This window comes from Urocitellus parryii (genome assembly GCF_045843805.1).
Source record: "Urocitellus parryii isolate mUroPar1 chromosome 13 unlocalized genomic scaffold, mUroPar1.hap1 SUPER_13_unloc_8, whole genome shotgun sequence".
NCBI classification, from domain to species: Eukaryota; Metazoa; Chordata; class Mammalia; order Rodentia; family Sciuridae; genus Urocitellus; species Urocitellus parryii.
In genome coordinates this window covers 1,606,838-1,751,016 of record NW_027551776.1, presented here as the reverse complement: position 1 = coordinate 1,751,016, position 144,179 = coordinate 1,606,838, and the positions used below count along the sequence as shown (strand labels likewise).

The 144,179-nt window shown below is 40.5% G+C and overlaps 3 pseudogenes; 2 read left to right on the top strand and 1 right to left on the bottom strand.

Annotated features, from left to right (window-relative positions):
* Positions 1-18,828: 18,828 nt before the first annotated feature.
* Positions 18,829-25,426, top strand: LOC144251447 (uncharacterized; annotated as a pseudogene).
* A 46,486-nt stretch (positions 25,427-71,912) lies between these two features.
* LOC144251474 (putative RNA-binding protein 18 pseudogene) lies at positions 71,913-72,500 on the bottom strand (annotated as a pseudogene).
* A 23,541-nt stretch (positions 72,501-96,041) lies between these two features.
* LOC144251466 (ADP-ribosylation factor 1 pseudogene) lies at positions 96,042-96,582 on the top strand (annotated as a pseudogene).
* Positions 96,583-144,179: the final 47,597 nt, after the last annotated feature.

Below are 144,179 nucleotides of genomic sequence, written 5' to 3'. Positions count from 1 at the left end.
TTTTTTGTTACTGATGTTAAGTATTTTGAGTTCTTCTTTTATCTGGATATTACTATGTGGTTAGAAGAGAAGCTGAAAAACATCTCCATATTCTGTAGACTTTATTCATACTTCTATTACTTTTGCTGTGCAAAAATCGTGTTACTTTAAAGTCATGACACTTATTTATTCTTAATTTTACTGCTTGATCTTTATTTTCAAGAAAGTTGGAGCCTGTGACAATATATTGAACTATCAGTTTTCTATGAGCCCAATCTGGCTTTTTTTTTTTTAACTGACTTTCACATTCATTTTTAGAAGACCTTTATTTTGAATTGAATCACACAGAGTAAATAGCATCTTAGATTTTGCTTTTCAAACGCTCTACAGCTGCTTCCAAATAGTTCATTGTCCATGAGTATTAAAATGCATGAAAAGGATGAAGAAAAAGAAGGCTGAAAAATAGAAAATGACTTTAAAATAGCCAAGCATTCCTCCCCCCCCTTTTTTCTTTTTTCCATTTACTTATTTGTTTGTTTGTTTGTTTATTTTCAGTAAAGGTGAGTGAGTTCAGGACCTCATGTATCCTAGGTAGGTGCTACTCTACTGAGCAACATTCCCAGTTCTTTTTTATTTGGAGACATAATCTTGCTAAATTTTCCACGCTGGTCTCAAACTTGCAATCTTCCTGCCTCACCCTCCCTATTAGGTGGATAACAGGCATTTGTCACCATGCCTGCATCCTCTCCTGTTAACATTATGCAATGAACACCTGTCACTTCCTTGGCATCTTTAGGCAGCTAGAACAGTATAGGTAGTTTTGATTGGTGGCTCAGGGAAAACTGCCCCTGGATTCAGTGTGGCTAAAGATGCCTAGTGCTATGGCAGGTGGTGGGTATGGCATACTCTTACTGTCTCTGCCCAGCTTCAGCCTCAGTTTAACCTAGGGTGGGATTTCAGGATGGAAGTTTGGAGATTGAGATGCTCTGAAAGTTAGTGACCACCAAGGCCTCTACTCATCATCACCTCCTTCCCCCTCTTGCTCCCAGCTCCAGGAACCCAAAACCTCCTCCAGATCTCGCACCCCCATCAGACCCTTTCCCGATCTTTCAGATCGTCTCCCCAATTCTCCACCTTCCTCCATATCTTGTTCCTCCTACAGACCCCGCCCCCATTCTCCAAGCCCTACCACTTCTTTAGACCCCACCTCTTCTGCTGATCCCCCCCACTCTTTCATAGTCACCTTTTATTATGATCCTGTGAAATTTTCAGTCCCTGTCCTTCTCCCAGACCCCAGCCCTCCTCAATTTCTTACACCACCTTCAGAGAAATTCCCTGTTTTAGGATCAAGCCCTTTTCCAGTTCCCGCCCTCCAGACCCCACCCAGATCGAGCCTATTTCTCTCTACCCTACACCCCTCCTCTGGACATGTCCCTTCCTACAGACCCCAACTCTCCCATGCCTTGCCCTCCTCTAGACTCTGCCTCTACTTCAGACCCCACCCTTTTCCAGGCCCTGGCCATTCTAGAGACCTCTCCTCCAGATTCTAGTCTCCTTCAGAATCCGCCCCTTCCTAGGCCCACCTCTCCTCTAGACCCAGAGTCCTCTTGACTCAGCCTTCCCTCCAGGTCCCACCCTGCTCCAGGCACCACCCCTGCTGGGCCAGGTGGAGCAGCTTCAGGATGTGTTGCCTCAATGCACTAATTGGAAGTTTTTTCAGTGGCACACAAAATAATGCCTATTTAATGAACGTTTTGTTAGGTGCAGGACAGGCTGAGTAAGCTATCTGCAGTGCATGCCAAACAAAGTTAGCTGAAGGATGACCTGGCCGCTCAAACCCTCTGTCTGATTCTTTATCACCTGTTTGCTTCAAGCCCAAAGGCCCAAGCCCCTGCTCAAAGCTGAGCGCTTTGCCCCCCTGCTCAAGGCAGAACACATAGCCCGCTGCTCAAGGCCGAGCACTTAACCCCCTTATGTGCCAACAAGGCAGCTTGCAAACCCAGAGACCCTGTTAGATTTAGGCAGCACAGCAGAAGGGCTATAAAAGCCTTCCCCAGCTGCCCCCCTCCTACTTCTTTCCTTCTTTCTTTTCTGCACTGCTGCAATAAAGATCTCTTGGTTGCTCCGAGTGTTGTGGTCACTTTTCTTTCACATCTATCCTGCATTGGATGAAGTATCTCAGGCTTTCATATGCATTAAACCAAATTTAAGAAAATCCACTTTTTCTCTTTTTAAATATTTATTTATTTATTTTTGTACCTGTGATAGAACTCAGGGATACTTATCCATTGAGCCCCTGACTCAGCGATTTTTACTTATTTATTTATTTGTTTTTAAAAATTTTGAGATAAGATCTTGCAAATTTGATGAGGCTGGCTTTGAACTCCTGATTCTCCTGCCTTAGGCTTCAAGCCACTTGGTTGATCACAGATATTAAAATAAAATCAGTTGAGGTTGTGACTCAGTGGTGAAGTGCTTGCCTAGCATGTTTGAGGCACTGGGTTCAATTCTCAGCATTGCAATAAACATAAATAAAATAAAAGTCCATCAACAGCTAAAAAACGTATATTTTACAAAAAATAATATCAGAATTTTTCAAGAGTCAGGTAACACTCATCTCTGATCCCTGATGATCCTGTGGTCTTTTTCAGTGGGAGATCATTTAGCTTCAGTCCAGGTTTTCTTTGCTAATTGGTCAGTTTATAGTTTCCTCATTTTAGAGTCATTTTGCAATGCCTGTTTTTACTCAGACATTTCCCATGTCCAACAGGATTCTAGTCAACATTTATTTTTCTTCTCTTTCTAGTTTTCAACAGAATCCTGTGAACTTCTGCTGTTTTTCATCAATAACATTTTTAAAACATACTTTTAATTTACTTTATATTTGATTGAAGGAATTTTTTGGGGGGAAATTCTTATGGTACTATTGACTTATTTTAATTAAGTTGTGCTTATTAAGACATATTTGAGGGCTGGGCATGCAGCTCATGGCAAAGCTCTTGCCTAAAATATGAGAGGTTCTGGGTTGAACCCCACCACCACTCACTCACACAGAAGATAGCTTTGAAAGGACTCAAGCATCAGAGGTATCCACAGGTATGGTTAAAAAGATCATGTACTTATACATATGCTCATAATCCACAATATATTTTCCATATTTGGGTGAAATTATTCTAAGCAAAATTTTCATATCACTTTTAGAAGATAGAAGCAGGATGATGTTTTTTTAATTTTTTTAAATTTTATTTATGTGTTCTAATCAGTGATGCATGATAGCAGATTGCTCTTCAATTCTTTGTACACAAATGGAGCATACTTTTTAACTTCTATGGTTGTACACAAGCTATGATAATGACATTCATGCTATCATACATGTACCTAGGTTAATGATATCCACTTCATTCCACCAACTTTCCTACCTAGGATGGTGATATTTTTCATGTCAACTATTATAATGCATGATACTTAAAACCAGTATAGATTAAATTTCTTCAGGACTCAAACTATTATAATATGTAAGAGATAAGTCACTATCTGCATTTTGTAATTTAAATATATTTTCTAAATAATCTTAAAATTTTTTTTTCTAATTTTCAAACTTAAAAGTGTATTCTTATATATTATTAAAATCTACATTTATCAGAAAGTTAATTATTTATTGCTTACAAGTAAGGGGACAGGCTTTCTGATAAGCATCAAACTTTATGGACATCAGGAATTATTGTTAGAGAACTCTATTATGCTTCATTTCTGTTCAAAGTATTATTTAAAAAATGTACCAATGTACTTTTGGTGTCAGAAGTTTGAATTTCTTCTTTGAGATCGTGTGTTTATTAGTCTTAGGGTTATTTCTCATGAAAGTTCCATGATAACATTTTATCCTTATGTTGGTGCCTCCATGTGCTTAGAAGGTAGCTTTAGAGAAGAGTTGAGTATACATACATAGTATTTGGTGGATTCATTAGAAAAGCACATACAGTTTTTTTAATAGTTGTAGTTAGACACAATACCTTTATTTTATTTATTCATTTTTTATTTGGTGCTGAGGATTAAATCCAGTGCCTCACAGATGCTAGGTGAGTGTTCTACCAGTTATTCACAATCCCAGCCTCAATATATATTTTTATAATATTTAAAAGATTATCTTTTTTGAATTAGTGAAAGCAGCATTTAGACAAGTTAAATGTGAGCTGAACAAAGTGCTGGTATAGTTTAATAAATGTTTTGGAAGTTGACATAATGGCCTCTGCCCTATTCTACTTCTTCCCTGGTTGTCTGTGATCAGATATATCAGCTTGAAAATTTTTTGTTTGGACCCTAGGCCTTACACATGCTAGGCAAGCACTGAACTACATATGTCCCCAATCCTCTTATAAAGTGTATTTTGAGACATAGTATTAATAAATTACCCAGGTAGTTCTCAAATTTGTGATCCTTATTCCTTGGCCTCCCAAGTATCTGGGATGACAAGAAAGTGTCAAAGTTCCTGGTTTGTCCTGGAGGATTTATGTCAGTATCCTGTTCCTAGTGTATTAATAATTTTCTAAGCTATATTATGCCTATTTTTTATTTCCCAGAAGTCAATAAAGCTTTTTTGGTTGTTTTGGTGGTATGCTATTAATGTAAACATACTCTACAATGTTACACTGCCATTCCTTATAGTACAGCTATGCAATTCAATGTGAGGAAAGTATTTTGATTCTGATAATGTCAACTATATTTCAGGTTCAACATGTTTTCCTGAAAGTAGTGATTATTATTTTTTTATTTAATTATACAAATATGGCCAATTTTTTTCTGTGCTGGGAGTTGAGCCCAGTGCATTTTTAATGCTTCTAACTGAACTGCATCTACAGATCCCTAAATCCTTTAGTTATAATGAGCTCCTTGACTAATTAGATTGATAATAAAATCACATTAAAGTTTAATTGACATTTGAACCATTTAAGAGTTACAGCATCCAGTAATTCCTTGTGATTTTTAAAACATGAATTATTCTTTTTTTATAAGACAGAAGTGCTGTGCCCCTCCCTTGACTCAGGCAAAGGCAACGCCCTACTGAGGTGGATGGCACAAGGCGTCCATCCTCTGGAGGAATGCAGTATGTTTCTGGAAATAGGCTGGTTTGTTTTTGTATTCCTGTTAATAAGTATAATTGCAACTTCTAATATGACCATTAAGTATATAAAAAAACAAACACATGACTTTCCCAATTAATGCAACTACTTCTAAAGAATAAATTTGTTTGCCCTAAATGCAATGATTCAGCTGTGGAATGTAAATTATTAATGTTTAATGAGAAACCTCCTGTAGGAAAAACAGTCAAGGAAGTTTTTGAGAAATTAAATTAAAACCTAGAGAAGAAAAATTAACATTAAGAAGACAGATTAGGGCTAGGGATGTGGCTCAAGCAGTAGTGCACTCGCCTGGCATGCACATGGCGCTGGGTTCCATCCTCAGCACCACATAAAAATAAAATAAAAATGTTGTGTCCACCGAAAACTAAAAAATAAATATTAAAAATTCTCTTTTGGGCTGGGGATGTGACTCAAGCGGTAGTGCGCTCGCCTGGCATGCGTGAGGCCCAGGTTCGATCCTCAGCACCACATACAAAGATGTGTCCGCTGAAAACTTAAAAAAAAAAAATTCTCTCTCTCTCTCTCTCTCTCTCTCTCTCTCTCTCTCTTTAAAATAAATGAATAAATTCTCTCTCTCTCTCTCTCTCTCTCTCTCTCTCTCTCTCTCTTATAAAAAAGAAGACAGATTAGTGCTTGGTATTGGGAAACTTGTTCTTGTTCCTGAGCACAATGGTTTGGTGCTCTTACTCTTGTTTGGTTAAAATTAGTAGCTACTATTTTCAAGTTAACCACTTGCCATAACCGCGACACCGGTTCTAGTCAAGAAAGAATAGTCAAGATATAGGCCAATAGTCTGGGACATTTCTAACTCTTATTAAAAGCTAACTAAGAAGAAACAGCTCAAAGCAAAACCAGCACTGAAAGTAAAAATGCTTGCTTTTGCATAATCCAAGAAACATTCTTCTTATCTAATTGTAGCTACGTAACATTTTTTTTTCTTTGAATAATGATTCCTGCTTTGTAACCACAAAATACTGTGAGTCTGCCAAAATGAAAAGTACATATGATTAACTTTACAAGTAAAGTTGGGATTCAGCACCTTCACTCTTTTGTCTGTGTTGTTTCTCCGCAGCTTTTTGTTGACTCCTCACCATCCATTTGTCTCCTGAGACCCCCTGCCAGAGCTGGACTTTTACACCCAATCATGCTTGGCAAAGATTATAGGAAAATACTTTAAACAATTTGTTCAATATCTAAGATAATTAATATATTTCAGAAAAATTGCAACTCTTGAATATTGTGTAAATCAAAAAAGTTTTGGGCTTTACTGCTGTAAAAGTAAATACCTATAAAAAAGGTAAAAAATAAAGGCCTCTCTAGGGGCAGCAGATCCTTCTGAAGGCTGCTTGTAAATTGCAACCCATAATCCTGTCTTCTTTTCTTTCACTGAGACCTCTTATCCCTCAGTACCCAGTGCCACTCATAATTCAGGACCCCTGGATCCCTCCTGGGGCTAGACTCTGGCAATAGTAATTTAATTTTTCTTCATTTAAATTTAAAGTTGACTCTGTTGATGGTCTGTATTGAATTACAGAAAATATATATATAGACATATATGCTTGTGATTTGTACTAATATGCTCATAGTACCCCATACCAAAAAAAAACCCAGATATCATAATCATATTATTAGGCTCATCACAAAATTGCAAGTAAGTTATTTTTTAATTGCTTATACTCTAGGTTCTGGGATACTGAGAGATCTAGAGACCTGGCACCTTTCACCTCTTTTTTATTTTAAATGTTATTACTAGAAACTTTAAAATTTTACTTGTGCCTCATTTGTTGTAGGGGAGTGGAGACATTGCTGCCTCAGGGAATTACTTATGAGTTAAAAATCTCAAGCTGTTTCTCATAAGACCAGAGAACAGAAATATTAAATAAAAATTTAAAGTAATTGTGATATTTCATTTTTATAATATATATATATATATATATATATATATATATATATACATACATATATATATTTTTTTTTCACAAATTGATTTAACCTCTATACAGTGACAAATATAAATTTACTACTGTCTGGGCTATATCTATGTGTTGGGAGGAAACTTTGCCATGAATAATTCCATCCTGAGGAACTTAATGCAATTCACAGGGAAAAAATAAGATTCCAAGGCTGTGGAACATTCCTGTAATATCAGTTACTTGAAAAGCCATCAATAAGAGAATTTGAGACCCTGTCCCAGAACTCTATGTTTTTATCCATTTATTAATTCATTCATCTGTGGTTGTGGGGCTTTGTAGTGAATACCCATGGGTCTGATACCCAGTGTTTTGTGTTTTTTTCTTACTGGGAATTGAACTCAGGGGCACAGGACCACTGAGCCACATTCACAGCCCTGTTGTATTTCATTTAGACACAGTGTCTCACTGAGCTTCTTAGTGCCTTGCCATTGCTGAAGGTGGCTTTGAACTCACCATCCTCCTGCCTCAGCCTCTCCACTTGCTAGGATTACAGGCATGTACCACTGCACATGGTTGATCTCCAGTATTTTATCCACAAAACAGAGCAGCCCCAAACATGTTTTTTGTGACCTTATTTGTTTTTGGTCTGGATGCAAATTACTGTAACTCAAACAGTAGGCTACCAGGCTCAATTTTGGAGGAAGTGCTTGAAGCCCTTTCCAATCTGACACTTAGGTGAGAACTGTCCAATCCTCACACAGGCAGCGATGAGAGGGCGGGCTTCCACAATCTTTGGTTCCTTTGTTTCTGGAGGCTGCCATTCTTTGAATCCATTTCTATGCTTCCAGTCCTACATCAGGAGCCCCAGGTTTCTGTGGTACCCAGGAGCTGGAAGAACACTAAGGGGGAACACTAAGCATCCTGAAAGCCAGAAAATGGTAAGTGTGTCTTCTTATTTTGAGACTGGGTAGGGAGGCTGTTTGAAGCCAGTGGGACTGGCAATGGCAGGAACTGGAATTGTTGACCAGAAACTCCTCAGTATTATCTTCAGTGTCTGGTGGCCAGTGGGTCTCTCCATGGTGCGTAGGCCTTCAGTTTTCTCTGACTACTCTAGTGGAGCTTAGATCAGTATTTGAGACCCCAGGTCTTTTGTTCCAATATTGTATGGTGTTTTCAGGGACTTCCTGAAGTCCTATGTGGGCATCTGTATGCCATTAACTCAGCATGTCCTCAGATTGTGTGGTGAAGACTGGGATAATCATCAGAAGAGGACCCCAACTCCATTAGCTGTTTTCCTGCATGAGAGAAGCTAGGGACCCCTGTTTTTGCTCTTTCTGGTTTTTAATTTTTATTATTGTTATTGTTTATATTGAAAGGGTAAAGTTTCTAAGCTGCAAAGCCTGAGTTAAAATGTAAAGGACTAGGTATTGTAAAGTTTCTGAACTGCACACAGAACCTGAAATTCCTGAGGCAGTTAAGACAATGCCCGGTACTGACCATTTAGTTGTTAAATAACCTGGACCCTGTGCAATTTGGCACGTAAGCATTCAGGGCCCAAACCAATCAGTTTGAATGTACCCCCCTTCTTAGGACTGACCTATCACTCCTGCCCGACCTGTTCCCGCCAATGAATGTACTAATCATGTTTGGGAATTGTGGTTCAATTTTCCCGCGCCTCATGATAATTTGCTCTGATGTATGCAAAGTCCCTGCTCTCCCTAAAAAAGTGTACTTAAGCACTGCTCAACCCCTGCTTGGGGCTCTGGGCTGCTCTCCCTTCTTGAGTGAGCACGGAGCCCCAGCATGCTGGATTGAATCCTCAATAAATCCCCTTTTGTTGTTGTATGAGCCGGTCTCTTGGTGGTCTCTTCGCTGTACCCTTACAATATGTTTGTTTATTTTAAACCAGGAATTATTCCCAGGGGTGAATATCTACTGACCCACATTCTCAACCTTTTTATATCTTTATGTAGACACAGGGTCTCACTGAGTTTCTTAGCATCTCACTAAGTTGCTGAGACTGGCTTTAAACTAAACATCCTCATGCCCCCTGAGCTTTCTAAATGTAGGCTAAGCAGTATCTCAAATCCAGAATGGCTATCTGATATCCAGAACTTCAGTTTAGCTATCCATAGGCATGAGATTAAATCCCTAAATTTCCAGCTCTCTCTTCACATTCTCAAAGCCAGGGTTCCCTCTCACCTTGATTGAGAAAAAAAATAAAATAGTAAATGACCAGGCAGCAGTATAAAGGGCATCTTTCAACCACACCTGGAGGCTAATGGATAGATATGTTAATGAACACCATTAAGGCTGATTTTAAATGTAAAAAACCTTGAGGCTCACTTGTGGGAACACCTTCTACAAAATTCTTTTGTATTAGGGGTAAATCCAGATGAAAGTCACTGGAAGGAGGATGGGATACAGAAAGGACAAACATGAACCCAGATGGTCGTCAGGATGCCTTTTCAATACCCATTTTAAATAGATTTTGCTCCATGCTCTTCCAAATACAATATATAAACTTTGAAGATGGCACACAAAGATGGTTTTTCAGCTATCACACCCTGTCCCACATTGTGGGAGTTTTATTTCTTAGTGCTAAAATAAATCATATTCTTTTTACTCTTACCTTCCCTGAGTGTCCATAGATTTTATTCTTCAAAATTTGTGAGACAAGATCCCAGAGAAAATTGGTTAAATGGTATAAGCCTGGAAGATGCCACACCACATGACACAGATCACCAAAGAGGTTTCTGCTTTATTACAAAAGGCTGTGTGTTTATATAGGTCTTAGGAGAGGTAGCAGGGGCTGAGGTAGATAACAGGTCGCCCGTTTATTGGCAAGCTCTTCCATATGTCAGTTCCAGAGCCCAAGAAGTTAATTCTAATTGGGGCTAAGGTTTCCTACCAGCAGGGTTTGAACATTGGCGCCTTCGGGGAAAGTTTCGCGCCAGTGAAAGAAACAAAGAGGGAAAGAGGGTTGTTAGACCCCATGTTGGGTTTTTTTTTCCTGGGGTGCTGTCACTGTTATATGTTTTCCCAACAAATGGGAAATTTAATTTCATCTCAAAACTTTATATATGAATTTGTTCTAACTTGTTATTAGAGCAGAATGCATTTCACTTTATAGTTCACAAATGGAGCACAAAATTTTATTTCTCTTGTTGTACAGAAAGTATAGTTAACTCTACTTTGTGCACAAAAGATTTCCATCTCATTCCACCATCTTACCTACCTCTACACCATCTCCTACCACCTCCCTCCTCTTTGTCTTATTCAAAGTTTCTTCATTTCTTCCATGCTACCTCCCACTTCTCTCATTGTGGATCAGCATCCACTTAGCAGAATAAACATTAGGTCTTTGGTTTAGTGGATTGGTTTACTTGCCTTAACATGATATTCTCCAACTCCATTCATTTACTTCCCAATTCCATAATTTTATTCTCTTTTAATGCTCAGTAATATTCCTCTGTGTATATGGACCATATGTTCTTTATCCATTCATCTATTGAAGAGCATGTAGATTGGTTCTATAATTTACCTATTATGAATTATTTTGTTATGAACATTGATGTGGATATGCCACTGTATTATGCTGTTTTTAGCTCTTGTTGGTCTAAACTGAGAAGTGGGATAGTTGGGTCAATTTTGGTTCCTTTCCAAGTTTTCTAAGGAATCTCCTTATTCTTTTCCAGATTGGTGTCACCAATTTAGAGTCCTACCAACAGTGTAACAGTGGGCCTTTTTCCCCACATCCTCACCAACATATATTTTTGCTTGTATTTTTAATAACTGTCATTCTGATTGGAGTAAGATTAAATTTTAGAGTAATTTTGATTTGCAATTCATTAATTGTTAGAGATGTTGAATATTCTTTTATTGATTGATTGATTGTTTATCATAGTTCCTTAGCCCATTTCATTTAATGATTGGGAAATTTGTTTTTTGGTATTGTTTTTTAAGTTCTTTATATATCCTGGAAATTAGGGTTCTATCTGATGTGCATGTGGTAAAAATTTGTTCCCATTCTCTTGTATCACTTTTTGCCTCACTGTTTTAAGTTTGAATTCATCCCATTTAGTGACCCTTGTTTCTATTTCTTGTGTTTTAGTAGTATTCTTTAAGAAGCAAAATTTCAAATCTCCTAATTACAGGTGTATGACATCATGCATAGCAAAACAATTCATCTTGATTTCAAGCCCATTTTCTTAAGGGGCTTTCATCCTAGGAAGAAAAAGAAAATGTTATAGAAAGACCATTGGGTCTAAAGCCATGTTATAAAATTAGGAATATACCATTAATCAATTTAAATAATAGACTCAAATCTTTGGATCTGGGGAAAAAACAAATACACACACACACACACATACACACACACACACACACACACACACACACACCATACACTTTCTGGTTAAATCTCCCTGCTCTCAGGACAGTTTCTCTCTAGTTTTTTTTTTTTTTGTAACTCAAGAGAAATATTGGTAAAAAAAAAATGTATCTTTCACCTGTAGCATAAAAAGAAGTGGTCATGTCCTTCATCTTCCTGAACTCAGGACAAGCATAACTCTCAAATATGGTTCTGTGAACTGAGGTTTTCTGGAGTCTCGACATAGTTTTGAGGGTGCTGTTTCAAAAATACATATACTTCATTAGTAATATTTTAGTAACATAATGGTAATTTTCTCATAGTGGATATTTTGGGTTATGCTATAAAATTCAATTTTTACTATTTTATATGTATTCTAAAAAAATAATTATCTTTCTACATCATATAATTTTAATGTTCAAACTGTTTCCATACAAGAGAAGTTAACTGAAATTTTACAGGATTGTCATTGTATTATTTCCATCCATGAATTATATATATATATATATATATATATATATATATATATATATATATATATATAATCTACAAATTCAAAAGGCCTCATATGCAAAATTAAATGCAAATGCTTTTCTGGATTGGCTGGATTTTACTTCTCCAAGGATACCTTGCCTTAAATTAGCTGCAGCCTGAGGATCTGGATTTCAATTCCTAGAGCCTCAAAAGAAAAAAATAAATAAATAAATGTACAGACAAGACGCTACAATTGTGACATCATTTATTTGTGGATTTGAGGTTATCTCAAATCACTAAAAAACTTCACTAGGCTCAGATTGAACATATGAAGACATAAGCTGTGTCCAATCAGGAGCCCTTATATAAGCATTGTCCAATCCATACACATTCAGTAAAGAGAAGCAAGTTTTGACCATCTGGTGTGAAGCCTGCCAGTGTGTGCATCCATTTCTAGGCTCCCTCACTCATGTTCAGTGAACCTGATTTTTTTCTTCTGTATAGGTACTTTGTGATTTATAGGGAGGACACTTGGTTCCTACAAATACAGTAAATGATGAGTGTGCAGAGAAATCCTGAGACTGGATGGTGAGTGTGGTTGAAACTGGCTGCACTGACTCTGGTGGGAAATGGCAATGGTTGGCTAGAAACCCTGGTGTAATCTTTAGTTTCTGCTGTCCTGTGTCTTCTTCTAAGAAAGGTCAGCCATGAATCTCCACTGGCCAGTCAACTGGAGCATATATTAATAAGTCCTATAGTATCCTATAGAATATCTTCAGCCCCTACCTTAAGTTCTATCTGAGAACATTTGTGGCAACATTTCAGAATCTTCTCAGATTTTTTTGTGGATTGTGGAGTGGGGATATCATCAGAATCACAACTCCATGTATAATTTTCCTCCAGGAAGGGGGTGAGATACTCTATAGATATCTCAGTTTTTCGTTCCTCCTGAATTCATTCTCCTTCTTTTTGGAGATTGTGGTATTGTGGATTGAGCCTGAGGTACTATACCACTTAGCCTCATACCTGGTACTTTTTTATTTATTTTTGTCTTCAGACAGTTGCTAAGTGTGATTTTAAATTTGTTCCCCAGTATTGTGAGTTGTATTTATATATAAAATTTTAGCTTCCTGTTCAATGACAACTTCCTCCTTTCCCAGTATTATCAGTTACTTTTTTGCAGTATTATCAGTTACTTTACCCATATTATATTTCAAATGAACATGGTATTTTCAATTGTTATACCAAAAAACCGGATGAGACTTTTAAAGCATTTTTTTCTTTCTGGGTGCAATGATACATGCATATTAATTCCAGAGACTCAAGTGCCTAAGTCAGTAAGATTGCAATTTCAAGGTAAACATCAGGAACTTAGGTAGACCAATTAGATAATTAGAAAAACCTGTCTCAAAATTTTAAAACATGGCTGGGTATGTATCCCAGAATTAACATGCTCCTGTTTCAAATCCCCAGTACCATAGAAAAAAATCAAAAGCAAAATTTTTTGTTGTTGTTGTTTATGAGCATTTTACATGATTGAAAAGTAAAGAAGAATCCCTTGATCTTGGCAAAATCATGTGTTTCTATTCTTCCTTTGTGTCTCCAAGGGCAGACAAGCTGTCAGAGTGTCTTTATGCTCAGAGTTTCTTTTGTGGAATGTATATGAGAGCATTCTCACTCTCTACTCTGGTATTTTCCTGGAATTATGTTTCAGAAGTATGTAATATGAGCATCCCACAGCTGGCATATCTAATGCCTCTCATAACTCCAGACCAGTACTTGGGGCTTTTCTCATTCAAGAGCTGTATAGATGTAGATGGTTTACTTTCTCAAAGAAGTAACTGAGAGAACTCTCAACTTCCATTTTTTAAAGTGTCTTCACTAATTTTATAGTCTAGCAGAGTGTTTCTTTCTTCCATATCCATATAATTGGAGTACTACTTACTAATCCACTTTTTGAGAGTAGCCATTTTAACAGCTGTGCTCAAGCTGCAGAAGATCTTATATTTGGCTGGTGCACTAAAATTCTGATGCAAACTTTTTAGATTCTAGGGTGCCTGATGCTCCCTGGAAAAAAATTGGTGTACACCTATTTTACAAATAAAGAGGGATCTGTGATTGTAACCATTTTTCTTCACTGGTATTTGAGACTTTAGCCCATTACAATGTTTGTATACCAATGTGAAACCACTCTTTTTTGATCTAGGGAGATTTGCACCAGTGCTTTCAATGCTTTGAGGTTTCAGATGTAGTCCATTGAATAGAAAAAGTTAATATAGGGACAGATTACTTACAGAAAGAATTGGTTAGGTCTGGTGTTATTAGTTAAGTGAGCTGGGCAAGAGAGCTCAGGAAGTGCTAAACTGCCACTTTGGCTTTCAGTGGTGGTCTGTATTTCCCTGTTAATTTTTTGGTACTGTCTAGATAAAAGTTGAACTGTCAGCAACAGCTGTTTGCATTTTTAGAGAATATAGGCAAATCCCTCTAAGAGATTAAGGGATTCCCTTAAGATTTAACACCTCTTCCACTCTGGTCTAATGGAATAAAGCCTATGGATCTTTCATGACCATAGAAAACCACTTATTTTTCCCCCTGGAGTTTATACTTATGTATATCTTATTCCTTCCTCTGTGTGTACAGATAAATTAGCATTCAAACTACAGGCAATTTAGAGTTAAATAATATATTTCAAACCCTAATCAATCTTCCTTTGTTCATATTAACACTGGATTTGGCCATTTTGTTCCAGTAATATGGCATATTTCTCAAATCAGGAATAATGCTCAAGTGCATTCTACTCATCCTTGGTAGATATATTTTTTTTCAGTTTTCCAATGTGTGTGCCTCTAATTCATTTACAGTTTTAAGAAGGACTCAAAACAGGTGTAAATATTTATTTGGTGTATTCATAAATGGAGGTAGGCTTATATTCTGCTTTTATTTTTATTTTTTTAATTGTCTCTCTTTATATCTGCTGTTTGGTGGATGCTTGTGTATAATTCCAGTGTCACACACATTCTGCACACAAATCCCTACTTGTGATCTGTGCCTATGATTCTAACATCTACCTTGAGGTTGGATTGTAGCATTCACTCACGTTAGATATTTTATTGATATGTTTTGATTTATATACTTATAATACTTAACAATAAAAGATATTTGCATACATATGAATTACCCAATGTTGTTTTCTGTATTGTGATTTCTTTATCTTAAAATTACTACACTGTTGTAATATTATAACATGTATTAGTGTCAGGTAATGATCTCTAGTACATTTGCTCTTATATATGAGAGAGTTCTTGGCTAATTTTATATACATTTAAATTTCCAGGAAAATCTTAGAAGTTTTTGCTTTGATTTCTTCTTTAACAAAAAGTAAATCATGGTAAAATTTTGACCAGTTATTATTATAGGTTAACTTGGGAAAATGTTCATTTTTATAATAGTTTTATCCTTTGTAAATATGTTGAATATTTGAGTCTTTTATGTGCTTTTCTGACTTTTAATTTTCTCAAATACTGCATATTCCTTTTGAAAATATACTTGCATATGAAATGCAATATTCATGTGACATCGGCATAAAACATACATTGTATTTTATAGTATTTGTCAAACTGGATATAATATATCTACAAAAATTCTAGCTCCTAGAATTCACTTTTTATAAAATTTAATAATTATTTCTTCCTCTTTTACCATGCCCCTGGGTTTCAACTCTGGAGGAATATGGCTGTATTCTCATTTACAGTTGCTGTAATTTTAGTCTCTGTTTCTTGTGTGAGTGTATCATATACATTTGATTACAAAACAGTTTCTATAAATGGATAATAAAAGCTTAAGTTATTATTTTTCTCTTTTGTAAATGTATTTATTCCACATATTTATCAATACTATTTAATTCATCTATATGATGTGATTTTATTCAATGTTACCTAATTTCTAAAGATTTTGAGTTTTTATAATTATTGAACACTTAGATATATCTTTTTAAAGTGGCTCTTCAATAATTTATTCTGTTTTTCTTTTGCAATATGTTTTATTTTTTCTTCTTATAAGCATTTGATTATATGTGAGGAAATTAGTTTTTTTACCTTGTTACTTTTTCACCTTTTAATGTAATCATTTAATGAATAGATTTTTTGTATTAATATTTTGTAATTCATAAGTTTAAACCTATTATATTGTATAATTTTGAAAATAAATAAAATATTTTTTTTCTTTTTTCATATTAAGGATTCAACCAAAGTGTCCTATTGCTGAGCATATTCTCAGATCTGTTTTAAATTTTATTCCCAGATGGGGTTTGCTTAATTTTTTCAGTTGGCCTTAAATTTTCAACTTCATGCCTTAGACTCCAGAATACAAGATGTTTCAGGTGTGCACCACCATATGCACCCTATCTTTTGTATGAAAACTTTTGAGCTTTGTACTTTCTTATGTATTTCAGAATTATTTATTAATAACATATTCAGCATTTAATGTGTCAAAATATGTTGTTATGTTTTATGCATGAATGGATAAAATAGCATTTTATTATCACACTGTTTTCCCAATACCCTAGCATCTTTCTTTGAAATGAATGCCATTTTTTCTCTTCCCTGCACTATAATCTCTATTATGTATCACTGCCTAAATAACAAGAGACTTATTAAGAGTTTTGTTGTTGTTGTTTTCTGTAGTTCCACCATTTATTTTATTGTGAGGTTTACCATGATTGATTTAACTTCATAACATGAATCATGTGGCATAATGGTAGTTTGGTCAGCAGGAGACTTTATGTACAACAGTGGATAGAGCAAATGTCTTAGCCATGTACTAGTCTATACCTTCTAGATTCTTGTCATTACACTCAGAGAATTGAAAAATTGCAGAAGATTCTTAGGATAAGTTTTCCAGAGTGTATTTCTATCAAGTGAGAAATCATTATATATGCATATATTTGCAATTATATATTGCATAATTGATATAACTTTTATTTGTTGAATTTTCAAATTTGCTAGTGCTTTTTAAATTGTATCTGCTTTTTTTTTTTATTTGTACTGAAGATTGAACTCAGGGGTGCTTAACCATGAAGCCACATCCTCAGTCCTTTTTTTATATTTTATTTAGAGACAGAGTCTTGCTGAGTTGCTAAGTGCTCACTAAGTTGTTCAATACAATATATATAACAATATTATTGTCTTAGAATTTATGATTCTTTTTTTTAATCCTCCTCAGTCACTGGAACTACAGTTGTCCATCACTAGACCTGGCTCATTTGATACTACAATTACATTGATATTGGTAACTCTTTCTGTGCTGTGTTCATCTTTAATAGCTTCTAATTTTGCTCTTTTGCTTAAGATTTTTCTTTACTTTTAGTTTATAAAATTTACTTTTTATTTGGATGGATGATTTGATAATAAATTCTAGTCATTTTATGCCTTACTTTTTTTTTCTGTGTGTTTTATTTCAACCTCAGGTTTGGATGAATTCCAATATTTTTTTGCAGCTGTATGGAGATCTAAGTGAAACATAATAACCTGTATGGATATTGTTAAAGAAATTGAACCACAATTTTACCCAGTTTTTCAACTGTACAGTATATATTCAAAGAACATAAAATCAGCATATTACATTGACACAGCTACATTAATGTTTATAGCAGCACAATTCACAATAGCTAAGCTATAAAGCCAACCATTCAATGATGAATGAGTCCATTCAGTGATGACAGGATAAAAAATTGTTGCTTATGAACACAATAAACTATGAATCAACCATAAAGAAGAATGGCTTTATGTCATTTGTCAGTAAATGGATGAATCTGGAGATTTTATGCTAAGTAAAACAAACCATTTCCTTAAAACCAAAAGTTGAAAGTTTTTGCTGATATGTGAAACCTAAAGCTCATAAAGCAAGGAAGGGTAAGAAAAAAGATCAGTAGGTTGCACAAAGGTAAACAATAAATAAATAAATAAAAGATAAGGGGATATAAATATTAAAGACATATATATTATGTCTTTTATATATATATATTACCATGATAGCCACCAACAAGAACAGGATTTTAATTAGGATAAGATGTATCACATGCTTGCATAATGCCATAAAAATTTTACTATCAGGTAGAACTAGAAAGAACCAATAAAATAAAAAACAAATTACATTTGTTTGAAAAGCTATATGAATATTCTATTATAAACATCATACAATATATACATCAATCAAAGTTTTTATATATATATATGTATATATTATTTTGTATGTTATAAATTGTTAAAATTATAAAAAGGAAAATCCAAACAGGATTGTTTTTGCTATTTTTTAATTAATAGCATACATAAATACCATAAAATATTTGAACTTAAATTCATTGTTAAATATTTCCATTAAGTGGTCTGTCTACCTTGTTATATTTCAAAATTTCTCTTATACCATTGGTATTGGAATTACTAGAGATATCACTACATATTCAGAACAGCCAGCACTATCAGAGAAATAACAAATAAGGTTGTACACTTTAGTAAATCTCTGATTAGTGGTTGTACAATAAAAATTTGAGGATTCCCTTTCTTAATTACTATAATTTTCTCATCTGAACAATATGTGTAATTTAGATCATAATATAAAAAATTACAAAATATATATTTTTGTAGTAATGCTGAGTTGTATATTGTGTTTCATAAAAGCAGAGTATATATACTTTTTTGGACTTAAATCCTATTATCTGTAGAAGTAGATAATAGTATCACTGTGTTCCAAAACACCACCTACATGATAGTCTACTAACTCTCATTTCAACTTCAATTACCTTACAGACTATGCAAATGTTCATGTGGTCAATGTGTTATTTATTTATCTATTCTTATTTCAGGTACTGCTAACATTCAGGGATATAGCCATTGATTTTACTAAAGAGGAGTGGGAATGCCTTCAGCCTGCTCAGAAAAACTTATATAAAGATGTGATGTTAGAGAACTATAGAAACTTTGCCTTCCTCGGTAAGTTTAATTTCCCTTTAAAATTTTTTAATTAATAATTATTATTTAATTTACTTCTGTTGTATCTTCTGGGAACTTCTCAATAAGAATGAGTTTCAGATTTGTGTTTCAAAGAAAAAGGGCATTTTTAGTATATATATTTTACTCTTTAATATATATTATTTTGCTCTTTAATCTCTCTCTTTCTTGGTGTGTTATACATCCTTCACTTTAGGTAAGTAGTACCTAGCATAATTTAGTGATGTAAACTATTGTAGCCTACACATAGCAGGGGACACAGTTGAGACATTCAAATGGAGAAAACCAAACTAAAAAATGTTGGCAAAGTAGTTATTCAGCAGAAAAAATTTTCAGAGCTTAGCTTTATTTCTTTTGATTGTAATCATTGAACACATCCTGCCCTACATTTATTACATTTTCAAATTCTTTGTAGTCCTCTGTTTTCTTCTTTACTAATGTCCCAGTTAATTCAGATTAACCACCAAAACTTACCTTTTGTTCTGAGGGCCAGCATGATCTGTTACAAATCTTGTGAGGAAACCTGTAAAGAAGCAAACAGAAGAGAGAGACACACTTACAGTGAAAAGGAAAAAAGAAAAAAAAAACTGGCCACTCCTCTTCATGGCTGCACATAGTATACCCCAAAATTACATAGCTTCTTTTACCATGACTACATTCTATCCTAGTGTTATTTTAACCCCAAGTGCTAGCTAACCAAGATAAGGTACAGTTACTACAAACATAGAGCCCCTTCTCCCTAAGGATATTACCACAGAAACTAGATAGTGCCCCTGTAGAGATGTCTTAATGGCTTCAGGGAGAAACTGCTAGGCATTACTATTGTGGAACTCAGGGTGCCAGTTATCATCACCCCCACACTTTCCTGTCTATTTCCAAGTCAGAATACCTACAGCCTCCCCTCCTTTTTTAAGGTCTTTTGAATAAATAATATTACTTATCTTCTTAATGCTGGTGGGGGCAAAAAATAAGGCAGCCATAGACAACAGCAAGTGCCAACATCTGTAAACATCCACGTATGAATATTTTTTGACCCAGATGAAATTGAGTAAACATGAAATTATCCAATCCAACAAGTCTAAACATCAATCATCTTGTTGGGCCTTATTAATGATATCTTTAATGTAATCTAACTCTTTTGAAATAAAATTACTATTATCACTTAAATTGAAAGAACACATGTTATTGAACTTCTGATATCCATTATGATGTAACAATACCAGGCAATCAATTGCAGCATGAATGTCAAGTATGGCTTGACAATGTTGTTTTTGTTCTTTAAGCATATTAACAGCCATGGAGGCATGGCTAATACTTTTTATAATAGCATAGGCGAGATTCATAGTAGTTTTGTAAGCCCATAGAGCTAGTCCAGGGAAACCCTCTAAGGAGAATGTCAAAGCATCAAATTCTGTCATAGAGAGAAGGTTCACTGAATTATCACAGTTTTTATCAAGAGGAATAGATCTTTTATAAACAAATTGCACAGGACGGTAACCTATTAAATACTATGTGGATGATAAGGACACAGTTATTCTGTTAAGACAACAATTAATACCATGAGAAATTTTTTCAGGTATATAACAATTTCATTCAAGTGAGTCAAGATATTGTAAAGGATTGTAGAAGTCCAGGATCTGACAGTACTGAATTTCCCACAGCTGGTGTACAAAAACAGACCAACATTGTTATTAGACCAAAACATTTACAGAGTTTTGTGTGAGTTTAGCAATCAAAGCAGTAACTAAGTTATCCAGAGTACATTCTAACCTATTTGAGCCAACACCTTTTGAGCTGAGGCTGTTAATGGTTTTATATCCCCCCAAGTAACTGGAATTATAGTATCCTGGGTTCCTCTTTTAATGTTTCTCCTCTTTTGAGGAGAATGATTATTCTTTTCTTTGAAGGGACTCCTCTCTTTCAGGGTTAAATGAAACTTACAAATCAGCTTGTGAAGTCTCTGATGTATGTTTATAATTGCAATATTTCATAAACCAAGCTAGAGTCCAAACAGGAAATGTTGGCATAAGTGTAGCAGTCCATGCTTTTCCCCAGGTGATCAAAGGCATAGGATCTTGTCATGCTGGTCAGGTGGAATCTTATGTATTACATACATTTTTTTTGGTAATGGCTGTTTGAGAATAAAATATCTATTTAATGCAGATGACCAATTTTGAGTATTAACTTTATGTTGTATATTGAGCACAATAACTGTAAATAAAACAATATTTAATGTATATTAATATGAGAGATGCTAGATCTTTATTTGTCTCTGTTATAAAAGGCAATTATAAGGATACAATTTGCTCACTCAACAAAAGCTTGTCCAAAAGGATTATGAGAAATTTCATTATTTAAAACTATATCTCATTGATTAAAAATTGTGCAAAAGGATGAGATGTAAAGGCAGGGGCATCATCCATTTTTAAATAAATAGGGCTTCTAGGAGCAGATCATGCTTGGTTTCTTTCCATGCTCTCTGCTGGAACTGACTTGGCAGTTTTGTTCTTTGTTTTTTTTTTTTTTTTTAGATTCAATTCTGTTAGTCATTTTTTTCTTTTGTTTTGTGACTTGCAATAATGCATTAATAATCATAAATATTTTGAAGTGAATAGCTCATTATACTTCTACTTTGTAAGTTGTTTTCTATATTTCTTATTTTTTTTCTATTTTGATTAATGATTTAATTTCTGGATCATTGCTTTTTATTGTGGCATGCTTGGATTCTTTTCACACTTCCCTTTACATATATCTATATATATAACTTCCCTTTATATATCCTATAGGTTTTTAATTTTTACAGTATTTAACAAGTTGCTTAGGCTTGTCTTAACCTTGGTCCTGCTTGATAAGCCTCTACCATATTGATAGAATTTCAGCTTTGCACACTAGGAATCCCCCTGTCATTTATTTTTAAAAAACTATTTACATACAAAATTTGTGCTTAATTACATTAATATTTTTTTGCCTCAATTTTACTCTCTAAACTTTCTTTAAGTAGTTATTTAGTGTTCTTTGAGTAATTCGTAACTGTCAGTATCCTAATGTTCAGTTCTTAATGTTTTTTTTTCTTCTTTTGTTACTTGGATTAAACCATGCTTCTCTTTGTTTATATTTGCTGTATTATTGTTTATTTGTTCATTAAAGAAGCCAACAGTAGATTATATAGTCCATTTGGGGGGAAAAGTATAAAAACTTTTAAATAAATAAAAATATGCAAGAACAGTGCTGTATCCTTGCAATATTTGCTAATTGGGAGGCCATGCAAAAGTACTTCATGTTAGAAGGAAGTCACAGAAATTTAGAAACAGCATGATTCAAACAATTTTAAAAAGAATTGTGTTGTAGTTCAGTGATATAGAATTTGGGGGCTTAATCTCAAGCACCATACATGAAAAATTAAAAGTTGGATGACCTAAAGATCCAGAAATGCCAGTACTAAATATGTATGCATGAACAATTAAATCAGAAAATTGAAGAGATACCTCTGCTTTTATATTTAGTGCAAACATTGTTCTCAGGGTTAAAGCTAGGGACTCAATTTATGTGCCCATCAATGATCAAATGAGTAAAAATATTATACTTATATACTATTATTATTTAGTTATAAAAATATTTTGTCTCATAAAGTTTTTTAAGAAATACATGCAGGACTTTGCATTAAGTGAAATGTGGCAGGCAGAGATTAAGTTGCAGGAGCATTTGATTCACATGTGGAAGTCAGAAATTTAGTGAGTAAAATTGTGCTCACCAGGTACTGTGTTTTGTGTAGGATTCATATTATAGTCAAAGTCTCCATATTTTTATTTTATTGAGCATAAGAGGGTCAAGAGTGTTGTTTTACCGGGCTGGGGATGTGGCTCAAGCGGTAGCGCGCTCGCCTGGCATGCGTGCGGCCCAGGTTCGATCCTCAGCACCACATATAAACAAAGATGTTGTGTCTGTCGAAAACTAAAAAATAAATATTAAAAAAAAAGAGTTTTGTTTTACCAAATGGTGAGTGTATTATGTTCTTCATAAATACTAGTAGAAAGAATACAATACCTTGTAAGAACAAAACTAATAATATGAAATAATGATTGTGTTAATTCATTCTGTTTAGTCATTTTACCTTTTATATATAGTATAAAATACCATGATATATTTAGTAAATAAACAAAGTTGTATTTCTCAATGAAAGAAATCGTCATATCACATGAATTTAAAAATATGAAAATCAATTTATTATACTTGATTGTCGTGTATTGACTTAACCCAAGTATTATGGCATGGGCTATGCAAGGTTTTTATAGTCTTTGAAATGTTTTTATGGAAAATTTTATAGACATATGTGCGTATATTTCTTAGTAATTTTTTTGTTCATATTTCTTGTTAAGAGTCCATAGCCTCTTTACCCTTGTTGACTATTTGTGGTATTATCACTCAAAATCTATTAGTTATTTTCACATCTCTATGTCATGGTAGAAAAAAACTAGTTTTTGGACACTCTTTGAAAAAGCCATAAATGTTTGTATATGTTTTACATTTTTCTTATTCTACTGAGAGTGAAGGTAGCTGGTAGATATTTCCTAAATATGTAATGCTATCTTATGGAAGACAAAAGGCTGTGGATGATAAAAGTAACATACTTTCCTTCTCTTTATTATATTACTCTTCTTAATGATGTACTCCTCTTGGATACTGTGGTCTCTACAATAATTTGGGTAATATTCTCAAGGTAATTGTGTCTATACATTTTTGTTGAACTGATATAATTTTGAATTTATGATGACTTTGAACCTACTAATCTGCTACACTCCTGCTGTATTTATTTTACCTTAATTTCATGTTATGTATGCAGAGTATATTTATCCCACTCTAGTAGATAGTTTTATTTTAAATTTTTGTTTATTTCAGCTCTGACTCCTCAAGATACCCAAGAATATTCACCAGAAAAGGGCATAAAACATATATTTCACAAAGTGATAAGTGTAAAATATAGAAGTTGTAATATTGACTATTTACAACAAAAGAAAATATGGAAAACTACAAGTGAGAGTGAACAACAGAAGTCATATAAAAATTCAGACCTTGTTTACCACCAGAGAATTTATACTGGAGAGAAGCCCTACAAATATAAACAATGTGACAAAGCTTTTAGTAAAATAATAGGTCTTATTCACCACAGAAGAAACCACACTGGAGAGATGCCGTACATATGTAAAGAATGTGGAAAAGCTTTCAGTAAAAAATCACACCTTATTTGCCACAGTAGAACTCACACTGGAGGGAAGCCCTACATATGTAAAGAATGTGGCAAAGCTTTCAGTAAAAAATCACACCTTAATCACCACAGCAGAACACACACTGGAGAGAAGCCCTACAAATGTAAAGAATGTGGCAAAGCTTTCAGTCAAAAATCATGCCTTATTTGCCACAGTAGAACTCACACTGGAGAGAAGCCTTACAAATGTAAAGAATGTGGCAAAGCTTTCAGTAAAAAATCAAGTCTTATTTGCCACAGTAGAACTCACACTGGAGAGAAGCCCTACAAATGCAAAGAATGTGGCAAAGCTTTCAGTCAAAAATCACACCTTATTCGCCACAGCAGAACTCACACTGGAGAGAAGCCCTACAAATGTAAAGAATGTGGCAAAGCTTTTAGTCAAAAATCATGCCTTATTTGCCACAGTAGAACTCACACTGGAGAGAAGCCCTACAAATGTAAAGAATGTGGCAAAGCTTACAGTAAAAAATCATGCCTTATTTTCCACAGTAGAACTCACACTGGAGAGAAGCCCTACAAATGTAAAGAATGTGGCAAAGCTTACAGTAAAAAATCACACCTTATTTGCCACAGTAGAACTCACACTGGAGAGAAGCCCTACAAATGTAAAAATTGTAGCAAAGCTTTCAGTCGAAAATCACACCTTATTTTCCACAGTAGAACTCACACTGGAGAGAAGCCCTACAAATGTAAAAATTGTAGCAAAGCTTTCAGTCAACAATCACACCTTATTTGCCACAGTAGAACTCACACTGGAGAGAAGCCCTACAAATGTAAAGATTGTGGCAAAGCTTACAGTCAAAAATCACGCCTTATTTATCACAGCAGAACTCACATTGGAGAGAAGCCCTATAACTATAAAGAATGTGGCCAAGTTTTTAGTCAAAAACCAGACCTGTTTAGGCACAGCAGAAATCACACTGGAGAGAAGTCCTAGAAATGTAAAGAATGTGGCAAAACTTACAGTCAAAAATCATACCTTATTTGCCAAAGCAGAACTCACACTGGAGAGAATCTTACAAATGTAAAAAATGTGGCAAAGCTTTCAGTAAAAATCAAACCTTATTTGCCACAGAAGATCTCACACTGGAGAGTAGCCCTACAAATGTAAAGAATGTGGCAAAGCTTTCAGTCAAAAAATAGACCTTATTCACCACAGAAGAACTCACACTGGATAGAAGCCCTACAAATGTAAAGAATGTGGAAACGCTTTCAGTCAAAAAAATAGATCATATTTGCCACAGAGGAACTCACACTGGAGAGAAGCCCTACAATTGTAAAGAATGTGGCAAAGCTTTCAGTTGAAAATCACACCTTATTTGCCACAGCAGAACTCAAACTGGAGAGAAGCCTCACAAATGCAAAGTATGTGACAAAAGTTTTTACTCAAATATAAACCCTTATTGCCACAACAGAATTCACACTGGAGAAAAGCCCTACAAATGTAAGGAATGTGGCAAAGCTTTTAGCCATAAAACAGGCCATATTCACCACAGCAGAACTCACACTGAAGAATAGCCTTACAAATGTGAGTAAGTGGCAAAAGTTTTAATAAAAAATAAAACTTTATTCACCACAGCAGAAGACACCCTGGTGAATGTAAAATGTAAATAAAGTGATAATACTTTTAAAGAAAAACTAAACCTCATTTAAAACAGAATTTAAACAGAAAAGAACCTCTACAAATGAAAACAATGTAGCAAAGCTTTTAATAAGAAATCAATTCTTTTTCACCACTAAGCTATTTATTCTGGAAAGAAGACATAAATGTAGAGAATGTAGAAACATTTTAAATTATATATCATACATTACTAGACATCAGAGAAAACACACTGGAGAGAAGCTTTACAAATGAGACCATTGTACCATTCCTCTAAGAAAGAGTCAACATTTAATCCTCGCCAAAATAACCATAGAAGAGAAAAAGTTTTAAAATGTGAAAATTGACAATGTGACAATGCCTCCAAAATTTATTCACCAATACTCAGCACCTGTGGATACATACTGGTTAGAGAGAATACAAATGGAAAAAAAATCATTTCATAACCACATGTTTCTTAAACACTACTGATTTTTGGAGAATTCATTGTGCCCCGAAACCCTAAATAGTTAAATAATATTTTGAAAACTTATTCAAATTTTAAATTCATTGAACATCTGAAAACTCATACCAGTAGTGAACATTGAACAGATTTTGTCCAAAATGTATGCCTTATATAAAAATGAAACATTTATAATAAACACTTTGACAAATGTGAGAGTATAATAAAGTCATTGTCTATACATTACACCTTGATGTATATGAGGATCAGTAAAAGACATTACTCATTTAAATATAGAAAATAAGTAGTTGTCTTTAACTTTTGCTTAAATTTTTTAAGCATTATCAAGTTATTTGGTAGAAATATCAGTCACAAATATCATACATGGATAGTGCAGAAACGTCATCTTTGAAAGCATATAATTTTTGTTTTCTAAATCAAAAAGTACTATTTTCATTTTTTAATACTGTAGAAAATAATTATATAAAATCTATTTTTTGACGTTTAACACTGAATTGTAACATTTTAAACTGTATTTTTTTTTGTATTTCAGTTTATATTTAGAGATTTTTAAACACTGAGCCACATTCCTAAGCCCTCTCTCCACTTTTTCAAATTTTGAGACTGTCTTGCTAAGTTGCTTGAAACCACACTAAGTTGCTGAGGCTGAGTTTAAACTTCTGAAACTACTCAGTTTCCCAATTTTCTTGGATTACAAGCATGGACTATCATGCCCAATTTATAGTGCATTTTTTTTTACCTATATTTACCTTATGTATTCAATATGTCTTTATAACTGAATATTTGTTTATATGTTAACACTTATATATTTTATCCTGTTGTTAAATGACAGACATCACAGTGTTCCACTTGACTAAATATTTTATATAATAGTAAAACATACTATTGAGCAAATAATACTCTAGCATCTCTTAATTCTTTTACACATTTTAATCAAACTTAAAGTGGAATATAATTCGCATAAGCCAGATCATTATATTTTTTTCTGTTTGTATTTATGCTGAAATTAAGAGTTATAATAAGGACATAGATATAGGAAAATAAGCCCCAGATTTTCATATCTTGAATTAAAATTTTAACATTTTAATTTTTTAACACTTTTTAACATTTCCTAGTGATTTGAATAGACTGAATTCCCACAAACTTAAAGGTAGCTCTTGCAGGAGAGAAGAACTTTATCTTTCTTGTGTGTGCATAATGGCCTTCTAGACTTCAGCCTCATTGGAAACATTTCATTTTTCTGTGAATGAGGTCAATGATCAGTGTTTTCATGTACATTAGTAAATTCTGACATCACTGTTATTTTATAGGTAGTGTTATTTCAGGGCAGGAATCAGAGAAATGGACCTGCAATCAAGGTTGAGTGAGGCCTTATACTTATGACAAAATAATCAATGAGCTATGATTCATAGTCTTATTTTCTGTGGACCAATTAGTAAGAGGTAAACTGATAAGGTTGTATGTAAAGATTAAGTTTCTTATCATTAAATGTTGGCTTACCAGCTACAATAGGGCAAAGGCTTCTTATACATGGAATCCATACAAAAATCATATTGAATATCATTCACAATTTTATTAATATTACATATAATTCATGAAGAACTGAGTTTACAATAATATATGACTAAGAACAAGGTCTGGGGACATTGTACACTTTCTAATATAGACATATTTATACCAATTTAATTATACTTTTTCTATTTGGGTGTCACTTTTCACTGCTAATTAGCAAAGTGACACAGCAAACAAGTTGCTGTGGCCTCAATCCATGTATTGCCCCCAAATCATACAGTTTAACACCACAAATCTTATACCAGTGGTATGGAGAGGTAAAGATTGGATCTGGTTGAGGTGTCCAGAAGTAGGACCTTTTAAAAGTGGCTGCATTAGGTAGGTCATCAGGGTGAAGTCCCCGTGATTGGATCCTAGTGGCTGTATAAGTAGGGGGTAGGCCAAAGACCCAGGAATGAAAGAAAGCTCCTGCCATGATGAAATGCAGCCACAGGGCCCTTGGAAGCATCTAGGCCATGCTGGTGGGACTTCTAGCCTCCAAACTGCAAGGTAAGTAAAACTCTCTTTTTTTTATATAAAGTAGCTGCCTCACATATTTGGTTATTTTCCAGGAGCAAATGCCGTATTGATTAAGGGTTTTATTCTGGATTAGAGGATAAGTGTGAATAGCTGTGTGTGCCCAGCTCTTCTCACAGTGCTTATGGAGGAGGTGAGTACCATGTCAGGATCTACATGTATTCTAGGATGGTTTTCCTGTTCCGTTTACTGACTTTGCTGCAGATACTTCTGTTTGAATGAGACTGAGTAATATGTAGCTCACATATGGAGATTTTAACATGATGGGGTTGGGCTCTTAAAGTTTCTCATTTTAAAAGATTAATGATGCACAGAGTTAGAGAGTGAAACACCCTGAAGACAAATATGTCCTGAATACAAACTGCCCAGAACAAGTGGCTTGGTCACATACTAAAATCACAACAGAGCCCAATGCAAACCTTTGATGTAGGCTTTGTGCTTGGGCATGTGGGTAGGCTCTATGCAGAGCTCCTTTTACCCTGCTGGAGGGGCTGGGGGTTCTGCAGGCATGATAGCAAATCAGCCCCACATGAGTATCTAGTGTTGCAAGGGAAACAGGGAGAGCTCAGGATGGAGATCGAGCCTGGGAAGGAGAGCGACACCATTGGTGGAGTTAAATGTGTGTAGTTCATGGCTCCTGCACACCGTCAAGGCAGGAAATCCAGGGAAAGGAGAAAGGGAAAGAGAAAGGGAGAGAGAAAGGTGCTCCGGCTTCCTGATTTGGCTGAAGAGGTCGCAGATGTGGGTGGCTCTTGATGGACTGAGGTGGATGTGTTTCTGACTGAGGAACAGGAAGCCACACCATCCATAGTTTTTCCTAAACACTTGATTTGAAATAATACTCAATTCCCTGGAAGTTTCAAAGAAACATGGGTTCTATGGACACTTGGCTCAGCCTCCCAGAGCTGGCATCTGGATTGACCATACAGAACATCAACCAGGTGGTTAACATCAGTGTCTTCCTGGCAACTCTTTCCTTGTCACCAGTTGGGTGTGCATGTGGCATGTGCTTCCTTAGCTTCACAGTCCCATTGGTTGTCCCCCATCAGCCACAGCAAGGTGTCTTACCTGTTCAATGTTCCTCCACATCACCCTCTAGAGACTCAGCTCCTCTCCACGCCCCCATCCCTGCTAGCCCAAACTATCCCCACCCCTCCAAGTTACTTGAGTGGATAAATATATTATGTCACGGAGTCACATAAAGTGTGCCCTCTGAGACACCTCACTGTTATGTGTCCTGGATGTTGAGATCCTCATAAAGATCAACAGCTCCTTGGTCTTCCTGGCACTGTCTTCTGACTCTCATGATCCCAGCTTCTTAAACCCTTCTAAAACCTCATTAGAGGAGCACAGGTGGTTGTCAAGGGTGCATTTTGAGGCTGTTTGCTGAGCCTCCAGATCTTGTAATGTCTCTCTCCACAGCTCTTAAGAGAGATCTGGCATTGGCCACCTGCTGCAGGGCAGGCCCACAGCCTGCAGAGTGATTGGAGAACTCAGGCTAATGGAGTCTTTTGGTCTTTGGGTCTTGGGTTTAAAGTAACAAAAGGGCATGGTCACCTTTCTAAGGGCTTTTCAAACACAATCACTTTTTAAATTTCCTTGTTAATTCTAAGAGGCAGAGACTGTCATTATTTTTGTCCACAGAGCATGAATGAGTGACAAGGCACTCAAGCATGTTGGGAACCTGCCTACACCACCTGTTTTTTTGCTGAGTGCTGGGGACTCAGTGATGACAAGTCACTGCTGTGAGCTAACTTTGTCCCCTCCCTTCTCTCTGCTTATTACCTTCCAAAACCTCCATGTGACTCTGTGTGTGTGACAGTAGAATCATGGTCCCAGGACCAACAAGCCTCCGTCCCCTCTGCCTTCTCAGAAGTTCCATGTCTTTGTTATTACAGCCAAAAGACACTTCTGCACATGGGAAGCCCCTTAATGAAACTTTGGGTACTTGCCAGAGCTGCTTAAAGGAACACTTAGAGAGCTAGTCAACTCATAAGTGTCAAAAAGCATTTACTTAAGAAGGTACTGACCTGCAGCTAGGAGCTGGGCATATGATTTTGCCCAGTGGGTTTTTTTTTTATAGAAGTGTTTTCTGTATACAGGGCACTTTCTTTGTATGGGCTTTGTCTTGTTTTAATTAAGGACAAGCCTGGGCCTCCATCACCTGCAGAGCCCTCCAGAGGACATGCCTCTGTATTGCACCTCCCCAGGGACATTCTGAGAGCTGAGTCTTCAACATAGGGACCCTGGGGGACAGGCAACATCCAAGCTTTAGCCTGTAACAGGATCAGGACCATTTCAGCTCTGGTCTCAGCTTCATTGACTGAATGAATCTGGTTTTAGGACCATGGGAAATTTATATGAGGTAGGGGTCTTTGTTTAAAGTAAAAGAATAACCCTAAGTCAGCTTAAATTTGTTTATCAAAGGGAGCAGGCTTGTCTCCTGGGCTGCAGGAGTGAGCCGTGCTGGGTGTAAGAAGCTAGGCCCTCCACAGATGCAGGGCTGGAGTCATCTTTCTCTGTGCCTCTCATCTCTACCTCTGTTGGGGTGCACTGGAGCGTCGGAGGGAGAGACCGCACAAGAGACTCACTCCATGCAATCGCAGGGGGGAAGTTTATTAGGGATCCGTTCCAGCGCGCTGGGACTCTGTGCCCACTCAAGAAGGGAGACGTGATTAGCACATTCATTGGCGGGAACAGGTCAGGCGGGGGTGATTGGTCATTCCTAAGCGGGTTACACATTCAAACTGATTGGTTTGGGCTCTGTGATGAACTGCACAGGGCCCTAGGCTAAATGGCCAGTAGGGTGTTGTCTTAACTATCTCAGGAATCTGGGTGTAACAGAGGAACTTAATAATACCTAATCTTTTACATTCAAGCTTTCCAGCTTAGAAACTTTACCCTTTCACTTCCAGTGGTCATGGCCAGACCACTGCGGGGCCACCTCTGTATGAAAGATGGATGGCGATTTCCTGGAACATCCACCTTTGCATCTGATGACCTTGCCTGGAGCAGGCCTCGTGCTGGAAAGCCATGCCATGGTGGTGTTTTTCTGGTTGCATGAAGATGACACCATGTATGAAATGTTGCTTTCAGTCTTGAAGTAAAAAGCTGTCATTAGTGTGGGGACAGGAGCTGTCCAAAATTCAGATGCAGGAACTAGTGCCCTGGGCCTCCAAAGATCACAGGCCCTACCTCAAAGCTCAGCAAAATCAGAGTCAAATAACACCTTTTAGTCACTGCCCCTGCACCTGCATATGTGATGCTCTTTTTTTTTCTTCCACTCCCATGCCATCCTCCACAATGGCATGGAATTTCCTGTGCTGTCACACTGTCCCTGCCTGTGAAAATGTGTGGGGGAGAAAAGACTGTCCTGTGTCTCTGCCATGATATCAGGTTCTTCTCCAATGGGGGACCCACAAGCACCCATTAAAGGCTCCAATTTGCTAGTGAATGGGTCCCTGGCCTTGCTGGTTGTGTGCACTCCAGATGTAGTGGGTGGCTCCTGGGGTGGGAAGCAGATCATCCTGATGGTCCCAGGCCTGGTCACATAATTGCACTATCTTTAAGGGACACTTTCAATAGACTTCTGATTCTGAGTTCGATACCTATCAGTGAGACAGAATGGGAACATGATGCTGAGCACAGAAGAGAGGGACAGACCCAGGCTGGGGAAGCTGAGAAGGGACTGTGGGAGGAAGGCAAGTGCAGCTGGAGTTACACTGTGTTCATGGTGAGGAGTCCATTGGCAGAGAGGGCTGGCCTATTTCTGGCAGGTTTCCAGCACAAGTTTAGATCCTGGGAGAACACAAAGCAGTAACTGCTTTTAGTATTTAGCTCCAGGAAAGAGGCAACATTGACAGGTGGCTACCTGGAAGGCATTTTCTTTCTTTACTAGGCTTCCCATGCTCTGGGGAATCCCCAGGGTGAGCAGCATTGTGTGTGCCTTGGGGGCTTTAGTAGTTCTCATTTACCTGGAGGCATGACACCTCTGCTTTCCACTGGAATCAAGGAAACCCTCTCACCTCCACCACCCTGGCTGCCTTCTGTCCAATCCCCTGGCTGTGTTTCTTTTAGACATTTCTGTCTCAAAGGAAAACCTACCCTGCATGAGCTGGCAGGCAGCAGTATATGTCTGTGGGTCCTGGCACCTAGGTGGACATGGGGACTTCTGCTGGTCACTGAACAACACTGTACTGTTAACTGTTTGGGGCATGATCTATCACTTTCATCCTACTTTAGAAAGCCAAGGTCATTATCTATCTGTAGTAGCCTTTGGATAATGGCTGTACAATGATTTTTATACCTGTATTTCTCTGGGAGATGAAAACTTCTCAGCAGACATTATTAAAAGGTTTTTCATCCATGAAAGCTTAATCAGCCAAACTGGTTAAGAGCACAGTGTCACTGCTTGGTTGCCATGCCCGGCATCTTTATCTAATAGCCACCTCTGCTGCAATGAAGATAGCAGATCAAAGCTGAAGAATCAATTTTTTTTTCAAATTTCCAGAGCCAATAGCTCTGGAAATTCATAGCCTCTATATTGCCTTCTCCTCCTTTGAACGCTGAAGGAAAGGATGGATGTTCTTTTTCCTTCAGAGTCCCTGAGGCCTCAGAGTCAAATGATTCAATTTTTTCCATCTGCACACAAGGGTGCTTTCAGCCTGACCCCACAGGGATGGTCAGGAGCTGTGGGAAACAAAAAGCTCCTTTGTGTGTTCAGAGCTTTTTGCATAATAGGGTCTCTTATCAGTGTGTCCCCAAAAAAATAATAATAATACTGAGCAGTTTTGTACCTGGTTTCCTATCAGGAAAAGGAATTTCACCCCACTTTTGGCTCTGAATTAGAGACAGGGGCTCACACACAGGTTTTCAAGATAATGACAGAATAACAATAATGGTGGGCTCCTTAGAGTGTCTTCCAATCTAGTTCACACACCCCATCACACCACAGGCCAGATGCAGAGCCAAGTGCTATTCTTGCACTGTCTTCTCCAGGCTCAAGGGTGCTCAAGGAGAGTTCATGTCACTGTGGTGAGGACCAGCCTTTTGGCTACTACACCTCACCTTTGGCGGGGTGATGCTAGTCACCATCCATGGACTGGGGTCTGGGTGACATCAGAAATGTGCCCACTACCAGCACATCCCTCAGCCTATCCCTTAGGCCTGCCTGACTTCCTCTCTCAGCCAGATGAAGAGCATCCAGGTCTTGGCTTGTAGGCCCAGGGGATGGCAGGATGACATGGTGGAGGAGCCTTAGTCCTGGGACTGCATGAAACCACTGTTAGGTGATCAGACGGAGCAGGCCCAGCTCTGGTAGTTAGTTTGCATTTCACAGGCTGAGGCATTTCCTCTGAGAACTGTTCAGTCCCAGAGGGGTTGCAGCTCTTCAGTTGGAAGGTGGGATTTCAGGGTGGCAGGACACCACAGTATGCAGTCCACTTATGCAGTACCTCCACAGCTGTGCACAGAAACCAAAACTACCACCTCCCTTTATAGAGAGGGTCAGTGATCAGAGAGTTTAAGAAAATCAGATGTCGTGGCTTTCTTGGTTAGCTGGGATCCATTCTTATAAATGTCAACATTAACTCCATTAGCAATGTGGCCAATTTTTATTTAAAAACATTTTTGTGGCCAATATTTCAATCTTTCAATATATTTATTTTAGTTATTGCCATTGAAGAAAGCAGTAGGAGAAACTCTGGATTAAAATGAGAATTAAGTTAGGAATTTTATCCACAGTGAAAGGGTAAAGTTTCTAAGCTGGAAAGCTTGAATTAAAATGTAAAAGATTAGGTATTATTAAGTTCCTCTGTTACACCCAGAACCTGAAATTCCTGAGATAGTTAAGACAATGCCCTACTGGCCATTTAGCCTAGGGCCCTGTGCAGTTTGTCACAGGGCCCGAACCAATCAGTTTGAATGTGTAACCCCCTTAGGAAGAATGTGCTAATCACCTCTCAGAGTCGTTGTTCAATTTTCCCGTGCCTCATGATGATTTGTTCTGATGTATGCAAAGCCCACCACCCTCTCCAGAAAGTGTACTTAAGCTCTGCTTGACCTCTGCTCTGGGCTCCGGGCTGCTCTCCCTTCTTGAGTGAGCACGGGGCCCCAGCGCGCTGGAATGGATCCCCAATAAATCCCCTTTTGCCAATTGCATGGAGCCAGTCTCTTGTGTGGTCTCTTTCTCCAATGCTCCGCCGGACCGTTACAACAGGAAGGATCTGTTATAAAGTTGTTTTGACAACCTTTCCTGCAGCCGGTGGGAGGGAAACACTCTGGCTGCAGGGATAGAGAAACTCTCTAAACTCACACATATGTACATTCAATCACATATTAGAATCAATGTCAGATTGATTTTTCTCTTGTTGGCTTAATACACAATAAAGCAAATGACTCATAAAGAAGAAAGAAAAGGTTTTCTTCAATAAGAAACTGTTTAAATATGAAAACATTTTGATAATTGATAGGGAAGGTGGATTTGATACATATCTTGACTGTGGGTTCACAAGACTTTTGTAAGAATTTCGATTAGTGCTGGTGTTTAGTAGTTTCTTTTTTTAAAAAAAAAGAGAGAGTGAGAGAGAGGGGGGGGAGAGAGATTCTTTAATATTTATTTTTTAGTTATCGGTGGACACAACATCTTTGTATGTGGTGCTGAGGATCGAACCGGGCCGCACGCATGCCAGGTGAACGCGCTACCACTTGAGCCACATCCCCAGCCCTAGTAGTTTCTTCTCTTGCCTCTGGGGCCCATTTCTCTGAGAATTCTTATGAATTAGTACCAACAGTCTTACAGATATTAGAGGATTTTGTGGCTAAAATGAGACACCAGGAACTTTAGATATCTTAATGACCTGAGGTGGGGATGATGAGCCTTTTTATGATTCCAGGGTTTTACTTTTTAATTTTTTTCCTTACTTTTCGCAGTCAGGAGCTGCCGCAGTCTGGCTGGGCACAAAATCATGAGCAGCTTTGTAGATTCAAACAGCAATTCTTTATTCCCGAACTCACACCGGCCCTCTACAAACACGTTCTGGGGAAAAATTCACTTTCTGCCCCAAATACTCTGGGAGCCGGCGGCGTGCCTGAGGCAGCAGGATATGCCCTATTCCCAGCAGGGTACACCTTAAACCTGGAACCTCCCTAAACCCAAGGAGTGGGATACTCCCTAAAACCTGATCAGCCCTAAACCCGGATCCGCCCTAGTCCTTGAGCAAGGTCACCTTACTCAAGCATACAAGCAATGTCACTGCGAATGTCCAAGGCAAGTCCATTTCCAGGAGTCCTTCCTCTAAGCAACATGGGGTAAGGTGGCAATGAAATTGTCATACCTACTTGGCTAATGGCTCTCAGCAAGGAGCAGCATTTTGTATAGAGAATGTTGCTTCTGGAGGCCAGGTGCCTGGGAATCTCAGGAAAAAACCCCTGGCTGGAACCCAGGATGATGCTGAAGTCTGGATGGCTATTGCCAAGGGAAATTAATGGTATTGCAGTTTCTCATTTCAATCAGGGACAGCCAGCTTGCAGGTAGAGGCTAGGCAGGTGGCAGCTCCTGGGAGCGGGGAGAGGCTGGGCAGGAGGCAGCTCTATGGGGACTGAGGCAGTCAACCTGCTGAGAGAGGCTGGGCAGGAGGCAGCTCCTTGGGGACGGGGCAATCAGCCTGCTGGGAGAGGCTAGGCAGGAGGCAGATCCTTGGGGACTGGGGCAGTCAGCCTGCTGGGAGAGGCTGGGCAGGAGGCAGATCCTTGGGGACTGGGGCAGTCAGCCTGATGGGAGAGGCTGGGCAGGAGGCAGATCCTTGGGGACTGGGGCAGTCAGTCTGTTGGGAGAGGCTGGGCAGGAGGCAGATCCTTGGGGACCAGGGTCAGCCAGCCAGCTGGGACAGGCTGGCCAGGAGGCAGCTTTGCAGGGACCAGGTTCCTTCCATTTTAAGGCCCTGTCCTTTCCAGGGAATCCAGAGCCCTCTACTGGAGGTCAGGGCCAGAGGTCAATGCTGATGGGTCACCTTCTTGACCCTGCAGTTGAGTCTGCCAGTGCTCAGCCATTATCTGTTCCCTTCTCTTTCTGGGGAACCTGCTTGGCCCCTTCACAGCTGCCCACTAGGAGCAGGACTGCTTTTTGAACCTGAGGTGAGTGCAAAAGTGATGTGTATCCCCTTCTGTTGAGGTGGCCTTTCCCTTGTTCCTTTGAATGGGGACTGCAGGGGAGTGTGAAGGCTGTGAGGCCTGCAGAACCAGAAGACACCCAGAACTCAGGCTGCCATGACAGGGCCTGCAGCTCATTAGGTGGTGTGCTGGCAAGGTCCACAGGTTACAGAAGGGAGGAGTTTCACCCATGTCCCACCCAGTGCTGGCAAACATGAAGCTCCCAGATATGAAGCAAATCAACACTCTGAGGGTTACGAGCGCAGGTGTGGGCCTGGAAGGGGTGTGCAATCTTGGGGCTCGGATAGAACTCTGTGATGGTTGTGTCTTTGCTCAAAGGTAGGTTGAAATGCTGTCCCTGAGGACATAATATGAGCTGATTTGGAATTGGGTTGTTGCAGAGTTAGTCAAGGTGACGTCACAGTACAGCAGGGAGTGCCCGAATGCAGGGTGACCATGTTCTTATGAGAGGCTGGCTGGGTGAAGAAGGACACATGGGGCCCTCTGAGGATAGAGAAGGAGGCTGGAGCCCGGCAGCTGGGAGGGAAAGGCTTCAAGGTCTGCATCACCATTTGAGCTGGGAGGGCACACGATGGCCCCTGGAGGTGTCCCAAGAGCAGGCCTAGTTACCTGTCTTAGTCTTTCGGCCTCCAGGACACAAAGGCTGAGTCTTGAAGTCACCCAGGGTATCCAGTATTGTTCCAGCAACCACAGGGAGCAGAGGCTGCCAGCATGGACATTTGCAGGTGCCCAGGCTGGCCAAAGGTGTTGGCATGGTCACCCAGGGGCTGGGCCCCAAAGATCACCTGCAAGAATATCACCTATGGGAACATCAGAGATTCCAGGATTCTGAAATGATTACCTGAGGCTTTCATAAAAATTTCCCTCAGCTAGCTCCACCGAGTGGTGCCCAAAGGTGACTGAGAATCTTGGGAGAGCCTGGTTACAAAGGTGAAGGCAGGGAGTTGCAAGGTCATACTGAGGTCTTCAGGCACTAAGCACTATGGCCTTGTCCTTTGTCTTCCCTGCCTACCCTTTGGCATGCAGGATCTCTATCTGGCCAAGTGTTTAGCTGAGCAGTTTCCAGGGCAATCCATGACAATGTTCTTGTGGTTCCTTTGCCTGCACATCTCTGCCACATGGGTTGGCTTTTGAGAATCCCCTAGCACATGCCACAGTGGCTGTGGCATTCCAGGTTTGCAGATCCTTGTGAGAAATGCAGGTGGAAATCAAGGAAGGCACTGCTTTGGGTTTTGCTTTGAAGTTTGAATTTTGCTTTTTCATTTTTAATTTTTTTCTTTATTAGTACATCAGAGTTAAACACAGTAGAGGGCTTCCTTTTCAATAATCCCACAAGCAAGGAAGATCATTTGCTCCAACTCAGGCCCCCAAGCCTCCCTTTTCCTCCCTCCTCCTGCCCCATCCCTCCCTGCTTCTCTCTTTTTGTTTAATAGAAAGTGGCATATGCTCACATTTACATATCACTTTCTTTTTTAGTCTTCTTCCCACATCTGTATTTCTGAGTATTGGCCTTTTCAAGAGCAAATGATGCTCAAACATTTCAGATGTTTTTTTTTTTTTTTTTAGTTCTGCCCTCCTGCTGTGTGCTCTCTGCTTTCTCCTCTGGCCAGAAGGTCATTGTGGTGGCTTCAGGAGGTGCAGGGCAGCACCCAGATTACATCAGAACCAGCAGTTTCTGGCTCCACTCACCTACCTCCCTTCCTCTGCTCCTGCATCATGTTGAGAGCACCCAGACCTCACCTAGAAACCACTCTCTCCCCAGTGCTGGTGCTTGGCTCCCTTGGCCTGTCACCATATCCTCTACACACAGATCCCACTGCATGTCTTGTTTCCTTTCTCCCACAGACTGTGATAAACATCATCAAGCCTCCAGTGGGTGACCCAAAAGGATTCCTGCAGCAGCACATCTGGAAAGACTTGGAGCAGTTAACAAAGACTCTGGGGAAGAGTGCTGAGGAGACCACCCATGTGGTCCACCTCATGCTGCGCTGCCTTCTCAAAAAGCAGCACCCACTTCCTGACCAGAATAAGCAAGGGGTAAGGGCTGGGTATGACTGCCAAGAGGCCAGGCTTCCCCAGCTCCTGGTATATGGCATGACAGGAGTGGGAGCAAGCGCTCTGCTCTCCTTGCGGGGGCTGGAGGGGCTGCTGAGCTCCTCCACACAGCACCTGCCTGGTGGGGGCCTGCAGCACTTATACCTGGTACTTGTGCATACAGCATTAACCTGTGCCCTGGGAGCACGTGGCTCCCCGACAGGTGACATGTGTCCCACTTTTGCTTTTCAGAGATGTCACACTTGTACCCTGACCTAATATGTGCATGTCCACAATTTGTTACATAAACAAAGGAGGCTACAAAACACTGTCTGCCTAGCTAACTCTTCTACTGTAAATATTTAAATCCATGCCAAAAGCAAAGATCTGTGAGGGGACTCTGTAAGTGGTTATCTGAGTGGCATAAGGAGAGATTTCAGTTTCTTTTTGCTTACCTGAAAAAATCTTTCAAAACAACCATTGTAGAACAACATTATTTAAAAGCATACAGATAATAGGAGTAGCAATAAAATGTGTGTTACTACCACCAGAGAATCTGTTCCCCTTCAGGTGTGTCTTCATCAGAAACCAGCATTAGCATGTGTTTCCATCTTAACACTGGTTTTGTTAAACGCCTCTTATTCTGGTGTAGTTTCCACAGCACCTGGACTTGGGAGCCCTAAATTGCTGCCAGCTCCCCAGGACCACCTCTTCCTACAGGGTTGGAGTCAGCAGTGAGGTGGCTCTGGGTAGCTGTCAGCATTGCTGTGCCCCTAAGGCTTTTTAGCTCAGTCCTGTCCTTAGCCATTTGTTTAAAATACCTTCAAGACCACAGCTATGGGCTGGAGGGTTGTCAGTGACTAAAGTATCTTCACAAGGTCTGGAGGCTGGTGTTGGCAGTACCTGGTTAACTTAGGAACTTATCACCCCAAAAGAAGTACTATCTCTATTAACATTATTCAGTGTTTACTATATAGAGAGTGCTGTTTTTTGTTTGTTGGTAACAGACACATTTTTATTTTCTTTGTAGGGCATTAAATTTTAATGCAAGATTGTCAACCATAGGACAGAGAAACAATTGGGGAAAACATGTCAAAGCTCTTCTTCTACCTGAACTGGAGGTAAGTGGTGAGTAGTGGCTGCTCCTTAGCCCTCTGTTTAGGAGAGGGTCCCATTCATCTGTGAGCACTGTTGGCCCACTGTCCTCAGGAGGGATGTCAGAGGCCTCATCTGGAGAAACCCCTCCTTCTGCTATCCTCAGGTGTCCCTCCTGCACTGGTCATAAGTCAGGCCAAGATTATCAGGAGTTCTCACAGGGCAGGTGGCAGCTTGCTCTCCACTGCTTTTTACAGTGGGATGTGAATGTAAGAGGCAGAAACCCTCCAGAAATACATTGGCAATCTCTCTGGAGTCATTACTGCTCTGCTGAGAACATCACAGAGCTGACTATCCACAGCAGGACAGGGAAGTCAGGAAGCAAAAGGGCAGTGAAATAAATGCCCCTGAGTCTTGCTCTGTTTGGGGAGGCAAAAAACCTATGAACAAGGAACCCCCCCAATCACAGTGACAAATAGCAAAAGCAAGCATCCAGGTTGTGCAGGCAGATTCCTAAGGAGCCACCACGGGGCCATGAGCTGCCCGATTGTCTGTGGCAGTGTCTCATTTGCAAAATGCTGTATTGTTTCTTTATCCAGCATCTAGATAAGACCGTGCTGATGGTGAGCATGCTCATCAGCTCCAACCCTGTGGTAAAAATCTTATATGGTGACCCTACAAGCTTCTTGCTCCAACTGCCCCAGAAAAGTGTGGTTCATTGCTCAAAGATTTGGAGCTGCAGGAAGAAGATCACAGTCAAGTACCTCCAGCACATCATTGAGCAGAAGAGCAGCAAGGAGATGGTGCCTGTGTGCTCTGGGAATTCCTGCAGAAGGTGTGTCTGCTTCATAGGCTGCCCCCTTTTCCTGGTAGACTTCCCTTGAGGAGGACTGGGAGGCTCTGTGCCTGGGTTCAAAGTCATCATTCTTAGAGGCAGAACCCTAACCCAGCCCCATCAGAACTGTGATTCTGAATGCAAACCCTGTAGCGTGAGTCTCAGGGGCCTCATAGAGGTCTTAAGACACATCTGCTGAAGTAATGAGTGAGGTTAGCTGTGATCTATAAGAAATTTGAAGTCCAGGAGGGATCACACTGGTCACTCGGCTGTGATGCCTTGTCTTCATCCCTAGATGTGGGAGGCCAACCTTACATGTCACTGAGTTACACTCCCCGGCTGGGTGCTGAGGCGCTCAGTCACAGAAATGTGGCACCCTTCTTGGGTATGAGGGTCATGGGTGTGTCTTGCTACAGCCCCATGGGTGAAGCTATGCTCACCTGTTCCTTTGTAATATAACCCCTTGCCTTGTTTAGGATAGAATCTTCCATGAAAGCGCCTTGTGTGTGTCCCCTTCTCTTACTGTGCTCTTGGGTGTGGCCTACCCAGGTATCAGTCAACCTGCTGACAGTGGACATCATGAAGATACCCAGCCCCCTGAAACCTGACACCTTGCCTCATTTGAATAGCTTCCCTCAATAAAAGGGGTCAGTGCCTGCTCGCTCTCGCTCTCTCTCTCTCCCCTTAAGGTCAGAGGAACCGTCACAGGGACCCCAAAGAAAAAGGTATTGTGTCTCTTGTGGTTATTTTGTGCAACCCAGTTAGCCTAGTTTAACTGGAGTGACCCCTGAGCCTTTTAGTCGTGAGAACAGAAACCTGGCACATAGAAGCTGAGCAGGTGGTCACCAGCAAGTGCCTGCTGAACAGTCAAGAATGCACACCAAAACCAAACCTCCCTATGCCCTGCAGGCAGGAGGCACTGTGCTGCATGATGGGGCTGTGGGATGTGGAGTCACATCTGCCAGGCCCAGAAACCATCTCCAGCTTTCACCCACTTGAGCTCTCCTGGGCCACAGTAGAGATTCTCACCACCTTCCTCATGGACCAGTACCACAGCTGGCAGGGAGCAGAATGATTGGGAAATGTCTGGTGCTCATACTAGGAAGGACTTCATGTTAGTGTTATGATCTCTTATCAATACATGGTTTCATTTGACTGAGGATGCTGGATCCTGGCCCTTCAGAACAAAACCCAAAATCACACCAGCTACCACTACAATAGACCTGGTCTTTCCTTTCACAGTCTCACACCCAACAGTGGGCCCAAGAGTCAATTTTTAAAAAAAAATTTTTCCTAAATTATTTATTTTTATTAATTCATTAGTTGTACACATAATGGGAATCCGTGTGAAATTTCCATGTATGCATATAGCATGCACTGATCTTGTCTGTGTCTGGCTTATTTTACTTAACATAACATCCTCTAGTTTTATCTGTTTTGTTAAAAATTTCAGGAGTTCATTTTTCTTATAGCTGAATCATATTCTATTATGTATATAAACCACATCTTCTTTACCCATTCATCTGCTGATGGGCTTCTAGCCTGATTCCATGTCTTATTGTGAATGGTGCCACATAAACATGGGTGTGCAGTGTAAGAGGGGTCCGGCGGAGCGTCGGAGGGAGAGTCCACACAAGAGACTTACTCCATGCAATTGGCAAAAGGGGATTTATTGGGGATCCATTCCAGCGCGCTGGGACTCTGTGCCCACTCAAGAAGGGAGTGCAGCTCAGAGCCCCGAGCAGAGGTTCAAACAGAGCTTAAGTACACTTTTTGGGGAGGGCGGGAGGCTTTGCATACATCAGAACAAATCATCATGAGGCGCGGGGAAATTGAACAACAACTCTGAGATGTGATTGGCACAATCATTGGCGGGCGAGGGTGATTGGTCATTCGTAAGCGGGTTACACATTCAAACTGATTGGTTTGGGCCCTGTGAGGAACTGCACAGGGCCCTAGGCTAAACGGCCAGTAGGGCGTTGTTTTAACTATCTCAGGAATCTGGGTGTAACAGAGGAACTTAATAATACCTAATCTTTTACATTCAAGCTTTCCAGCTTAGAAACTTTACCCTTTCAGCAGTACTTCTTTGATATGCTGATTTCCTTTGGAGTGGGATAGTTGGATCACATGGTAGATCTTTTTTAGTTTGAGGAACCTTCATACTGTTCTCCCTTATGAGGTATTAGTTTACATTTCTACCAGAAGTATATTAAATTTCCTTTTTCTCTTTATCTGTATTATTTTATGTAGGGTTCATCTATTTTTGGGTGTGGGGGACTAGTGGCAATTGAACCCAGGGCTTTCTTGGGCTTCCTAGGCAAGCAGTGCTCTACTACTAAGCTACAGCCCCCCACCCCCTGCTTTTTTTTTAAGATAAGGTCTCATTAAGTTGCCTACACTAGCTTAGCCTAGAATTTGCTGAGGCTGGCCTTGAACTTGTGATCCTCCTGCCTAAGGCTCCTGAGTTCCTGAGTAGCTGGGATTACACACAGATCTTTTTTTTTTTTTTAAATAAGAGCCATTCTAACTGTGGGGGATGACATCTCATTGTACTTTTGATTTGCATTTCCTTGATGGCTATTGACATTGAGCATTTTTTCATATATTTGCTAATTATATTTCTTCTCTGAGAAGTGTCTATTCAGATCATTTGCTCATTTTAAAATTGGATAACTTTGATTTTTTTTGTGGTTAAATTTTTTGAGTTATATATTCTGGGTATTTGCCTGCTGTCAGGTGAAGAGTTGGTAGATATTTCTCCCATTCTGTAGGTTGTCTCTTCACTCTGTTGGTTGTTTTCTTTGCTGTGCAGAAACTTTTTAGTTTGATGTAATCCCATTTGTCATTTTGCTCTTACTTCCTGTGGTTTGGGGTCCTATCCAGGAAACCATTGCCTGTGCCAATATCTTGGAGGGTTTCCCCTATTTTTCTGCTGACAGCTTCAGAAGTCAAGTCTTATATTTGTTTCTAGAGTTGATTCTTGTGTAAACTGAGAGATGGGGCCTAGCTCAGTCCTTGAGGCAGCTTTTCATTGGAGGAGAGTGGGGACTTCGTCCTGTTCATCCAAATCCCTCATGTGTAGGGCATGTCTAACATATCAAAGATCTTTGGAGATGGCTCCACTTGGTGAAAGGATGAGATAACCCCTTTCCTATTTGCAAGCTTCAGGGTATAATCATGTAAAACAACCCACTGACAAAATTAAACTACACAGAAAGTCCCCAACCTGCCCCAAATCTATACACCCTGAAAGGGTAAAATTTCTAAGCTGGAAAGCTTGAATGTAAAAGATTAGGTATTATTAAGTTCCTCTGTTAACACCCAGAACCTGAAATTCCTGAGATAGTTAAGACAATGCCCTACTGGCCATTTAGCCTAGGGCCCTGTGCAGTTTGTCACAGGGCCCGAACCAATCAGTTTGAATGTGTAACCCGCTTAGGAATGACCAATCACCCCCGCCCGACCTGTTCCCGCCAATGAATGTGCTAATCACCTCTCAGAGTCCAGAGTCGTTGTTCAATTTTCCCGTGCCTCATGATGATTTGTTCTGATGTATGCAAAGCCCACCGCCCTCTCCAGAAATTGTACTTAAGCTCTGCTTGACCTCTGCTCTGGGCTCCGGGCTGCTCTCCCTTCTTGAGTGAGCACGGGGCCCTAGCGTGCTGGAATGGATCCCCAATAAATCCCCTTTTGCCAATTGCATGGAGCCAGTCTCTTGTGTGGTCTCTTTCTCCGACGCTCCGCCGGACCCTTACAACCCCATGTTGTTTCCCATTTAAATAGAGGAAATGTTACTGAGCTGTCTTTCCTTCTCCAGGAGGCAGAACTGAGACTGGTGAAATTCCTGCCTGAGATTTAGCCCTGCAAAGGTATCTAGTGAAATGATTCCAGAATGTTCCAAAAGATGAATACTGTTCCATCAGGAGTTTTATTAGCAGTCACAGTTCAAGTATGACTGCTGTCTGTGCAAACAAAAGATCAGGACCATCCATGTTTGGTGGTTCAAAAGGATCATTCAGGCTGGGGCATGAGGGTGGTTCAAAAGGATCATTCAGGCTGGGGCTCAGGTCCTAAGGTAGAGAAAGAGGCAAAGGATGCCAAATCCCAGAGATGGGCCGTGAGCCACTGCTGTGGCTAGAAAGCCCTCCCCATCTCCAGCTTCTCATGTGGCCTCAAATTTGAAACTCGGGCATGCTGCTGAGTATGGGAAGGTGCAGGGTCAGGTTCTTGGGAGCACACCTTGTGGTTTGACCCTGGCCAGGGTAGTGTTAGGGGTTGTTTCCATGGGGCTCTTATCAAGTGTTGTGTTCAACAGATGGGCTGAGGCAGCTATTCCACAACAGGAGCACCATCTTTCTGTCCATGTGAAATGTGCTGAGGCGGTCACTGGAGACCAATGGTAAGTGTCCTCCTCCACGTGGCTCTGCCAGCACCTTGCTGTGTGTGTGGCAGTGCAACCTGTTGATGGAGGTGCTACATGAACCAACCACAAAAGTAACCCTCAGTCATCCTGAATCTATAAATATGGAATGAGAAAGGAGTTGAGAGCACTGGAAACTTAACAGCCAGGGCCCAGCTCTGTGAAGATGGCTGCCCTTGGCTGCCCTCCTCCTCCCCTGCCTCCAGGTTATGACCCAAATGCCTGGTGCAACATCTCTGTGCTTAGGAATGACCCTGTCTTCTAAAGGTGAAATCAAGTTACCTAAAGACTACTGCAACTCCAACTTGGATTTGGACACAGATTTTGAGGTCATCCTGCCCCAGTGTCAGGGCCTGGGTCTCTGCTCAACTGCATTATTCAGTTACTTGATTTATCTACTCAATGAAATCATCCACACGGTGGAGAAGTTCTCTAAGGAAAACAATAGGTACTGCATAAACCTACCACCCCTGCTACCAAGCTGGGCTGCAGACTCCAGCCAGGAACAACTCCTGTCCCCAAACCCTCTCTCAGCCTCCCTCAACAAAGGGTTTTCACTTGTTCACACTATGAGGGCAGAAGCAGGGCATAGGCACCAAAGCCCTAGGCCCCACACACTTTCCCTGGACACCAACAACTGTATCTTGTGTCCCTCAGCTATTCCGTGGATGACTCAGAGGTCACTGACTTGCATGTTGTCAGTTATGAAATGGAGCAGGACCTGACTCCACTGGTTGTCTCCAACTGCCCATATCAAGTGAAACAAGGCCAAGAGACCTTGCAGGAATTTGACCTGGAGAAGATCCAGTGGCAGATCAGCAGCTGCTTCCTCCAGGGTAAGCCCTAGCTGATCCTCAAGGTAGAATGGGTCCTCAGTCAATGATTTGCTGTAGTTATGACCAGCCCTTGTGAGTTTCAGGGGGAACAGACAGAAGTGACACCAGGGTCTTGTCTGCATTATCTCCTCCCCACTGGCAATCTGTGGTCCCTTTGCCTTCTCTGCGCTGGGAGGTGTCCCCAGATTTCTTCCACATGACCATCAACATCTGCACCTGTCCCCCAGGCAGCCTCAAGTCTCAGTGGACTGGGTTTCCACTTCAGTTAATGGCACCACCAAGAAAACCTGTCACTGCTGCCATCCCCTTCAGTTGCATATGCAGTTTGTGCCCAGGAACCACTGCGCAGACCTTCCCCATGCCTTCATCCTCTAACTGCCATGGCCATGGCTTCAGTTCAGGGCATTCAGCCGTCAGTCCAGCTGCCCAGTGCCAGCAGCACCACTTCATCTTAGTTTCCTGCCAGAATGCCCCCATGTAGGGAGCATCTGTTCAAGCACCCCTGGAAAGAAGCGGTCAGGAACCCCCACCCCCATCCAGTCCACAGCATGCGGACAGTATTATATGGCCTCCACCACACTTCTCCATCTGGCACAGAGGTCCTGTTACTTGGCCCCAGCCCAACCTTCCAGCTGTCTCCATCACTTCCTTCCTTACTGTATCAAACCCTGTGACCTGCTTTCTGACTCCCTGAGCACAATGGCACTTCCACACTGTCTGTCCCTCACCGTGGCTGCACTCATCCTTCCAGGTCTAGTCAGGTGTTGAATTTTTTCCCTCATTGCCCACAGTCAGGCTGTCAGTTGTTTGAGCCCAAAGCCATTTTAATTCATCCTGACAGTGGCTACTCAGTGTTGCTGGATAGATCACAAATAAACACACTCTCTGCTCAGTGTTGCTGGATAGATCACAAATATACACATTCCATTCCTGCTCCTCCAGTGCTCTTGTGCTCTTGTGGTCCTTAGATACACTATTCTACAGGGAAATTTCTGCAAGGCCACTGTAGCCAGGCTAGATTTCTTGTGTTACTGTGTCCAAAGAGTGGGGGTGGAACAGAGTCATCAGGAGACAACAAAGCTATATTCTTTGCCCAGGAATATACTCTCTGGCTTGGTACTTCCACTGAGTCACTGCTAAAGAATATATCTGTCATCAGATGGAAGCCCCCAGTATGGATTTAATTTCCAAAAACCTTTTTTCTTTTTCACTTAGGGAATACCCATGCTGGTATGCAGACATGATTGGAACTTTGAACATCTCTTTATGGACATCAAGAACAAAATGGTGCAGGTGATCATGATAAACCCTCACTTGCAGGATGGTTCCATCCACATACATAAGGACAGTCCCATCTCTGAGCTCTGAGAGGCAAGCGGGATGGCAGATCATCAAACTTTCTTGATGAGAACAGACTAACCTCTTGGGGGTTGTTTTTTTAATGATGATATCATGACCAGATATTAAGATCCAGCAACAGATCAGCAGCTGCTTCAGGTACTACAGATCAAGAACTCACTTACTTCTGTGCTTCTTAGATTCTGCTGCCAACAGGTAGAGAGGCTCTTATGCCTCTCCACATCCTCATGGGTCATGTGGAATATTCAGTTAGCTCAGGCCCATTTCTGTGCAAAGTCTGAAATGCTGCAGCACTCAGCATCAGCTCAAGCATAAGCATCAATTCTTACCCTAAGTGCTGGATAGTTGGCCCCACCTGTGCTGGCAGCTCACAGTTAGGCTCTTACCAAGTAGGAGAAGCAATAGCCTGACCCAAGCCTCTGTCCTGCTTTTGGTTTCAAAGCCCCATCCCCAACTTGGCCATGGGTGCCATCAGTGGAGAGCTTTGGTCCTACAGCAATGCCTGTGAAGCCCTGTCTGTCGCAGAGGTCACTCTGGGCTTTCTAGGCACAGCTGGTGGGGATCCAAATATGCATCTGAATTTTTATGTTCAAGACATCCTGCGAATGGGCAACCAATCAACTCCAGTTTTAAAGGTGGGTCTTGTGCTCTTTTCAAGGAGAATCAGGATCACCTCATCTTATTTTCCTTCCAGAATGCACCAAGCAGGAGCATAGCGCAGGCATCTGTGGAAAGGGCTGGTCAGGAACCCCACCCCTAACCAGTCCACAGAACAGCAGTACACACTGGGGACGGGAGAGGCAGGGATGCTCAGTGCTGACCACCTAGTACAGCAGGATGCACAGGACACTGACTACCTGCTCACTGTGTGATACTCACACATACAAGCTGCTGCAGGAGGGGGAGACTCTTAGATGTTTGCAAGACAAGGCACATAGACCCGTGGATGGAACAGATATGGCCTCATGACAGGAAATGGACAAAATTAGGGAAAAGTGCCCTGGGGTACCAACTCAGAGTATTTGGTGTGCATCAAGGTAGGGTGTGAGCCTTCTCCTCCCACTTGGGATTCTCTTCGTCTTCCAAGCCTTAAGCAGATGTCAGTTAAAATACGCCATTGCCCTCTGGCAGTTCCTCTCTGCTCATAATTCGGAACAGCTACTGCAACTGAAGAAAGTGAGTCTGTCCTGCTTCTGCCCAGACTGAGGGAGCTGCACAGTGGTCCCAGGCTTTGATGTTGCATTTGTTTATCTTTTTTTAGGATTCCTTTTGGGAAATCAGTTCTAGGTAACAAAGCAGACATTGGCCCAGAAATTGCTAAGCTCCTCAGAGCTGAGTCACATAGACCTAGATGCTTTCCTCCTGGAGCTCCATGAGCTGATGGTGTTGAAACTAAGAAACACCCAGGCCCAGGACAGCTTCAACCCTGAATGGAGGTAGGGTGTGCACACCTAGAATGTTTGGCATCTCCCTTGACATGAAGGTAGTTCCATCTTGCCACAGGACTCTCTGCCTTCTGTTCTCCATTACCAGAGCAACTCTTATTTGGTTTTAATCTTTTGGGGACTTCTAAAAGATAACTATGAAATCATATATGCTCATTATAACAAGTAGACCTAACTACCTCAAAGAGGTATGCATTTTAGATTAGGTAGAAAAAGGTACACCAATGTGTGAAATCTAAAATATCCAAAATTATCTGAATTTTACATTTTTGTCAATCTAATGGCCAAAAAATGGTATCTTGTTTTCACTTGTGTTTCCCTACCTACTTGTGTGGCTGGGCACATTTTTAAATTTATCACTATTTGTTTATCATCCTCTGAATTAGCTCTTGGTTGCTCTTGGTTATTGATCTGTTTTTTTTTTTTTTCTTTTAGTACCCTCTGGTTAAGTATGGGTAGTTAAGAACCCATGGGTACTTAACTACTGAGCTGCATCACCAGCTCTTTTTATTTTTGAATTTGAGACAGGACCACACTATTGCTGAGGCTGGCCTCAAGTATGTAATCCTCCTGCCTCAGCCTCCAGAGTTGATGGGATTGCAGGCATATGCCACCACCCTCAACCAGTTTATCTCTCTCTTTTTAAAATATGTTCAGTTGTAGATGGACACAATATCTTTATTTATTTATTTATTCTTATATGGTGCTAAGAATCAAACACAGGGCCTCACGTGTGCAAGGCAAGCACTCTACCACTGAGCCACAACCCCAGCCCTTATCTCTTTTTTAATGATTTGTAAAAGCTCTTTTATGGAACAGATTAATCTTTGATCTACATGTTACAATTGATAGAAGTAACAACAATTGATAGAATTTTTTCATAAAGCCTCCGTGGGGCCAGGTGCAGTGGTGCATGAATCCCAGGAGCTCAGGAGGCTGAATCAGGAGGATTGTGAGTTCAAAACCACCCTCGGCAACTTAGCAAGGTCCTAAGCAACTCATCAAGGCCCTATCTCTAAATAAAATATTAAATAGGGGTGGAGATGGGGGCTAGGGCTGTAGCTCAGTGGTGGAGTGCTTGCATAGTACGTGTGGGGCACTAGGGTCAATCCTTAGCACCCCATATAACTGAACAAAATAAAGGCACTGCATCCATCTACAACTAATTTTTTTTAAAGGGTAGGAGTAGGAATGTGGCACAGTGGCTAAGCACCCCTGAGTTCAATCCCCAGTACCCCCCCAAAAAACCAGCCACCATGGTGACATACACTAAAGGTCTTCCTTATCACATCCCAGGGTGCTAAAACTTCCCCATGTTTTCTCCTGCTGGTTTTATAATTTTATCTTGCACATTTTTGAAAGCCAGTTCACTTTTTTGTGTGGTATGAGGCAAACATTTCACTTGACTGGTTTTCTGGATGAATAGTCAGGCTACATTTGCTGTTTCTGCCCTCAGGCTGTATGGCACATGCCTATTTATAGTAAAGTTCCCCTTTCTAGGGAATTTGCAATCTTTGGTAAGATAAACTGTGAAAGGGAATACCTGCCTTTTCTGAATGGCAAAGCTTTGTTTCTGATGCAGCCAGACAGGCCCCTCAGTGGAGTGCCTGAAGTTGCCTAGCTGAGCATCATCGAGGAAGCTCCATCCTTCAGAAGCCTTGAGCCTGGGACTCCAGGTCCAGCTCAGGAACTTGAAAGCTCCTGACCTTAAGCTGACCCTCAGTATTTCCCATCTTATTTAGCACCTCAGTCCTATCAATGCCTGGAAAGAGTGAGATCTGATAGGTTCCTACTCTATCTCTTGTGCCTGATTTTGCAGCCTGAGGGACACTCTGGTGAGTTACATGGAAACTAAAAGAGCGAAGTTCTTCCGGAAGTGGAATCCCAGTTCCCAGAAGAGATACTGCTGTCCAGCTGCATCTCTGTGTGGAAAGTGGCAGCTACACGAAAACAGGTCTAGCAAGCAAAATAGGATTCTCTACTCTGTCTCTTGATGTGCTGCAGACACAGCTTCCCTCCCCTCCACTGTGCCTCTGGGGGCATTTGGAAGGAAAGTGTTGGCACAGCACTGAATTCAAGGCCAGAATGCACTGTGCCAGCTGAAGGCTTTTTTGAGAGCCAAGCTGTTTCTGGAACACATGCAGATTCCAGAACTTCCATGTTATATTACGAATATTAAATGGTGAGAATAACAGTTACAGAAAACTGGAAATCAACCACCATCCTGTGCATTCAAGGAGCAAGAAAAATTTAAGTCACAATAGTGGGTCACACCCAGCAGTGACCTGTGTCGGGCCTGCAGCCTCTTCCTCATGCTTCCTCACACTGCCACACAGAAGCAGAATACAGAACTGTTGGTCTTTTTTCTTCCCTATTCTATTCTGCACACACAGAAGAGAATCTGGTTTTCTTCTCTCTCCCAGTACCTTAAATTCTGAGTACTTTGCTTATATTTCTTGGGTTCCAAGATGTGAAAAAAGCACCACACTCTTGTCTTCTCACTAACAGGAGGAAAGCCAGGGTGTCCACACATGCCTTAAGGCCACAAGAACAAAAGCCAACCCAGACCCCACTGTAAGTCACTGCCAATTCCAAAGCATCAGAGCCAACAACTCTGTGAAGAGCATAGTACTCAGGGTTTTGGTGACCCCATGAATAAAATGGAATGTACTAACAGCCACAGCACCTTCCAGTTCTTATATCTTGAGATTCTAAATGAAAGTTTGTCAGTGTCAGCACGGATCAGAAGCAGGTTCTTGGCAATGCCATAGGGAATTTTTTGTTGTCAAGCATTGCACTAGGTAAGCATGCAGTCTTGCTGTGATCTCAGCTTCCCTGGGTTTGTGTATTCCTGGTCTTTTCTTTGAGTTTCAGTCACACCATAAAAACAGCCTCAGAGTGAGGTTAAAACCAGTGCTATTTGTGAAAAAGTCAAAATGACTTTCTCCAATTTTGTGCTGCCGTTCTCATTGTAAGTTTTGTGTCTTTTTGAAACCCACTTTGATGTCCTGGACCTCTGGATAAATTCCTGTTCCCCACAGCTCAGGACCCATTTGCAATGAGATCAGGACAGCAGCCATCCACACACTGGAGGTCCTGTCTTTCACGTGCATTCAAGATAAGTTACGGACTCAGTCAACTTGAAATTAGGCCTGTGTACTTTTGAGCTACAGAAATGCAAAACTGTGGCAAAGGGCACAGCTCAGTAGTAGAGTGCTTGCCTCACAAAGCCATAGGTTCAACCTACAGCATTGAAAAAAAAAAAAAAAAAGCCTGGCACAGGCCTTATGCATACCTGCAAAGACAGGTGCAGAAGGAACACTGCACTCCATTTCCATGAATGGTTCTCACAGTGTCTGATGAAGGAAGTGCAGTGACAGAACTCAGGTAGTAGCTCCTTTCACAGAACATGTGCTTGCATTTAGTGAGTTGAGATGAACACTCCAGACTATGCAGAGCCACCCCCCTTCTACTAAATGCCTGACACCTAGGAGCAGGAGTACTTTGGCCTTAGATGCCTGGGAGTGGGGGTGCAGCTTGCCAGGACCAGCAATGGCACTCAGAGCCAATCTGTTCCTCACTGCCACACCTTCATAGGTGGAATCAGATGTCAAATCCTTGATGTGAAGGTTTTTTTTCCTCCCTTTGGCCTGGGCATTTTTTTTTCCTTACTATTATATGAGTTGTTTTTAATTAAGATGTTTTATGCTATGCTTTCAAAGCCTTAACTGTCCTATCTAGCATGATTTATACAAAAATACACCAGGCTAGCACAGGTAAATTTCATTATACTTGTAATGCTGTTTTGATAAACATGAGTTCTGCTGCTATAGGATCCCTCTCTTTGGGGGCCATGCTACTGTGCAAGGCATGAAGACCTCAGCTAGGCTGTGGGAATGGTTGTGGGGTTTTGTAGAAATGTCCTTGCAGAAGTATTCATGAAGTGGATGGTTCAGAAGTGAAGAGCACACTCTAGAATGTGAGATGATAAACTGCCACTGGACAGAACAACACCAGAACAGTTTGTCCACAGTAGAAAAAGCTTAAGTCTCAGCCAGGGGAGGGGTGTCTTCTGCTTAAAGGGACACCACTGAAACAGCACAGCTTCAGCTACCAAGGAGTAAGAATGAAAACTACCTAACTCAGTGACTGAGGCTGTAGGATGGATAAGACTTCCTGGTAACAGGAAATAAAGGCAGTGAAAGAAATAGAACTTCAAGTCATTGCCCTCAAGCCTTTCCATCCTTAACACTTATGAGATTTTTCCACTTGTTAAGGCAGATAGTCATAGGATCTTTCAGCTGTTCCTAAATGTTAAGGCAGTTCCAACTTAAAAACAAACTTCCACTGATAATCACTGTGAGCAAAATATCAATTCAAAGGGCCCAGCCAAACTTACCCAGGTTCTGGAATGCCCACTTGCCCCTGTGTGCATATGGAAAGCATCTCTGACGTAATGCCAGAAGAACTAAGTGAGTGTCAAAGTGCCTGCAGAGTGCTCGATGGGACAGAAGCCCTGAGGCCTGGAGCTGGGCATCAGCAATTGGCACTCACATTGTATTCTGCAATGTTCTGACCCCTTCAAGTTCACTAAGCATATGCTCAAGCATTCAGAATCCTAGGTCCAGTTGGAAAAACAAGCACGAATACTTTCTTCTAAGAGAAAATGCTAGCAAAACTTAGACCTTCCCTGTAGGGACATTGAGCCTGTTACCTTCTCAGCTGGTGGAGTGCTGCCTTTCTGCAGTGTGCTGCCTTTCCCTTCACATGGACCCACCAAGGTCAGTATTCCTTCCCAATCACTACATGTACCCTGAGACACAATGGAACCTCAGCCCAGAGGATAGCTACTTCCTCAGAACCCTAGCTCTAACACAATCAGGCTGATATACCACAGCCCAGATGGACCTAAGCATAGATAGCTCTTGGCTCTCCGGTTTGCCTGCTCAGCGACCTTAGAAAAGCCACTTGATCATTTTTAGCCTCCATTTTCTTACGTGCTAAATGCCTCCCAGTTATGTGGTGAGAATTTAGAGTAGATAAACAGCAGCACAGTGCCTGGCATGGGGTAGGTGCTCAAGAAATGGGACATGCCCTCTCCCCCAAGCTGAGAACTTGCCCTGCTTTCAAGATACTGTTGGTTGTTGGTGTTATAGGAAGTCTTTCCCAAACTTGAAACTAATTAGTCCAATCTAATACAGTGTTCTGTTTCGTCCTCTTGAAATCTATATTCAGACTACATGACTTATGCATATACTTTTCTGATTTCTCAGAATATAAGTTAAATTGCTCTGGGTTAAATTGCTATACTTCAGCCTCACTGGCTGCCTTTCAGTGACTCAAATACATCAGCCTCTTTCCTATCTCAGAACCCACTGTTTCCTCTGCCTGGCATGCTGTCTCAAATTCACCCTTCAGGTCGCCTTTAAGTGTCACCTCCATAAAAGGCCCTTCCCAACCATTAAATCAAAGGCAGCTCCCCGGGGTATTATTTTCACTCAGTACTAGTTGCAGCTGCACTGTCTATTCACTCCCTCTCACCGCCCCTGGTGAAACTACCGAGGAAGCTGCAACCACAGCACCAGACACAGAGAGCACCGAGTAAATGTCCATTACTTTGAGGAGCACGGGGTAAAAGGCAACACTGACCTGGATGTCCAAGACTCCTGCTGCACACACGTTCTACCTGGCTGGGTGAGGCTGTGCAGCCTGCAAGACTGTGTGCTGGGAAATGCGGTTCTGCAGCACCTTGCTGCACGGCTTAGGAGCGGGACCCAAGCCAACTCAGGAGGCAGCCGGGGGAGGCCTCCGGAGGCCGTGGGGGAAGGTGCGGGGCTACCACCCGTCCAAGCCTGGCAGCCATCCTGCTCTGCCAGCCGCAGGGAGACGACGGAGCCAGCCAGCGGGAGGCCAGGTTCTGGGCACGAGGGAGGGCGCTCAGCCAGCGTGCAGTGGGAGGCGGAGCCCGTGCAGGGCCCTGACGGGACTGACGCCTCTGTCCTCCCAGGGAGCAAGTCCTGCTGAAGGCCCTCCTGGTGGACCGAGACATCATCGCGTCGCAGCGGAACCCTGCCTTCTTGGGTCTGCAGAGGATCTGGAGCGTTGAGATATCCTTCCTGAAAGGGGACAGTGTCAACACCTGTGCCTCCTAGATGGCTCCCAGAGCGCTAGGTAACCGAAGGGACAGGCAGAGGCTGAAGACCTGGAGCAAAGTTATAGAATTTTCTTTTTTTCCTTTTCTCCTTTTTTGCGGTGCTCCTCGGAACCCAGGACCTGGAACAGTGCCAGGCAAGCGCTCTACTACTAAGCCACATCCCCAGCCCGCCTTTTGTAGAATTTCATTAACAAGTGAGAAGTGTGAAGGGGGGGGGGAGATAAAGACTAAGGGAATTATGTGACTGTTAAGAACCAACTTTGATGTTTACCTCCAAGCCTGGTTGTCAGCTTCTGGTGCTCACCTCAGTGATGGGCAGCAGCACACCCAGAGCTGCCCAAGCTGGAAATCTCTTGTCACTTCCTGGATTCTCCCCTTCCCCTCACATCCTGTCTGACGTCAGCTCCATATTTTCAGCTTCTTAAATCTTGCTGGAATCTGCCCTCTTGTCTGCCTCTCTTCAGCCCCTTTCCTGTTTGTGTCACCATCTCTGCTTCTGTAGGTTACTAAGCGAATGGGCTTCCCATCCCAAGTCTTTCTTCTTGGTGCCCTGGGCTAGCAGAGTGATTGCCTTAAAAAAAAAAAATGAGATCATGTCATCATGAGTCCTCTTAACAGAGTTTTTTGTGACCTAAAGGCAATTCAAGTTCACACTTATTGACAGTAGCTTGAAGGCCCTTTGTGATCTGTTCTCTGCTTAGTATGACCCTATAGGCTGGACTCTCACCACTACTATCCTTCCCACACCACAGCCCACTCAGGTCGGCTTTGACTCCCTCACATACCATGCAGTGCCCAGCCAGCTCACACTTTTCTCTTAGAACCAGTTTAGACTTGCTTTTTCTAGTGAGCCCTCTCACTCCACAAGCCCAGGAGTGGCCCCCTGCACCCTTGCCTTAGTCCATTTGGGCTTCGATATCAGAATGCCTCAAACCAGGTGCCTTATAAATAACAGAGATTTAATGCTTTCAGTTCTGGAGGCTGGAAGTCCCAGGGTCCTACTACACATACATTCTCTAGAACCCTCTACCTCCACCCCCATTTTTGTTATTAAATCCTCTGGATCTCTTGGTGATTGCTCCTAAATCACAGTTTCTACTTCTCTTTTGAGGCTGGATTAGCAACTGAACACACCTAAGTGAACTGATTCTTCTGTGTTAGCCTAGAGGGCTGGGATTTATCTCTTGCCCATTTTATCAGTAACATGATAAGGAACTTACCTGCAAATGACCCAAAGTGGGGAGGGTCCACTCTAATGGTAGAGAAGTGAAACTGATTCTTAGTGAATCTAAGCAGGCAGGTCTGCTGAAGCCTATGTATGACTTTCCACAGGGACACAAGGGGTATCCTGTGTCCCCATAGGGTGATGGTGGCTGCTTAATTAGAATTTCTCCACACAATCTCCAAAAACCAGTGAACAAGAAAGGAAAATCCCCTTCTCATTTCCTGTGCCCATGACATAAGAGGAGCCTATTACAGATGTCACTATGCCACCTGGTGGGGAATGAAACAGGCTAGGCTGCAAAGTGCTCAGGCCAGTAAGACTAATGAAGAGAGAGTTAAGAGCCCCGCCCTCACGTGCTCTAGGCAGAGGTTGACCTATATGCTCTACAGGATATAACCAGCCATCCTTTTCCACTGTGGGGAGGGGTCTTTTGGGTTTGAAAACAGTCTCTTTGCCAGAGAAGCCCTAAGAAAGGGAGCTGAACTTTAAAAGCTCTCTGGGTAGTTGCCAGCCATTCCAGAAAGCCCAGGACCTCTGGGTCCTCGGTCCTCCTCACCTCCTGGCAGCGTGTGTAAGGACCTTCAGTCAGTTCATCTTCTGTCCCCTCAACGCCACACCAGTGTGCATTCCCCTCCTTCCTCAGTGTATCTAAGTTCTCCTGTTCCTGGAAACCCCTATTTTCTCTGATTTCCTATCTCTGACAGCACACCCACCTTTCTAGAAGTCTTTTCATAAAGCAATTGTTGATGCCTCACTGTTGCAGCCTCTAGGAGACCTGGCTTCCTCCATCCCTCCCAGCGTCCACAGGATGCTGCCTTCGTGCTAGTGCCTTCCTGTGCCTTGTCTTGGAGCCTTCAGCAGCCCATGCAGGTGGTGGAGGAGTCAGGGTTGACTTACACAGAGGCCCAGAAGGGCAAGGGGCAAACAGGGGTGAGGCTAGCCATTAAAGATAGGTAGTTGGTGTAGCTAGGTAAATCGGGTCTAATATTGAGTAAAATCAAAAATGAAGGCCTTGTTGAGAATGGAGCCCAGGAAAGCAGAGCAGCACTAGGGGAAATTGAAATGTTAATGTTCCCAAGGCCCTGAGCCCATTCTAAAGAAATGTTAATGAAGCAGCTCCCAGCAAACAAGGAGATGCTAATCAAAAGCGGCCCCAGGCCCTTCCTGCCCATATTACTCCTCAGTAACACCACCACCCTTAGAAGAACTCCTGGGAAGGGTGGTTGGGAGCCCTCACACACCAGATCCCAGGTGGGCACCTTTGAAATTGTAATTGGAAGCTCAGTCCTCATCCTCAATGTCAATCCAATAACAAAGACAAGGTCTTGAGAAAAAGGAAGATGATCCCCCACCCAGAGAAGAGCGCCCCCCACCCTTCACGCCACCTTTACTACCTACCTTCCTCTTTCCCACAGCACTTACACTGGCCCATCTCCAGGACCATGGTCCAGTGCCAACCTGGACACTGTGAAAAGTTACAGGGCCTGAGTTCAGGGAGCTCCACCCTCACCACCATCCTTGAGCTGGACAGTCTGTCCTCTGTCCGTAATCAGACAGGAGTACCATTTCCTGCAGATGCAGGGACCTTGGCCCAGGAGGGCTCTGAGGTTGATGGTCATCCTGGCCACTGCCCTTGGACCCCAAGCCAAAAGACAAATTCACTCTAACCTGGATTCTAGTGCTGGGACCAGCAGGCCGCTCCTGGGCATGGGCACCCAGGCCATGAGAACATATGCAGAGGCCTGAGGGTAGCAGCAAAGTGAAGAGGAGGAAGGAAGTTGCCAGAAAATGAAAGGAAGAACAGGGTGACATAGTGTGACTGTGCTGATTAGGCTGCTGGGCCTGCCCCAACCTCACCCATGAAGTCAGGGCACAGAGGGTCTTGGAGTCTGGGCCCTGAGTGCTCTGCTGGTCTGCAGATGGTGAGATTCTGTTCATCCCTCATCCTGTGTCCACCTCTAGGCTGCATGGCTTACTGCTGCCCAACCCCACTGCCCCAGTTCACCCTCCTCTGCCCCCTGCCAAGCTTTGGGGTAGCCTGCTACATTGGCATTCTCACAAAGCTGCCCTATGCTGGAGTGTCCAGGAAACTCCTGCAGGTAGATGAGCTGGAGAACAGCGTCCTGCAGAAGGAGAAGGTAGGCTCAGCCAGCAGGTGCTTGGAATGGTCCTGGGGTTGGGAAGGATGGGTCAGCTACCTCCTGGACACCTCTGTGTCCCTGGATCCTTGCCTGGAGTAAAACACACCTGGTTGTCTCTGGGTGCCTCCCTCCATGTGGCCCTAGGTGGTGTATCCCAGCTTATGATTCCTCCCCATGCTGTTATTGCCTCTTCCATTTCAATCTCTGTGCTGCTGCCGCACTCGCATAGGTTGCTGTAGGTTTTGTCCTCCAGTCACCCCCATGCTATCCCAGGTTCCTGGGATCTGGACTGCTGCTGCTTCTGCCTGTGACTGTATCCACACCCTTTCTCACCCCTGCATCTCCCTCCTCTGGCCCCACAGTGTCCCGACCGGCAGGACACATCAACGTGGGCAGCGAACCTAGATGGGGAGGAATGAAGGGACAAAAGACACGAAAGGTGACAGCAAGACAGGAATTCTGATCAAGCTGCAAACTTTATTGTTCACACAGGGGTATTTATATGCTGGGGATGGGGAAGCTCTCTATCAGCAATTGCTGGATGTGCCAGCTGCAAGATGTCTGATGATCCTGATAACCACAGGATGTTCCAGGGAGATAGGTAGCTGCAGGATGTCTCCCAGGTGGGATGTCTCCCAGGGGGCTGTCAGGCTATTCTTTGAAGGAGAATTTCCTTCTAGTCCCTGACACCACAGCATGTACTGGGGAGGTGACATTAACACTTTGGCTCTTCTATTGCACAGCACATTCTGAGAGCAAAGACACCATCTGTCCTTTCCTCCAGCTCAGGCGCCTGTGTGAAGCACTCACTTCATAAACATCAATGAAGGACATGGGGGTCCAGACCCTACCCAGGCCAATGTGACCCATGCTGAGCCCATCCTCTCCCCTCCAGAGGAAAGTGTGGAGGTGACCCAAACATGTCCAAGTTCCTAATAGGGAAGAAGCAGAAGGAAGCTAGTAGCTGAGTCCTGGTCACAGCCTGTTGCCAGGGTGGCCCTGTGTGCTCTAACCCACTCCCCTACTTACCAGTACTATGGTCCCAGGGAGTTGCTGCCCAACTCGAAGCCCCTGTTTTCAGGTTAGATGGGGGCCTTAGGCACACTCAGGGCTGTCTGAACAGATGGCTTTGCTTGGGTACAGTATCATCCAGGATAGGTCCCTTCCCATTCCTGGCTTTTTACTGGTTTTTAAAGAGGAAAAGGCTTGCCTCAGCCCTTCACCAAGAAAAGACAAGTTTTGCAAGTTTTCTCCCCATTTTCCAGATTCAGCTCCTGCAGGCTGAGGTTCTGGAACTGTCCTGGGAATGGTGACTGGCCTGGGACTTTACCCTACTCTGCCAGGTCAGAGGCAGTACATGCACTCACACACATGCTCCTCAGACCCTCTGATGCCAGCACTCACCCACCCTGCCTGGGGACAGTCACCAGGAAGGAGCCTAAGGGCTAGGAGTCCAAGAACTCCCTGCTACTACCAAGGACCTCATCAGAAACTCTAGTCCCTGCGGCTGGCCTGGAACTAGGGGCATGTGTTCCTGCATCTGATCTCCTTTCCATGCTGTGGGCCCTGAAGAGCCATAGCCACAGCAACAAGCCTCTCTATATATCTATGGGCCACAAAATGAGCCTGGAGGCAGCTATGTGCCTGATCTGATGCTGCTACAGATTCTGGATCCCAGAGCTCTTGTGCCAGTGGGGGTTCAGCACATGCTCCTCTAATTCTCACCACTTGTCAGCTCTGCTGGGGTCACAGAGCAGTGGTTTGAGGACAAGATGGCCCTGGGATGAGGGCAAGTCCATGAGCCCCTTGCTGAGGAACCTGGTGTGGACATATTGGGCCCTGGAGGCAGAAGGGTAGACAGAAGGATGCAGAGTTTCCAGGAATTCTACCTGAGATATCCTGCCTGTGCTTCATAAGCCACTGTGCCCAACACTCAGCTTCTCCCTCACTCAGACCTCCTGTACCTGGGTACCAGGTTGTCTGGAGGATAATTTGATGTCAGCTCTAATGGCACAGTACTCCACTAATCCCCAGTCAGGAGCCCAGCAGGAGCAGCCCTCAGCCAGAGGCCCTTGCAGAAACACTGGGGGCAAGTGCTGAGGAAGGCTTATGACAGCATCAGGAACTCCAGGGTGTGGCTATGCCAGGTACCCAGCACCTAAACTGGTGCTCAGGGGTCAGGGGATCAGCACTCTGATGAACCACTTGGCTCAGATGAGAAGGAACTCAGCCTGCAGCTGAGCACATGATGCCCACAGCTCACCTTTACAATCATGGTGAGGGGACACCAGTCACATACTAGTACGTGTTCCACAGAAGCTATAAGGTGAAAATCCAAGAGAAGCCATCCTCAGGAAGAGAGAAATCCTGGTTCAGGAACAGTATTTGCAAAAGCTCAGAGCAGGGAGAAGTTTGATGTGCTCAGGCAGCTCAGCCAGAGCAGGGAGATATAAAGCAACCTGGAGCCAGTTTGTGTCTCAAGCTTTCAGATTGCAGACCTCTCTGCAGGGACTCAGCAGCCAGTGTGCAGGACTTTCAGATCTGCCTTTTTCAGGCAGCAGCTCTTTGTGTGCTACCAGGCCCTTGGGCCTTTGAGAGGAGCTGGGGGCATGGTCTACACCTGAGGCCTTGCCTTCCACAGCCCAGCCCTGGAGACTGCTGAGGGTTGAGGGAGAGGGCCCAGAAGCCTCCCTCCAGTCTACAGCTATCTAGGAGACTGGCTACACACACTGTTAAAAGAGTGGGCCTCTGTCCTGCCTCGGCCTGGTTTCTAGAATGCAGAGTGGCCTCCAGGTGGCAGCAGCAGCCTGCATACCACCAGGGCCAGGCTCCTGGGGCAGATGTGGGTGAATGAGTGGGCTTGTGAGCATCCACCAGCAAAAGCCTTGCTCTCTCCCCATCCAGGGTGTTGCTGGAGTCTTAAGCACATGGGCTGTCAAACCTGAGTGTGTCTTCAGCCCTAAGCGGCCTTTCCTCTTCCATTCTTTCCCAGTGACATAATGAGAAAAAAAATCCAGGAGATTCTCTGAGGCCCTCAACCTAAGAGAACTTTTGGTTTGTGCTATCCCAGACTTGCTGGGCAGGCCTCTGTCCTCTTCTCAGCTTACCAGAGAGTGGCCCCCTGTTCTTGTAGGTGAGGGGTCAGCCACCTGAAAAGTACTTTGACCACCAAAAATAGGCAGGGTCATGTGCCTTGAGTTGGAGAAGAGCCACCAAGTCCTGAACCTACACTTCAGAGAAAAGCCACCTGCTGGAATGGGTGAGGGTCCTACAGGCTCGCCATTTTCTTCCTGGGCCCACTGGCCTCTCAGCCCTCCTAGATAGTGTGAGAGAGGGTCTTGGAGTTGGGTCTCCCTCCTGCTTCTCTGGTGGGCCTCTGGTCATAGATGCTGCTGCCCTGCCAGTGCCAGGTGCAAGTGCTCCTGCCACGCTGGGCTGCTGCCTGCCAGACACCCACCACCCACCCCACCTACTTCCCCACTACCTGAAGCAGGAGCCATCTGGAGATTAGCTGTTCCTGCCCATGAGTCACGAGGCCCCAGAGGTCAGCTAAACCCATCTGAGCCAGGATCGGGGGGCTTCTTGAGGCCAGGGTCCCACTTGGGACTGAGCCCTGTTTCATATTCCTCCCCACCTGGGTTGTCCCAATCTCCACCTGCAACCCACAAGCCCTCTTTCACTGTGGTAAAAGGTAACCTTGCTAAACTTTCTAGAGATGGCAGGAGGCACAGGTGACACTAGTTGGAAGGACAGACTAGCTCTGCTGGGAGTCCTCAGAAGAGAGTTGAATAAAGTCTCCAGTAAAGCCGGGCAGAGATACTCATGTGGGGAGGACCCTAGGACCCTTGTCCTCATATCAGGACCTCAACACTGAGGTTCTTGGCATTTCTGTCACCCACACACCAGTGGTGGCTGTTCCTGATATCCAGAAGTCTGGGCCTGAGGAGGACTTTCTGTGGGAGGTGTGAGGGCAATCCCAGGCTGTTGGGCAGGTAGGGTGTGTCCAGCGTCTGGCTCAGAATCAGCCAGCACATTCCCAAGTTCTGTCTCCTCTAGTCTGACATCTGCTCTCAAGAACATGTGCAGGACTCTGGGACACTCCAAGTCATTTGTACCAGGCCAGGAGAGGTAAGTACCAGGAAAGACCTAAGCTGCCCACAGGTGGCTGCTTTCAGAGGTCCAGGCTCATCCTGCTGCAGTGTTGTGGCTCATGAGTGGCAGGGAACATAGGAGAGGTCCCAAAGGGGGAGGAGAGTGAGATGGACTCCTGGTTTGGTGGGAACTCTAGAAATATATGGCCCAAGGCCTATTTCCCAGCATGGCCACTCCAGTGTCTCCAGAATAAGCTGTGTGTTTTGGGGGAAAGAGGGAGTGTCTGCACCCTCCCCTCCAGGCACAGTGCCCCAGCTGCAAACATCCCTCTCTTGCCCAAGGCAGCCCAATCTCTGGTCCCTCAGAGAGGTGAGGAACTTGGGGTGCCCCTGGGGGCCTGTGTGGGGTGGGGGCTTACTGGCCTGTCCCACCTGCCCCATCAGCAGCCCAAGCAGCCCAGTGGTCCCCACTGCATCCCCCTGGCCAAGCTACTTGTACAGTTTTGCCAATTACTAATGACAGCAGGGGTGGCTGCACTAGCATGCCAGTGAGTGGCAGGTAGGTGGTGGGCAAGGAGCACAGCCTGCTCTGCCCCACTCCAGCAAGGCAACTAAGACCTTCAGCCTCTGACACCAAAGGCCAGTACAGGAAGGTGGTGAGGCCCTGCAGAGGGCAATCAGAGGTGATGGCAGGCCAGATGCGCAAGGTGAGGGCCAGAACAGAGCGGAAAGACCTAGGGCACCTATGGAGGAGGAGGAACAGGAGGACACTGGGGGGTCCCAGACCCAGGAAGAGGCAGCTTGAGTGCTTTGGGTTTTGTTTTTGGTGATTTAAATTTCATTTGTGTGTGTGTGTGTTTGTGTGTGTGTGTGTGTGTGTGTTTCCCTAAACAAAGCCATAAATGTGCACAGTCTGGATGATCAGATAGTTCCATGGGGCTTGGGATGGAACCCAGCACCTCTTGCATGGCCCCCTGCTTTCCCCATCCTCCTAATATTTAGGCTGGTTCTCTCGGTATTTACTTCTGAATAGCAATGTTACTGCTGCTTTTTCCTTTTCTTTTCAGACTTAGAAATTATCCATTGACATCCCACTGTGGGGAGTCAAAATTCTTTCATGGAGCCCAGATGCACACGTGCACACATGTGTGCATACACAGCAAACTCGTCCTCTTCCTCCCATTCCCATTAATAAGGGTTCAGTGTGTACAACATGTTTCTTTGAATACACTGGTTACCGCTGAGTAATGTGTTGTACTTACATCTCTGTACAACCTCTTGTTTTTCCTGAACTTAATAATTGCCTCATTTGGGGGGAGGGTATTTTCTATGTGCCCATTACTTATCCTCAAATCCTGCCATGGAATGAAATGGAATATGAATCTCTTTTTGGTACTGAAAACATCAGGCAATCCACATGCTTAATTTTTCCTAGAGCCCAGTGATCTGCCATCCTGGAACTGATGTCCCTGTCCTGCTGCATGGCACAAGGTGGGTCTGTATGACAAACAGAGGATGGCAGAAGCAATGGCTCTCTCCCTGGCTCCAGTTTAGGTTACAGAACACACTGTGGCTCTTGTCTTGGATGTGGTCTCGCCTTTCCACTGCTCTTTATCGCCCCTTCCAATCTCCCTGTTTCCATTTCTCCCCCCCACTCCTTTCCTCTTCCTCTCTGCTTTGCTTTCTCTCTCCATTTCTTTTTCTTCCTGTTTTTCTCTCCCTCTTTCTCTTTCCTTCTCCCTGTCTTTCTCTACCTCTGCCTTTTTCTCTGTCTGTCCCCCTCTTTCTCTTCCTCTCTGCCTCCTCCTTTTGGCATTTGCTTTGACAGAGGTCCCCTGCCCCATCAAAAGCCACTCTGTGAATGGGTCCACTTGGCTAGGAGTGCAAGCCTCCTGCCATTAGCCATGCAAGGACACCATTTTGGAAGTGGTCCTCCAGCCCTCAGACTTGGGAGGATGGTGCTCCAGCTGTCCTCTTGACTTCAAGCAACTTCATGACACCTACAGCCAGAGTCCTCCACCATTCTGCTTCCAGATTCCTGTCCCCCGGAAACTGTGTGGTAGTAAATATTTGTTCTGGGATTACTTGTTAAACAGCAAAAGATAAGCAACACAGAGCCATTCTTCCTCAGGCATGCATCTGTCAAGGTCATCTTCACACCTGTGCACCATTTACCATGAGGGACTTCCCTCCACTCCAGCCTGGGAAGTTCTTCTGTCTGCTTCTGGTTGGCATCCCCTCCTTCCCACATCCCACACAGCCCTATGTTTTGGACAACTCCCTGGTTTAATACTGAGAGGCAAAAGTACCAGCCCAACTTGCCCCTGCCTCAGAGACAGCACCCCAGCCCTGATCTTCCAGCTGGAAGACCTAGGAGTGAAGCTTTTTTTGTTAACTTGCATAAGATTTCAGGTGTCTGTCAACAGCCTGGATATGAACTGCCCTGATGGATGTCACCATGTTGAAGCCTATCTGCCTTGAGGGCCTGCTGGCTTCTCCTTGGGCCCACAGTTTTGTGTGGGTTGAGCCCACTGTGCTAGCCAGCTTTCTGTTACTGTGATAAAATACTTAAGAAAATCACCTTAAAAAGAGGGAATGTTCATGTTTCCAGGGGTTTCAGTTCATGGTCACCTGGACCCATTACTTTTGGGCCTGTGGCAAGACAGCACATCATGGCAGGAATGAAGCTGCTCACCTCATGGCAGCCAGGAAGAAAATAGGAAGAAACCAGGGGCCCACTCTCCCCTGGAGAGCACACTCCTAGGAACCTAGGACTGCCCACTAGGCCCACCTTCTACAGGTTCCACCACCTCTGGATAGGGCCATGGGCTGGGGACCAAGCCTAACACATGGGCCTCTCAGGGACACTCAGGGTCCAAACAATGGCACCACTGGGCTGGGCTGTTTGATCTGCTGGGTGCTGGGTACCCTCCTGCAGCTTCACTGCTTATCAGCTTCAGACAGCTTCCCTGTCCATGGCCCCCAGCATTGGCAGCAGACCCCTGAGGGAGGAGTGCAGCCATCCTCAAGCATACGCTGCTCAGGCCTGGGGACTTTGACGAGGCTGTCATCCTCCCTGGGGACTCTTCACAGGCTCTCATGTGGGTGAATCCTGGAGCAAGAGTATGCAGGTGTACTAGCCATGATGCCCTGTGTGTAATCAGAGCTTACAGGTCGTGTGTGACAGAAACCACCTGAAGCAAAACTGGGTCCTATATGTTGACTCCAAGGGGAGCCAACACTGCATGGCCTGACTGCCTCCTGGCTCTCCATCAGCCCTGCCCTGTGGGGGCTCAGAAGCAGCCCCAGGTTTCCTCACTCCTGTATCTAGTGACTACATGCATGGGGATGCTCTAGCTGAGTGGCTCCAGGAGAGACCCCAGGTGGTGCACCTGCACTGGCCCAACCTGTCACAGGCCTTTCCCTGAGCATGTCACTGTGGCTGAGGGTGGCCAGAGCCAAGGGCAAAGCCAGCCTCCACCCACATATGGAAATGGAGTTTCTCAGTGGAAAGTCAAGGCACTGTTGTCAGAGGCAAAACACAAGGTGGGGAAACTGAGTCTGGGGCCTTCTGCAGAACTGTAGAAGCTCCAGGGACTCATAGAGTTTCATTCACCCCAAGGCCCTAGGAAGACACCATCTCTTCCCAATAGTGCCCTGTCCCATCTCCTAGTAATTCTCTTTCAATGCCATCAGGGAACAATGTGATTAAGGGCCCATTATTAACTTGCTGATCTTGTTTCTGAGGCACAGACATGAACAGCTTAGGGGATCCACTTGGCATATAATGAGGTCTCCATGACACATTACTTGGGTATCAATTAACTATATGGGTAAATGTCAGGCAGGATCCTTCCTGCTGGCAGGGAGAGAGCCAATCAACCTGGAGCATCAACTGGATCTGGCTTCAGCCTCTAGCAGGGAAGGGGAAGAGGGAAGGACCTGCAGGGCCCAGTGGAGCTGGGCATCACTCCTCCCTCTACCACTGCCACAAACCCTGGGCACACACTCTGGCCTTGCTGCCTCAGTCCCTTCATTCATTCCTCAGTCACCTGCCAAAATATTTTCCTCATATAGATCCCATGGGCTGGGAACCAAGAGAGGGGATTGACAGGAGACAGAGCAGTGCTAGGGAGAGACAGCTGTGCAGGCTCATTTTCTCCTCTTAATATGGGGATGCTCATCCCAGTTCCAAGGAGTGCTGTGAACATGAACAGGGTCCCCCAGCAGGCACTTACTGAACTTGGTTTCCTCTACACCTCCCACAGGTGTGGCTTGGGCCCCACCCTAGTGAAGCCCAATGGAACATTCTCAGGTCAGAACCAGGGACCAGGGTGCATTCCTGGGGTAGCATCCTGGAGGAGGTAATGTGGGCTAGTCAGCTGGTACATGGTGGGCAAAGACCAAGTGCCAGGCTCAGCCCTGGCACCTCGGGCCAGCAACACCCATATGCTCTGGGTGTCTAAGACGCGTCCCCTAGATGAGGACCAGTGACTATACCCACACATGCCTACCCCTGGCTTTGCTCATGGTGGAGCCCCAGCACGCCCTCTGGCGCAGTAGATGCCCCCACCCTGATCTACTCAGAAAGTGACTGGCAGCTGCCACTTCCCAACCCCCCCCAGCCTCATGTCTTTTCATGACACTGACATATGACATTTCTGGGGTGGGGGATATGGATCCGAGGAAGCTGCCAATTACAAGTGCAGCATGTCCCCATTTGTCTTGGGGCAGATGGCTGCCAGTGAGCTAAGTGTGTGAAGAGGAAGGGGTGCTACAGGAAACCCTTCCTGCAGGTAGTGTGGGGAAGTAGGGGCAGGCAACCACTGGTGGAGAAGCAGGGATCTATATGAGAAAAACATTAAAACTGTGATGGAATAAATCAAAAAAGATCTAAATGAATGGGAAGGTATTTGATGATAATATGGATAGAAAAACTGAATATTATTAAGATGTCAGCTCTTCCCGACTTGCTCTATATATTGAATGTGATCCAAGCAAACTTCCAACGAGTCAATTTGTGGAGACTGAAAAACTAATTTTAATGTTTATAATGAAAGACAAAATCTCAGAATAGGTAAAACCATGCTGGGGATGAACAAAGCTGGAGTGCTGACAGTACCTGACTTCAAGACCTACTGTAGAGCAACAGTTATCAGGACAATAGGATATTAGAGAAAGAATTGACAGTTAGATCAGTGCAACAGAAAGAAGTGCCCAGAAACAGACCTGCATCAGTATAGCCACTTGTTGTATAGTAAAGGAGCAGAGGCAACACAGCAACACAGAGCAGAGATCCTTCCTGCAAGTGGTGCTGCATGATCTGGACATCCTCATCAGCAAGGAGAGACTTCCACATGTGGAAGGAGAGACTCAGAAAGGAAGGAGAAGGGGAAAGAAAAAAATACTTGTAGAAATAAGGGCTAGAAACTTACTGAATTTGATATAAAACATAGTTTCAATGCTTCCCCTTTGTAAAATAAAAACAAACATATTCATTCCTAGGCACATCCCAGTCAAACTGTGAAAAGGCAAAGAGAGAATCTTAGAAACAACAGATAAAAACTTCTCCTCATGCACATGGGGACCACAGTGCAATTATTAGTTGCCTTCTAAACAGAAACAATAAAAGGAAGCTGTGGGGTGGCATATTGCAAGGACATAGGGGAAGAACACCCAAAGATTCCTTATCCAGCAAACCTGTCCTTTAATAATGAAGAAAAATAAAGTTACTACCAGATACAGAAAGCCTGAGAAAATTTGCTGCCAGTAAAGATAGTAAAATAAAATTGAAAAAAATTTATTTAAAATTGACATAAGTAAATAAGCATAAAGAAATTTCAGTTCTATGCTGAGTTGATGAGAGGGAGGAAGAATTGGAATTTCAAAGAGAATAAATCATATAGTAGTAATTCCTAAGAAATGAAAATTCCAAAGATAATAAGAATTTTCAAAAAACTAAGAAATTGATGGAGCCCAAGCAGAGATCTACAAGAAAGCAAGTAATGTCTGGGTCCTAGGGGAAAAGAATACTGACTAGATTAAGGTCTCCTCTGACCTGGTGAGGGTGGAGTTAGAAGGAAGAATCCAGAAGGCCCAGTAGGGTGGAGGACATGCTGGCTGGAGGATGGGGCAGGGTGTGGTCCAGCCTCTTCTCCTTGCTCCTCCTCTGCTGTCAGGGTCCCTTTGTGATGAGAGGGCACAGCTCTGTGACACAGGCCTGGGCCCTACTCCCCATTCCTGAAGAGAACTCTCAGGACTCATTTGTCTGAACAAGACAGTGCAATTTAGATGATGGAGAATCCTCTCTTTCCTCTGAATAGCATAAGTGCCAACTGGCTGAACCCCAGCCTCACCACCTGGGCAATGGATATGACCATTGCCTTTATGTGTGGACTGGGGCTCTTTCATCTCTTATTGACTTACCTCCAGGGTAATCCATTCTTCCCACCACCAAAGAAAAAGAAAAAACTCAAGAAGATAAGAAATCCTCAGGCCCGACCTAACAACAACAACAAAAAGATTCTCTTTTGTCTACTCTTGAAATAGTGATCTACTTTATGCTTTGAATATAGCCCTTGCTTCTCAGCCACTGCAGTTTATTTTAAAAATGGACAAGTTTCTCTTCCTCTCTCCTTGATCCTTCCTGATCTCTCACCCTCCCTAATCTTTGGAGAAATAGGATTACCTTTCCTCTCCATTTTAGGCAGATTAATCTGTCCTTGTGTACAGATTAATCTGTACACACCAACCATAGGATCAAAGTAATCCAGACTTTGAGGATAGTACCAGAAGATCTCAGAAATTACTATCTCCCAAATTAACAAGTGAATTACAATGCCAATAGAAAACACATGGAGTGTAGCCTTTGAATCACTTCTTTAAAAGCCCCCTGTTCCTGCTAATGGGCAGAATCACAGCCTCTGGAACAGGAGTCCCCTGTGTTTTTTTCTTTTTTTCAAAAACTGTGTCCTCATTACTGGATTGGCATTGAGGACAAGGTCCGAGCTTTTGGCAACAATATGCTTTCCACTTTTCAATATATGTAGAAACACTTCAAAAAAGAGAAATCTCCGGATAAAACAGAGCACCATTCTGGGACAGATGGGGCAGGGCAGGGAGACAGTGTTTCCATCTGAAGCTCTAAGACCATCCATGTGGTGAGCTGCAGGTCACAGCAAAACACACACTGTGACTCAGTGGCTGAGGTCTGGACTGGTGAGAGAGTTGGGAAGTTCTGGAGAAGGAAAGACCTTGAGCACAGTCACTTTCTCCTGGTGGGTGGCTTTCCTCTGTGTTGGGCTGAAGTGAGGGCTGTGCTGAGCCCTGAGGGCCTCCATCACAGGCTGGAGTCACCTCTGGCCTCAGGGAGCGGAACCCTGCCTGGCAGGTGAGAAGAGCCTGTGGAAATGAGTCTGTTCCTGAGCAGAGGATCAGTGACTGAGGACATGCATGGTGTAGTTTACACAGAAAATCCCATTTTATTTTTTTTTCAACCACCCAGACACTGTCTAGCATTTATTTACATGCAAGGGTAAGAATCAGGACAAATAATAAATAGTGCTTTAAATACAAATAAGTAGTTCTGGTTTCTAAGGAAAACAATTCTATATAATTCTAAGTTAAGTATTTTCTAAATTCCTATTAAAAATAGAAGGCTATTTGCATTAAGTTCTACTCCACCATAACCCTTTGAGGACATAAGGATAAGTGGTGAATTCTATACTCTAAGAAGTCACCAGAAAGATGGGAGATAGTTCACCCATCTCCCTGAACTATATCCCTCAACTGGAAAGAGAATTACTTGCATCATAGATAACATAGCTAATAAATGCAGAAATTATTTGCTATCTAAAGATATCTAAAAACATGGACCTTGGGAAAAGTGATAAGAATTTCTCTGAATCAGTTCTGTGGATTCTGAAACTTCACTGCACTAAAGTTTTGATTTCAATATCTTAAATTCATTTAAACTCAAGGAAGACTTAAATTCCTATAATGAAAGCTTCCTCTTGCTAGGACTGATGGTGGAAAACAGTCTATAATCATCATGAATGGCACCTAGAGTAAGTAACAAAGTGGTTTACCTAGTAAAGAAGCAACATTGCTGCCCAGTGAAATAGTTGGTCAAGTGTGGCACCAAAATGACCACAACTATGAAGGAACAAAACCCCAAATCTGTCAGTTTATATATTTAAGTTGTTATTTTGAATGTTCAAAATGGCAAAAATATCTAGGGTAAAGTATGTTCCATGAATGAAGGAACATTTTCAAGTCATGCAGTTTTTTAAAACTACATAAAACATGAGGTGATGGCAATCTTGGTGCAATGGTGCCTGCTCCACTGACCTCTTCTACTCAGACCTCTACATGATTATCAGAAAATAACATATTTATAATGACCAACATAACAATGTTTAGATTTTCCAAAAAATTTTGCTTTCTATTTAGATTGATCATGATACAATTCCAAATAGAACAATCTCATGCTTTAAAAACAATTTCATGTAATAAGTGCAATTTTAAAAGTCCTGTGTTAATAACAACATTTGGTATTATAAGAGGCAAATTTATTTGAATTTTTAAAAAAATGATTACTATAGAATAAAAAATTAGATTTCCAAAAAAACTTTTATTGTGGTATAAAATGCTAAATTTGATTCTGTATTGATGCAAACAATTTTAAGATCTATACCACATTTTCCTAATTGGGATTTTGAAACAATAAGCATATTCTTAAGCAGATTACTACAATGTTTGCTCAAAGGACAAGCTCCCTTTTGCCAAGAACTTTCTTTTTGTAATTTAGTTTGAGGAATTTCCATCATAAATTATTGAACAGCAGTTCTAAACATGATTTAAAATGTCTTACTTTCCTCCTTGTCTCTTAACTTTTTCTTTATGTTGTAAAGACATGTGCACAGAAAAATGTTCTTTTGACAGAGGTTAATAAATTTAGTTTCCTGATTAAATAATAACATTTTGTATGTTTCACTTTCTCTCTGGCATACTATATAATGTTTCTGTAGTTACGAATCCAAACAAACCAGCCAACTAGTGCTGGGTTTCTGTTCTCGCGACTAAAAGGCTCAGGGGTCACTCTAGTTAAACTGGGCTAACTGGGCTGCACGAAATAACCACACAAGAGACACAAATACCTTTTTCTTTGGGGTCGCTGTGACGGCTCCTCTGACCTTAAGGGTCTGCAGAAAGAGAGAGAGCGAGAGCACGCGCTGACCCCTTTTATTGAGGAGAAGCTATTCAAATGAGGCAAGGGGTCAGGTTTCAGGGGGCTGAGTCTGTCTTCATGATGTCCACTGTCAGCAGGTTGACTGACACCTGGGTAGGCCACACCCAAGGGCACAGTAAGAGAAGGGGACACACACAAGGCACTTCCATGGAAGATTCTGTCCTAAACAGGGGAAGGGGTTATATTACAAAGGAACAGGTGAGCATAGCTTCACCCATGGGGCTGTAGCAAGACACACCCATTTCTGTGACTGAGCGCCTCAGCACCCAGCTGGGGAGTGTAACTCAGTCACCCGTAAGGTTGGCCTCCCACAAATTAGAGCATCCCAGTGTTCAAATCAAAATTTTGGACACAATCCTATTTATTCTGGAAGATGCTCAATTCTACACATAGTTCAGGGAAGACACATCCATAAGAACATCCAAAATGTTATGTTACCATACTCTCACATGTAATTGTGCTCTGTTGGATAGTACCAACCACATCTACAAAGTACCAAGGCAGAGGAGTCAGGTGTGGAGACCAATTGGCTTTTGCTGCCACAGTAAGTCACTACCATCATCTTCGAGATTTCCAAGCTGTTCTAGAATACGGAGTAGTCCTTTTTTTTTTTTTTTTTTTTTAATCTGGTGGATTAAAGTAGGAATAAACACGTGCTGCTGGATACTCTGCATCAGGATTTTCTGCCATCATTTTCAGCTTTGCTTCAATGGCTTTAATCTTTGCAGTGACATTTAGGTTAGACTGAGTAGGCTCAGTGCTTGAGGAAGGTTCAAGACTGATTGGAAGAATCTTGTCATTTTTGTTATGATTGTATCTCTTTACTTGAGCATGTGCCCATCATACCACCAGCTTCCTAGACAGTGCCAGCTTGCCATTGAGACACTGGATGGCTAGTTCTGCTTCCTTCTTAGTTTCAAAGTTAACAAAACAGTACCCTTGAGGCTGTCCCTCCAAAGCACCTGACTTGTGGAAGAGGAAGTCGAACAGCTTCACCTTACCAAACTTCTGGAGGAGCTTGAGGAGGTGGTATTCTGTGATTTGGGGGTCCAGGTTGCCAAACCATAATCTGTGCCCTTCCTGTAGAAAGCCCTCCCAAAGGATGGATGCATTCTCTAAGGGAAGAGTTTTGGTTTCTGCTTCCATCAATCTCTGGTGGCCTCAGCATTGTACCCTCAGCTCATGCCCCGAAAGCAGGTCCTAACTCGGGGTCCGACAGACATCTAGGTCCATTCACTTCAACTCCACCCGCCCCATTTTGTGTTTTCTAAAGAAGAAAAATGAGGTATTTTGCCACTTTAAAAACGTTCTCTGAAAAAAAGGGTCTCCACTAGCTAACTGTAGAAAGTTAAGCTGTTCAGAAACAGAATGTATGCAGCTAGTCTAAAAGACCAGAGGGAGAACTGGGCCCCAGTCTCTTTTTCTTTTTTGTCAGCGTCTGAAGGTGAAGAAGGTGCTGTACAAGAGTAGGAAGAAGAGGGGCACTCTGAAAGGTAAGGCCCTGCCCTTCCACCCAGAGGTGACTTGCTCTCCCCTGTCCACAAGAGACAGAGCCATGCTCCAAAGAAGATCAACTGCAGAGACTTGAGAGGAAAGATTTTTTATTGAAAAATGTTTCTTTTTCCTTGACAAAAAAGGATAGTTCAATCCCACAGACCAATGAAACAGCAGTTTCTCCCTTCTGTCCTCTGTCATCGATGCACCCAGGATACCTGCAGTGCTGGCACCTCCCTGGGTGTGGATGACACACTCAACATTACCCAAGGACAAGAGTAAGTCCTTGCACGGTACTCCTTTGCATGAGGGGCTTTTCATGTTAAAATGTTAACAACAAGGTGATCAAAATGCTCTTGAAATGTCTACTTCTCTTTGTTCATTAATACTGTTCACAAGGACAACTAGAGATTTCTTATGCTTTGCTAAAAAGAAAATCAGGCATCTCTCAACTTTAGAGTGTATGTGCCTCCACAACCAGGAGGCTTGTCTTTTCCACAGGAAACTCTGGATTATCCCATGGAAGGTGGAGAACAACTAACAACCACCTGACCCAGGGGCTGATCCCTGGGTGAGCAAAGGGGCATAAGTGTTTTTTTTTTGCATTTAGAGTCAGTAGGTAAATGATAGACCCTGCCTAGGGCCCCCTGAGCATATTTGTAGGATCAGGAGTCCTGGCCACACTCCAAAAGTATCCATAAATCCATAGTGATTCTGGAGAAGAGGCCATCCTGGCAGGTTTGAGCACCCCATACCCACTGTGTGATTCAGGGCAAGCCTCTTATTTCCACACCTAAATTCTAAGGACATGGTAATTTACTTAATTCATGAAAAATGATGGAAACTATGGTTAGTGATACCAGTGGGCCATCATTGTCACCCCAGCCCCTGGATCACTGTCAGTGAATCAGTGACAGACATGCTAGTCAGGCCCCCTCTCCCAGGTATATTCCAGTGCACCCTAAGCACCCTACCTGAGAAAGAGGGCACCTCCACACAGGTCAGAATTAGTCTCAATCACTGCCTCAAGAAACCCCAAATCAGGATGCTCCCCAGCCCAAGTGTCACAGTCACAGTGCACAGAAGGAGTGTTCCCAGTGTGCTCTGGGGGGCCTTGGGCCTGCCCTCTTATGTCTCCCATGGGCTAGGGGCCCAGGAAAATAGTTATTACACAGTACTGTTTAAGGAAAAATAGGAAGGAGAAAAGTCTATACGTGTTCAATACAAATTTTTCTTTGTCAATATTTTTGATTTGAGGTTAGTTGAATCCATGGATGAGGACAAAGAAGGTTAGCAGGGACTAAGGCTATAGCTCAGTGGTAGAGCACTTGCCTCACATGTGTGAGGCATTTGGTTAGATCCTCAGCACCACATAAAAATAAATAAAATAAAGATATTGTGTCCATCTACAACTAAAAATATATATATTCAAAGAAAGGTGGTTAACAGTATATATTATATAACCCACAGCACATTACAAAAGGGACTGCTTAGTATTTAATACAACTAATAAAAGCCTTTGTTTCTAATGACTCTGCTATGACCCTCAGGGCAAGTTCTTTGCCACTGGCAGGATAATAAATGCATTCCCAAAGTCCTCATTTCTTGCAGGTGTGACTAGTTTATCATAGGTTTCACTAGTCAACTGGCAGATGAAGCTTGTTCCCATAATAGTCTGTAGGTTCTTGGCAGGAATGTTCTTAAGCCACAAGGCCATTCTGGGTTGTTTATAACTAGAAAATGTCATCTGCAAGTCTTGCAGAGGGATACCCACAGCTGGGGTCATTACACTCTGCTTAGAGGAGTAACTGACAGACACCCCTCTTCAGACCTTCTGCATGGAGAATATTCCTCTTCATTGCCGACCCCAGGATCCACAGGGACCTGGACTGCCACAGGCCAGGGAGGTACCCTACCACCTGCTCTCTAACAATGAGGAAGACAAGGACACCTCTTCTGCCTGATATGCACACACAGGTTCCAACACTTTCTTCTGCACCCAAGCTACCTGTACTGCACAGCTCCTGGAAGTGCCCTTGGGAAGTGCCCTGGGACCCAGGAGATGCTGTATTACAAGAATGATGTTAAACTTTATACATTTATGAAGGCTCTAAGTAAAGAAAACACTTGATATTTCCAAATCAAGGTATGATGTATTTTATTGTTGTTATTTTTCCGTGGCCAAGTAAAGAAGTAAAAATATTTAAAATAAAATAAAAAGTTCAAACTTCAAACTCAGGGCTGGGGCTGGGGCTCAGTGGTACCACACTTGCCTGGCATGTGTGAGACACTGAGTTTGATTCTCAGCACTGCATATAAATAAATAAAATAAAGATCCATCAACAACTAATAAAAATATATTTTAAAAAACTTCAAACCGATTTTTTTTACTTCAATTTCTTATAAGTAAGTAAAACCTAATGCAAAATTTAAGAAGGGCATAGTCTCAAAATTAAGAATAGCACTTTTAATCAAACACATTTTACTTCAAAGAAACCTATTACATAATTCTTGCTTCTCTTATTCTCCATAGACCTGGACCCACACTGACCATGGATTCTGTCTTGACCAACTGATAGGAAAATGCAAAATGACCCTATTTTATCCACAGTGTTGACAAGACTCTTACACTGAGGCTTCATCACATCCTTTTGGGATGACTGATGTTGCTGGGGATGGCCTAATGTCAAGAAAAGGGAATCAATGTGTATTTAAGCTTCTAGGCATGTTTTCAAACTGGTTACATATTTAAAATATTGATAACTCTCACAACATCACTATAAACATCAGATTGAACTCAAGGGTGAATTAAATCAGTATTTTACTTTCAACGAGTGACATCACACTAGTTTTGTCTTGTAAGTTATGTCACATGGACTCAAAATTCATAATATTCTGAACATCCACTTTGGATTTAAATCCACATTATGTCTGACTACTAATAATCTACATAACATCATTCATTTTTGTCAATCAACCAACCACTTGACAAGTCTCAGAGACCCTGGTTGTCCTTTGGCTGTTTACTGACTCATGCATGAGGTCATTTATTGTCCCTTGCTGGGGAAACAAAGGCAGAGCTTCTCCAGCCATGCTACCCCACCCTCATCCACAGGCCCTATGAGCATCCCTGCTATAAACACTAGGGTGACCCTGAGGTCCCTGATGCTCACCACAAACAACCAAACTCTCCATACATGCCTATTACAGTTGAGTTATGTGCCTCCAAATTCATATGTGGTCTCAACCACCAATACTTCAGGTGATTTGGCAAAAAGTCCATTAAAGGAGTAATTAAGGTAATAAGGGTCTTATTATGATTGACTATAATCCATTCTGACTGGTGATCTTTGCAAAGAAAAATGAAGTCTGGGTAAGGGGTGGAATGCCAAAAAAGACTCATATGCCTAGCAGTGTTAGTCTTCAAGAAAAATAAGGAAAGATAAAGACCTTGGATTAAGAATAAATAAAGATATGACCACTAGATCAGCATCACTGAAGACACTCATTATGGTTTGAATCCAGAATGTCCCCTAAAAAACACATACTCTGATGACTTGATCTCTAATATAGTAGTATTTAGGGTGGTGCTGTTAGAAAATAATTGAATCAAGAGGACTTTGACTTCATAAGTGGATTCATCCACTGATGGCTTCATAATATGAATGAATTACTGGGAAGTGGTAGAAACTGTAAGAAGTGGGATCTAGTTGAAGGGAGTGGGTCTTTGGGGGCGGGCCTTTGGGGATTATATCTTGTCACCAGCCCCTTATTGTCACTCTCTCTGCTTCCTGGCTGCCAGGAGGTAAGCAGATTTCCTCCACCAAGCACTTCTGCCATGATGTTCTGCCTCTACCTTAGGCACAAAGGAATGGAGCTGGCCAACCACAGAATAATACCTCTGTAACCAAGAAGCAAAATAAGAGATTTTCTCAGATATTTTGTCAAAGTAATGAAAAGCTAAGCTAATACAAAAGGGAATAATATACCCAGAAGAGGAAGGTAAAATAATCAGTAAATGTGAAAAATTAAATCCTACAAGAGGAGTTGACATGCAAATGATAAATAGTAAAATATCATACATTATCAATATAACAGACAATCAAACTTCTAGGAGGAAAACACAAAGAATATTCAAAACCACCAGAAGAAAAAAGAACAAAATGACAGGAAAAAATATACACTTTTTCATAATAACCCTGAATGTAAATTTTTTAAATTTTCCATATAAAAGATACAGATTGGCCGAATGAATTAACAAATAAGACCTAACAATATTGTGTCTATAAGAAACTTACTTCATGTACAAAGATATACACACACCAAGAGTGAAAGAATGGAAAATGATGTTCCGAACAAAGGGAATCCAAAAGCAAAATTGGGAGTGGCTACATTTATAATTGACAAAACAGACTTTAAAACAAAATTAGAAGAGAAAAAAAGATCAGTATGCATTGATAAAGGGAACAATTCATCACAAAGACATAATTATTATAAATACATAAGCAATATCTTGGAGCAATCAATTTTTAAAAACAACATAATTAGAGAGAAATAGAAACATAGGCCACAATAAATATATCATCCAGATTTTTTTAAAAATCAGCAAAGAAACATCAGTTTACATTGTACTATAGATTGAATGGATTAAACAAACATTTAAAAATATTCCATGCAACATTTGCAAAATATACTTATTTTCTTCAGCATACACAAAAAAATGTTTTCCAAAATAGACCATATATTAGGCCATGGAGCAAGTCGTACCAAATTTTTTTAAATGAAATACTTTTTTGGATTTTATCTGATCACAATGAAAAGAAACTAGAAATAACTGCAGAAATTACACAAATACATGGAGATTGAGCAACACACTACTAAATGAACAATAGGTCATAGAAGAAATCAGAAGGGAAATTTTAAAATCCCTTGTATCAAATGATATGGAACCACAACTACCAGAACCGGAAAAATAGTACTAACAGGCATGTTTATAGGAATGAATGCCTATATAAAAAATTTTAAAAAATAAAAAAATTAATAACATCATGATTAATCATAATATTATAAAATATTACCAAAACAAGAACAAACCAAATCCAAAATCCATGGAAGGAAAGAATCAGTAAAGATCAGAAAAGAAATAAATGTATTAGAGACTAAAAGAATAATAGAAAACATCAATGAAACAGTTGGTTTGCTGAAATGATAATATTGACAAACCCTTAGCTAAATTGACAAAAAGAAAGAAGGCCAAAATAAACAAAATTAGACCCCCCCAAAAAGTGAATCTTAACAACAGGTACAGTGAAATTCAAAGGATCAGTATGAAAGGTTTTTTTTTTTTTTTTTTTTTGAGAGGAGTGTGGATGCGACTATGTCTAATAAATTAGAAAATCTAGAAGAAATGGAAAAATTTCTGAATACATATGACTTGCAAAAATGGAACCAAGAGGATATAAAATACCCAAGATTGAAGCAGTAATAAAATATTTTGTTTAAAAGAAGAAATTAAAAAAAGAATGATCGTAGAACCAATGGAATCATTGCTGAATTTTACTAAATTTTTAAAGAACTAACAAAAATGCTACACAAATTAATTCATAAAAAAGGAAAAGAAAGCTTTCAAACTCATTCTATGAAGCCAGTTTTACCTTGCTAACAAAACCTGTAACAATAGAACAAGACAGCTATAGACCAATATCTCTGATAAACGCAGATATAAAAATCTTTGATAAAGTACTTTCAGATTTAATTTAATAGTGCATTAAAAAGATAGTATGCCATGACCAAGTTTATTTCATTCCAATGATGCAGGAATGGTTCAACAAACACAAATCAATAAATGTAATACAGCACTATGTAAAATCAAGGATAAAAATTATATGATTATCTCAATTGATGCAAAAATTCTCTGATAAAATTCAGCATCTCTTTATGATGAAAACCCTGAATAAATTACACATACTGGGATCATGTCTCAATTCAGTGAAGGCTGTATATTATGCTAAACTGAAAAAAGCCTAAAGCGCTTTCTATAAGATCAGGAATAAGAGAAAGTAGCAAATCAAATTAGCCCTGTTTGTAGATGATATGACTGAATACCTAGAAATAAGGGGGAAAAAACTATCAAAAGTAAAATTGATAAACTCAATAGAGTAGGATTCAATATTAGCATGCATTTAAAAATCAGTCATTTTTGTATGCACCAATAATGAATTATCTGAGAAAGAAATCAGGAAAACAATCCCATTCAAAAACATTAAGGAGGAGAAAAAAAGGGAAGAGGAAGAGGAGGAAGAAGAAGGAGAAGGAAAAGAAGAAGTAGAAGAAATACTGAGGAATAAATCTAAGAATGTGAAAAGTTTCTACAAAACACTGAAGAAAGAGATTGAAGAACACACTAGAAGTTAAAAACACTTATTATGTTCATGAATCGGGAGAATCGGTATTGTTAAAATGGCCATACTACCCAAAGCAATCTACAATTCACTGTAATCCCCAACAAAATACCAATGACATTCTTCATAGAACCAGAAACAAAAATCTAAAATTCATATGTAAGCAATAAAGACCAAGAATAGCATAGCAATTTTGAGCAAAAAGAGCAATATTAGATGCACAATACCTGAATTCAAATTATACCTGAGAGACATAGTAACAAAAACAGTATAGTATTGGCATACAAAAGAGGCAGGTAGAGTAATGGAACAGGACGGGAAACTCAGAAATAAATACACATTGCAACTGATATCAACAAAGGTGCCAAAACATTCGAGAAAGAAGAGCCTTCTTCAACAAATGGTGCTGGGGAAACTGGCTATTCACATGTAGAACATTGAAACTAGATCTCTCTCTCTCACCCTGTACAAATATCAACTCAGAATTAAAGACCTTAATGTAAGATGAGTCCTTCAAAACTACTAGAAAGAACATGGAGGAAACATTTCAAGATCATGGCAAAAGCAAAGATTTCCAAGTTACGACTCTAACAGCACAGGAAATCAGAATAAGAATGAACAAACAGGATTGCATAGAATTAAAAAACTTCTGCACAGCTAAGACTACAATCAGCACAGTGAAAGATAACAAAGAGAATTCGAGGCAATCTTTGGTAGCTATTCATCTGACAGAGGATGAATATAGAAAAAACTTAACAATCAAAAAGCAAGTAATATAATAAAAATGGACAAGTGACTGAATAGACACTTCTCAAAAGAAGAAATGCAAATTGCCAATAAATATATGTGAAAAAGCTAAACATCTTTAGCCATTACAGAAATGCAAATCAAACCTACCAAACCAGTTGGGTAAGATGGTTATTCCAGTTGGAATAGTTATTATTGAAAAAAAAAAACAGTAACAAAGAAACATAGGTAAGGATATGGAGTAAACAGAACCATATACAATGTTGGAAAGAATGTAAATTAGTACAACATCTATAGAAAACAGTATGGATGTTCTTTAGAAAATTAAAATAGAACTACCATATGACCCATCTATAGCACTGCTGGGTATTTATTCAAAGGAAATGAAATTAGCAAATGAAAAAAGATATCTGAATGATCATGTTTATAGTGACACTATTCACAATAGGAAAGACATGGACTCAGCCAAGGTGCCCATCAACAGATGCATGAATTAAGCAAATATAGTATATATACATGATAGAGTATTATTCAGCAAAAGAAAAATGAAATACTATCATTTTTAGGAAAACAGAAGTGGATCTTGTTAAATGAAATAATTCAGATACAGTAAGGCAACTATTGCATGTTTTCTCTCACATGTGGAAATTAAAAAACAAAAAAGAGGGGCTGGGATCATGGCTCAGTGGTAGAGCACTCACCTAGCGCATGTGAGGCCCTGGGTTGGATCCTCAGCACCACATAAAAAAATAAATTAAAAAAGGTACAAAAAAAAAGATATCTAGAAAGAAGGATAATTTGGGACCAGGAAGCAGGTAGCAGGGAGAGGGGAGAATGAGCAAGGGTAGAAAGAAGGTCAATGCATGATATGTTCATGTATGGAAATGACACAAAAAAACACATTAATTTATACAGCTAATATGTGATAATAATAAATAAATATATAATATATGCACATATGAAAAAGAGGAGATTAGGACAAAGACACACAATAGAAAAGACCAGGTGAGGACATAGGGAGAAGATGGCATACACAATTCCATGAGAGAATTCTGAGAAGAAAACATCCTAACAACATCTGGATCTCAGCCTTACGATCTCCAGAACTTTGAGTCAATAATTTCTATTGTTCAATCAACTCTGTCATGGCACGTTGTTATGGCAGCCCAAGCTATTATACACCCCTTTCTACAAAGAGGAAGAGAAGGTGGACTCTGCCTTTTCCCATGGAAACCCCTGGCCCTATGTCCCTGGAATATGGGACCCTCACATGAGTCCATCACAGTCCAGCAGCACCTGACATCATTCTCATTATTTTAATGTTTTTGATGACATAACAGCTCTAACAATTTGAAAACTAAATGACAGAATGGGTACAGATGGGCTAGTTCCAGATTGAAGAAAATTAAGATGGAATGGAAAATGTAAGGGACGCCAAAATGGAGTAGTCAAGATAATGAATGCACAATTTTCCAAAATCCAGATTAATGCAAAAACTCTATGATGAACTCCAAAATGTCAAAAACTTACATCAGAGCAGGATGCACTGAATGATATTCAAAACCTTAAACACAACCAGGCATGGTGGCTCATGCCTGTAATACCAGCCTCTCAGGAGGGTGAGGTAGGAGGATCCTGAGTTCAAAGTCAGACTCAGCAAAAGCAAAGTGCTAAGAAAGTCAGTGAGGCATTACATCTAAATAAAACACAAGAAATAGGGCAAGGGCTGGGGCTGGGGCTCAGGGGTTAAGTGCCCCTGAGTTCAATCCCTGGTACCAAAAAAAAAAAAAAAAAAAAAAAAAAACCTTAACCATAAAAATAGCACAGACTGCAGCCAATAAGAATGGACCCCCTGTCCGTAGGGCTGGAGTTGACCCAGAGGGCTTCAGCTCCCAAGAGTACAGGGAAGTGTAGATAATATCAAAGGAAAGGCAGAGACATATTGGCAGCAGGGACTCTTCACCAACCAGTATCAAAGTATTTCAATACTGTAATGATCCATACAACCACACTGGTTTAAGCCATGGAACACCAGCCTATTAGTACAGGTGGAATCAGACACTCCATTGCCCTGTGACACAGGTGATGTTTATGTATGAATAAATGTCTGGCCCCAGTAAAAATAAGGTATCCTTGAAGTTAAGTGCACATAATATATGCCTTTACATTCTTATAGTAGGGCTCAGTATTTCGACTTCTAGGGTGATCAATAAATGCTGATGCCCTAACTGAACTATAGAAAACATTTTTATCTCCATTTAACTTGAACATTCTAGAAAAATGTAGAATGACCCATGAAGAACAATTTTCTGAATGGAAATAGTCTTTCATGGGCCATTTCTATAACTGGCCCATGAATGGCGAGTGCTTTCTCAGAGACTGTTTGTTGTCCTGTTGAGTTTCATATGAAAAGAAAGAAGTCTGTATTCAAATTTTAAGTCAGAATCCCTTTGCCTTGGGAAGGGATGCCACACACAGAGGTGTTAATGAAGGGCTTTGGGAGCAGGGACATCTCACAGAGGTGTGGATAAAGATGAGGAGTACATTGATGGACCAGCAACACCTGGAAGGAGGCCACACATCCAGGTGTAAGTGACAGAGAGAGACATGCTCCTGGACTTTGGCCTGAGGCTGTCATGGAAGATCTGCTGCCATTTCAGCCATGAGTTCAGAACTCAGCCTCTGTCAGAGCTGTCTCCAAGGAAGACCATAGAGGTCAGGGAATTATCACCCTGGCCTCTTTCCCCTCCAGCCCTCCTCTCCCCAGATATGTCTCCCATTGGGTAAGATCTATTGCCAAAGATCCAGGGAGCCAGCTTGACGCAGGGTGGCATGAACACAGGATGATGCTGAGGGGTGATATTCAGAAAAGAGCCAAATAGTTCAGAGTTGTGAATGTCATATATTTATATCTGCATTAATGATCTGACAACTTTCAAATGCTTCCCATTTAACCAACATCACAACAGGAGATGTTAATAAAGAAGGCATTAGTCTGTGCCAACCAAATTCTAGCAGACAGTACTTTCCACTCCAGGTGAGTGGAGAAGCTAAGAGCCATTAAACTAGTTTGGAACCTATGTTCTCTCTCTATCAGTCTCCAGCCAGAAGTCTCCTGAGCAACACAAGAGTAAGGATTGAATCACCCCCAGCCCTTGCTCTCTCTAAGGGGTACAGAGCTCAAGACAAAAGTGGAAAGAAGGACAGTGTGGCATAAGTAATAGATATCAGTCCTTGTCCACAGTTTTAGCTATGTCAATAGAAACAATCCTTTCAGTTTTCATTAATAATTTTTGTTTTTGTTGTATATGTTGATTGATTCACACTATGCATATGTGAAGAGACTTTTGCCTTTCTTATCATTTTTCTCTTTTTATTGTCCTTTTACTATTTTCTTTTGTTTTTTGAAGGTTACTGAGTTTTTCAGGGTTTTTTGTTTTTGTTTTGGTTTGGTTTTTGGTTAATTTTCTTAGCTTCTCCCTCTAATAGTCAAATTCTCTTGTTCTCTCTCTATCAATCTGTCAGTGTATTTTGTTTCATTTTAAAACTCTTGTTTTCCCTCCACCCTCCCCCACCACCACCATTTCATTATGGCCTTCACTTTTTACCTCTCTTCTACTTTATCTTTTTCACCTTTGGAATATTCTAACCTTTCTTTTGCCTTCCTTTCCTATTTTCTTCCTTCTTAATGAACTGTATTTTTGCCATATTTTAAAACTATTTAGATAATGTAATTTTTGCTCCCACCATTCATGTTTTTGCAGTTATTAGTACCATGGGTGTTGCAGCTGACATTAGTGTTTACTTTAATGCTAAATCTAATTCACTGTTGTTTGTTGTTGCTGTTTTAATTTATGATACCATCATTTCTCCTTTTGTGATTATTAGTATTGTAGATGTCAAAATTGACACCTGGTATTTATTTGAATGTTACAGATTGTTCACTCTTTATTGTTGCTCTTGTTTTATTTCCCCTTTTCTGTAGTTGCTGGGTATTGAATGCAACCCTTCAAATTGATGGATCATATTCTCTGCTGCTGAATTACCCCCAATCCAGCTAGAGTATTGTGCACCTTGTTCCACACATAACTATGCTCAAACATCAGCAATACTTTAACACAAAAAATGAGGCAGGGACCCCAGCCTGACAACCAAATTTTTCAAATACACATTTCTTATTTTTATGGAATAAAAACAACTGGCTTACAAATTTTAACATATATGGACACTATTATATAACACCTATTTTTTCCCTGTAACAGTCAATAACTTAAAATTTGAAAGCAGTCAATTACACATTTCACTCATTTATCTTATTCTTTTCTCTTCTTCTTTTTTCTTTTGTACTAAGGATTGAACCTAGGTGTACTTAACCAGTGAACCACATCCCCAGCCCTGTTTTTATTTTATTTTGAGAGAGGGCTGTGCCAAATTGCTGAGGCTGGCTGTAAATTCACAATCCTCCTGCCTTACTCCTGAGCCACAGGGATTATTGGCATTCATTTTATTCTTAACACTTGGCTTGAAACACGGAGGATGTGCCAATATATGAATGATGGAATCACAAACAACTGAACACTCACGACCTCTGCATCTACCAATTCCACATTCCCAGCAATTCACTCAATGCTGATTCCTTCCTTCCTGGCCTTATTCAAAGAATAAGCACATTAATACACATAAAACTACAGTAAAATGGAGCCAGTTCAATACAACTGATGGAAAAAGAATGTGTTGCTGCAGGATTACTAGAGAATGACATTGCACAGGAACCCTGAATGTCAAAGGAGAAGGCAGAAAAGAAGGGGCAGAAGAGATGGAAAAGATGATCAAACTAGCTAAAGGAATGATGGACAGGCTTGGGAGGGCGGGTCTTCAAAGACCAGCACATAGAGAATACATTAATGCTATTAAAACCTTATGAAAGTGGATGACAAATGAAATACAGAACATTTTAGAATGAAATACAAGGCTGAGGACAAGTCTGCAGGGAGTGCTGAAATTAGATTGACAGAGCTGCCAGAGAGGCTGCCGGAGAGAAATTAGACAGCACTGCCACCCCTCCCGACCTCATCCTTGGTTTTAAAATGGTAGAAGGGCCTTTGAGGTAGGAGAAGCACATGCCAAGCTAGGAAACCCTGAAAATATACAATGTTAAAATAAATAATGAATAACATTGCAAGTGGAATTTAAAGAAATAAAACTGAAAAGGGAATCTGCATCTAAGAGTCTTTATATGCCAAAAAAAGTAGTTTGGATGTTATTTGCAGTACACACAGCAGTGGAAATACAAATTGAGAAGAAAATAACTATCACTTTTGGTTATAAACCATATTGCATTAAATTACTGTCAAAATAAAAATGCAAAATTCTGTGTTTGAATCATTATTTTTACTACTAATAAAAACCAAGAGAAGGCAGAACCACTATTGTTAAAGGATGCACTGTGACTATTTTACAAATAGTGCTGATTATTATACCTGCATTTTTTATAGTAGGAGCTTCTTGTGGCCAACAGCTCCTGCATACTGAACTTAAGAGTGTATATATATATATCAAAGACAGCTGCAGTCCTTCCAGGGATAAGGCTCACAACTTTAGTCTTTCTGGTACCAATGTTTAACCCAAGGTGCTAGAATGATATCTCCTCTTGAAGATCATCAAGCTAATGGAAAGTCTCCATCAAAGACCATGTTCTACTTTGAAACCAGTAAACCTGAATCCATTTCCAAACTAATGGGAGAAGGAAGAGCTATTTTCATGGGAGCAAGAGAAACTCTAAATATCAGACAATTCAGCAGGGAACATCTTGGTAAATCCAAGAGACACAAGGAAGGAAGGAAGGAAATGATGATGGCAAGAAGGAAAAGATCTTGATAGTAACATCTATTAAATGCTTCCAGAAAATATGGAAAGCAGTGGCAGAGTTATAAAATCAAATGAAAAGAGGGTTATGTATGAGAGATTACCAGGAAGAGGAAATGCAGCCAAGCTAACACAGGGATTCACCCTGGGATGGAGCACTTTGGGTAAGCCTCATGTTCTGAAACCACTCATTGTGTGTAAGGTTCCCCAAAAGGATAGAATACTGTTCTACAACTCACTGTGTCCCACAATGCCATACTCTCTATCCCCACACTAGCAGAACCCCTCAATTCCTGCTCTCATGCTTTGTGTTGTCATGAACACTGGCTATAGTTTGCATCCGGAATGTCGTCCCAAGGCCTACGTGTTAAGAGGCTTTGTCCTCAGCTGGACACTGTTAGGAAGTCATAGAACCTTTGAGAGGTATGGTTTAGTGAGAAGAAGTTAGACTATTTGGGATGTTTGCTTGAAGAAGATATTGCAACTTCAAGACTGTTCTTTCTCTCTTTGCTTTCCAGCTACCACAAGGTAAGCAGCATTGTACCACCACACACTTCCTGCCATTATGCAGTGTGCTGCCACAGACCCAAAGCAATAGGGTCAAGTGACCATGGAGTGAAACCTCTGAACCTGTGAGCCAAAATAAGCTTTTCTTCTTTTCAGGTTGATTATTTCAGATCTTTTTTCACAGAAATGGAAAGCTGACTAATACTCTCCCTAGCTCCTATATCACTACCCATGTCCTTTGCTTGCTTTATATAATTTTATAACTTCTCATAAAACTTTGATAAAGCAAATGAAGAATTTTAGAATCATCCCTCATACCCTTCACCAGACACAGTTCCCTCAAGCAGTCAGCATCCAATAAATTTTTATATGATAAATGAGGGAATAAAGAAATGACTACATAAGGAGTATAGTAGTAATGAGAATCAAACTTGGGGAAAAAATACAGATCTGTTCTTAAACCCTAGATCAATATATAATAGCTTGGGCTTGGGTGTGGAAGGATGCTCTGAATGAACAGCAAACCAATGGGTTAGTCCCCAGTTTTCTAGACAAATATTTTGTTAATATTTTTTTCCTTTTGTGTTAATTTAAGAAATACCCAAATGGCAACTATATGATTGACTTGCACCTATATTTTACTGAATGCTTTTAGTCTGTACTTTATGCTCACCTTGGCTGCAAATTTTACTACTTTTATCATCAGATGAGAAAAGAGGGAAAATACAATATGCAAACGACATTTCCAAGTTAAGAGTAAATTATTAAGTTGCAGTGCATTGTACAAAAGAAGGTTCCACGGGGAAGCAGAGAAAAGTGGAGGGAGAACCAAGTCATCCTAGGGTATGGGGAAGACAGGACATCTGCACCCAGCAGTGACAGTGTGTCCCACACTTAAGGCCATGTCAGCATCAGAAATAGCACTATTAGTCACAGTACATTACTGTTGTTGACTTGAACATCATTACTTTTTTAACTGCTGACTCTGAAGCAGTAATTGGCTAACCTCTGAAAATCTAAAGGTAAATAAATCTCCATTCAAGTCCTCCTTTGAAGTCAACTGTATCATAAAGAACATTATGGAGGTTTTCTGTTAAAAAAAATCTGCTCAAACAGAAGTTTGGAAGATAAAAAGTTGCATCCACTTTCAGTGTGGCTCTTACAATATATCACTCTGATGTTAAGACAGGGAGAAAGACACTTACTGTATGCACATCCATACACTTTAATCCACATCCCAATTCTGTCTTCGGGGTTCCAGGCTAAAGGCAGGAAACACAAGAACCTGACTTCCAAGGGAGGCTGGAGTCTGTAGTGCACTACACTGAGTTTGTTTCCTGGAAAGCCCTGAGAAGAGACAGGAAAAGGGATCAAAATATCTGTGAAATGCTGTTTCCTCATCAATGCAAAATGCCTTGTTCACTTTGTTAATGTGTAAAAGGTGCTAGTATTTAAGCAGATGTGACTCCCTCTTCCTAGTCCTTGAATTAGTAACCACTGTCCAAGCTCCCTTATTTCCAGGATGGTTTAAATTTCATAAGCACCATTAAACCAGTCATATACATACTACTCTTAAAGTCTTGCTTTTAGAAAGTAGTTCATCCCCTAGTCCCTTTCACTAATCTTCAAGCATAGCAACAGAAACATAGAAACCCACATTCCCTGGCCCTGGAATAATAAAAGTCCAGAGCCAATATGGATATAGAAAACAGGGTACTAAATGCCTCTGGGATTGATCTGTTCTTATCATCTGTGTTGTTTAAAGAACTGCATCCTTAGAATATTGCTGAAATAAAGCATTTCTAAAACACAATATTAAGTTGGAGGTTTTTACTGCTTAGTTTTACCTCCTGTTGGAAGAAGACGGGTTTCCCTTACTCAGCAGAAAGTGAATAGCTCAGGTTTCTCAGTACTGCTCCCTTCCCAATCAGGAGGAACACATTTTATAAGACATTTGGAAATATAATATTTGCTTGCAAACAGGTTTTAAATAGAGAAAAGCCAGAAAAAATTTTTTCAATGGCTTCAAGACCATATATTTAAAATAATGTATGCATATTGAAAACAATGCTAGAAACATTGCAAATAAAAGTGCATGTAGCTTAACATATGGCCATAAATCTATTTTCTAAAAAATGAATTAGGTCCCCATATTTGACAAATTATGCAAAAGAATAAAATACGTAGTATTTATCATTATAAAATACAATGCCTTAAATAAGTGTTTAATAGTATGCCCATCTTATGGGCAACTTGAAGGAATTAAACAAATCATTGAACTATATAGATTCATACAGTTTTGAGGACATTTTAACAATTCAGATAATAGCATTTTCCCATTCGCTTCCTCTATATATTGAATATAGTTAAAACATAAAATAGATATTTGGACAAAATTTAGGAAACTTTCTCATTGTGAAATGCCATTCACTGTAAATAATGCGATTTTGCATTTAGTACAGCATTAAAATGCTCTAAAAGGTAGGAAATTTATTTCACTTACCATCTGGATCAATCTGGGGTGGATTTGGAGAGTTCCTTTGATCAATAAGGCCCTTCTCAGAGCCCTAATCCATTATACTCATATCCTCAGCACCTCACCAAGCACAATGTCCTGTTGGTGCCATGCGTGACATGAATTCATCACCATCAATTACGTTTGCCTTATTTCCCAGGAGATTTAAAATCTATCCATGACTAGTTCGGTTCTGGCAAATGAAAGGCACTCAATGGCACTGGTGCAGGACAGATGTTCCTTGACTTTCAATGAGGATATGCCCCCAATGAATCCACTGTACACTGAAAAAATGGTGACTCTAAAAGGCATTTAATACACCTCACGCACCAAACACAGTGTATCAACTCAAGACACTGAAGAGAGAGTATCTATTGGTTCCCCATGAGATGCATAAATGACTAAGCTGGGCTCACTGCCATTGCCCAGCATCCTTTTGCCTAAGCTATTATAACAATTTATATTTTGATGAACAGCTTCTTTGTTTCTGGGGACGTGGAGTTTGATATTTGCTACACAGAGGATGCTACATGGTTGGCCCCTTCATAAAGCCCTGGTCTCCCAGGCTTGGGATAATATCCTGATTCTCAACATTTTGTGTTTGTCCACACATGTCACTGCTGGAGGATATGAGTATGTCCCATTGCAGCTTCACTGGGAGAGGAATCTGGGGAGCTAGCATATAGTTTCCTCCACATGTTTCCCTGGCTGATCAGGTTGTGTACTCTATAATTGTAAAACTCATGTGAGTCTCCTGGTGACTCACTGAACCTGGAGGTGGTCTTGGAAACTCCTGACACAAGACCTATTAAATGCAACTTTCAGAGGCAAAGACTCAGAATTGAAAGAGCCTAATACAAGCTCTACCTTGGTGAGAAAAACACACAGCTAGCTCTGCATCACCACCCTTCCTTTCACCTTACACAGATGGCCCTTTCTTTTCTTTTTTTTTTCTTTTTTTCCCCAAGAACAGTATTCTACAAGAGACAATCAAAAGGATCCTAAATGCTATCAGTTGGTCAACTTTTCCTGATTTATGCTGAGTTAAAAAAAATAACATATAAAGTATATGTATTAAAAAGTGATAGTTTTTGGTTCCAAAGCACTGGTAGTTATTAACATATCATCTAGTTAAAACAAACTTTTCACATCTCATTTTTTTAACAGACAAAAAAAAAAAAGTACTGCATTTCTTGTGAGTAGGCCTAGATGTTACTGTTCTCTGTCTCATGATCCTTGTCTATTGCAACCTGAAACATGATTGTGGTGATGCTGCATTAAAATGACTACCCTGTCATAAGAGGATTCTTTCCCCGCTTTTCAACACTTTGAGTAACAAGCACAGGGCAGAGGAAGGTTCTTGGAATGCTTGTACCTCCAGAGAACTAGGGCACTTCTATGTCTTTCTCAACATGTTGCTCCTTTGGCTAGTTCACTGCTCCTCAGAATGACCTATTGTGCTTACTATAAAGTATACAAATAAATGAATGCACTGATATTTTTACTAACTGTAAGGCTTTGGTAGACTAGTGTAGGCAATATATGGTAGGACTAATTCTTAGATTTATCCTACACTGTGCTTTTAAGGGCAACATACTGACAATCACTAAATTTGTTAGCATTTATTAAAAAAAATAGTCATTTCAGAGTGGTGGTCCCACCTCTGCATTCAAAGAAAGTGTTCATTGAAAAATATTTAGCCAGTCCTGGGGTTGTTGCTCAGTGGTGGTGTGCTTGCATAGCATGCATGGGGCACTGGGTTCAATTCTCAGCACCACATAAAAACAAGTAAATAAATAAATAAATAAAGGTCCATCAACAACGAAAAAATATTTAAAAAAAAATATTTAGCCAAACATTAAAAAAATGTCAAGATGAAATTACTATTTTTCTAGTTCTGTATCTAAAGCTAATCTTGTAGTTTTAGTAATCAAATAAAGATCTTTTTTCTTAGCATTTTTTTTATTGGTTGTTCAAAACATTACAAAGCTCTTGACATATCATGTTTCATACATTTGATTCAAGTGGGTTGTGAACTCCCATTTTTACCCCAAATACGGATTGCAGAATCACATCGGTTACACATCCACGTTTTTACATAATGCCATGTTACTGACTGTTGTATTCTGCTTTTTTCTTAGCATTTTAAATTTGAGTTGTCACCTGGTTGATTATAGGCTTAAACAGATAAACAAAGGATTATAAAAGAAGAGTCTGGAGGTCCTTAAGACAAATAAACCAGGCATAGGAGACAAATAAAGCATAATCTCACTCATAGGTGAAATCTTAAAAAGTTGATATCTTAGAAATTGAGGGGAGAAAAATGATTACCTGAGCCAGGGAGAGTAGGGTTGGATGTGAGAAAGGTTGTTCAACAGATACAAAGTCAAATTTAATTAAATTTAAGTGGAAAAAATAAGCTCTGGTGTTCTATTGAAGGATTCAGTGACTATGGTAAAAAATATCATAGACTTCAAGATAGCTAGAAAAGGAGATTTTTGAATGGTTTACAACAAAGACATGATAAATGTTGGAAATGATGGATATGTCAATTACCTTGGTATGTATGTATGTATGTATGTACGTATGTATGTATTTAAACCACGGGCACTTAGCCACATCCCCAACCCCTTTTTTTTTTTTTTAAAGAGAGAGTGAGAGAGGGGAGAGAGAGAGAGAGAGAGAGAGAGAGAATTTTTAATATTTATTTTTTTTTAGTTCTCGGCGGACACAACATCTTTGTTCGCATGTGGTGCTGAGGATCGAACCCGGGCCGCACGCATGCCAGGTGAGCGCGCTACCGCTTGAGCCACATCCCCAGCCCCCCAACCCTTTTAATTAATTAATTAATTAACTTTGAGACAGGATTACAAAAGAAGAGGCCGGATGTCACTGAGTCTTGCTAAGTTGCTTAGGGCCTCACTACGTTGCTGAGGCTGGCTTTGAATTTGCTGTCCTTCTGCCTCAGCCTCCCAAGCCACTGGGATTGCGGGTGTTGCCACCACACCCAGAAATTACCTTGTTTTGATCTTTACAGTGTATATACGTGTGTGAAAATATCACACTCTACCTCACAAGTATGTACAATTATCACATGCCAATAAAAATGAAATAAAATTTATTTCAAAAAAGTTATTATGTCACTTTAAGAAACAGGAAGAAAGAAGAAAGGAAAAAAGAAAGGAAGATTATACAGATTAACAAAATCCACTTTCTAATTCCTGGGCAAATCACAATGTATGATTTGTAGTACACAGGAAAATGGTCACTCTGTCTCCAAATGTCCCTTCGCTTTTTCCCTATAGTGTCTGAGGGGCTATGATGATGTTAAAATCTTGATTTACCTGAGTCTTAAAAGCTATTCAATCTTTAGAAGTCTTTAGCTGAAATGGGCAGGGCATCTCACAGGTTAGGGTCTCACATCCATGTGCCCTTCCACAGGTATTCACATAATGACCAACCTGGACAGGTGCTAACTGGGCTTCAGAGCCTGGGCAAGCAAAGCAGGTGTGGCTGCTTTCCTAGAGGAGCTTGCTTTCCTAGAGGAGCTTATGTTCAAGCATCCTTTACTCTCACCTGAGACCAGTTGACATGACACATCAGTAAAAAGGACTCATCTCTGCGGAAATGGGATGACAAAGGGCTTTCTATGACCCCTGTTCTATTTTGCCTCATGCTGTTTCTGTGGACAGAACATAAACCGTGCAGAAAGACTGTGTTGGGGTAAGTGCTTCTACACCAAAACTTTCTAAGATTGTGTTATGATCTTACCATTTTTCACTTTTATTGCACAACTGTCTCATTTCTGGGTACATTTCAGAGAAAATTCTTAAGCAAGCATTCAGTTAAACCCATAAAAATGTACTGAAGTGTGATCAAGTGGTTGTTTTAACAATTTATAATTATAGCTTCTAACATAAAAGCTGCTTCACACTTCACATGTCAGGCTTGTTAGGAGTCAGATAAATTCCTAAATGTGAGCAACCTCTATTGTATTTCTGTCCTGAGCTATTTTTCTTAAACATTTCTACAGTGGCTTTTAAGAGGTGACATTAAGGGAAAACTTTGACGGCTATCTTTTATTTTTATTTATTTATTTTAAAATTTTTATTGGTACGTTAGAATTACATAGACTGGTAGGTTTCATTGTTCACATAGTCATACATGTGCATAATTTGATCAGTTTCATTTCCCTTCATATCCTCTTTCATCTCCTCTTTCCTCCCTTTGATCCCCTTGCTCTATTTACTGATAGCCCTATTTTCATGATTATTTGGTATTTTGAATACTTCAAGTATTATAGAAACAATGGAAGAAAAACCTCTTTTTATTCTCTTGCCTTGAAGAAGCTTTCTAGTTTATAATTTTGAGTGTGATGTGTTCTGAACCCAGCATAAAGGTGGTAGATGTTCCAGTGCAAGGTTGGCATTTTTCGTTCACTGTCCACTGCTCAGAGGTTCACTTTGGCCAACTAGTATCCTCTGTCTTCAGTTGCTCTGCCTTTCTTGTTGTTGAACTTGCCTCAGGCCCTGTGGGCCTTGGGTCTCTATTCAGATTCCTGGTTTCTAAGATGAACACATTGGAGCGCCCTGGACACCAGGAGAGCACCCACAAGGTCCTATGATCATGACAGGAGAATAGGGGAACTGAGGATGGTGAGATTGCTCAGTGCTGCTGCCTACAAATTCCCTGCCCTGGGCAGTGCCCTGATTCTGAGGAGGCAGCAATGGATGCTCAGTTATTAAGTTCCTCAAAGCTTTCTGCCATGTTTGAAGTCTGTATAAACTTAGGGAAACAGTAATGGGTTTTTTGTAGGGGGGAAATATATCTATATATATTTTAGAAAAATATACACATAGAGAAATATATATATATATAGCCAGAAGATCTAAGTGTTCCTGACCTGTTGTGACTTTAACTGTGTATTAATCTCTTAATCTCCTTCCTGGGTGAAATAGAGATGACTGTGATTTCCCTGACACCCGTCTCCTGCCCCCACCACCAGGGAAGATGGGATAGTGTTATACCCACTATATAAAAACACACATGACTACCACGGTCGAGTACTCATGGAATGAGACAAAGGAAGAACATTGTGAAAGAAGAAACAACAGCAGAAAGAGAAATGTTATCTCCTATAACAGTAATAAATGCACTTGAGTTTGAAAAGCACCAGACACTGGGTACTCCAGGGCCTGAATCTCCACATGCTGCTGGTAGACCCCTAGGAACCTCAGTAGAGTGCTGGGTTCACCATCAGCTAACAGAAAACAGTTCACCTCCCTAATTTATAGGGAACTAAGGTGGGTATGTTTTGGAATTGTGCTGAGTAATATGGGAGTAAGGTTTAATACCTCTTGGTCTGTGCAAGAAAAATAAGGTGGAGACTAAAAAAGAAAAAGCTAATATTGGCAGGAAATGAGTATTTTAATTCCAAATAAATGCAGTTTGGGAAGGCTAGATGTTTTCTTAGATAGTCTTTCTAGAAGATTTTTCTGATTCCCAGATATCAAGTAAGGTATCAATCAGGAAGCCAGTCTCCTGGGCACTGGCTCCCATGGCTCAGGTTCTCTCTGCCACCTTTACTTCCCACATTTTTCCCTTGGTGCTCAAGATCATCAGCTACAGTTTATGGCTACTAAAATCCTACTGTGTAAAGAAAAAAAAAGCACTAAAGAGGAATTGACACATCAAGTAATTTAAGCAGAAGGAATTTTTCTGCTACCTTCTTTTAAAATACAAAATAATTTTAATAACATGTATTAAAAGAGGTGTTGAAGATATTCAGTCATGCATAAATGAATATGAAACTAAAACTGTGCACATGCCTCCCTTATGTCCTTTAGTGTTTACAGTTTACTAAAAGACCTTCTTTCCTCAAGCAAATGTAATTTCATTTACATAATTTTGGTATGTTTTATTAAAAAGACAATCAGACTTCCTATATCACTTTTCTATTACTATGAAGAGAGTTAGGTTTACCTTTGCTCAACACATACTTGTATATAATTTTTAAGTCTTAATTTACTAAATTAGATTAACTACAATACTATTGTATATCATAACACAGTACTGCATCAGTACATGATGGGGACATGTGCTGAGAAATGTGTCACAGAGTAGTCCATCATTGTGCAGACATCACAGAGTGCATTTACACAAATGGATGATATCGGACAACTGTTTGATGTGACCACTTGATAAAATCAAGAGACCTGGTAAGCAGGAGCTGTATGAGGCTGCTGCCGACTTAACAGGTCATACCGTAAACTTTTAAAAATCAAACAAAATGAGCACACACTAAAATAATAATAATAAAAAGTATAGTATAGTAATTCTATAATCCAGTAACACAGTGATTATCATTCTTAAGCATTATGCTCTCTATATACTTGTATGTGCCACATTTTTATAGACTGTCAGAGCAGTAGCTTTGTTTACACCAGCAATACCACTGACATGTGAGTAATGCACTGCAGTACTCCAGCTACCACATTGTTAGGTGATAGGAATTTTTCAGCTCCCTTATAATCTTTTGGAACCATGATAATGTACATGGTCCATTACTGCCAGAAACATCTTTTGCAGGGCATGATTGTCCCACGATGTAGACACTATCAGTGCAGCTTAAATGCAACCTGTTCAAAAAGGATATAAGTGATCCACAATACTCTCAGGAGCTACAAAATTAATCATAAGCTTATCTAATCACCACTTTTCAGTCTTTTGTGAATTAAACATGGATTTTTGCTGTCATTTAGGAAAGTGAGAGAAGAGAAAGTTGTGTCCAGGGAGGTAGATTAGTGCCACACTATGGCAACTCTTGAATACCAAAAGAAAGAGAGTCCATATCCCACAGCAAGGCAGAAGGGAAGCTTTCAGGCTGTATGGACAAAGGAAGAATTGGTCCTCATAAAGGGATCCTTCAGAGGTGGGGACTGAAGGAAGGGCTTGGAGGGAGCAAGGCAGGGTGAGGGGGTGGTTTATAAAAAGAGAATAGGACATTGCTTTTAAATATAGTATCAGAAGATGAGATAATGAACAATCAAGAATGGGTGGCGGTCAGCGCCGCCATCTTGTGGGAGCCAAACCAACATTTGGCTCGGAGCAGCCGCTGCTGAGGTCTCTGGCCAGTGTCGCTTCCAACCACCCACAAGGATGGGGAATATCTTTGCAAACCTCTTCAAGGGCCTTTTCGGCAAAAAAAGAAATGTGCATCCTCATGGTGGGCCTGGATGCTGCAGGGAAGAAGACGATTCGGTACAAACTGAAGCTGGGTGAAACTGTGACCACCATTCCCACCATAGGTTTTAATGTGGAGACCGTTGAGTACAAGAACATCAGCTGTGTGGGACGTGGGTGGCCAAGACAAGATCCAACCACTATGGCACCACTACTTCCAGAACACCCAAGGCTTGATTTTTGTGGTGGTCAGCAATGACAGAGAGCATGTGAATGAGGCCCGCGAGGAGCTCATGAGGATGCTGGCTGAGGATGAGCTGCGGAACACTGTCCTCCTGGTGTATGCCAACAAGCAGGACCTCCCAAACACCATGAACGCTGCTAAATCACAGACAAGCTGGGGCTGCACTCCCTATGTCACAGGAACTGGTACATTCAGGCCACCTGTGCCACCAGCGGTTTTGGGCTGTATGAAGGACTGGACTGGAAGTCCAGTCAGCTCCTGAACCAGAAGTAAACCAGAATCCCCCACCCCCTCACTTCCTCCTCTCTGCCCTCGCTTTCCTCTCATGTGGCAAACGTGCGACTCTGTGGTCCTGAGTGTCAGAAGCTGTCTCCATGAGTTGGTCAGTGTGCATCGCACTGTGCTGTACAAGTGCAGACGCAGCCTGCAGCCAGGTTTTTATTTAATGTAAATAGTTTCTGTTTCCACTGAGGCAGTTTCTGGTACTCCTATGCAATATTACTCAGCTTTTTTTATAGTAAAAAGAGAATCAACTCACTGTCAGTACTGAGGAGGGATTTAGGAACGTGGGCACCTGGGCTCCAGGAGCTCCTGGGCTGTAGATTGGTGTTGGGATCCATTTGGTGGTTGGTTTTTAACCCAAACTCAGTGCATTTTTTAAAATAGTTAAAAATACAAGATAAGGAGAACATTTGAACACACAGAAGGGAGACTATGCCTAGTGGACAGCCTGAATGCTGGTCCATTGGATCAGCTGTTCCCCTGTGGGAACACATGACCGTGACACAAACCGCCATCCACTGCATGGTCCCAGTAGAGACCCCGTGACTCACCTGTCTTTGGGTCACTTGCATTCCATAGCATTGTGCTTGTACTTGTGCTTACACAGTCACCTGGGGGCGGGCTGGGAGAGCCATTGCAGGGGACACGGCCCAAACGCGCCCTTTGTTGGCGTGTAGCCAGAGCAGTAGCCCATGTTTCCAGCACCCACTCACTCTTGCATCTGCTCAGCCCACTGGTAGGAGGTCTGGATCTCACCAGAGTGAGTGCGTGCAAGCTGGGAGGGTTGGTCCAATCCAGACCCACAGGTCCCGGAGCACCCCCATCTCCATGTGTGAAGTAGCTTCCTCCCTCAGCCTGCAAGGGTCCAATTTACCATCAAAAAAGATGACCTCTACTTTTTTCTTTTGTATTTTGATAAACACTGAAGAAGCTGGAGCTGTTAAATTTATCTTGGGGAAACCTCAGAACTGGTTTATTTGGTGTCGTGGAACCTCTTAATGCTTTCAATACACGATTAGTAATCAACTGTTTTGTATACTTTTTTCAGTTTTCATTGTGACAAGCACCATAATTATAGTTATTAGAATAAACTCTCTTAACTGTTAAAAAAAAAGAAGGGTGGCAACAGAGACTCTTTCATTTGGAATTCAATTCTGTGAAGCTTCTGCAGTTCCAAGTTGGGTTAGTTCCTGGAGCACAACTGCATTTTTGTGTTACCTTTTTTCCTAAACAGCCAAAAATTATATCAAAGTGGTGTTAACCACTCTTCCTCCTGAGGGAGGATGCAGGCCAGCCTGCTTTCTGCCTCCTCTGTGGATGGGCTCATCACCTGGGCCCTGCACAGCTTGTCCAGGTCCCTGAGTCCCTGGTCCTTCCCCCAACCTATCAGAGTGGTGAGCCAGGCTCTCCTGCTCAGGAAAGCCTGCCTTCCCCACTCCAGGTCTCTGCTGGGAAGACATGTGGACCAGGACCTGAGAAACCACCCAACAGGGCCCCTCAATCCTAACTACAGTTGCAGAAGCCTTGACCTGAGGCTTGTTAGTGGCACTGGGGTTTGACAACATTACCCACCAGAAATGATCATGTAGCTGTGGCAGAAGGATTATAAGTTTACAATCAGTCTGAGCAATTTAACAAGACTGTCTTAAAATAAAAAGGGCTGGGGATGTAGCTCAGTGGTGAAGCACTAGAGTCCTAGCACTAGGGCTGGATCCTCAGTGACTTCCACCCTCAATACTGGAATTTAAAAATAAATAAATAATAAAAGGAAAAGAAAAAAAAAGATATAGATTATTTAGTGAGTCCATGAAGTGGCCTCACTTAGCCCTGAGTGAAGCTCACAACCATAAACCCCTCAGGGAAAGTCGGACAGAAAATGTAAGTGTACAACATGAAAACAAGCACAGATGGGGAAGAGAAGGGTTTCAGGGTTGGGTAACTGAGCATCTTCAGTGCCCTTGAAATCTTAATGGCAATATGTTCTGTCTCCAGCAGAATCTGGAGGAACTAAGCTGTCTCTCAATGGGGAGCAGAGCTGTCTGGAGGAAGCATGTTCAGTTAAGCCAGTCTACTAGTTCTCTGTAAAAGTGATATTAACCACATGCAGCCCCCAAAGCCTTCTTTGCACATGATAGTTGGCCAAAGCAAAGATGCTTTTCATTCAGCAATGACTGGAATCTATATTTTTGTTTCCAGTTGAAAAACATGAAAAAGGCAAATAAAAAATATAGATTACTAAAATATACACAGTGTACTTTTTGCAACAGATTTGCTACTAAAACTATGATTTTAAAAATAAATAATGGCAATGATGTGGTAGACAAGTAAACTCCAGGCCCTTATCTCTCACAGAAACATTGAACAACTAGAATCACTAAAATAACTTTATAGGAGAGCAATGGAAATTTTAAAAGAAGCTGAATTTAAAATGGTAAGAATTTTTTTCACATTTTTACTTGCCCCTGCCCTACCTTGCAGTTTAGGGGATATAGCAGCTCGATCCTCAGTTACTTCCACAACCCAGAGACAGCAGAGAATGATTTGCAACTCTGCCTGAGCAATTGATTCCTGAAGCACCAAACTTAAGAGCTCAAAGAGGCAGAAGTGGCTCAGAACAGGAGAAACCATTGGAAGTAATAGGTACAATTCATGAAAACCATTCTTATAGAAACTACAGATGCCTAAGGCAGGAGACCACTGACTGAGGAATATGATAGAATAGCTCAAAGTCCCTAGAAAAAGATGGGGTAGACTCCCAGGGAAATTCAAACAGGGTGGAAGCAGCTGTATATATGGAGTATTTAGGAAAAAAGGCACGTGCAGGTCCTGAGATGACACACAAGCATGCAAAGGAGGCAAGAGAGACAAAGAGCTAGAAAAGTTATTGTATAAGAGTTCTCATGAGGGGCAAGCAGAAAAAATCAAAGTGATAGAGTGCCAGGGATCCCAGCAGCCTGCAGCAGGGCCCGGAGATCCAGGCCAACTGATTCGCGTGGCCTGCCCTGCGGCTACAGAAGGCGTGGCGCCTCAGTGAAGCCATTAATTGGCAAGCAGGGAGGTTAGGGAAGGCCATTAGGTGGAATCCCACCAGCCAAGCCCACACGGACCCTTGGGCCGAGCACGGGTTCTCAGAAGGGGAAGGAAGCGGTACAGTCCCATCCCCCACAGCGGACACTCCGCCGAGGCAGTCAGCGGCCACCATCCGGGAAAGCTGAAGGATACACCGCCACTCTCCTTCAGAGTGCGACATCAAAACAGGTCGGTGTCATTCAGCTCACCCCCCAGACAGCGGGAATTCGCATAAAATCTCTCCTAGGCTTGCCGGGAGAGGGAGTATCAAGCTGAGCCTCCATACAGACTAGGGGGAAACCAGAGACACCTGACCTCCAACCCCTCCTCCCAGTAGCAGCCAAAAGGAAACCTGGCTAGCCAGCGCTGGGGGAGGGGCAAGCAGAAAAAATCAAAGTGATAGAGTGCCAGGGATCCCAGCAGCCTGCAGCAGGGCCCCGGAGATCCAGGCCAACTGATTCGCGTGGCCTGCCCTGCGGCTACAGAAGGCATGGCGCCTCAGTGAAGCCATTAATTGGCAAGCAGGGAGGTTAGGGAAGGCCATTAGGTGGAATCCCACCAGCCAAGCCCACACGGACCCTTGGGCCGAGCACGGGTTCTCAGAAGGGGAAGGAAGCGGTACAGTCCCATCCCCCACAGCGGACACTCCGCCGAGGCAGTCAGCGGCCACCATCCGGGAAAGCTGAAGGATACACCGCCACTCTCCTTCAGAGTGCAACATCAAAACAGCGGACACTCCATCCAGGCAGTCAGTGGCCACCATCCGGGAAAGCTGAAGAATACACCACCACTCTCCAACAGCTTGCAACATCAAAACAGCCAGCAGCAGGACCCCGGAGATCCAGGCCAACTGATTCGCGCGGCCTGCCCCGCAGCTACAGAAGGCGTGGCGCCTCAGAGAAGCCATTAATTAGCAAGCAGGGAGGTTAGGGACTGCCATTAGGTGGAATCCCGCCAGCCAAGCCCACCGCCCACGCCCGGAACAGGCCCAGCGATCTGCCAGCATGGTAGTCACGACACCCCAATTGGAATAGGGACAGAGCAGAGCCGCCTTCCACTCCCGGAACAGGCCCAGAGAGCCGCCAGCGTGGTAGACACGTCACCCCCATTGGAGTAGGGGCACAGCCGCCGCCCGCACCTGCAAGGGAGACTTTTCAAGTATACAAGAGCAACATAAATAAATAGGGGGTAAATTTCAAAACACAACAGTTGCACCAAGCAGAAAGAAACGCGAGCAGTATGAAAAGACAAGGAAAGAAAGGACCACAAGCAATGCAGGTCAACTCAACTTTAGAAGAGGTAATAGCTGCAACAGATGGAATATCAGATAAAGAGTTCAGGATATATATGCTTCAGATGATCTGGAGTCTCAAGGAAGACATGAGACAGCAAAATCAGACAATGAAAGATCACATTGACAAACAAATCCAGGAAGTAAAAGATCAATTTCACAGGGAGATAGAGGTAATAAAAAACAAACAAATTGAAATTCTAGAAATGCAGGAAACAATAAACCAACTTAAAAACTCAATTGAGAATACTACCAGCAGAGTAGATCACTTAGAAGAGAGAACATCAGACAATGAAGACAAAGTATTTCAACTGGAAAAGAACATAGACAGCTCAGCAAGTCTGCTAAGAAACCATGAGCAGAACATCCAAGAATTATGGGACAATATCAAAAGACCAAATTTAAGAGTCATTGGGATACAGGAAGGCACAGAGCTCCATTCCAAAGGAATAAACAGTCTATTCAGTGAAATAATACGAGAAAACTTCCCAGAATTGAAGATTGAGACAGAATCCCAAATCCTAGAAGCCTACAGGACGCCGAATGTGCAAAATCATAAGAGATCCACACCTAGACACATTATAATGAAGATGTCCAACATACAGAATAAGGAGAGAATTTTAAAAGCTGCAAGAGAAAGAAAGCAGATTACATTTAGGGGTAAACCAATCAGGATAACAGCTGATCTCTCAACACAGACTCTGAAAGCTAGAAGATCCTGGAATAACATATTTCAAACACTGAAAGACAATGGGCTCCAGCCAAGAATCGTGTATCCGGCGAAATTAAGCTTCAGGTTAGAAGATGAAATTAAAACCTTCCACAATAAACAAAAGTTAAAAGAATTCGCAGCTAGAAAACCATCTCTTCAAAAAATCTTTGGCAAAACATTACAGGAAGAGGAAATGGAAAACAACATTGAAAACCAACAATGGGAGGTAGGACAGTAAAGGGGGGAAAGTAGTCAAAGAGGATAACAAATCAGGTTTAGTAACATCAATAAACAAATATGGATAGAAGAACAAACCATATCTCAATAATAACCCTAAATGTTAATGGCTTAAACTCACCAATTAAGAGACACAGGCTAGTAGAATGGATCACAAAACAAGACCCAACAATATGCTGTCTACAGGAGACGCATTTGATAGGAAAAGATATACATAGACTGAAGGTGAAAGGTTGGGAAAAATCATATCACTCATATGGACCGCGGAAACAAGCAGGAGTGTCCATACTCATATCTAATAAAATAGATTTCAAGCCAAAGCTAATCAAAAGGGATATAGAAGGACACTTCATACTGCTCAAGGGAACCATACACCAACAAGACATAACAATCATAAATATATATGCCCCAAATAATGGTGCAGCTGTATTCATCAAGCAAACTCTTCTCAAGTTCAAGAGTCTAATAGACCAACATACAATAATCATGGGAGACTTCAACACACCTCTCTCACCACTGGACAGATCTTCCAAACAAAAGTTAAATAAGGAAACTATAGAACTCAATAACACAATTAACAACCTAGACTTAATTGACATATATAGACTATACCACCCAACATCAAGTAGCTACACTTTTTTCTCAGCAGCACATGGAACCTTCTCAAAAATAGACCATATACTATGTCACAGGGCAACTCTTAGACAATACAAAGGGGTAGAGATAATACCATGCATCTTATCTGATCATAATGGAATGAAACTGAAAATCAATGATAAAAGAAGAAAGGAAAAAGCAAGCATCACCTGGAGAATGAACAATAGGTTGCTGAGTGATCAATGGGTTTTAGAAGACATCAAGGAGGAAATTAAAAAATTCCTAGAGTTAAATGAAAACACAGACACAACATATCGGAATCTATGGGACACATTGAAAGCAGTTCTAAGAGGAAAATTCATGCTTGGAGTTCATTCCTCAAAAAAAGAAAAAACCAACAAATAAATGATCTCATACTTCATCTCAAAATCCTAGAAAAAGAAGAGCAAAACAACAGCAAAAGAAATAGAAGGCAAGAAATAATTAAAATCAGAGCTGAAATTAATGAAATTGAAACAAAAGAAACAATTGAAAAAATTGACAAAACTAAAAGCTGGTTCTTTGAAAAAATAAATAAAATTGACAGACCCTTAGCCATGCTAACGAAGAGAAGAAGAGAGAGAACCCAAATTACTAGCATACGGGATGAAAAAGGCAATATCACAACAGACACTTTAGAAATACAGAAGATAATCAGAAATTACTTTGAATCCTTATACTCCAATAAAATAGAAGATAGTGAAGGCATAGATAAATTCCTTGAGTCCTATGATCTGCCCAGATTGAGCCAGGAGGATATAGACAACCTAAACAGACCAATAACAATAGAGGAAATAGAAGAAACCATCAAAAGACTACCAACTAAGAAAAGCCCAGGACCGGATGGGTATACAGCAGAGTTTTACAAAACCTTTAAAGAGGAACTAACACCAATACTTTTCAAGCTATTTCAGGAAATAGAAAAAGAGGGAGAACTTCCAAATTCATTCTACGAGGCCAACATCACCCTGATTCCGAAACCAGACAAAGACACATCAAAGAAGGAAAACTACAGACCAATATCTCTAATGAACCTTGACGCAAAAATCCTCAATAAAATTCTGGCGAATCGGATTCAAATACATATCAAAAAAATTATACATCATGATCAAGTAGGATTCATCCCTGGGATGCAAGGCTGGTTTAATATACGGAAATCAATAAATGTTATTCACCACATCAATAGACTTAAAAATAAGAACCATATGATCATCTCAATAGATGCAGAAAAAGCATTCGACAAAGTACAGCATCCCTTTATGTTCAAAACGCTAGAAAAATTAGGGATAACAGGATCATACCTCAACATTGTAAAAGCAATCTATGATAAGCCACAGGCCAGCATCATTCTGAATGGAGAAAAATTGAAGGCATTCCCTCTAAGATCTGGTACAAGACAGGGATGCCCTCTCTCACCACTTCTGTTCAACATAGTCCTCGAAACACTGGCCAGAGCAATTAGACAGTCAAAAGAAATTAAAGGCATAAAAATAGGAAAAGAAGAACTTAAATTATCACTATTTGCAGATGATATGATTCTACACCTAGCAGACCCAAAAGGGTCTACAAAGAAGCTATTAGAGCTAATAAATGAATTCAGCAAAGTGGCAGGATATAAGATCAACACGCATAAATCAAAGGCATTCCTGTATATGAGCGACAAATCCTCTGAAACGGAAATGAGGACAACTACTCCATTCACAATATCCCCCCAAAAAATAAAATACTTGGGAATCAACCTAACAAAAGAGGTGAAAGATTTATACAATGAAAATTACAGAACCCTAAAGAAAGACATAGAAGAAGACCTTAGAAGATGGAAAAACATACCCTGCTCATGGATAGGCAGAACTAACATCATCAAAATGGCGATATTACCAAAAGTTCTCTATAAGTTCAATGCAATGCCAATCAAAATCCCAACAGCATATCTTGTAGAAATAGATAAAAGAATCATGAAATTCATATGGAATAATAAAAGACCCAGAATAGCAAAAACAATACTAAGCAGGAAGTGTGAATCAGGCGGTATAGCGATACCAGACTTCAAACTATACTACAGAGCAATAGTAACAAAAACAGCATGGTACTGGTACCAAAACAGGCGGGTGGACCAATGGTACAGAATAGAGGACACAGTAACCAATCCACAAAACTACAACTATCTTATTTTTGATAAAGGGGCTAAAAGCATGCAATGGAGGAAGGATAGCATCTTCAACAAATGGTGCTGGGAAAACTGGAAATCCATTTGCACCAAAATGAATCTGAATCCCTATCTCTCGCCGTGCACAAAAGTTAACTCAAAATGGATCAAGGAGCTTGATATTAAATCAGAGACACGGCATCTGATAGAAGAAAAAGTTGGTTATGATCTACACGCTGTGGGATCGGGCTCCAAATTCCTCAATAGGACACCCATAGCGCTAGAGTTAACAAATAGAATCAACAAATGGGACTTACTCAAACTAAAAAGTTTTTTCTCAGCAAAAGAAACAATAAGAGAGATAAATAGGGAGCCTACATCCTGGGAACAAATCTTTACTCCACACACTTCAGATAGAGCCCTAATAACCAGAATATACAAAGAACTCAAAAAATTAGACAATAAGATAACAAATAACCCAATCAATAAATGGGCCAAGGACCTGAACAGACACTTCTCAGAGGAGGACATACAATCAATCAACAAGTACATGAAAAAATGCTCACCATCGCTAGCAGTCAGAGAAATGCAAATCAAAACTACCCTAAGATACCATCTCACTCCAGTAAGACTGGCAGCCATTAGGAAGTCAAACAACAATAAGTGCTGGAGAGGATGCGGGGAAAAGGGCACTCTTGTTCATTGCTGGTGGGACTGCAAATTGGTGCAGCCAATTTGGAAAGCAGTATGGAGATTTCTCGGAAAGCTGGGAATGGAACCACCATTTGACCCAGCTATTCCCCTTCTCGGTCTATTCCCTAAAGCCCTAACAAGAGCATGCTACAGGGACACTGCTACATCGATGTTCATAGCAGCTCAATTCACGATAGCAAGACTGTGGAACCAGCCTAGATGCCCTTCAATAGATGAATGGATAAAAAAAATGTGGCATTTATACACTATGGAGTATTACTCTGCATTAAAAAATGACAAAATTATAGAATTTGGAGGGAAATGGATGGCATTAGAGCAGATTATGCTAAGTGAAGCTAGTCAATCTTTAAAAAACAAATACCAAATGACTCCTTTGATATAAGGGGTGTAAACAAGGACAGGGTAGGGACGAAGAGCTTGAGAAGAATATTTACAGTAAACAGGGATGAGAGGTGGGAGGGAAAGGGAGTGAGAAGGGAAATTGCATGGAAATGGAAGGTGATCCTCAGGGTTATACAAAATGTCATATAAGAGGTAAGGAGGGGTAAGTCAAGAGAATACAAATGGAAGACATGATTTACAGTAGAAGGGGTAGAGAGAGAAAAGGGGAGGGGAGGGGAGGGGAAGGGAGGGGGGATAGTAGACAATAGGACAGACAGCAGAATACATCAGACACTAGAAAGGCAATATGTCAATCAATGGAAGGGTAACTGATGTGATACAGCAATTTGTATACGGGGTAAAAGCGGGAGTTCATAATCCACTTGAATCAAACCGTGTAATATGATGTATTAAGAACTATGTAATGTTATGAACGACCAATAAAAAAAAAAAAAGAGTTCTCAGAAGGCACAAGCCTTCAAGCAGGCTGGCTAGTGAGGACTTCTCATGAACAGAACTAGTGTGGTGGCTGTTTTCTTTAATGCTCAATTTTCAACAAACAAAGAAACAATAAAACTTGGTCTACTCAAAAGAACAAAATAAAGCTCCTGAAATCATAGGTTTTGGACTTACTAGAAAAAGTTGTTTTTCTTTTCTTTTTTGCTGTACTGAGGATGGGACACAGGTCCTCATTCATGCTAGGCCAGTATTCTAACATGCCCAGTCCTTTTGGAATTTATTTTGAGTCAGATGTCACTAAGTTGGCCAGAATAAACTTGAACTTGCAATTCTCCTGAATCATTCTCTCACATAAACAGTGGCTAAAAGAGTCCATTTTCATTATACCTGCCCTACAAAAAAAAATGCTAAACAGAGTTCTTCAAGTTGAAATGAAAGGATACTAAAAAGTAACTCAAAGCCATATAAGAGTATAAAGTTCTCCAGTAAATGTAAGTACATGGTGCATTGTCCCTAAAGCAAAGAGGTTCAATGTCCCCTCTCTGTTCCCAAAATACCTCACCAAGTTAAGGGAATAATGAAAGTAAGACTGAACTGGAAAGTCTGGATGCATACTATCTCAAAGGACACTGGCTTTCTCTTTTGCATACTGGAAACTGCAGCACACCAGTGCTATCTGTAGAAAGCTACTTTCTTGAATATACATCAGGACAGTTGCTCCTCAGGATCAAGTCAGGCTAAGCCTGCTAATGCTGATGACATCACTGCTTGTGCAGCCTAACATACAAAAAAAAAAAAAACAAACAAACAAAAAAAACCTTCTCTGAGTGGGGACAGACATGGAACAGAGAGCTTTGTGGAAAGGATATATATCACTTGTCCAGCCAGCCACCAATGAACAAAACACTGAGAGAGAAGAGCCATTAGCTAGCAAAGTACTGTGAGGGGCAGAAGTGCTGTCAGCCTGTCAGCACTGAACTCTTCTTGGAGCAGTCACTGATCTCTCCCAAGCTTTCTCCAGTGAACCACATGTCTCCCATACTGTACTCAGTCACTTTCTTTGGTCTGTCTGCAACCCACCCCACTACCCTGGAACACTTGGGCTATAGATAAATTGGACACGGATAAATTTAAGAACAGTTACTACTGGAATTTTGGTTTATAGCTACAATTCATTTTTCTATAAGATTTGAAAGCCAAAGCCATAAAATAGCTATAAATCTATGTTGATGGGTAAAAAAATATAATTTGTAACATCAATAATAAAAAATGAAGGAGGTAGTACTAAAGTTCACCTAGAACCTTCAGAGGAACACATCCCTGCCTGCACATTGCCTTTGGATATCTAACCTCCAGAACCATGAGAGAATAAATTTTTGTCATTTCACACCATCCAGTTTCTGGTACTTTGGTACAGGACCCCTAGGAAACTGAGACAGAATTATTTCTATATATATTTCTATAATATATTTCTATAATGCAGCCACTATGGAAAACATGAAGATTAATTGCTCTGACAGGCAGGTGTTTCAATAAAGCCTGGATATTGATGGAAGCTAATTGATTGTATACCCTTATTGATCTACTTTAAGGAGATACAGTTAATGAACCCTTTCCTTCATTACTTAGGGATGTACAGATTAAAAATAGTACCATAGCAATTCTGTATTCACTTCTTTCTTTAAATATTTATTTTTTAGTTGTACATGATACCTTTATTTATTGTTTGTTTATTTTTATGTGGTGCTGAGGATCGAACCCAGGGCCTCGCACGTGGTAGGCGAGCACTCTACCGCCGAGCCACAACCCCAACCCCTGTATTCACTTCTTAGAATCTTTTTTTGATAGCTCTCAAACTTCTTTGCAATATAGAAGTATAGAATTCTTAAAATTCAAACTTCTGAAAAGAACAAACAAATGTAAAGTAGAAGACAGGAGCTCAAACCCAACAAACTTGCATCTGCCTGATGCACAGGAAATGTGATTTATTTTGAGCATTGCTCAGAGTGTTGAAGACATATTTTCAGGCCAAGTTCTGGCATTTCTTCTGCCTGCCCTTCTTTGTTTGCAGCTACTTTTAGAAAAGTTCCCTGATCTTTTAATATTTTTTCAAAACTGTGCTCTCCCCCAGTTCTTAGCTGGGGAAGAGCTGTGTCCTTTCTTAAGGACAAAGTGAAAGGAAGACTTGCCAATCATCAATAACACAGGGAGCAGAGGGTACCTAGGATATCAACAGAAGGTGAGCTTCATGCTGCTGTCCTGGAGCTGTCCTTGTAAGTATTTACAAAGACACCATATCTAGACACATCCCTAGAGGACTTGTCCTTTTATCTTTCAAGCAGAAATATATTTTTATTTATATCTGTTAAGACTATTTTTAACAAAACTATAAATAAGTAGAAGAAAACCAGTAGAGAAAAGAAAACGGGAGTGAGGAAGGGAGGAAAGGAGAAGTACTGGGGCCTGAATTGGAGCAAATTATATTCATGCTTGTATAATTATGTCAAAATGAACCCCAATATTATTTATAATGATAATGTACTAATTTAACTTAAAACAAAAAAGGTAGCCGGGCACAGTAGCACACACCTGTAATCCCAGCAGATCAGGAGGCTAAAGCAGGAGGATCACGAATTCAAAGCCAGCCTCAGCAAAAGCGAGGTGCTAAGCAACTCAGGGAGACCCTGTCTCTAAATAAAACACAAAATAGTGCTGAGATGTGACTCAGTTGTACAGTGCCCCTGAGTTCAATCCCTTATACCAAAACAGAAACAATTTTTTTTACATTGCGGTGGTATTTATTTTTATGTATATTATCAAAGAGCTTGTATTAAGAATATATTCACTGTAGAGATAAATTATTTAGATTGTATTGATATAAAGGAATCTAAGACTAAATCATCATTGAACTAATGATTTCAAAAAGCAATGAGTTTTTTAAGTGTATAAACTTAATTTAATTTTAATTTATTAAATTTTATAAAAGAGTAGAAATAATATGTCTTCTAGCCATTATCATATACATGTTATATATGACAAAATTTATGTCAAAGGTATATTTTGAAGGAAGAGATCAACATAGAAGACCCAGAAAAAAGAAAATAACTGAAAGTGCTTTAGATGCAGAAAGGAAAGCTTAGGCAGGAAGCTGTAATTCTGCCAATCCAGAAAACTGTCCAGAGAGTGGCAGGATTTTAGAAACCATCCCAGGACAGAGGAGACTAGGCTCGGTGAAGATCATGTGGGTTCCCTGGACCTCCCTAAGTAATGACCCAGAGTGCAACATGCGTGCTGACGCACACAGCAGGGTGCTCCACAGTAGAGGAATGCTGAGCCACAGGATACACAGCTCCCATATCAGCAGCAGGCCTGCCCTTCATCTGAGGGGCAACAGCACCTCACCTCTCAGGACTATTGTTCCAAATACACCTGGCCTGGATAAACTGCAGCCAGAGCCTTGTGTTTCTGGGAAATCCAACAAGAAAATGCAACAATGAGTCAGGGTCCATGGCAGACTTCCTCTTCCTACACATCCTAAGGGTACAATAGTCCCCCCATCCCAAAGGGGGCCAAGTTCAGACACCCCAGAGGAGGCCCAAAACTATAGATAGTGTCAAATCCTAAATATACTATGTTTTTCCTATACATGCACAATTGTGATAAAGTTTAATTTACAAATTAGACCCAGTAAGAGATTACCAACAACTAATAATAGAACAATTATAATGATATAATAAATGTTATGTATGTGATTGTGGTATCTCTCTCTCTTCAAAGAATAAAGATAAATGTTAATGTTTTTAAGAAATGGTTAACCATAGTAACAAAACACAGAGAGAGCAACCATGGATAAGGAAGAACTACTTACTATATTTCAGTGGGTAAAGGAAATGAATGAAAACAATTTTATGGGAAGAGTGCACAGAAATTAAAATCCATATGTGCTGTTGATAAAAAAGCAAAATAATGTAGCCACTACAGAAAACATGAAAATTTCTAAAAAAAAATTAATAAAGAATTACCATCTAATCCAGCAATCCTACTTCTGGGTATATGTATCCCAAAAGCATTGAAAGCCAGATCTCAAAGAAATATTTGTATACCCATACTTACCAAAGCATTATTTGCAGTAGCCAAGAAGTAGAAACAACAAAAATATCTATGAACACATTAGTGGATGAAGAAAATGTGGTATGTACATATAGTGGAATATAGGCAGCCTTATAAAAAATGGAAATCCAATCACATGCTGTAACATGGATGAACCTTAAAGACAATATGCTAAGCAAAATAAGTCTGTAATAAGAGGATATACACTATATGATTTCACTTGGTAGAAAGTATTTAAAATATTCAAAATCATAGACACAAAGAAGAAAGTTTGCTTCCAAAAGATAGAGGGATGGAATTAGTGTTCAATGATACAGAGTTTTAGTTTTGCAAGATAAAAAAAGTTCCAGAGATCTGTAGCCTAACAATGTAAGCATTTTTAACACAACTGAACTACATACTTTAAAAAGGTTAAAATAGAAAATTGAATGCTATAATTTTTAAAGGCTCTTTAGTATTTTTTTAATCATTTCAATTCCAAGTATTTAATTGAATAGTAATGCAAGCATGTTGTTTAAAACTGGAAATAATTTCATATTCTTAACCTCTACTTCTTTACTCAGAACAAGAAATTCCATTAATAATTTCTTATGTATTTTTCCAGAAATACTCCATACATTTATGTGCACATATATGTATATGTCTATCTCAAGAATTTCAAATTGTCACACAATGTATTATGTCGTGTCTCACGATTAAACACTCAGGGTCACTCCAGGTGAACTGGGCTGCACGAAATAACCACAAAACAGAGACAGACAAATACCTTTTTTCTTTGGGTCCTATGATGGCTCCTCTGACCTTAGGGGTCCATGAAAAGAGAAAGAGAGAGAAAGAGCATGTGCTGAACCCTTTTATTGGATAGAAGCCATTCAAATGAGGCAAGGGGTCAGATTTTAGGGGGTTGAATCTAGCCTCATGATGTCTGCTGTCAGCAGGTTGACTGACATCTAGGGAGGCCATGCCCATCTCATGTGTGGGGATTATGGCAGAGCAAGCAGAAAGATCAGAGAACAGAGGGGCAACATTGATTCAGTCCACTCTGTGTGCTGGATGCCCATAGTTCACACACACACACAGCCCATGGCTGGCTTGCTATATCTCCACATTCTCATCACTCAAGGCTAAGGGGTGCTCATTTCCTGAGCGGCAGCTCCCAATAGTATATATTGGCTTTCTGTGCTTTACCAAATGTTTCTTAAGGCTTGTTTATCAATAAGTATATTTACTGCGTATTCCAATATTCCATAAAACGAAGGCATCATGATTTGTCATGTGCTCATCTATTTACATGAGCTGGATCATGATTGTAAAGAATGAGGCAATTGGTAGTTTCCACACACCATCTGTTCACCTCTGTGAGTGTCCCCTTGTGATTAATTTCAAAATAGTGGGTATGTTACATGGTGTAGATGGTATCTTGAGGGAACTTAAAGCACCATCCTGGGGCTGGAAGTAAAGCTCAGTGCTACAGTACTTGCCTAGCTTGCACAAGACTCTGGGTTAAATCCATAGCCCTGCAAAAAAAAAACAATCCTTTTGGATTGTCATTTCTTGGAGAACTGAAATACAGATGCTTTTAGACACTGACTTAATTTCACAGAAACAGCCCTGAAAGGGTTTAGTCATTTTATGCCCCTCCCTACACTGTCTGAGAGAACCTGCTTCCCCTGTGCCCTGAGGAAGAGGATCCCCATGCTGAATCATCTTAACTTCACAGTCACAATTGCATCTCTGACTTGAATCCCCCATGCTGGCTGTGACAAGGCAGTTTGAGTGTGGGTCCTGCAGCTGATGGCCTAGGTTCAAGTCCCTGTGACTTCATAATGATCTGCGTGACACTATACAACTGGTGTCCTCTCTCATACAATTCCCTTATTCTTACATAGCAGGGCCCAGATGAGAATTTGGGGAATAAATATACATAAAGCACAGAGCATGGGCTCTGGCATTCACTAGACACTCAGCTATGTTAATTTCTTATCTTTGTTTCATAATTCTCTTTCTTTAGTTTTATGTTCTTGCTATGCCGTGATAACATAGATCTCATATGCTAGTTACATTTTAATCTGAAATTTCAAACAAGATGCACAAATTTAAAGTGAAAAGCAGTTTTTACTATGGCACCTTTGGGAAAGTAACTGTCCTAAGCAAGAGTACTGGCAAATGTTTTATGTAGCACACTGTTGTATCTTGCATTTCTTGATGGGTAAGAAGGAATGAACATCTTATTAACACATCTCTTTTTTTGTTTTGTAAATTCCTATTTCTATCTTTGCCCATTTTTAAATAATCATTTACATTATTAAAATTTATCCATTGATTTATAACAGTGCTTTATAAATTAAGGAAATTGGCTTTGTCATACATATTTAAATGTTCTCCATATTTATGGTTGATATTTTCTGATAGCATTTTTTTCACACAGTTTTTTAAAAATATTTATTTTTTCACACAGCAGTGTTTTTTTAAATATTTATTTTTTAAATTGTATTTGGACACAATACCTTTATTTTATTTTTATGTGGTGCTAAGGATCAAACTCAGTACCTCGCACATGCTAGGCAAGCGCTCTACTGCTGAGCTACAACCCCAACCCCACATACCAGTTTTAAATAAACCTAATTTATCAGGATCTTATTTTGTGACATCTAGGCTTTCCATCTTAGGAGCCCAGCAAGGTATGTCATCCCCAATGTTATATAGCAGAGTGCCTTGTCTTCTCTGTGGATGCTCTAAGTCACTACTTTCTATTTAAGGTGTAAAGTAGGAATCCAGTTTGGAATACTTTTTTCCATATAATCACCTCATTATCTCAGTACCATTTATTGAATAATCCCTTTTGTTATTGATTTGAAATGGCACATTATGTGCTAACTATGTCAGTGTATTTATTAATAAACCTTATTCTGTTTCATTACTAATATCTGCATTAATGTGCCAAAGTATTATTTATTTGAATTAGCGCTAAATAGATAGAATTAAACTTCATAATATATTTCCCTTACCTAAAAAATAATTCTCTTTATCTATTACTTTCACCAATAGTCTTGGCTATTTCTGCATGAAAGCATTTCAAGATGAAATTCAGAAAGATCTCATTTCTTTTGGGGCTAATTTAGGGTAAGTACACAACATTATAGCATCAGGTCTAGATCTCTAAGGACAGGACTTAGTTCCAGTTTTCTTTTATGCCTCGTAGTAGTGTTTTAATTTTTTTAAAAATACTTCTTGTTAATTTTATTATTTGGAATCCTATTACAAATGAGATCAATATTTATTTTAATTTTTTAGCTAATATTTCTAGATAGGAAGAAAATTTATTTTTGTTTTTATTTTTAGTTAGAAAATAAAAATAATTACACATATTTATGAGATGCAATTATATGTTGTTGTGACATATGTACACAATGTGGGATGATTAATTTGAGCTAATAAATATCATCTTACCTACTTCCATTTATTATGTTGGGAACATTTGAAATTTATTGTCTTAGCAATTTTGGGGGGTGGGGGTCCTGGGGATTCAAGTCAGGGGCTCTCAACCACTGAGCCACATCCCTAACCATATTTTGTATTTATTTAGAGACAGGGTCTCACTAAGTTGTCTAGTGCCACACTTTTGCTGAGGCTAGCTTTGAACTTACAATCCTCCTGTCTCAGCCTCCCGAGCTACTGGATTACCGGCATGTGCCACTGTACCCTGCTATCTTAGCAATTTTTGAAATGTAGAACACATTGTATTAACTACAATTAACACGCTGGGCAGTAGATCTTTAAAACTTATTTCTCTTGTCTAATGAAAACAGCAAATGGCTTTTTATTTCATTTTTCTTTTTGCAGTACTAGACACTCTACCACGAGCTACATCCTTAGCCCTTTTTTGAAATTTTATTTTGAGACACAGTCTCACTAAGTTGCCCAGGCTGGCCTCAAATTTGCAATGCTCCAGCCTCATCCTCCCAAGTATCTGGGAAGGCACACCATACACGTAGGTTGATATTTCCATATTCCCTCTCCCACTCCAGTCCCTGGTATCCACCATTTGACTCTCTTTCTATAAGTCTGACTACATTAGAATTCACATTATAAGTGAGATTACATAGTATATTCTTTCTGTGCCTGGTTATTTCATTTTGTATATTATCCTTCAACTTCGCCCATGTTTTCATAAATGACAGAAATCTTCATATCTAAAGCTGAATGGTATTCTTCTTTGCAAATATGACACATTTTTAAAATCCATTCATCCACTGATGGTCACTTGGGCTGATTCCTCATCTTGGCTGTTGTGAATAATGCTGTAATGAACACAGGTACGCAGGTGTCCCTCTGACATAGAGATTCTGAATCCTTTGGATACATACCTAGGAGTGGGATTACCAGGTCACATGATAGTACTATTTTTAGTTTTGTTGAGAAAACTTCATACAATTCTGCATCATGGCTACCTAGTTTATTGAACAGTATTATAAACTTGTTGAACAGGGGCCATATTAACACTGATGTGGACACATGCACCTACCAACCTGAAACTATGGATCAGTACTTCTCAAAGTATTTGTGGCACTAACTTGCATTGCTTTAATTAAAAAGTACATTAGTGAGATATTTTGCTTTTGTATGGTCTGTGAGGAGATGTGTGAGTGTGTGTGTGTGTGTGTCTGTCTGGGTATGTATGTGTTTCAAAAAGCAAATAATAATAACTTGTCTTAATTTCTAATTTCTATGCCTCTCATATTGTTACCCTCTCTAACTAACTGAATGCACTAGATTATTTGGAAAAGGAAGAAGAGACTAGAAAACAAATCTAAAAATCTCATCTTTCAAAGGCCATAAGGCATAACAATTACATTTTTTTTCTATTTTCTCAGAAGTAAGGGAAACTCCAAACTGATCTTCTCTAGGAACACATTAAGAAAAATAGCAAAAGCACAAGTGTTGGATCTTATCTCAGTATGAATAAAAATGTGGAAAAGAAAAACTTTTTGTTTAAATAACACAACTTGTTCATGAAGACAACTGCCCTCTATGGGAAAATTTATTTCAGATTACAAGGCAGAATCCATTTCACATCCGTGTCAATAATAATTCCCACTGAACAGATGTTCAGTACTGTTCCACAAATGACCTAGAGAAAGACCAGGTAGCCATTTGGAAAAATACAGAAAACTGGATCTCTACATCACACATTAGATAGATATGAAATATTCTAAACTAAGGACAAGCAACCTTCAGACCAGGACCAAGTGAGGAACTGTCCAATTTTATAAATAAAGTTTTATTGGAACATGACCATACCTATTCATTCACAAATCACTTGTGGCAGCTTTCACACTGCAACCATGGAGTTGATGGTCAGCACATACTACAATATGTAAAACCAAAAGCATTTACTATCCGTTCCTTTACAGAAAGACTTTGTTGAACCCTGGTTTAAATGACTATATCTCCTCGTCTGGGACTTTAAAGCATGTTTGGTGACATCCAACTTTCCAAACGACATCCTGACCTTCCCAATCTTAAAGTTTAGGGCTTGCTGATCAGAAATTTTCATCACATCATATGTTTTGAGATTATTACTGTATCTAAAAAATATTTAAAGGCTGTCATCCCCCTTGGCAAAGTTATATCATTTATTTCATTATGCTTATGTCTATACAAAATTATAAAGTGTGCTCTTCAATAAAGGCAGAATATTATTCTAACTGCAAGTGGCATAAATACTGTGGGGCCCCTAACCTACAGGAGTTATTAAGAGTTGTTAACACAACAGTGTCTTGACCACTTCACCTCCATGGTGGGGCATTTTCTCAAGACCTCAATTAGTCTGTCACTAAAACATTTAAATCTTCTATGTCAGGACATCATTCATCAATACCCTGCAAACTTATGCATTTGGCATATTTCCATTATGTGTACAAGCTGTAGAATTTGTAGTGTTCAACTAGCTTTACTTACAAGCCTCATCATTTGTACAATATCCTATGAGTCACCTAAATTGCAGTGGTTTAGAAAGAATTAAACCCAGGGCTGGGGATGTGGCTCAAGCGGTAGCACACTCACCTGGCATGCGTGCGGCCCAGGTTCGATCCTCAGCACCACATACAAACAAAGATGTTGTGTCCACCGAAAACTAAAAAATAAATATTAAAAAATTCTCTCTCTCTCTCTCTCTCTCTCTCAAAAAAAAAAAATAATTAAACCCAGCCCTTCAACACTGCCTTTTGATGTATGTGTGCATTGCTGAGCACACTTTTTGTTAAGCATTTAATTTTCCCATCACTCATTTTCTTGCTTACAATGAAAACTAACTGCCTGTTCTCCCGAATGAATTTTAAAATCCTAATTTTAACGCTCTTTCTCCTGTGAGTATGCCAGCCTCCACTCATGTTATTTAAAACTCATATCCTAATTTCCATATGTCTCTAGTAATACCACTTCAGCAACCACTTAATTATATAAAAAGCAAAGATGTAATTTGTAATGTCTTGAGATTTGTTATCTATCTTATTATATATTTAAATTTACTCTTGCCTACCATACCTCTCCTCATCCTAAACATGAAAACATGGTTCAAATGAGAAAAATTATTGCATTTGCAAAGTAATGGAGCATGTACCATGAATACAGAAAATAATCACACTTGTAGCCTTTAACTCCAGAATGTATGTGAAATAAGCAAAAGATGAATAGAGTAAAAGAGTATCAGGCAAGAAATAAAAATAAAAAGTCCTAGGAGTAGAAAGGGGAACATCTAAGCTTTTTTGTACAAGGGGAAGGCTTTTGAGCAGTTTAATGTACTGGGGAGGGATATAACTGATGGAGAACAGATCTGCCTAGAGCAGAAAATTATCATGGGAGGTGGGTGCTACAGAATCAATGGCCCTGAGAGTCATCTATTATTGTGTGGTTGCAGATCAGAGGGCCATTCACTTTCTTTAACCTTTTCAGCTCTAATTGAGTCCAGCATTTATCTCTATTGTCACTGAGACCCATGATCCAGTGTAAATGGGACCACCTCTCTTAGGTTCATTCTACTTTGTCCAACTTTGTGAGAAAGAAATGCTAAATCTCTAGAAATCCAATGCACTATCATGTGACTCTGCACCTTGTTCAGCCAGAGGAAGGAGAAGCTGTGCTCCATTTGTGCACAATGTGTCAAAATGTATTCTACTGTCATGTAATTTGTAAAACAAATTAAAAAGAAAGAATAATGACAATAGCAAAAGAAGAGGAGGAGGAGGAGGAGGAGGAGGAGGAGGAGGAGGAGGAGGAGGAGGAGGAGGGAAGAGGAGGAGGAGGAGGAGGGAAGAGGAGGAGGAGGAGGAGGAGAAATGCTAAACCTCTTATTATGCTTCCATCTGGCACCCAAATCCTTTCCCCCAGAAACAACATCATATGGTTGGCAAGCTTTCTATTTCCCTAAACTACCTGTCTGGATTGAGGTATTTTTTCTAATTCAATCCAACAAAACTTTATTAAGAAACTGTAATGGAACTGGCCCTCTGAGAAGTTTAATCCCAGTTCAAATAGCTCTCAGAGTCCAGGGGAGAAGAAACTATATAGACAAGGCAACTGCTGTCCACCATGGTATGTGCAATCCACAAGACTGCCTGGGGGACAAAGCTAATCTTTCAAGGGATCAATGATTTCCAATGTGGTGAGGCATATGGTAGGAAGCAGATGAATCAAAGTACACAAAAGTGGCTGCAAAGAACTGTTAAAGTGTTGCTGCTGTTCTGCAACAGACCAGCCAATCTTGGAGTTGTACTTGGAACTGGAGAACTTAGATCTAGGACAGGTCTCTGACAGCCAGATGAAACCCTGGAGACCCTGGAGAACCTTCGGTGCGACTTCCTAGGTGATGTGGTGCATGTCTCTGTTTGAGTCATCTGCTCATTAGCAATAAAATTAGTAACAGGGATATGTTATGGTAATACACCTAGACCTGAAATAAACTGCATACATAACTGAATAAGCTGTCAAGTGAATTTCCCCTCCTTCTTTTCCCAAAGGAGATTCATACTTACTAGAATATCTTACTCCTTCACACACTTTTTTTCTTATCTGTGATTCTCATGTTATTCATATTGTGACTTGACACCTTTATTATCCTCCTTATTTTTATTTCACTGGTGTCATCTGATCTTCCTAATGATACAAGTATCCATGATTCTAAATCTAAAACCAACATTCTTTATTATCTTTTTGAATTATGCAAATGATTTTTTTTGTTTTTGTTTTGTTTTGTTTTGTTTTGTTTTTTGGTACCAGGGATTGAACTCAGGGGCATTCAACTACTGAAACACATCCCTAGCCTTATTTTGTATTTTATTTAGAGACAGGGCCTCACTGAGTTGCTTAGCACCTTGTTGTTGATGAACCTGGCTTTGAACTGGTGATCCTCCTGTCTCAGCCTCCTGAGCTGCTGGGATTACTGGCGTGTGCCACTGCGCCAGGCCTCTATGCAAATGTTTTAAAACACCCCAAATAACAGCTACTCATGTACCTACAATCTACATTTAACAGAGAGAATCAGACTCTTTTTCTCTTAATACATAAAGCACTACAGATACAACAGAAGCACCCATCCCACCCCTCATGCTTCCAATATTTCCCTGTAATTTCTTCTACTCTACACCATTGAAGTCACCCTTGAGGTCTTTTAGAAAACCCGGATACTGTCACATCTCTTTCAATACAATATTAATTAGCCTCATGAATTAGTCTACATTTCCTAGGAATGTAGGCTAATTAATATTGTATTGAAAAATTAAATATTTTTCAATACAATATTTAAATACTGTATTAAAAAATTAAATATCCAGGTTGGGATTTAGAATGTTTCAAATTGTTTGCTATTTCTATTTTATTTTCACTGAACGATCTACTGATACATATTTTTTCAATATAAAAAAATCTATTAAATAAAATTATTTATACTAGAACTTGAGAATATTTACTATAATTTCTGATTTTCCTTAAATGAACTTTTTAAAAGTCTTTTCAAAGAATGCTTTTTTTTTCACACACACAACCTGTGCAGAAGGAAAACCCTACTTAAACTGCAAGTTGTCAATCCTTGTGAATCATAGCTCTCAATCTAAATTCACAGGGATATAACCTTCTAAACTAGAATTCTGATAAGGCTTTAATGGCAAGAGGACAAAGTCCTGCTTAATATAGAATGTGATATTCAGGAGATATTATAGTTCTGAAAGATAGGAGAAACTCTAAGTCATTTGGTTGTTATTTATCGATAAAAGCAATTAGAATCACACTGGATAAGCAATTAGCACACCGGGCTTTGCTTTACTAGGTCAATGACTTGCAAAACCATAGAAGTAACTGTCTTAAAGTCCAGTTGCAAAGAGAATCTTCTACTTTCACTAACACATACATAGGATAAGCCACTTCCTTAAGTTGATGTCACAGTCCCCCAGGATCCAGGTGGGGTAGTGCAATCCTTCCCACAGATGAAATTTAGGTTGTCTTGGTCAGTGTATCTCATAATTTAACTTGTACTTGAATCCCATAATGAATTCAGAACCCAGATTCTGATGATAGAAACAGCAAATGCTGATATAAAACTGGAGCAAGTTACTGAGAAGGTCTAACCAAGACAACTGATGAAGTTGGCTACACCAACAACAGGTTTCTGGTGCAGACAGCCTTCTATAGGAATAAAATATTGTGTAGGACTTTCATAGCTAGACAGGAGAAGTGACTGCCTAGCCATATGAGGATGTAGGTTGAGATTCCATATTTCTATCAAAATCCCATGCAAAACTGGTGGTCTGTGGACCACCTACTGGGTAGCAAGCTCCTTGCTTACCTAGGGCTTTTCTTTTTTAGAGATTTTTTTGGAATAGTAAATAAGAATGGGCTTTTAATTTAAAATTACTGCTGTTTTAGACTCCAAAAAGAGAGTCAGCCTATCCTTTTATGCTAGGCATTGCCTTCTCCTCTCTAGCTTTAAAGGTCCTAGACATCCTCTTTCTCCAATACAAGGCTGCCCAGTTGGTATTGGAAACCTGCTGTGCAGTGTAGCCACCTTCCTGAGGGGTCATGGCTACATCTTCTGGGTAGATCTTCTTGCTGCAGCTTCTCCACCAGTGCTTGCTGTTTCACCTTCACGCTGTGGAGATGGCTTCTTTCCTTAAACCTTATGAACCAACCACTGCTAGTTTCAGACTTTTCTTCGGGAGCTTCCTCAACCCTCTCAGCCTTCATAGGATTGAAGAGAGTTAGGGCCTTACTGTAGATTAGGGTTTGGTTTAAGGGAATGTTGTGGCTGGTCTGCTCTTGAACCCAGACCACTAAAACTTTTTCCATGTTGTAATGAGGCTGTTTTACTCTCATATTATTTCTGTGTTCACTGGAGCATCACTTTTAATTTTCTTGGAAAACCTGTCCTTTGCATTCCCAGCTTGCTTGCCTGGCATGGCTTCTGACCTACCTTGGCTTTCCACATGCCTTCTTCATTAAGCTTAAGTATTTCTACCTTTTGATTTAAATATGAGAGACAAGCAATTCTTCTTTCACTTAAGCACTTAGAGGCCACTGCACAATTACTAACTGCCTTTATTTTTATAAAAAAAATGATGTCATATTTTATTTATTCCCAATAAGTACAAGGTATTGCTAATATTGTGACCAGAATTATTACCACTTCATTTAAACATGGCCCAAGGAGAGGGTAAGATGAAGAACACCAGTTGATGGAGAATCAGAACAGATGGCACTTACTAAGTTCACCATCTCATGAATGTAGTTCATGGTGCCCTAAAACAATTATAGTAACATCAAAGATCACAGATTGTTGTTACATATGGAATCATAATGAAGAATCTTTAAATATTGCATGAATTACCAAAACATGACACAAACATAGAAAAAGTTTACAACATGGAAAAAGTTTTAGTGGTCTGGATTTAAGAGCAGACCAGCCACAACATTCCCTTAAATCAAACCCTTATGGTTGAAAAATTTTGCTTACATAATTATTCAGTACAGGGTTCCTAAAAACCTTCACTTTATTAAAAAAAGAAAAAATAAATAAATTTCTGCAAAGGTGCAAAATGCAAAAAAGCAAAGCACAATGAAACAAGGCAAGCTCTTAAACCAAGTTACCAGTTTAAAACAAACAAACAAAAACACAAGAAAATACATCTTCTAGGAAATGTGCCTTCTCTGCTATAATCATTCATCTGACTGTTGAAACAGTTGACTCCTCTCCTTCAAAAACATATCAAATGAGGACATTTACTCTACACATCAAATGAGCTTAAATATCCAAAGACATACTGTATCACTTGATATGAGAAGGTAAAGTCTTTCCTATAATTTAAGACATATTCCTAAATTTCCCTCACATAAAAAGTCCTCTTCCTTTTGGAACAGATTCTACAAGTTTGAATATCTTTTCACTCTGTTTGGCTGTTTTCAGATATAAAGGCAGTTCAGCCATGGAAGAAGTCACTCCTCAAGAAAAGAATGTCAATGTGAAACAGAACATCAATAAAAAATGCTTTACCAAAAAAAAAAAAATCCCTTTGCATAAGACTCCTACAGGTCCAATCCTTTTGGATTGTGACCAACCAAATGTCAGTTTGGAATTTTTGTGCCTACACTAGTTTTATGCATGTATTGTATTTCATGTACCAAGGGCAAACACATAGCAAAGCATAGGAACATTTGCCCAAATGACAAGAATAAAGATCATTAATTGTGCCCCTTTCCAGTAAGGAATTGGAATTATGATACATCTTTTCTATAGTTTTTTGGAATTGTAGAAGAGAGATTATTGTCATGTAGTATCAGATATAGTTAGCACAGAGCACAGATAGAACCAGGAGAAAAAAAAATAAAAGACAAAACAAAACTATAGGACAGGAAAAGTATCCAAAATACTTTGAGGCTGGACAATAAGTATTTAATTGGTTATTCTAAAATATATGAAAGTCCACCTCCTAGGGAAAGAAGTGAATACACAGTATCACTCCATTAGATACAGGTTAGGGCAACCAGGCTTTGAGCCAGTGACTAGCAGCCAGTCACCGGGATGACTCAACCTCACCAACCCTGATCAGGTGCTCCAAAATCACTGTGAGATTATTTCATACAACACTTGTAAGTATCATAATGTCCAAGAGAAAACATTTGTTTGGTAGTATGAAGAACAGTGACTTGGATCATGGTCTTTGCCTCAGAGCTGTGGCTGTGCTTTGCCCTGGGAACTTTCTGTGCAAAGGTGCAAAATGAGATTGCCCCAGAGCTATGGTAATGCCCTGCCTGAGAAAGTTCTGTGCAAACATACAGAACAATAACAGTCTTGACTTTGAGCCCAGACACCAGCTGTAGGTGATATAGAATTCTGAGCACAACAAGATAAACACAACATCTTACAAGTGTCACAAATTTCAAGCTTGCCTGCTTTGCAGAAACTCTGAAAAATGGGTTTCCTGGGTACAGCAGGATAATAATAGGATGTTCCTAGCATTTCAACAATAGAATCGCTACAAAAATGTTTCTAGTTCTGTAACTTTTTAGTGCACAAGCAACAATGTTCACTAACTTCCTGATTCTGAGACCCTATATAATAAACATGCTGAGCTAGCTCAGGGCCATTGTTCCTCCATTAGAGGTAGGTGTCCCACTTGGTCCCAGCTTTCTCTCTATAAGTTTTGTGTCTTTCTCAATCTCCCATCACCCTTTGATGGTTTCTAGGGTTAGGCCATGCAGGTCATGGCAGGTAGGAAGCAAATGAAAAGCAGGGATAAAACAACAATAAGGATGTGTAAATAGGGCATGGTATGCAGAATGTCCCTACAGATTACTACTCCCTAATGTGTGGAAAATGTGAATATAAGACAACTGAAAAAAAAGGGGGGGGACTTTTTACACATGACGGAGGTTAGGTAAGTGACCCTGGATGACCATGTTGATTCAGCCTAAGCCCATGAGCCCTTAAAAGCAGAAAGGTTTTTCTAGCTGTTAGCAGAAGACAAGGAGATGCAGTAGGAGAAGACACCAAGATCTGTATCATGGAATGTGGGAGACAAACCTTACATGTGACTGAGTCACACTCCCAGACTGGGTGCTGAGGCTCTCAGTTGCAGAAATGTGGCAGAGCTTTTCCCACCCTTCTTGGGTCCGAGGGTCAGTGTCTTCTGCATGGGTGTGTCTTGCTACAGCCCCATGGGTGAAGCTACCTTCACCTGTTCCTTTGTAATATAACCCCTTCCCCTGTTTAGGATAGAATCTTCCATGGAAGTGCCTTGTGTGTGTCCCCTTCTCTTACTGTGCCCTTGGGTGTGGCCTACCCAGGTATCAGTCAACCTGCTGGCAGTGGACATCATGAAGATAGACTCAGCCCCCTGAAACCTGACCCCTTGCCTCATTTGAATAGCTTCTCCTCAATAAAAGGGATCAGTGTGTACTCTCACTCTCTCTTTTCCTGTGAACCCTTAAGGTCAGAGGAGCCGTCACAGCGACCCCAAACAAAAAGGTATTTGTGTCTCTTGTGTGGTTATTTTGCACAGCCCAGTCAGCCCAGTTTTACTGGAGTGACCCCTGAGCCTTTTAGTTGAGAGAACCAAAACCCAGCAATGGAAGAGGATGCTTAACACCTGCTTTCCTTCCGAGAATCCATTTTGGAAAGTGTGAGGCAGAGGCAGCCAAAGAGACTCATCACCCTCAATAAAAATACTGATGAGGGGCTGGGATTGTGGCTCAGTGGTAGAGCGCTCTCCTACCACATGCAAAGCCCTGAGTTCAATCCTCAGCACCACATATAAAATAAAATAAAGGTATTATGTCCTAAAAAATAAATATTTAAAAAAATGAGCTTCTCTAGAGGGTCACATTTCATCACCAATTCTGGAGGAATGAAGTACCTCCAGAGTGACTGACTACAAGAGAAGTATCAGACTTGTGCTGGTCTTAGGCCCCTGCCCCTTTACTAACTTTGCTTTTCACCCTGAGCTGCAATGAAACACAGCCATGAGGGTGACTATATGTTGAGCCCTGTAATCCCTTCCAGTGAACCAGTGAACCTGGGGAAGGTTCTAGGGCATTCATGAAACAGCTTGGAAAATAACTCTTCTCCAGTGCTTCCAGCAAAACAAATAAATAAGCCAGGCACAATGGCACATGCCTGTAATCTCAGCAGTTCAGGAGGCTGAGGCAGAAGGATCAAGAGTTCAAAGTCAGCCTCAGTAACTTAATAAGGCCCTGAGCAACTTAATGATACTCTGTCTCATATGAAAAAAAAATAAAAAGGGGCTGGGTTGTGGCTCAGTAGTTAAGCACTCCAGGGTTCAATCCCTGTACTAAAAACAAACAAATAAAAACACAAAACAACCAGCCCTGCTGACACCTACACAGAATTCATCCATATCGACCCAGGCATTAGACTTGTGTAAGCTATAAGCTAATAATTGTATCTTGTATTAAGCCACTAATTTTAAGTCATTTTAATAACAGCAACCAAAACAATGACAAAGTCAATACATGCTTATTGCTGTTACTAATAAAAGTGCGACTATTACAAGTACTATGTTTATTTTCTAGCCCAAGATCAGAGCACCAGCAGACTCAGTGCCTGGTGAAACCCTATTCCTCAGTACAATGTGGTCTCCTGCAGAGTTGGAAGGGAAAGTGCCCAGGGAGATCCCTCCAACTCATTTATAAGGTATTGATCCTACCTGAGGGTGAAGCCATCATGACTTAATCACCTAATGTCCCCACCTAATTGGGTTTGGGGATCAAGAATGATAGATTTCAGGGTCTGGAGATGTGGCTCAAGCGTTTGCGTGCTTGCCTGGCATGCGTGCGGCCTGGGTTCGATCCTCAGCACCACATACAAACAAAGATGTTGTGTCCACTGAATACTAAAAAATAAATATTAAAAAAAGAATGATAGATTTCATCTGTTAATTATGCTAACATTACATTACCATCATCATGCAGTGCTAGGGATGCACCAAGCACAGACAGCTTCTGACACCACTGTGCAGCACAGCCTAAATACACAGTCCTGGCCAAGGATACACTGTCCTCGCCACATCATCAAGGGTTAGTAAGCCCCCATATTTATTTTTTTTAAATAATTTAATAGTAAGTATTTGAAAATTAAAATATTTTCATGTGCTTGCTATCTCAATATCAACTTTTCATAATTTTAAGAACATACATTAGAAAAGGAAAACAAATGCAGGGTACTTGGTCAATATATCATCACCTAAAATTATTTAAATTTTCAGATTTATTCTTTTCATTATATCTGGTAATTGAATTTCACATATTTTTTTAAAAATCAACTTTCAAAATCAATCCCAATTATCAATGAATTCTGAAATATGAATCCTCCACAGCCAATTTAACCACCAACTGGTGATACAAGTTAATCCATTGATTTAAGAAGCATTTACATAACAACCACCATGAACGTCACTATTCTTGACACTATTTCTACCAGGGCACTTCCCTACGATCAAAATGGCAGACTGACACCTAGATGTGGCTTCCTTCCAGCTTAAGTGAAAATAAACAATTTTCACCATTTCCCATTCCTTTAATGGGAGGAGGGGTTAAAAATGCAACCCTGATTTAATGTAACTAAGAATAAGTATGCAATAGCTATTACTTACCTGATTTTAAAAAGCTCTATTTAGTTTTTCTTTTAAATATCTTTATTTATTTATTTTTAATGTGGTGCTGAGGATGGAATCCAGTGCCTCCCACATGTGAGGTAAGCGCTCTACCACTGAGCTAGAGCCCCAGCCCTCTATTTAGCTTTGAACCAAAGTTCTTTATATTCACAGATGCCTCATTAAGTTTTAACCCTTACTCACTTCTTTTTTTTTTTTTTTCAATGCTGGCAACAATTGAACCCAGGGCCCTGAACATAGTAAGCAAATGTTCTACCACTAAATTATGCTCCCAACCATATTATTCATTCTTAATTTGCATTTTTCTTAATCCTGGCATGGACATGGTTTTCTTTGCATTAGCTCAAACATTAATATCTGCTTCTGATCATATTCCTGGCATCTGTTTCCTTAAGGCCAACACTAAAAATTCTTTCAAAGTCCATCCTGTTTTGCTTTTATCTATTGTTATCTTTTACCTACTATTACCTAGTTCTTCATTCAGTTAATACCAATATTTATTGCCAAGCTAATGAGTTTCAAAGATAAAAACAGACCACAATCTCTTTACTTATAAATAACAGAGTTTTAACAAAATTCTACTGAGGGCAATTGATTACCCAAGGATTATGATCATTCTGTGGCCTTATAGTCTTATTGATAAGCCATGTGCTAAGAAGTAGTGCTTTTAAGCTAACATCCTTCCTCTTGCCATGGAAATTGAGAAAAAAGAAAAAGTTATCCAACATTCTTAGCCTGAATTAAATGAAGCTAAACTATGTATCTTGTTATTGTGGTAAATTATACATTAGCACAAACTTTACCACTTTAGCTGTTTTCAGGCCTCCAATTCTGCAGCATTGAGTCCATTCATCCTGGTCTCCTCCACCCATCTCTAGAACTTTTTCATCTTCCCAAACTGAAGCTTTGTATCTGCTTAACAATAGCTGCCCCTTCTCTTCTCAGCCAGCCCCTGGCAACCACCTAAACTATATTTTCAATCAGAAAAAGCAATTTCTTCTCCCTCTGACAAAACTTCCTCAGTCCACACCCCCACCAGGTGCTCACCAGACTGGTACCCCTACTGTGCAGAGGGCTCCAACACTCTCTCGTTACAACCTGTCTTTCAGAGCACAGGATGATTGACATATTAAGTACTAAGTCTATAATAAACTAGAGCTATTAGAATATTAAAAGGTTAAGCAAACAAAATTTAAATTTTCTAAAAGAAGCATCAATATGTACTCAGAAGTGGAAACTATGTCACTTTTCATATCATTTGAAATAAATAAAAATAGTTATAATTTTTAGGAATCTCAAAGGCCATGAATGGCAAGGGCCATCTAGGTCCATGAACACATACATCCTCCATAGGAAGATTCTTCATTACATGTGAAAATTTTTAAGTTTTAAGTATCTCTTGAAAATCTCTGTTAATCAGAGATCACAGAGGAATAAATTTATTGGATTAAACAATGCCAAGGCAATGCAAACCACTGAGTAACTAAACAAAAATAAAATGGATTGACTTCTGGATCCCTAGGCCTCATAAAAAATAATGAGAGAACATTCTCAGTATTTCACTGGATTACAAAACTGTTCTGCTTTTCCTTATTTCATTAATTAAACATTGGCAATGTGTCTTTTTAAGCTACTTGTGTCTTTCATGCATTTGAAAGCTTGTTCAAGTGCTTTTGGAGGCTCTATTTCTATAGCTGGTCTAAAAGATTGCAGTGACCCATAGGAACTGGCAAAATTTATACTCTTATAGACCATGTTTCTCAACAGAGGAACATACCCAGAAGCTTTCTTCTCATCAGTATTATTTCCTGTTCCTCCTGCTATCACTGAAAATCAGGAGGTAGCTGGTCACCCAGTCTGAGCTCCCATTTCTTCATGGGTGGCCACAGCCATGACTTTCATTCTCTCTCCAAGGTCAATTTACAGCCACTGGTATTTATTTGATAAAAGTGGAATCCAGCTACCACTTCCATTTTGTGGAAATGGATATAAGAAAAATTGTATATTTAAAATCCCGCATTTTCCCTCATTGCACCTCTGAAAGCAAGATGGGTCCCTAGCAGCTCTACTAGAAGCACCAGGAAAATTCAACCAGGGTTCTCCCTCTGATCGGGAAATAATGGCTTCAATGTGTGGTACCACTGTTTCCATCAGTACACATTAGGTTGAACAAAGTGAATTTCCTTGAATGGATTGTTCCAGGATATCCACCCAGTGAAAGAAAACATACTAGCTCTTTGTACATCAAATAAAAAAAAAAAGCTTCAAAAAAGCTTATTAAGAATGTGCTCAGCAGTAGAGCACTCACCTAGCACGTGTGAGGCCCTGGGTTCGATCCTCAGCACCACATGAAAATAAATAAAATACAGGTATTGTATCCAACTACAACTAAAAAATAAATATTAAAAAAGAATGTGAACATTGGGCTGGGGCTGGGGCTCAGTGGTAGCACATTTGCCTGGCATGTGTGAGGCACTGGTTTCGATTCTCAGCACCACGTATAAATAAATAAAATAAAGGTTTATCAATAACTAAAAAAAAAATTTAAAAAGAATGTGAATATCAATGAAACATAAATTAGAGTATATACTTTCCCATAATTACACACACACACACACACACACACACACACAATAAAGAACACAGGAAGGGTAAATTGATGAAGGTTACATTAACTGTTCTGATCTTAAACCCCTGGCTCTCTGGTGTTTGCTAGTTCGTTGCTAATCTGGGTAGAAGCTGAAAGAGTCAACTCAAAACAGGGTTGAACAGCACATCAAGGTTCCCTGGAACTCTTGCCTTTATTGGCCTTTATGCATGATTTCCCCTTTATTGGACATGAAGAAAAATATCCAGACCATAGTACATCTAGAAAACCTTAATCCTGGATCCCCAGTCTTAGGAAGCACAATGCTGATGGCCAGGATAGTAAGGTGATTATGGTGTAGAGCACTCAGGTGCTTGCAGACTCATAGGACAAATAGACATCTCAAAAACAATTTGAAATAAAGTACAGTGAAGGCTGCAGGAGTAGAGGAGATTTCTGTGCAGAAGAGGAAGAGTTCTGAGAGTCCAGAGGGTTAGAGAGAGCCCCACATGGCAATGGTACTTTCACTGTCTGGAAGGACAAAGAGTTTCCCAGGCATTCAAGACAACAGAGCAGAACAGAAATGACTGTGCTTTGTTGTGTCCAGTGCCTGTCAAAACAGAAGAATTAGGGGTGCCTGAGGGTATATTGTTGATGTATTTTATTCTTCCAGTTTAACACAAATATAAGTTGTGCACAAACATCCATCAATATCCCCAGGGACTTGATCCAGGACCCCCTTGGATACCAAATTCCAAGGATGCTCAATTCCATTATATAAAATGATATAATATTTTCATATAAACTAATCTCTATATCCTTTAAATCCTCTATATCCTTTAAATTATCTCTACATCACTTGCAATACCTAATACAATAGGTATTGTAGGTATAATACAATACAATGCTATTTACACAGCTATTATACAGTATTGTTGAGGGGAAATGACAAGAAGAAAATGTCTGTACATAGTCAGGACTATTTTTTAAAAATATTTTTTAGTTGTAGATGGACACAATACCTTTATTTATTTATTTATATGTGGTACTGAGGATCGAACCCAGGGTCTTACATGTGCTAGGCAAGTGCTCTACCACTGAGCCACAACCCCAGCCCAGGATTTTTTTTTTTCATTTTTTAATTGGAAGCTGCTTGAATCTACAGTTGAGGAACCCATGAATTTAGATTTATATTTTTCTTATTGAATTTTCTGATTTTCAAATTAGTATGTAATTATAAAAATTTGGAAATAAGCTTGAAAATCATTATTTTTTTCTAATAATGTGTAGAAAATGGCAATATCTTGTCAATGATCCCTAATAGAGAAAAACTGCTTTTTTTTCTTATTTTTCTTCCAATACTCCTACCTAAGTCAAGGCTCTGACAGTTTTAGATTGTATTCAGTGCTAATTTGTTTCTTTAGATATGTCAGATCATTAACCGCTAGCACTGACACCCATGCCAGGCTTGTAAGCAGATGATGTGGTTAGGAGGCAGCGAGCTGGGATGATCTGGCACCTGCATCAGGACTCCTAGAGGTACAGGTGGGAACATGCAGACCACTGCCTCTGGCTGTATCCTTTGTGCACAGTGCTACATGCATATGTTGTTTCCTCCAGGAAAATATAAAGCTCACCAATCATTAAACCCAAGTTCCTTCTAAAACTTCCTCATTTGCAACAATAAATCTTTGTTCAAATATTCAAAGTTTTGGGCTTGGTGTTATGGCTCAGTGGCAGAGTGCTTCCCTCACACACATGAGGAACACTGGGTTTGATCCTCAGCACCACATAAAAATAAATTAAAAAATAAAGATATTATGTCCATATATAACAAAATTTTTTTAACATTCAAAGTTTTCCTAAGCACAATGTCTTTTTCTTTGACCCTGAATCTCAAAATCATCTGTGATTAGAGTTGTTCTTTAGTGCATTTTCAATATTTTTATTTTGAAATAATTTCAGATTTACAGAAGAATTTCATATATAGGCAATTTCCATATCCTTTTAAACTAGCTTCCCCAGGACACTGTGATCAAAACTAAGATACTAACATTGGGGCAACATTATTATTTTTTAATGACAAATAAAAAGTGCATATATTTATGGTGTACCACACATTTTGACATATTCATATATGGTGGAGTGGCTACATCATACAATTAGCATACATATTACAATAATACTAATTTTTTTTCATGGTAAGAAGTTTGTAAAATCTACTCTTAGCAACATGATGGGATAATTACATTCAGGAGATCATCAGGACAATATTATTAACAAGAGCTCAAATTATTATGATTGCTTGAGTTTTCCACTCACTCCCTTTTTCTATTCCATGGTCTACCCCAGGATCCTATATTAAATGCCATCATCTAGTCTCCTTAGAGTCCTCCAGTATGTGATTAGTTCTCAGCATCTGCTTTTCATGACAAGGCTGTTGATCACTCAGTGCCTTCCTGTCTAGTTCACTGTCTGTCCCAGCTTCCATTCTAATATCAGGTAAACTTGAGTCTGTCAGGTTCTAGCTGAGAGTTAACTGACAATCCTGAGTAACATTCCTGTTGCAACAGCTCCTGATTTTATAACTATTTTTTAAATGTCAGAAATTAGGTATTGTTGATTCTTTTATGTTAAAAATTTCTATATTTGCAATTTTAGATGACTCAGCCTAAACCACTAAAAAACTATTAATTATCCTGTGTTCTTGTTCACATCAGTTATTACTGAAGTTCTCAAAAACATATTAATAATACAATTTTTTTTCATTTCACCATCTCTTTGTCCTTTTCATTCCCCAGGAAATATAATTTAAAAAAGAACTCAAGTAGAGAAGCACAGTTGAATGAAAAATATCAGCTTGTTCCCAGCTTGTAACTCTGGGTCCAGCCTCTCCCTTAAGGGCAACCCATCTCTGCAGGCCAGCTTTCAACATCTGCACTGAATCAACCTTGAACATTTCACATCTTTTACCTGTGGGGAGAAGGTGCTATGGGTATGCAAATTAAGTTACTTAATCACCTGGTTCCCTGATAAAGTAATGAAACTTTAGAACACCCCCTGCCATAAGGCAATCATGTCAGCAGGAAAACAGTCACAGGTAAACCCCAGATTCCTGTGGGTGCTGATGCTTGAGTTGCCGGACCTCTGTGTGTGGCTGCTGTCCACAGTACTTGGATGGTGCTTTTCTATAATTTAATAAAGTGTTGAAGAGAGAGAGTGGGGAAATATACAAATTCTGACCTGAGGAATATCAGGGAGCTTGAGGCAGTATGGGAGATCACTTATGAACCCAGCCTAATTCCATTTTAAGATTGGGAACTGGGCTGGGGATGTGGATCAAGCGGTAGCACACTCACCTGGCATGCGTGCGGCCCAGGTTCGATCCTCAGCACCACATACAAACAAAAATGTTGTGTCTGCTGAAAACTAAAAAATAAATATTAAAATTCTCTCTCTCTCTCTCCCTCTCTTAAAAAAAAAGAATTTTGAAAAAAAAAAAAAGATTGGGAACTGCCTCATCACAGTCATGAAAAGTTCATTTCTGTTTTACTGTAAAATACTAAGATTTCTATTTGGCCTGACCATAGCTTAATGTTTTTTTAAAAAATAAATAAATAAATTTGTTTGGGATTCTTGACTGTGCTTTGAACTTACCTGTGCCCAGCTCCCCTTGACCAGATAACAACCCTCCCTGAAATCCCAGCTGCTTCTCATTAACTTTGATGTTGGAATCTAAGTTTGCTCCCTACCTTGAGATGTTAAACAATGTAGATCATAAACTTGCTATCTGCCCTTGTATTATACTTGCCTGAACCCTGTCAGCTGTACGTTCCCAAGACACCCCCACTCTTTGTACTTTTTTACACTATAAAAGCTTCCCTGGTGGCTAGGTTTTGTGGCTCAGCAGTAGAGTGCTCACCTAGCTCATGCAAGACCCTGGATTCGATCCTCAGCACCACATAAAAAAATAAATAAATAAAATAAAGGTATTGTGTCTAACTACGACCAAAAAAAAATAAATATTAAAAAAAAAAAAAGCTTCCCTGTAATCATACCAGTTGTTGTTCTCTGGCCCTGTTTTTCCAGGTGAGACAACTGCTAGCCAGCTCTCTTTGTGTACACAATATAAGCTTACTTTAATTTGGTTTAAATTGGAGTCAGTGGTCTTTGTGTCATGGTTCTACACACTCTTGCCCAACAACAATAAAAAACTGAAACATATTAAAGGCTGGGCTGGAGGGCAGCCCCCTACTAACTAGCATCAATAGATTGTTTGGGGGTAGGGGAGGCTAAGGAATGAGGATCACAGGTTCAAGCCAGCCTCAGCAATTTAGCATGACCCCATCTCAAAATAAAAAATAAAGAGGACTAGGGATGTAGCATCAAGAGTTCTTAACTGATCAGCCTACATTAAAGACTTCAAATTTTCATTGAAGACCACAAAGGAGCCCATAGCCCCTGAAATGGAGCCCAGCAGTTTTTAGTTATTCTTTCATAGTGACTAATCGTGAACCCACAAGAGAGGTGCCCCTCACCACATCTCTCCTGCTGCCCACAGCATAGGCTACTTGTCTATTGCCTCCTCTTCACCAGCTTCAGCCTCTTCACAGAAAGCTTGGCTAAATAAACAAAACAAAAGCAGAAACAACAAAAACCTATTTATAGAAATAAAAACATGTCCATAGGGCCCCAACTGCACAGAACAAGGTCCTAACATCTGGGAAGCCATCTGCCACAGAAACATTCTTCCCCCTATAAGAAAAGTAGGATAAGTTTATTTTAGGATTGTGTAAAGATCCAATAAGAAGATGTGTGAAGTGCCTAGTAATTCCCCTCCAGGTACCATCACCTGATGGAAGACAGTCAGGCTGCCTGCAGCAGGTATTGCTGCCCTCATGGCAATTACAGCAACATGTCACACCAAGTGCTGCCATCTGCATCTGCAGCAATTCCAAGACTTATTCATCAGTCATCTGCCAGTTTTACTACAAGTTCCTCAGGAGGTAACTCAAAAATACTCAATAATTTGGAGAGAAGATGAGAAAATGAAGAAAACAAAACTAGCCACAAGCATGTGAAAAGCTCAGGACTTGCCCTGCCTTCATTACTGGGGCCAAAGATGATTACACTGGCCACTGCTTTGGTGGCCCCTGGGAATACACTGGCCCTAAAGAATGTCAGAGTGTCAGCTTTTTCAAGAGAGGAAAACTACTCAGAGATGAAAGGTGAAAATAAGTGCATGCCTTCCTCAATTTTTTTTTTTTTTTGGTGTGTGTGTAGTGCTGGGGATTGAACCCAGGACCTTGTGCCTGCAAAGCAAGCACTAACTAACAAGCATGAGAGCACAGATAAATTAAAAGATCTGCCCAACTTCAGGGCATCCACAGGTCACTCAAATAAATGCTAAATTGGAATTGTAGCCAAGGTAAGTTTCCCCCCAGGTCACTGTTAACATTGTTCCTAATGGAATAGGAACCAGCTCTGTTTCTTTCCTCACTTAACTGCATCTGAATTCACAGGTGTCTCATTAGGGTTTCTAGATGACCAGGGTGAATTGGAGGGCAGAGAATAGGTAGTGTTCCCAGGAAAATCAGGCAGCTGGATGCATGCTACTTGCTCACTCTCTCGGAGATCTCTGGGCTTTACACCTGAGGTTTTGCACATGACCCTGGAATTTACAAAAGCATTTGCTTTAGCTTTGATTCCTTAGTGAACAATTCCAATTATTTACATGCAGGCTTTCTGGCTACCAGGGTATAGAAAATGCAGAATCTTGTCTCTAGAGCCATCTAGGTGTGCTCTGGCTCCCTTCCCCATGCTTCTTGCAATTTTCTAGAAGCCTGAGCTGATGTGCAATTTCCCAAAATGTGCATCCATAATTTTAAAAATCACACTGCTGATGAAGTGCATGCATACTCTACAGTGGCTCTACAAATAAGCAACTCAAAAATAAGTTGAAAATAAGTTTATATTGGTCAATCTGAAATGTTCATTAAATATCAGTAATACTGAGGCAAAGAAAGTACATTTAAAACCAAGCCCTTGCTAGATGGGCCACAATCATACCTTGGGCATGTAGTAAAAGAAGGACCTACAATGGTAAATATGTGTCTTCTGAAGCACAAAGGCTCCATCAAGATCAACCTCCTATTCCCCATTCAGGTCATTCTCAAGAGTTTAACCATGGGAAGAATTGTCTCCCAAGACTCCAAAGGAAGAAAGAACCCTAATTTTGACAATTACTAGCCAACAGCAACTTATACTAATCAAGCTTTTGTTCCTCTCTGATTCTGAGACCCTATGCTCCCCGCTTAGTTACTTCTTTTAGTTCCCTTTAAAAATCACTAAATCTGAAAGTCACTCAGTTTAGCAAGATACTATTAGTCTCCTACTAGACTTGCTGTAGCCAGCACCTCTGACACAGGCATTATAATGATAATGGTTACCTAGGTTACTTTTCAGGCATGAGAAGGCTGTTTTTTCCTTTTGTTTTGTTTTGTTTGTTTGTTTTTAAAAAAGAACTCTTCCCATGGGCCTGTGCAGGTATGCAGTGGGTGTCCTATTGATGTCAAGAGGCCAAACCTCCACCCTCATATCACGCTAATGCTGACATTTTCTGAACACACAACCCAGGAAGATCCATAAAGATTGATTACACCTATAAAAACCACTGATTACCTCACCTCCAATCATGCCCACACCTTAAATACCCTGTTTCCATATCCCATAAATGTCCCCAAACCCTATTCTCAGGAGGTCAATATGAGACTTAGGCCTCCCATCTTCATGCTTGGCTACCTTGTGGATAAACTCTTGCTCCTTTACAAAACTCATTTCAGTGACTGGCATGCTGTTTGGTGGGCAAAAGGAGCCTGGTTTGGGAACACGTCATGAGAGGTCACCACTAGCTTCCTGAAGTTTTGTGCATACCATCCCCAGGGACAACTTTCAGTGCATTTTGGCATTTGATACACACTTCTGTAGCTCTTCCTACATAAACAAAAATATACCACTATTGTGTGTTACTCTGTTTTTTCATGTGCACAGTCTCCTGAACAAGTTGAAAAGGAAGAGGCCAGAGAGGCATCATGACATCTTAAAGATCTGTGTTGACCTGGTGCTTTCAGGTCTTAGTTGTTGGAAGTTCTTTACTGACAAATTATAAAACAGTTCTGCTAACTTCTCACATTAAAAATAAAACTAGAATTGCCTAGCAAGCCTATAGATAATATGAATATATACAGTATCTCATTTATGCACGAATAAGGTATGCCACCAAGCTGATTTTATCATGTAAAGATCTCACATTTACGAGGTGCTGTACAGAGATCTGATGAGTCTCAATGAAAGCATCTGTGTGCATCTTCCAGAGGTCCCCTGAGTTACTTCAATACATAAGATTTCAGATTGCCACACAGGAGGTCAGAACAGTAGCATGTCCCTTTGATGTCCTCATAACAATTGGGAGTCTGCCCAGCAAAGCAGGAGGCCAGGTACCCCAAATGCTGAGAGCTTTCTGTTACTGTTTCTAAGGAAGTTAGTCACTATTTTTTCAAAAATTAAATGTAGTATACAACCATGGCAGGAAATTCAAGGGTGAGGCCCTCAAAAATCCTCTATTTATTGGTAGAGTCTGCCAAATGATTCTGGGAAAGAAATCCCATCAATGGAAAAACACTTTCCCTAAGGATACTATGATAGGTTAATTCACTGCAATTTGTAAATGTGCCGTGAGGGCCTTGGGAGAGAAGAGGCACAAGTAGATTCCCTGTCATAGGATATATATTGCTCTAGTACACATGCAAAATGGAGGAGGTCCAAGCTTCACAAATGGTGAATTCCACTGATAAAGAACATTCCAAGTGGGGGCATGTGTCCCTGTAGTGTGACATTTGACATTATTTCCATGGAGCAACATCATAGGAGTCAAACTTCAAGGATTACGGGGAAGAGAGATGAGGGAGTCTCAGAAATGGTCTTATAGTCAACCCCTACTCAGGAAGGTCTCCACTAACATTCAGCAAAATGAGACATTCCATAGTCTGGAGCAATTGCTGGGCTACAAATTAGACCTGCTATCTATGAATCCCATGTGCTTTGATTTAAAAAGGATCCATGCACCTTAGTGATCCTAACTACCTCATGAAAGGTCACTAATTCAACCACACCCTTTGGCCAGGAATGAAGGCCACCTTCATTGGTAGGCCTTTTACCAGAATCCCTGAATGGGGAAAAGGGAATCTCTCATTTCCCAGAAGAGGCAATGTAGTTGTTTGTGCATGGGTAAGAAGCCATGGAAAGCATGGCAAGCCATAGGCAAAATACACCTCCATGGGGACAAGCATTTCAATCATAAACAGGTTAAGTAAACAAAGACATCTTGGTTATATAAAGAGCACACACTAATATTCTCAATGTACTGCAGTGTATCATGAATAATATAAGAAGCTAAAAAATAAGAATAGTTATTTTGAAAGGGAAAAGAAATAGAATTTGCTACCCAACTAGGTTAGAATTTGGTTGGTCCCAAGAAGGCCTCCCAACACCATTTGGTAAGGTACCAAGTGAGCCTTAGGTACTACTTACTCTCAGATAATTGGAAAACTTTCATGGCAAAATTGTGGTCACCATGATATATTGACCACACAGATCATATACACAGAAATAATTTTGAAATAAGTTGCTCTAGTTGTCATCCCTCACCTTTAGTTATTGCTATTTGCCAGGGATCATTATACTTTTAAGTCCCAGAGAAACCAGGGAGAATAAGAACAATTCAGAAAAGAGGAAAGTAGGATGTGATAACTTCCTGCTACATAGGAGAAGGAACTACCTAATATGTGGTAGGTTAGTAATCCACAATCCTTGCTCAGGAACAAAGACCCAGAGGATCAGAAAAGTCAGAGGAATATGTAAAAAGAACAGGCAGGCTTTTGCTCTGTTTCCCTGTGGAATTTAGGGATATGACCTTGTAGGGGCAAAGTATCACCAGCCATTACCACCCTTTGCCAAATACTAATATTCTTTGACTTAACATGGCATACAAACTAATAAACCCATCATTTTAAAATATTGTAAATGGAAAAATGCATTAAATACACCTAACCTATCAAATATCACAATATGCTATAGAGTACAGGTTTTTCAACCTTAATATTAGATCATGTGGCCAAAGGAATGTTAAAATACAAAATTCAAAGTACAGTTTCTACAGAATGCATATCACTATCACACCATGATAAAGTTGAAAAATCACATGTTGGATCATGCCAAGTCAGAGACAGTCTGCAGTTCCTGGTTTTATACTCCTTGGCCACATAAAGCTTCATCTTCCATGCCCTCTTTGGTTTATAGGGCAAAGTGACTAGTTGCTGCAGCTGAGCTGAGCTGATAGGTCAGTTCTGAGCCTAACCTGCCAGGACAAAACCCATCAATACTTTTTTCCACTTCCTCATAGTGACTGAGAATCCCATCAAAAGATCATCAAAAGGAGGCAAAGAAGTAAGCTGAGTCTAACAGAATCTAAAGAGAAGGTCAACTTGACAGGGGCAAAGTAAACATAATCAAGGCCCTGACTTGCTGCTCAGGCCATAAATGAGACTCACAGACCTCAGGGAGGCCACACCATCAGCAACAAGCCAAGTGACATGAGACACATTCAGCACAAGATGATGACTGTTCCCTGGGAACACTTAGAAAGTCCACCACAGGCTTCAGGAGCAGATGTAACAGTCTTCAGGGTTAAGGCCAGGCAAACTCCCTCAGCACACAGCAAGAGCCAAGGACCAGCATGAGGAGCTGATGTATACCAGGATGTCTCCTCCTATCATACAGTTCCACAAGGGCAGGAGACTGTCCTGTGCATCTAAATACCATCTTGCAAGGAAGGAACAGCACTAATAAATCTAAGCATTCCTGGAAAGTGCTCAACCATCCAAAACAGGCAACTGAGTCCAGCAGATCCCAGATTCTGAGGGTAATTCTATAATTTGACAAAGTTGGAGACAAAGTCATACCTAACACTGCCTCTCTGGCCAGTTTATTCTGTTTGTCTCATCTGGTAACTTCAGCTTTATGGGAAATATGAAGGCTCTGAAACTAGAGAGGAGCAGGAAAAAAACAGAGCAGGTGTTTACCTTCCATATGATGACTCCAGGGCAGATTCTCTCCAAACCTTGTTGTTTCAAGGTGCTTCCCCCTGCTACCATTTTGCAGTTCATAAAAGCTGACTAAATAAAGCTATGTAGCTGCCAAGACAGCACTGTGCACTAGCACATGGACACATTTTTACCTTTGGCCTGTCCACAGCCACTTCACACCCATAGTGCATCTTGCAGGGTTTAAAAAAAATTATCAGGAAAAAAATAATGGTAGCTTAAAAACAGAACATCTCTTGGCCCTCATAGGTCTAAAATTTTTAGAATGAATAAACAGAATTAAGTATCTGATGTGCAAAGGCAAAATCATCCCTGTATTTCATTCACCTTTATAGAAATCTAGTTTGCAAGTCCCTTTGCTGTGATTTGAATTGACCTACTTGATGGAACACAGGCCAATTCCATTAGGCACCTGCCTGTGCATAATGATGAAAATACAAAAACAAAACAAAGCAAAACAAAAAACAAACCTAGGTTCAATGGAAAAAAAATGTGAGGGTAAGATTCGCATTGAATATTTAGTAATATTCTGATTTGTATCAGGGGTTGATACACTTTAAGGTATTTTAAATTATTATTTACTCTTTCAAGTTTTTAAAAAACATTTCATGGATTAAAAGCCAATCAATTTTATATAATATGCTATTTGGGAAATTTTAGAATTCAAATAGTCAACCCTCATGTTGTAAGAAACTATTTAGTATCTTAAGGACAAATTTAAATATTTTCCCTGATCTAATCATTTTTATTTTCTTATTTATCTTCCTGATGCCCATAACATAAATGTACATACTAACTATATGGAAATGAGAAATAAGTATCTTCATGTTAACAAGAGTTTCTAAAATGCTCAGCAATGACTAGTATTGGAAGTATTAGGCAAGTATTTTCCTGGCTCCACCAACAGATGAGGTAAAAAATGTTAAAATACAAAATTCAAAGTACAGTTTCTACAGAATGCATATCACAGATTAGCTCATGCTAACTCACAATGGGGTAGGGGGAGAATAGAAGTACTTTGGATTAGATAAAGGGGAATGAAGGCAGATGAGTGCAGTCCATGTTCTATGGAAACATATTCAATAGCATTGGTAAGGCTGAGAATTACAAGGAAAAAAAGGAAAAATCAAATCAGTTCCATTTGTCTCCATCTACTTTTGTTACCCCCCCCCAAAAAAAAATTCATACTGCATTCTTACTGCCACTTTTGATACAGTTGCAATCAAAGCAGTTTACAATTTCCACTGTCTCCAATGGGATCACCCATGTAGGTGGCCACTTTCAGCTTTAGAGCTCACAATTTCAGCATCTGAGTTATGAAAAGAACAATTCTTTCCAAGAAAGGAGCATTTATGCAAGCACTTGGGGAAGCATAAAAGAAAAAAAAACTGATATGATTTCCTAGTCAATTTCAACCATGATTCTGGTCTCCAATCCTGCACCTACAGCCCCCATGACGGACAGGATGAGAAGGTTGTCAATGAGGCTGGAAGGCAGCAGCATCTGATGCTATGAGTCAGCTTTAACTATAGTCCCTAGACCCCATGAACAAGCAAAATGTGGAGTGAAAGCTCACATGGAGATAGTTTTTTGGGTGTTGTTGTTTATTTTTTTTTAATTTTTTAACATTTATCTGAATAAATATAGAATATAAAGTTTCTTAAGGAAGTTTTTGAGAAGAAAAAGTGAAAATTAATATTTATAGCATGTTCTTATTTAGAATGCATATTCAGCAATCTGCTTTTATATGAGTCATACTAACTCTTAATTTTAGAAAATACAAATTTAATTTTGATGGCCACAAAGTAAACAGTCAAATCCAATTTTGTTAGAAATTTTACCTGTATCTAATGACATGAATTTTCTTAATTGGGAATAAGTTTTACTTCTTAAAATCTATCAATTTAAAAAAAATTTAGTGGAGGCATTTTGAGATGTTAACTTTTAAACAGTTTATGTTTCTTGAAATATAAAGGTAAGGCATATCATGTCAGGGCCACTCTGTTAAATGTATACCTGGAACCTACCCTCAAGCTTTAAATGGGAATTCCAAAAGAACCATCACAAGCAGAGCTTTTAAAAATAAACTCTTAAAACATAGTATATATATACAAGGGAATATTACTCAGCCATAAAGGGAAATGAAATTATGGCATTTGCCAGTATATGGATGGAACTGGAGAATATCATGCTAAGTAAAACAAGCCAATCCCAAAAAACTAAAGGCCAAACATTCTCTCTGATATGTGGATGCTAACTCACAATGGGGTAGGGGGAGAAAAGAAGTACTTTGGATTAGATAAAGGGGAATGAAGGGAAGGGAGGGGGAATTGGAATAGGGAAGAATGGGGATAGGGAAGAATGAATCTGACATCACTTTCCTATGTTCAAAGATGAATACACGACCGATGTAATTCCACATCATGTACAACCAAAAGAATGGGAAGTTGTACTCCATGTTTATATAATATTCCAAAATAAATTCTACTGTCATGTATAAATTAAAAAAATGAACTCTAAGAGCATTTAATTCTATGTTGAATGATAATACAAATCCATTACTATCACTACAATAACTTTTCTCTTCCAGAGGAAACTCAAAAAATTACTGACCTCAAATGTGGCAACAAGATCACTTGCCATGATGCTCAGCCCCTTGGGAACTGCCTCTCTGTCTTTGGTCACTGGAAACACCTGAACCTGCCCAGACTTCTCTACTCAGTCTTCCCAGAACAGTTCATAAGACTCCTTTCCTTTATTTGTCACAAAAGTGTTGCTAAGAAGTATTTTATTACTTTTCATAAATCAAAAGAAAACAACACAAATACAGAAATAAATAAAATGCATGAGAATATAAAGAAAATCATACACATAAAACAGAAAACACATAAATAATCCTTCAGAAGAAGTATTGATACATTGAGCTTTATAAATCACACTTCACAAATGAGCATGAAGTTTGGTAGCAATATCAAGGAATATTTATTGAAACACACATTACATGCAATCAGAGTTGCAACCATAAACACTAACACTGAATGCTACTGTCTTAGGAAAAATTAACTTAAATATGCAGTGAAAGTAATCCGAATATACATGGTGAAATTAGTACTACCATTTCATAATGACTGCTTATCATATTCTGAGCTGTTAACTTTTTAAATTAAATATAATAGAAATAAGTAGATTTGAAACTAGGAGACTTTTTCCTCTATATGTTTATAACCTCCAAAGTACCTGCTGCAGGGAAGCCTGAATCATAACAGGTTTGTGTCTCTGCAGATCAGAAACACAACATGCAAGCCCACTGGGCTTCTTTAAAATAATTGAATTGCCCCTTCAGTAAATTAATGGACAAAAAACTGTGGCATATATACACAATGGAATATTACTCAGCAATAAGAGAATGAAATTATAGCATTTGCAGGTAAATGGATGGTGTTGGAGAAGATAATGCTAAGTGAAGTCATCCAATCCCCCCCAAAAAAATGCCAAGTATTTTCTCTGATATAAGGAGGCTGATTCATAGTGTGGTAGGGAGGGGGAGCATGGGAGGAATAGACAAACTGTAGATAGGTCTGGGGGGTAGAAAGAGAAGGGAGGGGGCAGGGGGTTATCAAGGATTGTGGAATGTGATGGACATCATTATCCAAAGTACATGTATGAAGACACAAATTGGTATGAATATACTTTATAATTTTATGAACATACTTTTAATTTTTCAACCTGAGATATGAAAAATTGTGCTGTATATGTGCAATAAGAATTGTAATGCATTCTGCTATCATTTATTTTTTTAAAAATAAATTTAAAAAAATTTTAAAAATAAAATAATTGAGTGTTTACTTATTATTATAATCTTTGCAACCACTGAAAAGTTTAGATGTTAACATGATATTAGATTAATCACCAGACAAAAAATGTTAATTTGATAATGTAAATAATAGATGAACCCTGGTTTCAAAGACAATATATTTTTACTGTCATGCTGGAAATATTTGAATGAGATTTGAAGTTTAACTCTCAGGCCACAGAATGCTCCTTCACATTTAAAAAAAAAATTGAGAGTGGACAATCATGGGCAATTTAAATATTTTATATTTAAATATCACTTTCTGGGTTTTCCTCTTGTATCAACTTTTTCCTATCAATGTATCTGATAACTAAGCACCATGCTTGATTTTAAAGGGATAAAGAAACTCAAGCTATACTTAAACCCAGATCTTTGGAATATTACATAAAGGGAGTAAATACTCAACTCCAAGACTACATTACCAATATTTACAAGGATGTACTTAGAAGGGGCAGAGCTCATTTTAAATTGTACTTCCTGAATGAATTAGCTCACCTTTCACAGAAAAATCAGTCTACCTCTTTAGAATTTTGTAGAGAGTTTTATTTTTAATTGTATTAACTGATTTAATCCTCTGAACTACTATTTGTACAATAGAAAAGTAATTTATTCAATGACACTGGAGTCCTGTGATGGAATGATACATTTCCAAAAAGCAAGTCCACAGCTTCCTTCATACTACCTGGGAAGAGACCATCCCTACTATCAGCACAGCCTTCCCCTGGCCTCCTCTCATATGATGTCCCAGGATGGTGCTCATTGCTCATCAGGCAGCCCTGGACTCTTTCCATCACAGAGATCCTGTGTGGCGGCCTACTGACTAACCCCAGTGGCTCTGATGTTGGCTCATTTACTTATTTATATATTTCAGTTTTTCATGATCAGCTCATTGGAATAATAACCTTTTCGTAGTCTATTGTCAAACTAAAAAGATTTGGTATAATTGGAAATAACGAATAGCTCCCAATAATTCCATTCTGACTTAATTTCCTTTATGAGTATTTACTGGCAACCAATAAGGAAGAGATTTATCCAAAGAAAATAAAAATAAATTTATTATAAAAAGAAAGATAACATGAAAAGTCCAATTTCTTTAATTTCATAAAATGCAAATAATTAATTTTTGAGCTACAGGAACAGAAATAAAGATGCAAGCTCTCTCTGAGGAAGGAGCAGAAACAACAGCTGACTCACCATCTCTCTGATTTAGACTTGCAAAGCCAAAGCCATGGCTACTGGACAGCTCTGAAGAGCTGCTGAAGGACACCCAGAGCAAGGCAGAGGCCAGCAGAGCATCACAGATGTCTGCAGAGAAAAGCAGCATATGAAGGTTAGCACACTGGGAGAAGCTCTCCTTTCTCCTCTTCCTTCCTTCTCTCCTTTCTTTTTTAGTTAAGAGGTTAGAATTTGCACCATCTTGGTCATAAGCATATTAGTCCATGCCTAACAACAGGCTAATAAGGAAAATAAAAGCCCTAGCTTCCAGTCTTTGTCATTATCCTATTGTAACTATTCCCCTCATGGCCAAGTCAAAGCCCTCAGTGTGATGTGACTGG